The following is a 134,389-nucleotide window of genomic DNA, read 5'->3' on the forward strand; positions in this document are numbered from 1 at the left end:
GTTTCTGCTCCCACAGCCAAAATGCCACAAGTGTATCCATCTTTAAATAGATGATGTCATAGTTGTATCCATCAATATATAGTGATACCTTGACCATAATGTTTGGTGTTGAAAAAATTTATTTTTTTAGATGTTTTTACATCATAACCAAAATGTGAATGAAACGTGTACCTCAACCAACATAGTTATTTAAGGTGGACATAAATGATTTTTGGTAGATGATAGTGCAATATGTTCAAGAGGTTTGTCGTTTTCATATTGCTATAGGTGATATCGTTAGCCCTATTATCTCCTTTATTTTCTTTTTTTCCTTCTGAGATTTTGTTCTATAACACTGCTTTGTTTTCAACGTGTTATTTTATGGATTCATTTTGACTAACGTACCGTATGCCAACATTGCTCAAACATCCCCTTAACAAAAACGGGTCGTGCCCACGTGTTGAGTGAGGTGGCGACCGCGAAGCCTCACCCGCCGAGTATGGCTCTGTGCCCGGATGTAGCTCGGGCCTACCTTGCTGCGCCAGTCGGGAATCCTATCGCGCCAGCTCCAAATGTCCTCACCCTGAAAAACAAAACAGGTTTCGTTCAGTCAGAGTCTCTTCGGTTTTGCTTTTCTTTTGAAACCTCTGTGAGTTTTTTAGGGTTAAAGCACCGATGAGCCAGGGAAAGGCAAGGGTGGGCTGAGACGCCCCCGTCGTTAACGGGAGGCGACCTGGCATCTTTTCAGCCGAGGGATTATTGCCGCGCGTTGTAAAGTATTTAACCTCCAGCGTTTGTTCTGTTTCAATACGTTTTAAATGGAGCATTAAACGAGGTGGGGGTGGGGGGGCGATTGAGGCGGACAAAGGCCACTCAATGCCGCACCAGCTGGAGCGCCTGCCTTGCTTTTGAGCCATGGTGCTAACACAGCGCTCACGGAGTGCAACAAAAGCTTGAATAAACAATTCAGCCCTGAATCATTTGTTCCTGTCAAATTTTAGAAAAACTTTTAAAATAATAAAAAGAATAAATAAATTATAAATTTAAATTAATGAAAACAATTTGAATAACGAATCCAACTAAATATTTTTTTAAATAACTAATAATAAAAACACATCTAAAAGGAATATCATAAACAATTAAACCATAAAAGAGAATATCAAGAAAAGTCTACAAAAATACTCTTGTTACCCATCAATATTTAGGGGTCAAATACCAAAATGTTTTTTCGTGTTTGCAGGTTAAAATGAAGTTAAAAATGGTAGTGATGGAAGTCAAAGGTGACCCTTAAAAATTCAAAATTCTGTACTTCCTGTTTTTCACGCACGTGACAAGTTGTTTAGTGAGAACAATCCACTGAGCAAATGTGCATGGAGCCAAAAATTTCCAGAAATCTATTTTCTAATTTGTCGGCTTTCGAGAAAAACAAGCATGCGCCGCCTTGCCAGGGCCCCCGCTGAACAATGGCGCTATTGTTCAAGCTGGCGCGGGCTGCCACGTTTCTCCATTTTGCCTCTTTCTTCTTTTCGCCCACTTTTCGGTGGGTTGTCACGCAGCGGCGTGGCGGAGGCCCATGCTGGAGCCCAGCAGGTTGTCGAATGTACGCGGAAGCAACTAAATTTAGTAGGAGTGGAGCTGCGGCCTTTTTGTCGCTTTCCACTCCTTAAAAGATTTGCAACGCAATGTCATATGAATTGCAAATATTTTGGGGCGGCAGTAGCTCACGAGGTAGACTGTCATCTTGGGATCAAGGGATCCCAGTTCGAATCCCGGCTTGACCGTGTTACATGTCGAAGTGTCCTTGGGTAAGACACTGAACCCCTAATACCCCCAATAAGCAGGATAGTGTCTTACATGGCTGCAATACAAGGCCGCTATGGGAAATGTGGAGCACATTGTAAAGCGCTTTGGGAAGTCATTGACTTGAAAATGGCTATATAAATGCAGATCATTTCAATTCTGTTTTGAAGCTTAAGGGCCTCCATACAGTCGACCTCGGGGTAACACATGAATATGTTCGAAGTTGGATATCGCAAAGTGAAAATATATAGTCATATAGCGAGGGATAGAAGGCAATTCTAACTCCCAGTACCCTGTATATAAGCACAGAAATAACGTAATTTTATAGAGTAAGTACTACTTATGTGTACTATACCTATAGGAAATTAAATAACATAATAAATAAATAGCCATGTAAAGGAAAAATCACATATTATTTACCTTTGGTGAGAGGTGACAGTAGAATAACAGGTGGATGCAGAGGGGGGAGCTGATTCAATTAAAAACTGCTTGAAAAACTTCCAACTGCAAGGATTTTCATGGCCTTAGAAGATGTCCTTGCTTTTTATCGATCCAGATTATTGGATAGACAAGCCCCATCACAATTTAGCAAGGATAGTGATTCATGTGCTTTCTTGGTATTTCTTCAAGGTTCATACACCTTTTTATGGCCGAATTCTAGCACTTTTTGAGGATTTTAAAAGCCACTTTTCCAACTTCTCCAGTAACATTAAAAGTACAAATTCAGTGTGAATTATGTATTTTGCAGATCCACAAATATATGCATGAAAACAAAAAGGAAGGATATTTTTCCTTTACGCCCGCCAGATTATTGCCGGCACGGATATGTACCCAGTGTAATTGAACTTGACATTTGTTGATGTGGTCTAGTGGGGTAAATGACGTGAAGAAGTGACATATAACATCTTATTCACACTGTAAAGTAAAATCTCTGTAAGGTTTCTTGTTAAATCAACAGGTGGGGTCACTGTATCCCAGAGGTTGACTGTACAGATAAGTGTGTTTCGCATGTTCTCAAGAATAAATAAATTCTGAGTATTCTGTTGATGCTTAGATGGAGGTGGGGAAACCCCTCAGTACCCCACACCCTCACTGACTCCTTTGCACTAGAGTCACAGCTTTCACAGGTATTGCCGACCTGTTGGGCTCTCTGACACAACACCATGATATCATGGATGCTTCTCAATTGACAGGGAAAAAAATGTGTTTATGGGTCCAAAAATATGATAAATAATTATTGCTAAACTCTACAATCGCAAATTTTTATTCCAAAGCAAGTGTGATTGTTTGAAAAAGTCACAACTAATATATAGTGTATAACACCTAAAGCAGGGGTGTCAAACTCATTTTAACTCGGGGGCCACACGATAGAACAAACATTCTGTTTCTAGTAGATTAAAGAGAAAGAAAAAGAGAGATAAAGAAATAAAAGAAAGAGGGAGGGAAAAGGAGAGAGGGAGGGACAAAGAAAGAGAGAGAGGAGAGAGAGCGTGAGAAACAAAAGAGATAAAAAGAGAAGTCGTGGGAGAGGGGGAAAGAAAGGGAGTGGAAGAAAGAAATCCAAAGAGGAATAGAAAGACAGAAGGGGAGAAAGAGAAAAGAAAGCACGAAGGGTTTTTCCAACACCAAGGAAAAAAGGAAGTTAGAGCAAAATAAGTTAAAAAGACACAGAGAGAGAAAGAGACAAAGAGCAACAAAGGAAGAGAAACAGAAAGACACAGAGAGTGAAAGAAACAGAGACAGAGTGGGAGAAAAGGGGTGGAAAAGAGGAAGAGAGAGAAAGAGAAAAAAATAAATACAAGTAGTGTTTTTGTTCGAGGCATCTTTCTTTGGCAACATTAAGTTGACATATTTCAACCTGCAGCTTATTTTTCTTTTGCGCTTCTCTGAGTGTTGTCTCGCGGGCCGCCTGATTGACACATGTGACTTAAAGGAACTCTTTCATAAAACATTAAGGGCCAATTTAGATCATGGGAAGAACAAAAACAAAATGAAATCAGATGCGTTTTTGTTGTTATTCTTTATACAGTAACTGAGAATAAAATAAGCTTAGTGTTGATTTAGTATTTGCTAAGCATTAGCTTAGTGTTAAGTTTGTATTCGCTCAGCATTAATTTACCATTAGCCCCGCACCTTCAGGTATAGAAAACATACTAAACTGACACAAACAGTCTCGATACTTACAAAGATGAATTTCTTCATTGCCTTAAGCATCTGAAAAACAAATGCTAAAATTTGGTGTCTAGCACAGTGTATTATTATCATAAAAATCATTCTTTATACAGTAACTGAAAAATAAACAAAGAACGACGCATAATCTACGGTATTTCCAAGTCCACGTCATAAACGGTAAGCTAAGCATTCAAGTACATAAAATGAAATTGTGAATATGCTTGATTGCTAATAAGATTTTCGAGAAGGGTTGTTCAAACCTCACATTGTGTTTGCTGTTAAAAACGTCATATTGGAATATAATTGTGAATGTGCTTAATTGCTGTTGAGATTGTCATGATTGTTTTCTGTTATTAGTGTCAATAAATTTGTTCAAACAAAAAAATTCAAGTACATATAACATACAATATTGTCACAAACTAACACAAAACAAACGATCTCCGTACTTACAGAGACGACTTTCTTCCATAGTATGAGGGTCTGAAAAAGCAAAAGCAAATTTGAATACAATGTGAAATTATTATTTATAAAGCAACTGAAAAAGAAACAACAAATCACTGTCAGGTCCGCATTCACGATTGGCTCAATATTAGCTTAGCGTTAGCCGCGCACTTTTGAATACAGGAAAAAAAACAGACACAAACTAACAACACAAAAAGGGCTACATACTTACAAAGAAAACAATATTACACGTTTTAAGCTTTTGACGAAAAAAAGCGTACGTTCGTGCAAAATAAAACTCTATATTGGGTTCGTCCTAAAGTGCGAAAGCTTAAGCCAAAGCTGTTCTATTACAAATAGATGGTCTTGCCTTCGCTGAAAATCTAAATGATTCTTTCAATAAGAATCCCTCACTTCAAACATTTTTCGAATTCAATTTAGATTTATTTTTTTTGCCATTAATAACAACATAGGGAACATTGTTCACAACCAGATTAGACGAGGCACACATGTCATAAAAATGTAAAAGAGAAAGAGAGAAATTATATTAGGATCAATAGCCAAATACTCCACAAACTGTATCTACAAGGGAGTTCTTGTAGACTGGCCTGAGTTTAAGGTGCGTTAGAACAAAAGCGTAATGAAAATTAGTGAAATGACGATAAAAGATACATAAACATATTTCCGAAACAAGATAAGAGAAATAGAATATGAATATACATTCTTCTAAACATAGGCAAGAAATAATTACATTATGTACTGTATCTTCACTCTCTTGTGAGTTTATTTAGGATTGATACCAGCTCGGTAGCCTAGATGGTAGGGCGCCCGCTTTGAGACTGGGAGGTCGCTGGTTCGAGCCTCGGCCGAGTCATACCTAAGACTTACAACATTGGTACTCATTGCCTCCCTGCTTGGCGCTCAGCATTAAGGGGTGGAATGGGGGGTTTGCTCACCTAATGACTAAAATGGCTGCGCCCTGTTTGGCTGCGGCTGCATCGGCTCGCTACAGTTTAACTGTACGGGTCAGGTGCATCGACATTTCGTTCTGTGTGCATTGTTACAAAGAATGACAATACAAGTACATTATTATTATTATTATTATTATTATGATGGACAAGGGAAAGAAACTGAAAATATGTGTCAAGAAGCGAGGAATTGTTTATAAGCTTCAACTAAAACATATTTTTAAACAATAAATGTATCTTCACTACAAATCATTTTGTAAGAAAAACGAAACAAAGCACGCATCTAAACAAATGTAACTATACAAGAAATGTGATTACCGTACTTTGACTACGAGACAACTCAAATTTTCCATGAATTCCATTTGCGCCCTATATACCGGAAAGTTCGGTCACTCAAAACGGAAATGTTTCAATATTGCTTTGAACAATATTAATAATTTAAAAAATATACATAATCTATCATTAAAACGCGCATTTTGTTTTTTAAATACTAATAGGTCAAAAAATTGTATTAAATTGACATAACATGAGTCGCAGGTAGAGCAGTGGTTCTTAATTGGTCTGACTTCAGGACCCACAATCACGTCCTAAAAACAAGCCACGACCCAAATCGAGAAAAAAAATTGCTGGCTAAAATATAAATACAACCTGTACCGAAATAATGGTAATTATTTAAATATGTATTTAAAAAAAAAAAATATATATATATATATATATATATACATATATATATCATCTCATCAGCTGCACCGCTTATCCTCAGTAGGGTCGCGGGGGTGCTGGAGCCCGTCCCAGCAATCATCGGGCATTGGGGAGGGGACACCCTGAACTGGTTGAAAGCCAGTCGCAGGGCACACGGGGACAGACAACTCACTCGCTCATTCACACCTAGGGACAATTCCGACCGGCCAATTCATCTGAAATGCATGTTTTTGGAATGTCGGAGGTTATATATGTACACTGGTAAAAAAAAAAAAAACACAAATGTAACATTTTGAAAACCAATTCATGTACATTATTTTCGTATTTCACAACCATTTCTGACTTGACTTGATTGTTGTGACTTTTTTTTTTTTTACTTTTTCTTCCCTTTTTGCTGACCTTTATGGCTTGATAACCATATATGGCAACCAGAAACAGGAATGTAAACCAGCCATCCAAATACTTACTTGAGCAAAAGTTAAAATATGACTTGGTGAAAAAAAAATACTCAAGTACTGAGTATCTGCATCAACATCTTATTTATTGATTGTTTTTATAAGCTTACTATCAAAATGCCGAAGTTGGATGGAGCACAGCCTGTGGAGAATGACATGACTACTCTGTTGTGTGTAACCGCTTTAAGTGTAACTTTGTTACAATAGTAATGAATCAAAGAATGTTTAATTGTAATGATCAAAATAAAGAAATGCAATTAAGAAATAAAAAATGTTGATGTCATTTTTATTTTGAGGATTAGAAAAAAACAACAACAAAGGTACACGATGTCTACTTATCCGGGCAATAAAATAAGTGCAACAAAATACAGCATGCACTTATAAAGATAAAACAGCAACCTTTTGAAAAAGGTAAATAAAATCACATGAATATAGTTTAAGTTTGACTTATTCGCCGTAATGTTTCTCTTTTTACCTTTGGGGTCCATGGCGGATCACACACACATTAGTTTGCTACCTACCAGAGGCGTGTTCAGGAGAGTGAGTGATTGCTATCGCGAGCTATCGCTAGCTTCTGAACGGCCAGTGATTATTGAGCGCTCGCGTGCCCGAGTAATCACGGGAGAAAGACCGCTTACTTTGATTTCCAACATGGCGTCGACAGTGCAGAAGATGGAGGATCTCACCCTGACGAGTGCTGTTGGCGATGTAATATATCGTCTTACATTGCCTGGTAATGTTTGTGAACAATGCAAGACAGGTATGACCCTTCCACTGCGTTTAGGATAACCTTAACTGTGTCAATATGCGAACTGTCGCTCATATTAGCCAACTCGCTCAAAGCAAGCTGTAGAACGAAATCCATTGTACTGTCGTCGGCCATTTTGGATCAGTAAGGCAATCACAGTGAGCGATTACAAAACGTTCAGCAGTGCGCGGCAAGCGATTATCAAGAGACTACATGTCTGATCACTCTCCTGAACACGCCTCTGGCTTGTGACGGTGCATCTTTAAAATGGGCGGGGCTTCAACGACACAGCTGGCTCTCATTAAGGGGATACAAGAGAGGAAGAAATCAAGTGAAGGAGAAGTGTGCGTACTTAGGTGGAGGGGATTTAAGTTACTTAGAAACTGGTTCAATTTAGCCTAATTTAAATGTAGAGTTTCTTCTTTGCAAATCTACTCGATTAAAAGTACTTTAAAAATGTAATTCCATACAGTTACTAGATAGATAGATAGATAGATAGATAGATAGATAGATACTTTATTCATCCCCGAAGGGAAATTCACTTTTCCAGCAGCATCCCTAAGCTGAGAACAATCGAAAATAACTGAGAACAGTCGAAAATAACACGGGAGCTGCTGGAGTGGCTGCCATTCGTGACGGCGCCGGAGAAACGATTCAATTTGAATCATGTACAAACAGTTACCTGTTGAAAAATATAATCAAAAACTTGAAACTTTCAAATACAGTGGAACCCCGGTTTTCGAACGCTTCTTAGTTCGAACAATTCGGTTCTCGACCAAAAATTTCGAGAAATTCTTGCTTCGCTGTTCGGTCAAATAATCGGAGTTCGAACGCCGGTACGCTAGGGTGTGATGCTGAGCGGCGTACGGGTGTAGATCTCGTAGATTGCCCCCACCCCTCGTGAAGAACTGTTATCACGTGTTTCGTTTTGCTTTTGCTTTTAATCTAGGTGTACCAAGTGTTTTAGCCCCTAATTATGCCTCCGAAGAAGGTCGGTGCAAGCAGCAAAGTTGCTACAGGTGAAAAAAGAAGAATAGTGGTACAACTATTGCATTTAAGAAAGAAATAATAGCAAAATATGAAGAAGGTGTGCAAGTTTCCAATCTTGCTATACATACAGCATGGCTTCTGCTGAGCACCACAAAGGTAAGAAATCCTATTCATAATTCTTTTCTTTACCCTTTGTTTATTTTTACACGTTCATGTTAGTGTAATCTTTCGTACGGAAGATTACGATAACGCGAACGTACAATTAGCCTGGGTTAGCTTTGTTTACGTAAAACATTCAGGGTGTTGGAACGGAGCTCCCTTTCCAATGAAGCGCTAGCCACTTGTTGTGGAGACCCAGGTGCTAAATGACGTGTAAACGACCTGATTTTTTTATTTTTACACGTTCATGTTAGCGTAATCTTTCGTACGGAAGATTACGGTAACGCGAACGTACGATTAGCCTGGGTTAGCTTCATGTTTACGTTCATGGTAAACATTCAAGGTGTTGGAACGGATTAAAACCATTTTACATTACTTTTAATGGGAAAAACGATTTTCGGTGATCGACCAAATCGGTTTTCGAACAGGGTTCTGGAACGGATTATGGTCGAGAACCGAGGTTCCACTGTACCTTAATATTGCAGTCATGTAACTTTATTACATTCAATTGCTTTTGGATCCCTCTAATACCAAATATGCTAATAAAAGACTAAATAAACATAATATACATACAATTTAAAAAATAAATGTTCCAGATACATAAACAATGTAACCCTGAAAAAGAATTGGATGAACCCAGGTCCGGTACTTGCTTGAAGTCCTTCAAAAAGTGCTCAATTTTTAACCACGTAGTACTGTTTGTTAAGCAAAAATAAAACTTATCTTTAGCATGTCAGCCAAGATAGGCTCTTTTTTTTTCTCACATTAGGAGCAAGTTAAGAAACCACGATTGTTTTAAACATACCAAGTTTTTGCCTTGTAAATTTCCAACAAACTGTGGTACATCTTGTGTCCAAGTTCAAGTTTTATTCATTTTGAGCATGGATACCAAACAACTTGAAATTATTCATGCATGCCGGAACGTTTGACAGAACGACTGTCCCATGAGCCGCATGGTGGTCTCATATGTCGTGGCATGCCATGGCATATGCGGAAATGACGTATCTGTAGCAACAACATGTCTATGATGCAATATGTGCTAGCTCTTACTGAATTATGGTAGACACAATTCATCTGTCGGCACATAATGCACATGTAAATATCCTTTTAAATACAATAGTTATTCCTACAAAACAATGCTTATTTTGACTATATATACCTGGAGTTTGACTGTGTCTTTTTCTGTAACTGTAACAAAAAAAACATTTAAAAAAAAAAAAAGTATCCTAATTACATAACGCCATTTTATGTATTTCGTTACTGTCCAAGCCTGAAAATATATTATTTAAAGGCAATCAATGTATTAAAAAAACATAAGTTGCTATAACTTTTGCTTAACTAAGCGCAAACAAAGTCAACGCGTAGCCCGAGCCAAGAACGAAGGCCTCAGCTGCCAGTCGAAGGCCTTGGCGAAGGTGTCGAGAGAGAGCGAGCGCCCAGTCAGCTAGCATGTGAGTTAGCCCGAGTGCTCGATAAAAGTGCAGACAGCTCGGGAGGTGCTAATGAATGCCGGGCACAGCCAAGCGTGTGCTACGCCGGCGCAGGGCGCAGCCTGGCTGCCTCCTGTCCCTCCTGCCCGTGCAAAATGTGAAAGATCAAGCCATGCCCACGCCAGCTAACGACCCCGCCAGCTAGCGGCGAGCACACTAGCGACGAGCACGCAAGTGACGAGAACGCTAGCAACGAGAACGCTAGCAACGAGTACGCTAGCGACGGGCACAGGCTAACACTGCCTCGGCCAGGTGGGCAATTATTTTCTTTACTGTGTGAACTAGGGGTGGTAGAAAAAAATGTTTTCAAATAATTTCGTGTATACAATCCAAAATAACAGAACAAAGATCAAAAGCAGGGAAAACAAAATGGCATCCAGACCAAGAGCCCTTTCATGAATCGTCAAGAAGCTAAAGTTGCCAGATTATAATCAGATTTTAAGGGAAAAGAGTGTTGTCTTTCTTACCTGCAATTAAAAATGTTTTTGCACTTTATTGATGAGCGGTGAACCAATGACGTACCACCATGTTGAGTCTCAGAATTGTATTGTGATTTAAATTCATCATCAAGACATTTGGAGAAAGTAGTAGAAAAAAATCATAGAATGAACAATCTTGACCACAAAATAAAACCACAATTGTTAAAATTGTTTTCATTTACAGAGTGAAATAAACACTCAAAACATGGGTCGATATTATGGATGGTGAAAAAATGAGAGATTATGTGAAGGCTGGTTTCAATTCATAGAGAGAAATAAAAATGAGAGTCTATATCATTTAAAGCTGATTTTTATTTTACAATGTGAAATAAACATGCAAAAAATAAGTCTGCATTAAATGAAGGCTGTTTTTTATTTCACACAAAGGAAAAAACACCCCAAAAACTAGTCAGTATGAAATGATTGCTGATTTTTATGTTATACAGAGTGAATTAACCTTAAACTGAGTTAATATAATGTCAATTCTCACAGAAAAATGTATGCAATATGATGTGATTGCTGTATTTTATTTAATGGAGTGAAATAAACATGAATACATTATAATGTGAGAGCTATAATTTATTTTACTCAGTAAAATGAACGCCTAAAAATAAGTCAATAGAAATGTGAATTATGATTTTCTTTTAATTTTATATAACAAAATGAGTCAATCTGATGCAAATGCTGATTTTTATTTTACAAAGAGAGAAAAAAATCAATCTGATGTGAATGCTGATTTTTACTTCACACAGTGAAATAAACACACATAAAATGAGGTATTATGATGTCAATACAGATTTTTATTTTACAGAGTGAAAAAACACACATGAAATAAATTAAATATGATGTATGTACTGATTTTTAAAAATCTCAAAATTCATAAGCACCAAAAATAATGTATTACAAAATGTTTAAAAAAAAAAAATCTGGGCCCTCATGTGAAGATAATAATTATTTTTCATTAAATGTCTTTTTTTTCTCAGTTTCTGAAACGGGCTCATCTGAATCATAATGAGCTAAGATGAATCATATTTACCCTTTTGAATCATACATATTCATGTTTTTTTTTCTTGGTTTGCATATAGCTGATTTAAAAGCAACGGGTGCTTGTGAATTTCAGTATCACAGTTTTGATCCGTGTCCGACCATCTGTGTCATTATAAATATATTTTTTATCTTATTTTTTAAAATGAAATGATGTGATTATATATATTGCATTGAATGTAACTTGATTTTTCACTTATTATTTTTTTCAATTCACTCAATCACGCCCTCAACTTTTCTCCTCGCACGACTAAGTTGAGTCTCATTAAAAGCTTTTTGCAAGTTGTCTGGAGATGTATCTATTCATTAGCTTCAAAAGGGTGTCATGTGTATGAATTATGCTAACAGGATCTAATTAGCAGATGCAAATGAGGTTAGTAAAAATTGTGGCTGAAAAAAAAACAGAAGAAAAGCTCCATGGGATAGTTGGAGCTCGACAGCTCAGCGCCAGCCCCCACGCTGGGCGCCAAATGTGACGGTTGGCCCCCGCTTGTGCCCGATATTTGGGACCCTGGCGGGACAGCTGGACACCTCCGGACCTGGACTTTGTCCGGGGATGCCGAGTCCGCCCGGTTCTGGCTTCCTCTGGAGTGAAGCAAGCAGATGATGAGAGTTCACAAGAAGAGTCACGGATGACGGCCGCCTACGAGCTCCTGCCGCCGTGACATCAGTGGCCCCAGACCGCCGCCAAACTGGCAGGGCATGGGGGCCCGGGAGGCCCGGGTAGGGGGGGGGCGGCCTTCTGGCCCCGGACGTCACCTCACAGAAGAAGAATTTCCACTTGAAGATTGTTCTGTGGAAGCGTTTCAAGAAAACTTGTAAGCGAAAATGTAAGATGTTGTCCTAAAAGAGAAAACCTTGGCCACTGTCAACTAAAGAAGACACCCGGGTTGCGGGATACTTGACTTACGACATTTTCAGGTAACAAGGTTTATTCTGCTCTTGCTTCTTTCTGGTTAGCTTTAGCAAATAGTGAACATGATTTAATCCTTGTTGAAAAAGGACTGAAAAGACTCGAATATGGTTTATTCCTTTAAAGTGAAGAATCAAATCGAAATTTTTGTAAAACTACAAACATATACAAAAAACATTTCACATTCAGAATGTATCTATCAGTGCTCCGCCATCAGAGCCTGCGAGACTTTTTCTGCTGGCCTAAAAATATTTGAATCATGTAATGTACTTACCTAGCTCTCTGTTAATGGTGATGTTTGTGGTGATACCTTGGGGTTTGATGGTCATCACTACTTTTTTTTCCATGCTGATTTCCATCCTATTCCAGGTTGATGCTTTGACCAGATCTCTGAGATCCAGTTCGTCTCCTGCCAATATGGCAATATCATCAGCAAAACGGAGGTTGGGATGTTGTGTCCCACAATACTGACTGTACCTTTATGTTGCTCCAGTGCTTCAGCGATGATCCTCTCCAGGAAGATGTCTCACACCGACTGCAGTACGAAAACCACGCTCCAATGGTACCATTGATGAGTACTGCACTGTTGACATTGGCATACAGTTGTTCGACGGTCTGAACTAGTCTCCTGCCCATGATGTACTTCCGCACGGTGGCCCATAAAGCGGCTTGCCATACACTGCCAAATGCCTTCTTGAAATCCACAAAAACGTGGTAGAAGTTTCTCTGGTATTGTTGAAATTTCCCACATAGAATGCGCGGATTAAAAATCTGTTCTGTGGTGCTCCATCCCTCCCTGAAACCTGCCTGTTCTTCTGCTAGGATGTTTTCATCCTTTGGTTTCAGTCTGTTCCATAGGACCTTTATAATACCTTTACTTGCATGGCTAATAAGACTGAGGGTTCTGTAGTTGGAACATAGATGAAAGTTTCCTTTCTTTGGGAGCATAATTACTAGTGATTTTGTCCATGCAGATGGCAGCTGTCTTGTTTGCCAGATCTTTCTGCAAATCTTTGTCAAAATGTCTATAGTTTGCTCACCACCATTTCGTATGAGCTCTGATGGGATGTTCTCGATTCCTGGAGAATTTACGTTCTTCAGTGAATCCATTGCTCCTCTAACTCTTCTCCCCTGGGCTGGGATTTAAATATCTTGGAGCTGTCATATCATAAAAGGAGTCAGAACCAGAAACCATGGCTAGGAAAGCTCAAACAACAGCGGCACTTGCCAGACTCAAACCCGTCTAGAGGGACAAGAACATAGCAGTGAAATCAAAGATCAGACTTATGCAAGCGCTGGTTTCTTCCATCTTCCTCTACGCTTGTAAGACATGAACTCTCACAGAAAAACTGGAAAAGAAAATCTAGGCCATGGAGCGGTGCTGCTACAGGAAACTTTAGGCTTCAGCTACTTAGCCCATGTGACAAATGAAATGGTGCGCAACGCCATCAGAGGGTACATTGGACCCTATGAAGAACTGTTGTCAACTGTGCGCATATGGTAACTTCAGTGGTATGATCACATAACAGGATCATCAGGACTGACCAAAATAATTCTCTGAGGTACACTCCAAGGGGGCTAGAGAAAAAAAAGAACTAGGCCGACAACATTAAGGAATGGAGTGGTGCCAATTTTGTCATGACGTAAGAACAGGCCAAGGACTGTCAAACAGTAGAGAAAGCAGTCCAGAGTTGCGTCCTCATTGGTGCCCCGACTACCCGTGCGGTTAAGGGATCCGTAAATGTTGAACTGTGATGTAATTATGTTTTGTACTCTAATACTTAAATAATTCTAAATAGTCTGTCAGCTTCATTTTATTGGTTTCCTCTGGTTGTTCAGCTTCCAGATGTGCACTCTCATTTTTAAAAATTTAACCAATCACATTTCAGTTATTACTTGTTGCCAGGCTCAGAAATCTGCCCGGAGGCCCTTCACAATCAGATCTGGATGAACTCCCGAGGCATAATTAGTGACAAAACTGTTGGTTTAGCCAGTCAGATTTCGGGTTAGCGACATCAAAGACTTCTTGCAGGCATAAGTAAATGTCAGCTAGGGGGGCAGTAATAAAAGCCGTTACTCTACTGAATTTTAATAGGATTTATTTTTTCACTTTACTGTGAATTCGTTAATAGGTGGGGTGCGTAGTTTGAGGTGTCTTTAAAAAGTTTAAAAGTAATTATTCTCTATTGTTTGTTAACAAAGCCCAACTGTGTTCAAAGAACCTTTATATATTTTTTCACTGCACCCATCTTCTTTTATCATCAGTGTTCAGGCCCCCGAGTTCATTAGGTTGAGGAAAGGAGGCAGGTTTGGTGGGTGGTGTAGATTGAATCCTCTCGATTACTCGAGGTTTTCTTTCGTTGAAAATAGTGAAAGAAAGAAAAGAACTGTTTCAACTACAGTCCAAATGCCAACCCAAACCCCCCAAAATACAAAAAAAAAAGTTTATTCAAGCGCGTATAAGAGAGACATGTACATGGACGCCAGACAAAAGCAGTTTATCAGAGGCTGCAGTAATGCTTTTAGCCACAAGATGGCGTGAGCAAGGAAAATATTTTTCACTTACATTTCCTACCTTTAAATTTTTTATATTGAGCAACTTCAATGCCAATAACTCTGAATCTCTGAAAGACAACAAAATGTTGATTAAAAGTTTTGACTTTCCTGTGCAACAACGAATAAACTATAAAACACGAGAATAATTTATTATTTAAATCACATTATCGCTGAAATGTACTGGAAAAATAAATCTAAATATTTACAGATTTTACAACGATCTTAATAAACTTTTTTTATAATCAACAAACTTAAAGTCAACAACATAGAATCAAGGGAAAAAATAGCATGCTTATTGACCAATAACAATAGAAAAAAAGCGCCTCGAAGGGAACCGGCTTTTTCCAAGAGCCAGTTCATAAAGTCGGTTCATTCCTAAACGACACATCACTAAAGGCTATCACTGAAGGCCTAGCTGTAAAATGCACAGCCTGCCACTGGTATCTGTATACAACAATAAACAAAACATATCCTACTAAAGCATTAAAAACGTACAAATTATGTGTTAAAGCAGTCACATAAATCAAAGACTTTCAGATTTAGATTTGAACTGGCTATTTGAGCCAGTTTGTTTACAGACAACCCATCATTAATTCAGACTGGAGTAAAGTGCAAACTGCACTGAAGACAGCCGTGCACTTATTTGGAGGGGAGGTTACTTGGTAACAGCTTCAATGAAGGCTAATGTAGCGGAGTAAGAGTACAGTTTCTTCTACAGTGTCAAACCTACTGTTTCTTTCTTAAGTACTTGAAAATGTTGTGGCACAGCAGCTGAATGATTCTATATCCGAGAACAATTTTTTCAAATCTATGCAATCAGGATTCAGGCCTAACCACTCTACTGCGACAGCCCTGATTAATGTAACCAATGATCTTCTACTGGCAATGGACTCCGGCGCTTCATCACTATTGCTGCTGCTGGACCTTTGTGCTGCGTTTGACACTGTGGACCATAACATCTTACGAGAACGGTTGGAAAAATGGATTGGTCTCTCAGGAACCGTCCACTTATGGTTCAGATCCTACCTCTCAGATAGGGTGCACTGTGTTAAATATGGTGAAATTACATTTGAGCCCTTTAGTGTTACCTGTGGTTTTGCACAGGGTTCAGCACTTAGCTGCCTTCTTTTAATCATTTACATTCTTCCATGAGTTGATATTATTCGCAAGTATAATATCAGTTTTCATTGCTACACAGATGACACTCACCTATATCTTCCGATGGAGGAATCTGCCACACTAAACTGTGGGAAATTTGGAGGCCTGTCTCACTGAGATAAAAGAATGGATGTCACTCAACTTCTTGCACCTTAACTCTGAAAAGACCGAAATGCTAATAATAATAATAATAATAATAATTATTGGTCCATCTAAATGCCTTGACTTAATAAGATGGTAGGCATTGCATGGCTGACTCCCTATTGGTGTTTGAGTGTGTGTGTGTGTGAATGGGTAAGTGTGAAGCACATTGTAAAGCACTTTGTGAGGTCTTCATTGACTTGAAAAGCGCTATATAAATGCAGACCATTTACTACTTTGGTATTATCTGTAAACTATTTTGCTATATTAATGATTTTACTCTCAACAGGGGACTCAGAAGGCATCTGCAAATTAGCATAGGTTTCGAACCCTGCCATATGGCAATTTCACCTTACAATCGTCAGAGAAATGATCAATGTCATTTTCCAGGGGTTTACTGTATTTGTAAGCATAAAAGATGTATTTTAAATCAAACCTATATTTATTTGTAAAAGTACTTTTTCAGGCAATGAATTTGCACTCAATGTGAAGTATAAACACATTCAATGTACACTAAGGAAAATCAATCGCATCTTTTTTTCCCACCCAACAACTAGAAGTCCCTAATACACAGACACACGCCATGGATTAAATAAAATAAACAAATACAAATATAATTAAGGCAACTCACAATTTATTTGCAAATTCTTCCAAGTTCTCTTGCAAAAGGAAAATAGTTTTGCCGTGCAGCTCACTGCCTGGCAGCGTCTGCTGTGACTCAGCAACAAAACCCGACTCATGAAATTCTCATTTTGTGACACCGCCTACTTGGAGTCAAAGCTCAAAGTTCCGTCAGCTTTCTGTCCACTTTTCACTTGGTAATAAGTAATCACCGCAATTTGTGATCTTCCTGTTGACCCCATGTTGTTAGGCCCCCAACACTCCCTTCATTTAACCCCCAAATCCCCCCCCCCCCTTTTTTTTGGGTGAAACAAGAGACCCCAAGCTCACACACAAGGACATAAATTAAATTCCCATCCACCCGTTTTTGGTCATTCCTTATATTGGATGGGGGGTGGGGGGCCTGTTCGATCACTATAATGACGTAAATTTTGAGGCTGAGGGCAACTTCAAGGGCGCGGAGAAACACAGAGGGAAACATGAAAAAGCACTTCCAAGATTATTATTTTAATTTAATTAATTACTCTTTTAATTTTATATGATTTTTAATGATTAATAATTATTCTGAATGAATCAACAAGGTAGGAAACAGACAAACATCAGCATGAAGTATTTATTTATTCCTACCTTTCCAATTGTTTCAATTATAAATGCACAGAATGACACAAAATAAGAAAAAATGACAACTTCCACAACATTTTGCAGCAAATCACGTTAAATCTTTCAAGGTGCTGTCATCAGCTTCAGTGTCATGAACTCTACACCATGTTTATACAAAAGATAAATTATGTAGGAACAAAAACAAACTCTCTTTGAATTAAATTAAAATAAAATATCACATTTCTACTAATGACTAAATGTGCAGCCATGAAAACAGAACATATATTTTAAACTTTGTGACACATTTTTAGCAGTTTTTCATATTTCAACTCCATTTTTGCCATGGCACTGAACTGTTGCCACCCACGACGTTATTTGTTTGTCTGCCTCTTTAAGAACATCCCCGTCTGAAAATGCCTTCTTTCTCATCTCATCTCATCAGCCGTACCGCTTATCCTCATTAGGGTCGCGGGGGGGCTGGAGCCCATCCCAGCCATCTCCGGGCAGTGGGCAGGGGACACCCTGAATTGGTTTCTCTTTATCAAAAATTGTGTGTCTCTAAAAGAAACTTCGACTGCTTTGAGTTTTTTGTACCAGGTTTGTTAAAAAAAATGCTGTTTGCCCAAAGTTGCATTCAACTCGAGGGACTTTTCTCTTCGTGGTGCGCTGCTGGGCGGGTAATAACGATTGCATGAACGCTTTTGTGTCAAGTGCTGAAGTGGCGCTCCACGTTGTGCCGATTGGCCGCAGCCACAATCGCACCGCAAAAAAACAGTTTTCTTTCACATTTTTAAGAAATAATGTTTTCTCAAATTCACTACAAAAAGTATACAGTTGCTTCCTTTTACCGCCATGTTTAGGTATGTCGAAATCGATTAGGACTCCATTGCGACGCTGAAGATCTAGACTGTGATTGACATGAGCACTCACCTTTGCCCCGTATGACGTCATAGTTATCAGATTATCAAACTCTATTTTAGGTTTTTATATGTTTATACTTTATTTTTTAATTTGCATCACTTGTAAAAGCACGTGATAATGTCGCGTGCCTGCGGGCACGGGTTTGCAAACCCTGGTCTTGAGATTTGGTGAAATGCATATAAAAGCAATATACAATGAGTTATTCAATTACAGGGGAAAGCTATTAGGATTGTGCATAACACTCACTATATCAGTTATTCCTCTCACTCTCTTAATCAATCTTCCATACAGCTTACCTCTCCCCATTCTACCGATCGCCTCGACTCTTACCTCTCTCCCATCTTTCACATTCACAACTCCTCAAAATACTCTGCCCATCTCGTCCTTACTGCACTACCGCTAAAGCAAGTAAGAACCAACCTCCTCCGAATTTTTTTTTTTTTTTTTTTTTGGTTTGAACAAATTTATTGACACTAAAAACAGAAAACAATCATGACAATCTCAACAGCAATTAAGCACATTCACAATATTATATTCCAATATTACGTTTTTAACAGAATATCCAACTGTAGTTTCATAACAGACCAGACACTCATCATCTTGACTGCACGTGAACGCACCGCAAGTGAAACTAGCGTAGCCGCTAATGTGCAATGGCCACGTGAATGCCACGATTTTGGCGTCTGTGGGTTTCGAAAATAAAATAAAGCACGTGAGTCTCCAAATGAGGTACTACTCTTAAGTGATGTGTCTGACACAGGTGACACTCTCGATGATCACCAAAGAATGGACTCAGATCCCCCGGTTTTGTCTAACTAGTTTAAATTGAATCTTTTCTTCCGGCGCCGTCACGAATGGCAGCCACTCCAGCAGCTCCCGTGTTATTTTCGATTGTTCTCAGCTCAGGGATGCTGCTGGAAATGTGAATTTCCCTTCGGGGATGAACAAAGTATCTATCTATCTATCTATCTATCTATCTAAATACTTTAACAACAATTATGAACATTACATTCTCTACTATCATTGTGAGAAGTGTGAGATCAAAGGTTAAGGCTCACAGTGTTTTATCGTTCTTAAAAACTATCAGAACAGATTTGTTTTTACTACAAGAATTCTGCATCCCCTTTCTAAAAAATTATAAACAGTGGGAAGAGATTTGGCCATATCCGTCATTATGGAGTGGCTCGAATGAAAACCGTAACGATGGGGTAGCCATTTTAATAAACAACCCTCAACTCATCATAAAGGGGAGTACTGTGATGAGAGACGGACGCGCAATCTTAGCAAGACTTTCTTATATAGGGAATGATTTTAACCTCATTAACATATACGGCCATGCCGACAGACAACTCAGGTACGAACTTTTAGAGGACATCCAGTCGCATATGCTAGGCCATCAACCACTAATCGTGGGAGGAGATTTTAATTGCATCCTAAGTAGGAAGGATAGAAAGAGGACCGATGAGGAGTTTAAAGTAGATAAAACATCAACTTTATTACAAGACATGTGCCGGACATTTAAACTGGTGGACTGTTTCAAATCCATACATCCAGGAGAGGAGGGCTTCACCTGGTTCAGTAGTGACAATGCCAGAGCCTCTCGAATAGACTACATATTTACAAGGGGTTTAGCACAGAGTGATGCAAGATTAATTCCTGTTTTTTTTTCGGATCACTTGCTACTGTCCTGCTCTCATGACTCTAGAATTAGCTACTGGGTTTTGGACTGTGTCGGTAGGCTCAGTGGCTATCCGATACCGTTCTCGCCTTTTGGCTTTGATGCTAGGTCCTTAGCTTGGCCTTAGCAAGGCTTTGATGCTAGGTCCTTAGCTTGGCCTTTTTGTCGACCTTTGATTTTTGCATTCCGGAGATGGAATAAGAGCTTGCTCTGTCCACTCCACGCATCGGCCCGGTATTGCAGTACCTCCGGGAACGGTGCATTCGCAATGATCGCAGCAAGGCTTTAGGGCTAGGACCTTAGCTTGGCCTTTTGGCTGAGAGTAAGTGTCCCGGCTCCTAGGCTTTGTAGCGTATTATGAACTGACCGATAACGGATAATGATTAATGAATAACGAAGATAGATAAATAACCCTTAAAAACCCCCCTCTCTCATTTCCTTCAGGTATAACTGTTGGGAAGGGTTTGTGGAAGTTAAACTGCTCCCTGCTGGAGGATGTGGCTCTAGCCGCACAATACAGGGAGCTGTACAAAGACTGGCAGACCCTTCAAGACTCGTATGATTCACGAACACAATGGTGGGAAATGACAAAGAAACGAACACAGACCTTTTTTAAAAATGCAGGGAAAAACAAGAAACTTAGAGATGAAACGCATGTCGGGACTACAAAGAAGACTCCAACGCTATTTCATCCTAACAGAAAAGGGGATGGACTTTAATGATGAAATCAAAGAGACCAAACAAGAACTAAACGCTTTGGCGGAAATAAAGAGCAAAGGCATCATAATAAGAAGCAGAGAAAGAGAACTAGAAGAAGGGGAAAAATGTACACGCTATTTTTAAAAAAAAATTATGAGCAAAAATGAGGGGCTTTTTAAACTTCAAAACGAAAACGGGCAAATAACAAAGGAAAGTAGTGAAATAACCAGATTGGTCGAAGACTACTACAAAAAATTATTTGAAAAGAAAGAAACACATGAGAATGAAATGGGGCATGTATTAGATCATATTTCAAGATCAGTGCGTCAAGACCCCTTTTTAACATCGGACTTTACCCAAGACCAACTGAATGATTGCATAAAGACTATGAAAAAAGGCAAATCACCCGGGGAGGACGGACTCAACCTCGAATTTTACCTGACTTTTTGGGATATTTTAGCACCAGATCTGATTACTGTTTTTAACTAATTTTCCAGTCGAGACAATATGCCAGACAGTTTCAGAATAGGGATAGTTACTCTATTGCACAAAAAAGGAGACAAAATTGACTTAAAAAACTGGCGACCCGTAACGCTTTTAAACGTGGACTGTAAAATTTTCAGCAAGTTTCTAGCAACACGAATGTCTGTAGTCTTGGGAGACTTGGTTGATCCAGACCAAACCTGTGCCATCGTGGGAAGGAAGATCAGCGACAGTCTCATGCTGATCCGTGACACCATTTGTTATGCGAGAGACAGAAACATGCGACTAGCGGTCCTAAACCTAGACTTTGAAAAAGCCTTTGATCGAGTCTCGCACCAATACCTCTTCAGGGTATTGCAAAAATGTGGTTTTCCCCAAAAATACATCAAGTGGGTAGGACTGCTATACCGAGACATCTACAGCAAATTCATGATTAACGGAAATTTATCGGAAGCAATCGAGATCAAATGCGGTGTACGTCAAGGTTGCCCTATGTCTCCCCTTCTCTATGTTCTTTGCATTGAACCTTTGGCACAAATGTTAAGAAAAGATAGATTTGTCGAAGGGATCAATATCCCAGGAAGTGGGGGACAAATTACCAAGTGTGTTTTGTACATGGATGATTTTAATATTTTATGTACTGACCGCGCATCTGTTGGAAGAGCCGTTGACTTGACTGACCTGTTTGGGAGGGCGTCTGGGTCAAGGCTAAATAGAGAAAAATCACAAGTGAAGTTTTATGGAATGTGGAAAGAGACAGAAAAGGCAGGACTCCCGCTGACGGTGTTAAAGACAGACCAGAAAATCCTAGGGATAAAATTCAATGCGGATGGAGGAGGCGAGACCAACTGGGATGACGTGACAAGGAAAGTTAAGCAAAGACTTATTTTTTGGTCACTAAGAAAACTGACAATAGAGGGGAAGGTCCTAATCATCAAAGCGATCATCCTCCCAATGCTTTTGTCAATCAGTTTAGTTTTTATGCCCAAAAGAAACGTGCTGTTACAACTGAACCGAGCCATCTTTCGCTTTGTCTGGGGCTCAAAGTGGGAAAGGATAAAAAGAGATACAATGAAAAAGAAAAAGGAAAAAGGGGGGAAAGGAGTGCCTGACCTCCAGCTTTTCATGGGAAGCAAATATGTCTCTCTCCACTTCCAAAACGCTGTGGGCCCACCCAACAATCCGAAAAGTCAAGCGATGACCCGGTTTTGGATGGGCTCATATTTGCGGAAGCTAAAGCTTGTACCAAACAATCGTTTGATTCCAGTTTCATTTAACTTGCCACCAACACATCTCTTTATTCGGGATTTTTTAAAGAAGTTTGATTTGGAAAAACAAGAATGTCACACTTTACAAAACCACAGGGCCCTTATTGCTATTGTGCAAGAGCGAGCAACAGTAAGCCCTGTGCGGGGGCTTGCGTTTGGCGAACCTACAACGGTTTGGAGGAACGTGAATCATCCTGCCCTCCCAAACAGACTACGAGACTTGTCATGGATGGTGGCTCATGAGGTTCTCCCAGTCAGAGCCGTAATGCACCACCGAGGAATGTCAGCGACTTCGACGTGCCCTCGACCTGGCTGTGGCGCCCAGGAGTCGGTGAGGCACCTTTTTTGTGAGTGCAGCACTGCCGAGGTCTTGTGGACAATGGCCGACCAACTAGGAAAGTTCCCGGACTTGCCAGCAGGGGAGGTCCCTGATGCACAGTACGTGCTTTACGGGGTGAGTCGGTCGAGCAGGGCTCGGAACGACTTTGCCAGGGATTGGCTCACTCTCGACGCCATCAAGGACGCCATCTGGACCTCCAGAAACCTGCTGGTATGGAGGTGCAGGCAGATCCCCCCCCGTGGCTGTGCTCCAAATGGCTGCAGATACCATACAATCTGCGAGCGGCGGGCCTAGGACGCAGCCATAAAGAAGACTCGTCTGCACCCACCCGGAGGGGGGAACCGGAGCTACACTGTGGGAGTCCCGGCAGCAACGGCCTGGGTTGGGGAACCCAGAAGGGAGAGGACCCACACAGAAGGGAGAGGACCCACAGAGGACTGGAAGAATGCTGCTTGGGAGGGTGGGATGGCAGAGCTATGCCCTTGCACAATAGTATTGCCTTTTACACGCTGGTTAACTACTGTTAAAAGAAAATAACTCTGAAATTGTTTAATTGATGTTGAAAATGTCAGGGAAAAAATGTTAAAACGTCATATCGTCACGTCATATTGTCAGATATAAAAAAATTGTGAATATGCTTGATGGCTGTTGAGATTGTTGTGTTTGTTTTGCTGCTGTTGGTGTCGGTGGATTTGTTCAGACCGAGGACAACCGACTTTGGCCTGGACGGATCTATTGACACTCACAAAGATGTTATATAATGAAATTGTGAATATGCTTGATTGCTAATAAGATTTTCGAGAAGGGTTGTTCAAACCTCACTTTGTGTTTGCTGTTAAAATCGTCATATTGGAATATAATATTGTGAATGTGCTTAATTGCTGTTGAGATTGTCATGATTGTTTTCTGTTATTAGTGTCAATAAATTTGTTCAAACCAACGAAGTCGACGTCGCCGATGACTCTGCGGATTTCTTTCGAAAATCAGTGCAAGAAGGAGGCCGATTCGTCCTACTTTCCGAGATCGGCCATTGTTGACGCTGGCAAACATGGTGGCGCTGCTTTGTAAAGTGACCTAAGTCCAGCGAAATAACAACCTGAGAGTCAGAGGGCGATCGGGTGAGGCGATCAGCGGTCGGTGCCATAAGAGAAGCGTGGAATTTTCAAGATTAGATGACTTCGATCCTGACCACAAATTTCTATCAACTTGCTCCGACAATTGCAAATATTATACTGGAAATGAATATAATACTTTTGTTAAATCTGAAGGGAAATTCTCAATAATACACTTTAACAGTGGAAACATGTACACAAATTTTGATGACATCACTGAATGCTTACAGATTGTGATTGCACTTTCTGAAACGTGGTTCAGTGAGGAAAGGGGTGTTAATTTTGAATCAAACGACTATAATTTGAACTATGTAAATAGAACAAACAAAATAGGAGGAGGAGTAGCTATATATGTGCACAAAATATTCAAATCGAAAATAATATAAAACATGTCATTTGTCATTGACGATTTACTTGAATGTATCACAATAGAAATTATAAATGAAAAAAGGAAAAATATTATAGTCAGTTGTGTATATAGATCACCGGGCTCAAATCTGGAAACCTTACAAACTGGGCTGAAAAAACATATTCAACTACAGGCGCTAAAACACTATTCATTTGTGGAGATTTCAACATCTAATGAATCCAAACAAACATAAAAACATTGATGACTATATTAATACAATGTACAGTTAGAGTTTGTACCCAACTATATTAAGGCCTAGTAGATTCACTTCACACAGTGCAACACTCAATATATTTAAAAATAATATGGAATTTACAAATGTCAGCGGATTACTGGTTTGTAATATTTCTGATCACCTACCAGTATTTACAGTGTATGATGAAAAGGTTACTAGACAAGAATCGACTAAGGATTATGTTTACAAACGAGTTAGAACTGAAGAGACTATTATATCTGTCAAGAAACGTACAAGGAGGCAGGAAGTCGGAACTCGTATGCATAGACGATCTGTCACTTTAATTAGAAAATAAAAAGTTGTCCAACACACAACCGGACCAAAAACAAAACAAAGCAGGTTCAAAGGCAGGCAAAATTACAATCAAGGATTACTCAGGTCAAACAGGCATGAACAGGTTTTCCACAAGGTTAAGCAATGGTCTGGCAACGGGCAGTCCCAAAAGGAGCGTTTAAGTACTCCAAAAGCAATCTGTCCAATGCGTCTCAGCCGGTGTCAAGGGGCGGGGCCAGCTGGGCGCTATGACAACCGTGCAGGACATGACCCCCCCTTTATGGGACAGCTCCTGAGGTCCCAAAAGGAAACAAATACCTCGCCCCCCAGAATGGGTCGACGCTCCCGATAAGGGCAACCCCACTCCCTCTTCCGAAAACGCAGGAACGGGGAGAGGTAGGGGCAGAAGGCGGACGAATCTGAGCAGTGTCGGACTGGCGGTCGGCGGAGTCGGACTGGCGGTCGGCGGAGTCGGACTGGCGATCGACGGAGTCGGACTGGCGATCGGCGGAGTCGGACTGGCCATCGGCGGAGTCGGACTGGCAAGCAGGGGACTCAGACAGGGAAGCAGGGGAGTCAGACAGGCAAGCGGGGGACTCAGACAGGGAAGCAGGGGAGTCAGACAGGCAAGCGGGGGACTCAGACAGGGAAGCAGGGGAGTCAGACAGGCAAGCAGGGGAGTCAAACAGGCAAGCAGGTGAGTCAAACCGACAGACGGGCATGGAAGGTCGGCCGACAGGCGTGGCGTTGAGGCCGACAGGTGCGGTGTTGAGGCCGACAGGAACCACGGACAGCTCGGCGCCAAATCCTCCCCGGAACCCCATTCGAGGCACAGCAATGGCCACGACGGACAGGGCCGTGGTTCGAGTGGGAAGGGAAGGTGACGTCGCGGCCAGAGAAGGAGCCGCGGAAGGCGGGGCCGTTGCCGATAGGAGCTCATTCAGCAAACGAGACAGGGACTCAGTCCGCTGAGCTAATTGCTTCATCTGGCGTTGCATGCGTTGAGCTTGCTCGGCCTGCAGCTGAAGGGCGGCGACCTCACTGGGCGATTGCCAAACGGCGTCCTCCACCATTCCCCAAATTGTGTTGGGATCGTTCGCTGAGTTCCCATCGTATGGCCAGACCATTCTGTCAAGAAACGGACCAGGAGGCAGGAAGTCATATGCGTAGACGATCTGTCACTTTAAATAAAAAAGAAAAAGTTGTCCAACACACAACTGGACCAAAAACAAAATAAAGCAGGTTCAAAGGCAGGCAAAATTACAATCTAGGCATTACTCAGGTCAAACAGGCATGAACAGGTTTTCCACAAGGTTTAGCAATGGTCTGGCAACGGGCAGTCCCAAAAGGAGCGTTTACTCCAAAAGCAATCAGTCCAATGCGTCTCAGCCGGTGTCAAGGGGCGGGGCCAGCTGGGCGCCATGACAACCGTGCAGGACATGACAATATCACTCTATGATGACTTAGTTAAACAAACCTGGAATGCTATATATGGTACAGATGATGTGGATCGTGCGTTTGACATGTTTTTGGAAATATTCACCAACAAGTATAACAAAAATTGCCCAATGAGACAAACTAAAATTAAGAATAAATCTGTAAACCATCCATGGATAACTAAGGGTTTATATAATGCTTGTAAGAAAAAAAACACCGTACATAGAAAATTTAATAAACTAAGAACTGAGGAAGCCGAATCCCGATATAAAACGTATTAAAACAAATTGACAGGAATATTAAGAGCAAGCAAGAAATTATACTATACCAATTTATTACATCATAACAAAAGTAATATCAAAGGTATTTGGGATATATTAAATAGTGTAATAAAAGGAAAGAATGTAAGTAATGCATATCCAAACTATTTTATTGATAAGAACAGTGAAAATTATAATTTAAATCAAGTTGTGGAGAATTTCAATAGTTATTTTGTAAATGGTAAATGTTAGACCAGAACTCGCTGCAAATGTCCCAGAGTGCAGTGCTAAACAATTTGAGTCACTGATAAAAATTAACTCCAAGACCATGTTTTTATCTGAGGTTACAGAATCAGAAATCTTAGACGTGGTTAACAACTGTAAAAACAAAACGACTATGGATTGTTTTGACATCGATATGGTACTAGTTAAGCAAATTATACAGTGCATCCGGAAAGTATTCACAGCGCTTCACTTTTTCCACATTTATTAAAAATAGAAAACTAAGAAATCACATTTACATAAGTATTCACAGCCTTTGCTTAATACTTTGTTTATCCACATTTGGCAGCAATTACAGCCTCAAGTCTTTTTGAATATGATCCCACAAGTTTAGCACACCTATCTTTAGGCAGTTTTGCCCATTCTTCTTTGCAATAAGTCTCAAGCTCAATCATGTTGGCTGTGCACGTTTGTGCATATTTTTAATAAATTCAAAAAAAGTAAAAAAACAATCTTTTTCACATTGTCATAATGGAGTATTTTGTGTAGAATTTTGAGATAAGAGATTAAATTAATACAATTTGGAATGAGGCTGTAACATAACAAAATGTGGAAAAAGTGAAGGGCTGTGAATACTTTCCGGATGCACTTTAAATAACATTGTGAAACCATTGACCTACATCTGTAATCTATCATTTCTAACAGGCAAATTTCCAAATCAAATGAAAATAGCAAAAGTTATACCAATATACAAAAATGGAAACAAGCACATTTTTACAAACTATAGACCGGTATCTCTGCTTCCTCAGTTCTCTAAAATATTAGAGAGACTTTACAATAATAGACAAGAACAATTTGTAGATAAACATAAATTGATTAATGAAAGTCAATATGGTTTTAGAGCAAACAGATCAGCAACAATGGCAATTATTGGTGCAGTAGAAGAAATCACCCATAGTATAGAAAAGGAGAGATACGCAGTCGGGGTATTTATTGACTTAAAAAAAGCTTTTGATACCATTAATCATAATATACTATTAAAAAAACTGGAAAGATATGGGATCAGGGGAGTGGCTATGCAATGGATTCAAAGTTATTTGACGGGGAGGAAGCAATATGTAAAAATGGGAAAGTCATCTGAATACTTGGACATCTGTTGTGGAGTACCAAGGGGTTCTATCCTGGGACCAAAGTTATTTAATTTATATATTAACGATATTTTTAATGTTTCAAAACTATTTAAAATAGTAATATTTGCAGACAACACTAACATTTTCTATTCAAATGATAATTATATTGATTTGGTAACCTGTATTAATCGTGAACTAATTAACCTAAAAGTATGGATGGATATAAATAAATGATCTTTAAATTTAAATAAAACCAAAGTAATATTATTTGGTAATCGTAAGGCAACTCATGATTTAGAAGTAAAAATGGATGGTGTTGCAATAGACATTTTTAGGGGTCATAATAGACAATAAAGTAAGTTGAAAAACACACATCAGACACATACAAACTAAGGTATCTAAAAGCATTTCAATAATTAATAAAACCAAATTTCTTTTAAATTATAATGCATTGTATTTATTATATTGTTCTCTAGTTCTGCCATATTTAATATATTGTGCAGAAGTCTGGGGCAATAATTACAAAAGTTCACTACAGCCCCTTTTTATCCTTCAAAAACGTGCAATAAGAACTATACACAGGGTAGGATATCGGGATCATACCAATATTTTATTCATGCAGTCCAAATTATTAAAATTGATTGATTTAATGATTTTTTTCACTTTACAACTGTTATTTAAGATCAACAAAAATAGTGCCAGAAAACATACAAAAATTATTCACTCAGAAAGATGGAAATTATAACTTGAGGGGCTGTAGTAAATTCAAAATCCCAAAGGTGAGAACAACCAGGAAAAGTATGTGTGTGTCTGTGTGTGGAGTCAAACTTTGGAATAATTTACAAGATGAGATCAAACAATGTCCAACTATCCATGTGTTCAAATTTAAATACAAAAAAGCATTACTGGCGAAATACAGGGATGAAGAAAATGGGATATGAGGGAGATTGGAAATACTGCGTTTAAAACTATGGTTAACTTGTTGTTATTGTTGCTATTATTATATCAGAACAGTTATTATAAATATTATGTTTCTTTTTATTGTTGTTATTATCATTGGTGCCGCAGTGACATTTGGTAACTAGGCGCATTATGACGTTGAGGGATGGGTATTGCGAAGATTAGTGTATAAAATCTGTGGTTATTGTAATTATTATAATTATTGATATTGACCTATGTAATAAGTATATCCATGAGATTTTGTTATATTAGACATAAGAGGAAAGGAGGATTTGTAAAATGTATTTAATAGAGAAGATAAAGGGGTAGGAAAAATAAGCATCTGCTTCTGACTACCCCTTTTCGAACATGTTATGTGACATTATTTTGTTGTTGACTCATTGTTTTTGTCCTGTTTTTATTTTAATGTTCGAAATAAAAGTTTTCATTCATTCATCATCTCAGGGGAATCCATAACTTCAAGGTCCAATATTCCCGCAAAACATTAAAAAGCCATTTTGCCACCTGAGAAGGTATTCATTTGTGGAAAGATACAGATATTGACTTTAAAAATGTCCCTAATTTACATAAATTAAAACAATCATTACTATACGTATTTTATCAAGCTTTTATCAAACTATAACATGTTATAGGAGTCACTAGTGATAATATCACTTTGTGGGTTGTGGTGCTGTTTCTTCTTCCCTGCAAGGAAACAAATTAATAGTGGTAAGCACTTAAAGGGATATCGATATTCAAAACATGTCAAACGTAAGAAAATAGTACATGTTTTTTGTATAATATCTGTATGTATTTCATCGGTATATTCCAATCATTTTAAAGACAGCTTGACTTCCTGAGCTGTGTCATAGGAGTAACACAGGCACCCTTGCAAGCCAGTCACCATATTAGTTTACATGTTAATTAGTCAAAGTGGTTAGAAGTGTTTTAAGCCGTTTTAGTAGTTCTTGAGGAGAAGGCCTTGGCGTTGTGTCGCAAGTGAGTGAAGCAATGGTACATACCATGACGAGCAGCCAAAATGGGGCAAACTGGAAAAAATTACACAGAGAGCTAATAGGGGCTAACAAAGCCGGGAATAAACGAATGGACACCGCAGGCTAGCTGGTGGAAAAATGTAAGGCTGACCGAAAACATGCAGTAAGCAGCCAGGCTACCCGGGGAAGCAACAGAAAAAACAGATGCGGCAACAAACATGAACCAAGCCAGGAATAAACCAATAGAAGCCAGAGGCTAGCCGCCTAGTCGACTGCTAACAGGTTAACCTGGACCAAACAAAACTGGAAGCTTTCGGTATCCACGACGCTAATAGGGAGCTATCCGGACACCATTTTGCTAACGGCGACACACGCTGAGAAAATCACAAAAGAAAAACCATAAACGTCGACTTCAATGGTGCGGAAGGCAAAAAAGGAAAGTAAGTTGTAACGGAGGCCGGTAAACCTACCTCATGCAGATTTTTGAGCTCAAAGCACGCAAATCAGACAAAAGAGCAACACGGTAAGCAAAGTTCCAATTTCTCTAAGCAGAAATGTGCTGTATGTAGTCGCTGCTCACTATTTTGGAGGTGTGTCGTATGTTATTTGAACGAGACACAACATTGGTAGGAGTCTCATCTTCTTCCGGTGACGTCACAGCTCTCGAGGACGTGAGCCTAATTGGTCAACGTTGAGACTACATTTCTCGATCTCCCCGACGCGTGGAATATCTTGAAACATGTCTGCATTATGGTGGGGAGAAACACGACACTATCTGTGACAAATTTTTGATTTTATTTTTTTGTTTAGTTGGGGTGCTTTTACATGGCACCTAGCTAAAAACCCATGCGAAGGCCTAAGTTACAACCGCTCAGCCATTTTGGAGCCTCTAAGTCACATACAAACACACACATGCACGAATTGAGATTTATTAAGTAGAGTATAGATGTTGTTTTTTGTGCCTAAATGAAACCACAAACAAGTAAACAAACTTTTCAACCAGTTGACGAGGGACTAATAATCGGGCAGACCCGAAAGGCCTCCAGACGGGAATAAAAGTCGTCCATCCGTCCGCCATCTGACTTGGACCGCCGCAGTTACTGCTGTCAATTTCATCTCGGCAGATCTGACACCTCAACCCACGAAGAAGGGGACCGGGTTCTGACGGGAGCGCCAGCCGCCTTCGGTTCTACTGGGCCCGCTCAACGAAGGAGGCCTTCTGTCGGCGGGCGAGAGAGAGCGTGGCGGCCATCCACGCCACGTGGGAGTCCCTGCTGTTCCGGTGGCTGCCAGGCGGGCCTCGCCGATGCTTGGCTGGCTCGACCGGGCCCCATCTGACGGGGCCGCTCGCTTCCCGGGGCCCCAGACGGCTGCGGCCGCCGAGCGGGAGGGAGAACCGGGGCCGCAGATTGTTGGAGAGCGTTTGCGTGTAAATACAGGAATCGGGCCGGGGTCTGGCTTCAATATTGAAGCTGTTCGTGGCTCCGAGGTCCCTTCCGGCATTGTGTGTGTTTACATGTATGTGCGTGGCATGGTCCAGTGCATCAGAACCAAACAGCTGCCAAATTGCTGCAAATGTTTTAATACAAAAGCATCCTGCGCTCTCTAATTACATCGAAGCAAATGCCGGATGCACAACAGAAACGGGCGTGTTTTCGCCGAATAATTGGCGTTTCATCGACATCGGATTCCATCGAAACATTTAAAGAAAGTACTGTTTAGCAAAATAGGTCATGTTGAACTTGATTTATAATCGTTATTAATTATGAGCTCATTCTGATCTTTATCAGCCTCATTTTGATGTGTGGTAGACCACCGGGATACGGCAAGCCCTCCATACAAAGTTTTTACTTTAATTTGTGGAAGAAAGTGTTCTTTCGCCTCATCTTTATTGCATTTTCCCCACTATACGACGTAAACAACATATTTTGTGTGTCTAAAACTTTTTAAATTCATACATAGTTTGGTCTCTAAGATTCCTTTTTGATATTGCTTGCTGTCAAAGCAAACGCTGGTCTATTATTGGTTTACGTCACGGCATAGTGACAATGCAGAGGTACTATTAGATCCATTACCTTCCACAATGCCTTTCTTTTCATTCAGTTCAGAAACTTGCATGCTCCGCAAAGATTTTGTAAACAGCTATACAATACCAGTTATTATATACTGTATATATTTGCTGTGGCCCCCAACAAATGCAGTGATGCTGAAGGGAGAAGGAAAAGATGATAAACATGGAAATGAAGCTTGCCATTATGAACAGATTTGAAGAAAGCACACAAAATTGGCAGTACAATATTGCAATTTCTGTCCTCTAATAATCCAATATGGGTCCCAAAGTTTGCAGTAATGCTAAAGGGAGACGTGAAAACATGATAACCATCGAAACAAAGCCTGTCGTTATCAAGAAATATGAGCGGTTACCCTTTGCTAAGTTGCATGGCTGCAATCAATGGACAATTTGGACTTTTTATAAAAATGAGAAGAAAAAAGAAAGGAAATCAGATGTGAACAATCCTTTCAAGCAAAAGTTCTTAAATCGTTTCAATTTTAATGGGCCATCTCCTAGTTAGCGTTTAAACATGATGTGGTACGGATGTGTTGTAGAGCCTGTCTGAGCTTAAATTTGATGTCTTTGAATACTGAAGATCCGAGTAAACTTCTTTGTTCTGTTACTGTACACTAACAGATGCTGTTTCCTTTTTAATAAATCATTTTCTAAATCCAATTTCGTGTTTGCACTTATGGGATTTTCTTCCCTGACGACAGCCTGATGAAATCAAAAGACAAATGGTGTTGATTTTCATCATCAGATTCAATTATCAAATCCAAAAACGAGGACAGACAGAAATATCCGATCGCAGCCATTCATACGAGCCAGCGTCTTCTGCCGGCATATGTTTGTTAGTCGGCTTTTCTCTTTGTAAGCTTTCGTACCAAGAAGGACGCGTTAAAACTTGACAATCTCACTTCTGACTCACTGATTTAACTACATCGATGGAGGAACTGCGTCGGAATTCTCCTGTGGTGTAAATCTGTTTGGGTTTGCATGCCACCCCCCCTAAAAGAAGAAATGCAGTTTGTGAGTCTGGGCGAGCAAAGTGATAAAAGCCCGGCTTGTTTGGCAGTAATTGTGAGGGTGCGCCTGGCCCGCGCTAGCTAGCTGGACACGAGCAGGAAGCTAACACACAACCACCCCCCACCCCAACTCCCCTGCAGGTTTTTCTTCAAGGCTGGAGTCAATACGAGAGTGTGGCCCCCCTCCCCGAACGCATACATCCAGTCTACACCGTCAAACTTTTAGCACCTGATGTCCCCAAAGTCAATTTTTCAAGAGAAATGGGTCAGGAAAGGTTGTCGGGCAAATGGGGGTGAGGGTGAGTGTGGGGCCAATGAGCTAGCGCGCACTCGTGGCCTTGTCACTTGAAACGCCGCGTGACTTAGTGCTAGGCTAGGGTCAACTGTTTTGTTTTGTTTTTCTGTATCCTTGCAAAGTCAGGCTAGCATGGAGCTCCTCGAATGTCGCTAATGATAGGCGAAAAGAACAGGGACTCAAAGTGAATGTTGATTTATAAAGTCATGTAAGAAATGTTTTTTTCTCATAATTTGTTCAAATAGATCCAGCTTGTGTTTTCGAAATTACATAGAAGGGACGGGTAGTTGAGCCTGAGTTAGCGTAGTATTTATATTATTAATCTCAAACAGGAACTTGAACAGTGTGTCGAATAATAAAGTGATGGAATCGATGTGTTTTTTTACGTCCCTTTCATGTTTTGTTCAGAGTATTCAAGTTCGTGTTAAAAACATGTCCTGCGTCTTCTTCCTTTCATGTTTAGTTCAGTTTGAGCAAGTTGGTAGTCTGACAAATCCTGCGTAAAGTTTGGTTCCGTGCAAGCTAGTTAGTGTTTCAACTTGTCCTGCTTTCTCCCTCTTTCGTGTTCTCTTCAATGTAAGCTGTGCCATCTTTTTTTCATATTTAATTCGGTTGGAACTAGTTAGTATTTCAACATGTTCCTCTGTCCTTTACCTTGATGTTTTGTTCAGCGCAAACTAGTTTGTGTCGTAACCTATTCTGCATTCTAACACTTTCATGTTTTGTTCAATGCTCACCCGTTTGTGTTTCAACCTATTCTTCATTATTTCCCATGTTTTCCTGAGTCCTAACTGTGTCATCCTTCTTCAACCTTTTGTCCAAGTAGAGCTAGTTAGTGTTCCAAAACATCCCTGTGTCCTCTTCCTTTCGTCTTTGTATCAGTGCAAGCTAGTTGTGTTCCAAATCATCCTGTGTGGTTTTGCGAGTTAGTGTTGCTAGTTAATGTCTTTTGTATTTTTTCCTGTAAGAGCTGGTTTGTGTTCCAACATATTCATGTGTCCTCTTCCTTTTATGTTTTGTTCAGTGCAAGCTAGATTGTGTTCATACATCTAATGTGTCCTCTTCCATTCATGCTTGGTTCAGTTAGAGGTAATTTGCATTCAAACATATTCTGCATTATCTTTCTTTCATGTTTTTAGTTAAAGCTGGCTTGTGATACAACATTTCCTGCATTCTTTCATGTTTTTTTAGTGCAAGCTGGTTTGCATTTTAACATATGCTGCATCATCACTTTTTGTGTTTTGTTCAGTTAGATTTTTGAAACAATATTACTTTCTCAAGGTCCCCCCAAAAAAAAATTTCTGTGTTTTGTTCAGTTAGAGCTAGTTTATATTCCAACAAATCCTCCTTTGTCTTCATTTCGAGGTTCGTTCATTGCTCGATAGTTTGTGTTCCAAAATATCTTGCATCTTCTCTCTTTCTTTAATTTTTACATCTTATTTTTCCATGTTTTGTTCATTTAGATCTAGTTAGTACTTTAACATTACATAGCAGGGATGTGTGGCTGAGCCGGTAGTTTTGAGATATTTGAATTTTAAAACAGGAACTTGAACTGTGTGTCGGATAATAAAGTGATGTACTCAATGGCGGTTTGTTTTCTATTTTTTGACAAGATCCTTTCATCTTTTGTTCATGCCAGGTAGTCTGTGTTCCAACATATCCTGCTAGACCTAAGATTTATGGCCCGAGCCCGAACCCGAACCCGAACCCGAGGCAATTTCGGGCCGGGTCGGGCCTGAAATGTCAGTCATACGGTCGGGTCGGGTCGGGTTCGGTCCTGCTTTTTTTTTTTTTTTTTTTAAATTAATTAATAATTATAAATATATGTTCATTAAAAATATATACTTAAACTATGTATGGATACTAGACCAAGGAATACTTGTTATAAAATAAATAATTTGGATAAAACGGAGAAGGAGCTGTAATTGCTTTTAACGGAGCCAGAGCATGCTGGCATGGTGACATTTTCATCCGCGTTAAAAACGCAATTTGTAGAATACGATCGCGCTTTATTGTTTAAATAAACGCGTTATATAGACTAGGATCTCCCAATTGTTATAATTAGCTCGCTTTATTGTTTTAATAAGCGTTTTATATAGAATACGATCGCTTTTGTCGGAAGCGTACATTGACGTTGGTGACATTTTCATCCGCGTTAAAAAACGCAATTTGCAGAATAAAATCACGCTTTATTGTTTAAATAAACGCGTTATATAGACTAGGATCTCCCAATTATTATAATTAGCTCGCTTTGTTGTTTTAATAAGCGTTTTATATAGAATACGATCAGGGGGGGGGGAATTTGCATAGGAGTTGGAAAAGGGCACAACACGTCAACACCCCCTCAATGATAGTGCTGCGCTAAAATCTTAAGGACGTACTACTACTGCTGCTGTGGATTATGGCCCAATGATCAAGTCGTCAAAATGACGGACGCCCTTAAATGTTTTCGCTACCTCAAAAAAAAAAAAAAAACGTCAATGACAGATTGTAGCTTAATGTAACATCTGCAGTGCAGACACAGAAATATAAAAGATGTAAATGTTTATACAGTTTTATTTAACTTAGGCCTAGATGTTGTAATTGTGCAACTTGTTGCGCTCGTGGACAGTGTCTGTAGCTTGGCCTTTGGCTAAGTTGATTTTTGCAATCCGGAGATGGAATAAGAGCTTGCTCTGTCCACTCCACGCATCGGCCCGGTATTGCAGTACCTCCGGGAACGGTGCATTCGCAATGATCACAGCAAGGCTTTAGGGATAGGACCTTAACTTGGCCTTTTGGCTGAGAGTAAGTGTCCCGGCTCCTAGGCTTTGTAGCGTATTATGAACTGACCGATAACGGATAATGGATAATGAATAACGAAGATAGAACAATAACCCTTAAAAACCCCCAGATGTTGTAACAAAAGGCAGAGTTTAATTTGTTATCATAAATCACCCCTCCTTATAAATAAAATATGTAATTTCGGGCCCCTTCCGGGCCCGGCCAGCAAATCCAGTTAATTAGTCGGGCTCGGTCCGGGTCGGGTTTAATCCCCCTCGGGCCTGCGTCGGGCTCGGGTGCTTTTTTTTGGCCCGATCTTACCTCTATATCCTGCATCATACTTCTTTTATACTTAATTCTGTAAGAGCTAGTCGATATTCCAACATATCCTGCTTCTTTTCGTGTATTGATCAACTCAAGTCAGTTTGTGTTAGAAACGTATCCTGCGTTATTTCATATTTCATTCAGTTATAGCCAGTAAGTTTCCTAGCATAGCCTGCCTCCTTTGTCTTTTATATTTGATTCAGTTGTCGCTAGTAAGTTCCCCAACAAAGCATGCGTTGTTTTCCTTTCACGTTTTTTATTCAATGTTAACTAGCTTGTTTTTGAGACGTATCCTGCAACCTCTTACTTTCACATTTAATTCAGTTTTAGCTAGTAAGTTCTTAACATAGTCTGCATATTTTCTTTCATATTCCATACAGGTATAGCTAGTAAGTTTCCCGACATATCATGCATTGTCTTCCTTTCGTATCTTCAGTGCTAACTAGCTTGTGTTCCAAAATATCCTGACCATTTTAACAGTTTTTCGGGCTGGTTAGTGGACAAAAATATTTCTGATGAATACTGAAGAGCGTTGTAAACTTCGTAGTCCTGTTTCTGTTCAGGTCGAGTTGGTTTATTGTCCAACATAACCTGCGCCTGAGCCTGTATTAGCGTAGTTTTAATGTCTTTAAATTCTAAAACATTAACTCGATGCACGTGTCAAGTAATAAAGCAATGAAATCAATGTTTTTTATGTTTCTTTTCATGTTTTGTTCAGAGCAAGCTAGTTTGTGTTCAAAACATATACTGTTTTTTTTGTTTCATGCTTTGTTCAGTTGGAGCAAGTTGGTATCCAAACTATCCAGTGTTGTCCCTATTTTGTGTTTTGATTAGTGCAAGCTAGATTTTGTTTCAACCTTATCCTGCATTCTCTTTTCATGTTTTGTTCAGGGTGCTTTCATATTTTTTTAGTCAGAGCAACATATCTTGCGCTGTCCCCTGTTTTGTTAAGTGTGAGCTAGCTGGTGTTTCAACATATCTTGCGTCTTCTTTATTTCAGGGTTTTGTTCTTTTGGAAGTAGTAAGTGCTTCAAGATTGCATGGCAGGGATGCGTCTGGAGCCTGTGTGAGAGAAATTTTGATGTCTTTAAATTCTAAATATCCTAGTTAAAATTATTGTTCTGTTTCTGTTTAGGTCAAGCTAGCTTTCATTTCAACGTATCCTGTTTCTTGTACTTTCATGTTTTGTTCAGTTAGATCTTGGGAGTATTTCAATGTTACATGGCAGGCACATATAGTCGATGCTGTACTAATGTAGTTTTTGATGATTTTAAATTCCAACAGGGGAAGTCGAAGGGAGAGTGGATTAATAAAGTGATGTAATGGCTGTTTTTTTATTGTAATCTTTTCCAACTTTTGTTCATTTTAAGCTACTTTTTGTCTTATCCTGCGTCTTCATGCTCTCCCTTTTATTCACTCACAGCTAGTTAATGTCCCAACAAATTCTAGGTCTTTTGAATTTCAAATTTTGTTCAGTTATAGCTGGGTGTCTGCTTGCATTAGATTCCATGATTGTTGCATTGGCACTCTAGTCCCGTCCAGGTGTACGAATGTTTTTTGTGTTATCTTCCTTTTATGTTTTGTACTATTAGAGCTGGTTGATGTTGCAACATGATGTTGTTGTTGTATCCACGCGTGACTTATTTTTTCCCTGTGACCTTTGTTGGTTTGTGTTTTTCTCCAATAGAACCAGTTCCTGTTCCATCCTTTACCTTTAATGTTTTGTTCAGTTCGAAACAATTGGTATTCCAACATATTCTGTGTTCTCCGGGCAGGTAAACAATTAATTCAGACGGATCCCCAAATCAAATATGCTCCTTTCCAAACTTAGTCATTGTCTCTTAGTTGTTATTTTTAGGACGAATGACATTGGTTTCTAGATCAAGCATGTACATAGACAGACAACAAATCCACGTGAGGAGAATCAGAAAGTCCATCTGCTTTTCCCACAGGTGCCGGGTGACACTTTCTAATGCAGTAATCCAAAAATCATGTTATCATGCCTTGGGGATTCAAATACAGTGAGTACAAGTTTCAATCCCATTTCCATGAATAGCCCCCCTTCCTATTTGCCAGTGGATTAAGGAATCCCCCCCCCCCCCCTCGCTGCAGGAGAAACATACAGTATGTATGGCCAGGGCCAATACACCGCTTTTATGCAACTTGATGTATTGGCGAAGGATTCCCGTGGGCCGGCCAGGCTGGCGGATGGAGAAGATTACTGTTTCCTGATGAGTTGCTCTCCCGGAATGAATTGCGAAGGAGCCGACAGAAGACATGAAAGATGAATATATTTTACATAGTTTCATTCTCTCTATGGATGGCGGAATATACATTTAGGTCAGTCAAGGGTAAATATCCTCCGTGCTTTTCATCACAAAGAAAATGATATAGGGACTCAGAAATGTGAAAGGCGTAATATATATGTATACAAAACCTCAGACAAATTGCACATTTAATTCATAATAATGAAAGTGTGTCATGTAAAAATAGAAAATCCATTGCGCTCGCTTGATGTTATTCAAAAGGCATCCGTGTGAAAATTTGCAAGCTATACAATAAAAAGCTAATGAGGTTGTTATAATGATGTGTATACTGCTACACCCACAAATACATAAAAATCTTTTTTTTTTTTTTACATTTTCAAATGAAGTATTTTGGCATAGATAAATCCAGACTTGGGGTCTTCAACGCAGTGCCCCCTGAGGGCAGTTGAGGTGTCCGCGGACCTGTTCTGAAAATAACTCACATGTGCTGGGTCATTGTGATTTTCTACTACAGTGGTACCTCTTCTTACAAAGAGAGCATTCTAACATACTGCATTATGGTGTGGCATGCTGGGTGAACGGCAGCAGACAGGAAAACGCTTCAGAGGGTCTTCAACACAGCCCAGAGAATCGTTAGTTGCTCTCTACCCAGTCTGGAGGACATTGCCTGCTCTCGCTACTTTAGCAGAGCAGAAAACATCATCAAGGACTTTTCTCACCCCGGCCACCACCTCTTTGACCTGCTGCCTTCCGGCAAGCGCTACAGGTCACACAAAACAAAAACAAACAGACTCAGAGACAGTTTCTTCCCCAGAGCCATTACCACCCTTAACACACACCGCACAAAAAACTGAAACTCTTGCAAACACACAACCTCATACAGATCTCATTTCATCTCATTAGCTGCACCGCTTATCCTCAGTAGGGTCGCGGGGGTGCTGGAGCCCATCCCAGCAATCATCGGGCAGTGGGCAGGGGACACCCTGGACTGGTTGCCAGCCAATCGCAGGGCACACGGGGACAGACAACTCGCTCGCTCATTCACACCTAGGGACAATTTGGACCGGCCAATTCACCTGAAATGCATGTTTTTGGAATGTGGGAGGAAACTGGAGTGCCCGGAGGAAACCCACGCAAACACGGGGAGAACATACAAACTCCGCACAGGAAGTCTGGAGCTGGATTTGAACCCACGCAGGAGGTTCCCATGACTTGAACTGTGCCGCACATGCGCTAACCACTGCGCCGCCGTGCTGCCCACCTCATACAGATGTAAAATTGTATTCATGCCTATGCTCACTTTGCACAATGTTGACTATTTTTGCACTCAACGCATATTGCACTAATACGATCCCAAAACTGTATGTCACATCCTACATGCCCGCATTTCTTGTGTAAATATTGTGTAAATTATAACCTTATCTTCTTTGTTCCTTTAGCTTCTTTGTTTTCTTTTATCCTCACTGTTAAATGTGAAACTGGAGTGTCACGCCCAATTTCGTTGTCATATGTTCAACCCATCTTGTAACAATGACAATAAAGTTATATTCCATTCTATTCTATTCTATTCTAAATTGAATTCTTTCTGGGAGTAGCTTTGTAACCTGAAACATTGTAAGTAAATACGCATTTTCAATGTAAATGCGTTGATCCGTTTGAAGCCCTGCAAAAGTGTGATAATTTTTTTGATGAATTATCATAGAGCAGAGAACATAAAACAAGTGCATGTTGAAATTAGATTACCGCACAATAATATAAAATGTTTGACAAATAATGTAAAAAAACTAAAGACTAAAAGAAATAAGGAAAATATCTGTTTACCTTGACCTCTTTGTTTACTGGTCCTCAGCTGTGTTTTTTGCCTAGTGTTCCTTGAAAAAATTATCCAAATGCTGTCTGCTTTTGCAGGCCCATGACAAGCCATCGGAAATGCGCAGGCAGACGTCATCGTAATGAGTGATTGCTCAACCTGTCAAAAAAAATTCTGGGTGATTCTTTTCCACAAATTATGAAACTTCATGGAATATTGCCAAAATGTCTTTGATATGGCCTGATGATGATGATGGCATCGTTTTTTTTTGTCATTACTGAACTCCTCCAGCACAGCATCGTGTTTTCATACCTTTCTGATATCTTCTGCTTTGTTTCGATGGCCAGAAAAAGTATGTTACTCGTTTTTTCTCCTTGCACACTTTTCTGCATGTCTTTCGTGGGGTACATTGTGAATGATAGCTCTTTGTAGCTGTACCATACAGTAAACTGTTTACAGAGCGGGAAAGGTCACAAAGAACATGCCAAGGAAGGGGACACGAAGAACATGCCTTGATTCACGCATATGCACTGGATTGCTAGGTGGAACTCTAGGAGAGGCGAATGGCAGCACGTACTGTACTGTATTTTTTACTTTGTATCCTAAAATGCCTTTGTAAGTAAGGGCCATATTTTGCCATTCAGGTACTTTGTAACCTGAAACATTTGTATGTGGGACATTTCGTACTTCTAGGAGTATTTTTACTATACTTTCTACTTTGACTTGACTAGACTTGTGAAGAAGAAACTGTACTCTTACCCCGCTACATTATGCTACATTGAAACCGTCACTTAAATACCTACCATGTAAGTACCCGTCTGTCTGTCCCTGCAAAGGCGCATTTATTTTGTTTCTTTTATTAAGATTTGACCAATGACCCAAACAACCACCCGTTGTCACTTGTAAACAGGGTTAGGAACGTTTTTTATTTTACTGTACTGCGTGTGCTGTGTATATAACTATAGCCTTACATATACACATTTTTTAATCCACAGATGTTTCACCAAAATTAACTGTCTGATTGCACGGACACAAAGTTACAAAGACTTGAAATTTAATTTTTGTTATATGTACTTTGTTGATTGATAATCTTGGTTGTTTTGTAGGGGAAAAATCAATGAATAAGACATTGCTACGGTTACTCAGTACTTAAATAGAGTTTTCACCAAGTACTTTTTTACTTGTACTCAAGTAATTTATTTGGATGACTAATTTTTACTTTTATTTGAGTCATATTATTCTGAAGTAATAGTACTTTTACTGTAGTAAAATATTTGGCTACTCTACCCACCTCTGCCAAGCACTAATGTAAATAGTAAATTGTATTTATTTAATTATTCATAGATATATGATGGGTAAATACATTTATAGATCTACCAAAATGCGGCATACTTTTTCATTGAAACACAGATTAATCTGGATTAACTCAAAAATGGGACCGAGATTAATCTAGAAGAGATATTTTAATCTATGCTGAGCACCAAAATACAAATACGATACTGTATATCAGGGGTCGGGAACCTTTTTGACTCAAAGAGCCATAAAAGCAAAAAATATTAATTTTATTTTGGGAAAGAGCCACACCATATATTATGAGACAAATTTACTAAATTGCTAAACCCGCGCCCCAGACAAAAGCTTAGTCTTCAGCACATTTATTTTGGATGATTTGATAAAAATTATGAAAAGAGAATAATGCCAGAGCCCCTTTCCCAAAATCAACAAACATACCACTTTAAACTTGTCTCTTTCTTGCAATTACTCAAGATCGGTTAAACTCCTTTTGACCCTTTTTTATCATACATGTTGGTTTCAAAACCAGATGCAAGCATTTATTTTGTAAAAACGTCACAACATTCTGAGAATAGGGAGCCTTATGTGCTTACCTTTGGCGAGAGATGGGAGGGAATGCTTGTACTTTTTGCATAGCTCCACCCATCCCTCCCACTCACCCAATCAAATGACTAAGTTCTCTTCCGGTGTTTTGGCGTATTTACAGTTCTGTGGATTCATCATAAGGTATCTGAACACTGAACACAGATTACATAGTGAACTTTTATATAAAGGATTCTTTAGCGTTGTACAGCTAAAACGAGTTATTTTTTCCCCCTTTTTTTGTGTGACACCTTGACTGTAAATTGTAGTGAAAAACGTGCTATATATATACTGCGAAGTAATCATTTGATAGTAAATTTCCGTTTGGCTTTGCGTGTAACTTTTTTGGATAGACGAATCAAGTTTTGGACAAGATGGAGAAATTTTGCATGCAATCAAATCTGTCTCTGAGCCACAGATACTCGTAGAAAGAGCCATATATGGCTCGCGAGCCATAGGTTCCCGACCCCTGCTGTATATTGATAGATATGCAAAAAAGTACGATATGGCAATAAAACTGAAAATATTCTGGATTATTGCCAGAAATGAAGTGAAATTAATCTAGAAAAAACAATTTAATCTATCCAGTGCTAATAAGAATATATATTCTTATGGTATTTATTTATGACATTTTTCAATTAAGCGTGTTTGTTTCTATTTAACGAAACAAACATAATTGATCTGGTTTATACATCTCAATCTTTGCCTTACATTCTATGTAGAATGGGCTAGGCTCTCAGAATTTACTACCTAAATAGAGTGTCAGAAAACGAAGCAACAAATGAGACGCATCCTCGTAACGTTTACGGCCGATGACAGCCGGCAGCGTTTGATAAAGCAGCAAGACAAATCCCTGCCTGTAAAAGTGTTGTCGGCGGCCATGATTTGCAGAAACCGGGGGGCAGCGGCCATGTTTGGCCCTTCAGGGGTCCCGTCGGTGGGCCCCTCTAATGAGGCCGGCGGCGGGAGTGCTCGCCACTGCCCTGGAGGACGGCAAATACCCATAAAGCCTGGAATGCCGGCCTTTCATGTTCCGCGATCCACACTGACAGGATACGCCGCCAACTTCCCTGCCCCTGTCGCGAAGGCCCCGGCCCCGGGGCCACGGAGGGTCGGCCGATCAGCTCGGGTCCGCTGGCGCTTTTATAGTCGGTCAAGAAACATGCTGGCAGGTCACCGGCGGCCGCGCCTTCGGGACCAGGATCTAAACATCCGCCTCATTTGGAATTTGTTTATTTATAGCCGCCCCGTAAATCACGTTTATCATCTTATTTAGCTTTCAAGCCGCCAAGAGTCACCGAGGTCGCGTTGCAAAACGCTTGTGTCGAGGTTGTAAGAAAATAAAAATTTTGTATCTGTGGCCATTGCCGATATTAATTGTTTTTCTCGTTTTTCTTTGGTTCAGATTCCATTTCTCAGCAGTAAAAACGTACCCTCTGATAGGCTCTGTCTGAGGGATTCAGGATAACTGTTTTTTTCTATCGATAACCAATAAAATCCTGCTTCTAGAGACTGATAGCCAATATGTCACCTTTAAACATGGTTCAAGTGCTCAAATACTAAATGGCACAAATGCCTTTGCTGAGAAAAAGATATTATTTGGTCTCATCAAGTGACAATATCTTAAAGTGCTGTGAAAAAGTATTTCCCCCCTTCCAGATTTCTGTGTTTTCGCATGTTTATCACTCACAAAAGTTTCAGATCATCAAACCTATTCTGACATCACACAGAGACAACCCGAGGGAATATAAAAATCAGTTTTGAACCGTTGATTCCATTTTCCAAGGCACAAGAAAATCAAAACCCATCGGGCCATATGTGAAAAAGTTATTGCCACCAGAACCTAATAGGTAGTTGGGCCACATTTGGCAAAGATTACAGAAATGAACATTTACGATAATTGGTAATGAGTCTTTCACAATGCGGTAGAGGATTATTCTTGCCCACTCTTTGCAAAATCGGCATCTTGATTGTATTTAAATGCGGGCTTTGACTTGGCCACTCAAGAACCTTCATTTTGTTTTGTTTTTAGCCATTCTGTTGTGTTTTGGATTGTTGTCCTGCTGCATGATCCAAGAGCGCTTGAGTTTGAGGGCATGAACTGATGGCCGGACATTCTCCTTAAGGATCTTCTGGTAAACACCAGAATTCATTATTTTGTCAACCTCAGTAAGTTGTCCTGGTGCTAAGGGAGCAAATCAGCCCTAGACCATCACAATGCCACCACCATGTTTTACTGTTGGCATCATGTTCTTTTTGTCAAATGCTGTGCCGTTTTTTAAGCCAGATGTCACACCTTCAAAAAGTTACATTTTTGACTTTCTCCAAAAATCTTGAGGATAATCAATATGCTTTTGGACAAATGTTTGTATTATTTATGACAGCAGTGGTGTTCGCTAAGGAACTCTCTCATGGATGCCATTTTTGGGCAGTGTTTTCTTACAGTGGAGTCATGAAGACTGACCTTAACTGAGGCCATCGAGGCCTGCAGTTCTTTCGATGTTTTTTGTAATCTAGATGAGCTGTTGTCGCACTCTAGGAGAACTCTGATTTGGTCGGCAACTCCTGGAAAGGTTTCCCACAAAGAAAAACATTCTGAGGATAAACAAATTCAATGCACTGACTAAATTTCAGAGGCCTGTCCACATCCTCATTCAGTGCCTTGCATCCTTTATGAAAAGGTCGAGAGAAGACACAACAACAAATGACAAAAATTCAAAAGACAAAAAAAAAAATTCAAAACACGTCCTACTTGCTAAAGATCAGAAACTGTTGTGATCACAACAGCATGTACACGTCTTAATCTTGGTCGAGCTCTCCTGTGCCTCTCACACATTATGAAGAGGTAGGGAGGAGACACAACAAAGCAGGAAAAAAATGTACTGGCTTAAGTTCAATCAAATAGCCTTTGCACATCCTGAACTTGGCTGAGCTCTCCGATGCCTCATGCACATAACAGAGAAGTAGAGAGGAGACACGACAAAAAAGGAAAGAAGTATTATAAAGTCGGAACAAAATTCAATGTACTTCCTAAATTCAGAAGCCCATGCAATTGAGACATTCTGAGCCAACAATGCACTAGCTAAATTTCAGGGACTTTTGCAACCGCCACAGCTTGTATACATCCTTGCCTAAGCCAAGCTATTCAGTACCTCACGGACAAAACAAGGAAGTAGAAAGGAGACATGACAAAAAAATGTACTGGCTACAGTTCTAAACCTGTACAATCACACCAGCGTGTATACATCCTGATCTGGGCCGAGCTCTCCAGTGTTTCACACACATTATGAAGTGGTAGAGAGGTGACACGGCCAAATTGTGCCCCTACTTCTAAGGGAATCAAAATATATTCTCATGAGTAACATAGAATTTTGTCTGGGCTAAACTCTCTCGTGCCCCACGCACATTATGAAAAGGTTTGGGGTACGCACGGACAAGTGGTCCAGCTACTATTATAGAAATTGAAAAAATATTCTGATAAGATACATAAATACTGAGAGTTTTATAGACAAAATATTGAAGGAATATTTAAAGATTTAATTCCTGACTTGGTGATGTTTATCTGCATATTTTGGAAAGCTTGCCGCTTCTGATGGACAGACGGTTTGTAGAGTTTAATTAGCCCCCACGCCCGCTCCAAATGGCCCAGCAGCATTAGTCCCGTTTTAGGAGCAAGCCAATCAGCCTCCAGCAGAGAACCAATTCCTTCGCTGCAGCTTTGAGGCTGTTGTTGCATTGATTTCGGTATGAAGGCAACAAAATACATGCAAACATATTTGGTGGGAGAGGGCGGGGGCATTAGGAGCCACACTCTTGGTCACAAGATGCCTAGAATCGAGAACGACGCGCTGGAGGAAACCAGGAAACAGGAGAGGAAACCATGTTAACTGCTGCGCCTCACATTACCGCTAGAGGTCACTAAGAAAACGCAATCACTATTACCAAGATGCAACATAAATATTGTATACGTTTATGCGTGTGAGGGAATGTAAGAGGAAAGAAATTAAACGCATTTGTGTTGAAGGTAAAATATAGTTTAACATAATTTTATGTATTAACATTTATAGCTTTGATGTTTTATTTTATTAGTTTGTGAAAAAAATAGGTTATTTCTTTGAAGGGGTTTTGACGTAGGTAGGTAGGTAGGTAGGTAGGTAGGTAGGTAGGTAGGTAGGTAGGTAGGTAGGTAGGTAGGTAGGTAGGTAGGTAGGTAGGTAGGTAGGCAGGTAAGTAGGTAGGTAGATCGGCAGGTCGGTAGGCAGGTAGTTAGGTAGGTAGGTAGGTAGGTAAGTAGGTAGATAGGTAGGTAGGTAGGTAGGTAGGTCAGATAAATGAAAGAAAACCGGCAGAACCACAAAAAGGCAAATATATAAACATACAAATAGATCTATAATGGAACACCAGACAGAGAGTAAGCGAGAGAAAGTGGAGGGAGAGAGAGTGAGAGAGAGAAAAAGACATAGAGAGAGACATAGGGAGGGACATAGACAGACAAAGAAATAGAGAGACATAGAGAGACATATAGAGAGACATAGAGAGAGAGAGAGAGAGAGAGAGAGAGAGAGAGAGAGAGAGAGAGAGAGAGAGACAAAGAGAGACGGACAGAGATAGACAGAGAGAGAGAGCGAGCGAGAAGGGGAGAGTCTAGAACATAATATGGAACATAGTTTAAGAAATCAAGAAAGAAATCTAGAACTGAAGCACAACGGAGAAGGGAAAATCCGGAAAAGGTGAAACTGGCAGACAGAAAAAAAATATCTTGAAACTAATAATGGCAGATGGGTAGGTGAAAATCTAGAATAGAGGCAGATGAGGTAACCTGAAAGAAAACCATCTGATAGTTAGATATAGAGCAATCCAGGAAAAAAGGGGCAGATTGAGACATAAATAAAGATAGACCAGATAGAAAAATGTATACTCGTTAGCTAAAAAAAATCTGGAAAGTATAGGTATATTAACAGATGAATATAGATGGTGTAACTGTAACTGAAATGATTTAATACAATAAATCTATCACCCAGTGAAGTTGAAAAAAAAAACGCTAGAAAATGTTAGGAAAAATGTGGCACATTATTTCTGGTCTGTGTGCTTGATTAGAATATTTTTTTCTTTTTTGGGTGGCGTCGACGCAAAACATTACAACGAGGACAAAATCTCGATCTCAGTTCATTCTCGTTTTCGGAGAGAAATTGTTTTGAACGAAAACTTTTCACACACTCTCAGATTTTATTTGAAGACGATCTGTGCTCCTATTTTATTTGTTAATACGAGGAGAGCGTAATTAAATTAGTGTAAGCATGCCATTGGCTGCAGGAGAAGGCCGGTTACCCCAAAGCTCCTCCCCGCGCCCCTCATTTGCCCCCCTCCTGCAGCCCGATTTGTCCGTTCGGAGGACCAGGATCTTCTCAAAGTCATGTCCACACTTGCACATCATTTCAAGACACAGCACAGAGAAGATAGGGAGAAAACAGGTAGTCAAGAGCCTGACCAGGTTGTCTGCAACCTCTCAATCACTGCTCGATCTCGCTGGGATCCTGCTGCAAGATCTGCTGCGCCCAAATCTTTTTTGAAATTCGTAAATTCGTGATTTGATTAGATTTTTTGGGGAGGGGGCGCACAGTGAGCCCTGCACCGGACTCTCCCCTCATCTCGAGAAGCATGCAATTGGAGAATCTTCTCCCCGGCGGTCTCCCCAAGACTTTTTATAACCTGTCCTCCAGCGACAGCTCCAGCACCAGCCCGAGGCCGGTATCGCAAATTGAGTACCAGGACTCGGAGCGAGCTGAACCAGAGGCCAAGAAATACCTGGCACAGGGTTTGATGGGTGAACCGGACGCCGGGGACGCCCGGAAAGCCTCACCTGTGGGCGGTGACGACGACCCAAGCAGTGGACGCCGCTCCTACAACCTGGATGAACTCGGCTCCGAGCGCTATTTCATCTCCTCCTCGCAGTCCGATATGGGCTGTTCGCTTTTCCCTTACGCAGGCCAGACGGGTTCTGTGTACGCAGGAGCTGGAGGGTCCCGGTACCCTGCGTCGCTTCATTACGGTTCGGTTCTGCCGCCGGGTGGGTTTTCGTCGCCTTCCGTGTGCGGCGGTCGCGCACAGTTCGGAGGAGGCGGTGGAGGAGGCGGCGGTTATCAATTCGGGCAAGGGCCCGGGTGTTTGTATCCGTCGTACCCTGGTGCAGGGATCGGTTCCATGTCGTTGCCCGGTTCTGGTGCCGGACCCAGAGCGCAAGTGTATCTTTGCAACCGGCCTTTGTGGCTCAAGTTCCATCGGCACCAAACAGAAATGATCATCACCAAGCAGGGCAGGTGGGAAAACCAATACGGCCTATTTTAACTGATTTGAATTGTCTTTATTGTCAATGATATCAACGTTATGAAACATTCTATGCAACGAGATTGGACATGTATCTCCAGGATAAACCGGTAACAAGATTTCAAAGATTAGAAAAGATAAAAATACTCTCAGGATAAAAAGCTGAAGCAATATTTACAATGCCGTGCTTGAAAACTGACCTGAGCTGTAATAACAATGCAATACCTGTGAATGAGAAAGAATAGTGCATCGTAACAAAAATCCAATGAAATCAAGTGCAATAACATTTATCGTAAAAAAGACACAAGGTATATATTTTCACAATTTCATGCAATAGTAGACAGTTTACGTGCTTCTTACTTGGGCCATTGCCACACTTAACGAACGCAGAAAACTGTGAAAACTTAAATACAACTTCTTTTGTTTCTTTTTTGTTGCTAAATGAAACTGTGAGAAGATGTATAGTATTGCATAAGATTGTGAATATAGATACCTTGTGAGTTAAATTGTTTTTTTAATTGTTGCCGCTAAATGTTATTGCACTTATTTTCATTGCCCTATTAATTGTTACAATTCACTTTTATTTTCATTGTATTATTATTATTATTATTATTATTATTATTATTATTATTTTAACTTAGGCCCGTTTTTCTTAGCACTATGTTGCAATCAATGCTTTTTTTGCCTATCCTGATAGTCTTTCATCATTTTTCTCTTCAGTCTTTATTACACGTTTTACACTCGAGTGCCATGTGTAATCTCGTTGTATACAGTGTTTTACAACGTTGATATCAATGACAATAAAGACTATTCTATTCTATTCTATTTTATTCAATTCTATTTTATTCTATTCTATTCTATTCCTTTTCACAGTTTTGTGCGCATTTTCATATAGCAGCAGCAAAAATAAAGTTGCAAGACATGTTTTATATGTACAAATTGTGTGTATATATATATATATATATATATATATATATATATATATCGCGTTTACGCACAAATTGACGCGCTCCATTCAATAGAATCCACATGAAAAGCCTGCAAATAAAACCTGAACGAACTACATATATCTATTTTAACTTTCTGCCAGGCGAATGTTTCCCTTCCTGAGCTTCAACATGACCGGACTGAACCTGACGGCCCACTACAATGTGTTCGTGGAGGTGGTTCTCGCTGACCCGAACCACTGGCGTTTTCAAGGAGGGAAGTGGGTCACCTGCGGCAAAGCGGACAATAATATGCAAGGTGTGTGGAATGCCTCTTTTATTAAATCGGTTTTGATCCATGTCTGAATAGAACAGAAGGCCTAAAAAAACGAATAAAAAAGAAGTATACGAAGAAAGTAAATGTATATTAATCTTAAAGCGCTAATTTTCTTATTTTATATAACTGTGCTAAATGATTAATTTGTTAAATTTATAGTCATTTTCATTATATTTGAAATATCTCACAAGTAAATTAAACTAAACAATCTATTTATTTCCGTCTTTTATCAATTATTATAATGTATTTTGGTTTTAGACGATTGATTGTATTTTTTGGGGGGGCAGGGTAATTTCAAAATAAAATAAAGTCAAACAAAGAAAGAAAATAGGCAAATCAATTTTTAATTAATGTTTTTTACTGCTAGTAATTTGAATATACAATAAATATATCTTTTTCAATTATTAATTATTTGGTTTGGTTACATTGAAATAAAAACAAATTTTGTGTTATTGAGTGTTAAAATAAGCTTGTCCACTGATTTTACAGTTACAAGATTATAGAATAGAATAGAATAGAATAGAATAGAATAGAATAGTATTTATTGTCGATGATATTAACGTGGTGAAACATTATTTTATGCAACGAGATAAGACCTGCATGGCACTTAAAGGTAAATAAAGACTTTAAAGAGAAAAAGAACAGAGACGGTCAGAATAGGCAAAAAATATTTGCAACGTAGTGCATAGAGACTGGCACAAGCGATGATAATAATAGTGCAGTGAAAGAATAGTGCATCTTAACATTATTGCAATGAAAAGGGATTCAACATATAATAGAACATTCAAAAATAGTATCAGTTAAAAACCCACCCCACACCCTACCTCCAACATTTTATAAATTGTTAATTAATTAAAGGGAATTTAAGATATAAATAGCATTGATATATTAAATAGTAAAGCAATGAAATTGATATAAAACTTTCTGCCATCAAATTTGCAGATAAATATATAAGATACTTATATTACAATGAAATATAATTTATATGAATTCTAAATTATTTAATACAAGTAAATCAATAAAATTAATATTATTCATTCGTTCATTTTCCAGACTATGCTCACGAGGCTTGTGAGGAAAATCAATTTGATCAATTTTACGAATGACATAATAATAAAACGAAAACACAACCATCTACCATACATTTCTATGTAAATGAAAGAACGTGCTGAGTTTTGCAAAAAATAAAATACCGTCAAAATGTACAAATGATATAGATTATAAAATAATTACTTAAAAATTAAATTATGTAAACGGTAAATGAAATTATAAATGAAATATTTAAATGGAAATTCAATAAGATAACTTATGAGCTAAATAAAATAAAATAAAATAAGATACTCCCCAAAATAAGATGATGAATTATATATATATATATATATATATATATATATATATATATATATATATATATATATATATATATATATATATTATATATATTATATATATATATTTTATATATATATATATTTTTTTTTTTTGTAATTTTTTTTTCAAAAATGAACATTTTTCCAGATAGTGTATAATCTATATGAATGGATTCAATGAATGTAAAATTCTATTAACTATGAATTCTTTGAAATCAAAACAAAACTGAATTAATATAAATGATGAACTAATTAAATTAAAATACATCACAATCAAATTAAAAGGACAAATTATATAAATTATGTAAACCATATATATATATATATATATATATATATATATATATATATATATATATTCTCAGCAGGCTGTGGACTGACCAAGTCTCAGGGGGTGTGTCTCGGGCGAGTGCAGCCTGGTGGCGCTCATCCCTCTCCAGAATAAATACAATCTACTATTCATCCCCACACTAATACACAAATTAAAAAACATGCTGTGAATTTTTGCAGGCAACAAAATGTACGTGCATCCCGAATCTCCCAATACGGGCGCTCACTGGATGAGGCAAGAAATCTCTTTTGGAAAGTTAAAACTGACTAACAACAAAGGAGCCAACAACAATAACACGCAGGTAGGAATATATTTATATTTAAGGAAACGGCAGTTTTGGTCATTATTTCCTGCAACAAGACCTTTTTTTTCACAGATGATCGTCCTGCAATCCCTGCACAAGTACCAGCCTCGGCTGCACATTGTGGAGGTGACTGAGGACGGCGTAGAGGACATGAACAATGAAGCCCGAGCCCAGACCTTCACTTTCCCCGAGAATCAGTTCATCGCCGTCACTGCCTACCAGAACACAGATGTAAGGATTTAAGTTTGTTTACAAAAACAGAACCGTTTTTTGGTGATGTACCAGCGACTAGTTGTGGAATTTAAAGAGTTTTTGGTGGGCAGTCCCTAATAATTAGAACAACCCCTGTAACAAAACGTTTTCTCCACATTCAAGAGTAAAGTGACCGTTTTGGACTTTATGGAGACTCTATGGTTATGAATGTCAAAGCTTTCTTCCAATTGGAAATTGGACCCTTATTCAGAGCTAGAAATGTAATTTTTTTTTATGTTCAAGCGGACAAATCATTTTGTCACATTGTGATATGTTACACACCGAAATAACACAAATTGAGATTTCTGGTAATTTTTCGTTTTCTGGGTTGCGTCAATGTAATACTGTACTTATAGTACTAATAGTAGGAAAACACGGTACAATTTAAGCCCCACATATAGGCTCCTAAATCTGGCCTTTGGAATGAAAACAATAAAAATCTAATGTTAAAAAAGTAGCGGGGATAAAATGATCATGACGGTAATTAGCAGCTGCGATGCACATGGCATCATAAAAGTTTTCATTTTTGCAGATCACTCAGCTGAAAATTGACCACAACCCCTTCGCCAAAGGCTTCCGGGACAATTACGACTCGTAGGTTCCCGGCCTCGATGCCTTCACCTGCCGTTCTCTCATCCTTTTCCTGTCTAACCGTAATCCTTTTCCCGTTTCAAGCAGAATGTACACGGCGCCTGAGAGCGACAGACTCACCCCGTCGCCTACTGACTCGCCCCGCTCCACCCAGATTGTGCCCGGGGCCCGCTATGCCATGCAACCTTTCTTCCAGGACCAGTTTGTCAATAACCTGCCACAAAACCGCTTTTATGGTGCCGGTGAGCGGGCCGTGCCGCAAAACAATAGCCTTTTGTCGCCACAAAGTGAGGACGCCGGTGCTGCTGCACAGCGTTGGTTCGTCCCACCCGTCCAGCAACCAGGCGCCAATAAACTGGACCTGGGTTATGAAAACGACTACTCCACCGGAGGTCTTCTGTCCTACGGGATCAAGCCGCTATCCTTGCAAACATCTCACGCTCTTAGCTATTACCCAGACTCCGCCTTCGCTTCAATGGCGGCCGGTTGGGGAACCAGGAGTTCATACCCACGCAAGATGGCCACCGGTCTCCCTTGGTCACCACGCCCGAGCCCACCGACATTTAGCGACGAATCACCGGCGAAGGACAAGCTGGAGGATGGAGCTCCGCCCACAGTGGCTCCGCCCCCGCCCACCTGGATGGAAACGCCACACCCGCTGAAGTCGTCGGATGCAAACGAGGCAAGCTCGTACGCTATGGTGTGCAAAAGACGTCGAATGTCACCAACAGGATCCAGTGCCGAAGACTCGCCCACTATTAAGTGCGAAGACATGAGCGGCGAGGACTACAATAAGGAGAATCCGAAAGGCTACTATGCTTTCTATACCAGTCCTTGAAACCGTGCCCCAGTCCCTGGGACTGTACCCACCATCCTTATCCTCTTTTTCTGGAAAAGTGCCAAAACATCGTGTTGCGCACCCCCAAAAAAGCTGCACACTTTTTTTGTTTTTGTTTCTGTGATTGGTGCTGTTGTCAACATGTTATTTCCTTGAATCTGAACCCCCCTCCACTTGATAGAGGAACAATCCTGCCGTATGTAGAATTAACTTCCCTGTGGAGAATACTGCCAGTTTGCAACACTGACGCTTCTTTCCATTTCTTTGTCATTGGCGGTTGCTGTGGTAATGGACCAAATTCCATTTGCTTGGTATCATTAATATATGTATAAATGTATAAGTAAATAGCTACAAATAAATGCCACATGAACACATAGATAAATCACATAATACCTAGAAATATGAAATAAAGTAAATGTATTCATTTATTTTTGCATTTTGTGTTTAATCTAATTCAATTTGTATTTTGTCCTGTATTTTGTAATTTATTTTGTCATGTAATTTGTCATATATTTAGTATCTCGACCCTTCCTTGTATGATTGACATTTTGTCTTGACAAAATACACACTAAAATGCTTTAAAAAACAAATCACTAAATACAAGACAAAATACACAATAAAATACATGAATAAATGACAAAAAAAGAAAAATATACTCAATAAAATAAAGTGCAAAATATACGACAAATTACACAACATATTACATGACTCTTACAAAATACACAACAAAATACACGTCAAAGAATTTTCTACAAAATACATGATTAAATGATGAAATAAATGACAAAAGATATGACAAAAGTACACAACAAATTAAATGACAAAATTACCAAATAAATGAAAAATTACACTTCAAAATACACCACAAAAAAAACAAAAAACGTTTTTGAAAAAAGATATGACTAATTGACAAACTAAATACAAAAAAAAGTGACAAAATACACAACAAAATACACGGCTAAATAGCAAAACAAATAAACAAAAAACTAAACAAAATTAAAAACAAAAGTCACCACATAATACACTATAAAACATATGACAAATAACACAGTATTACAAGCTTTATTTATGTGTTGTATGGCATACATTTGTAGCTCTGTATTTATTTACACATTTTATTTTACATATGGCAGGATAGGTCCCCCATATTTGTCGACCCATTTTTTTATCCCTTCCAACCAATGGCATTGGTTGACTCTGCCTCCGAGACCCGCCCCGGCCTTTGTATTTAAATGGTTTCCGTTATACAGTATTCGTGCACTTTAGAACGTGATGTACTTTGTACAAATTGTCTTGATGGAGGTTGTTATTACATGGCGAAATAAAGCTGCTTTCCGCAAAGCGTCACTGCGACCGCGTCGTCCTCAGTCTTCTTCGGCGTCCCAAAAATGGACAAAAGTCATCCAGCGTTACGTAGAATTCTCGTAGGAGTCGCACGAGGCTCTTTTGTGAATACATTATGGATAAGGTGTGAAAAAGTCATGCAAATAAGCTAGCAGACAGCCTGTCACTTTTCCGCTTATAGCGCTGTCGACACCTTCCCATCGAGTAGATCATAAAATTGCAATTATTTTTTGTTTTGGCAAAATATTCAAAGATTCCTTCACAAAGAAGATTGGTTACTCATCCTTTCTAATTGATATATTTATGCAAAATCAAAGTTGTTCAAAAAAACCCAATTAGATAAACTCGCTAAGAAACCAACTGGTGATTGTTATCCCCAAGGCCAACATGAGTAGTTACTTATTCAACCTATTAATAGTTTTTTTGTACCACTATATGAAATTATACACATATATATATATATATATATGTATATATATATATATGTATATATATATATATATAGTCATTAAGTATATGTTCTATTTTATTAAATGTTTATCAATTGTTTATTTTGTATGAAAATTGTACCTGTTAAATATAAGAAAAACCTACATTGGTGTTAATAATAATTGAAATTATTAGTAATATTAATTACATTTTCCTGCAATGTATTATGCATGATTATGCAGTTTTTATATACTTTATCATATTAGATATTTACTTTATTATTATCGTTATGTATTTTATCCCATTTGGTTTTATACAGACAACACTCTCATTGTTATTTACATATCAATAGATTTTTTTTTTTTTTATTTGATAACTAGTTTAGATACACAAACTGTTCAGGGTGTCCCCTGCCCACTGCCCGAAGATAGCTGGGAGGGGCTCAAGCACCCCCCGCGACCCTACTGAGGATAAGCGGTGCAGATAATGGATGGACGGATGGATAGTTTAGATACATTTGACAAATTATAATCTTATTTTTTCCATTTCCATCAATTATTCGATCAATTATTTGATTGATTGTTTATTTAATTTAATTAAATATAATTTAGAAAAATATCACATCATCGGCATAATTAAAATAACTTGATGTGGCTCTCAGTAATATAATTCAGTGGCATTGTTGTTTTTATTACCTTTCTCTGATAAATTAATTTTCATTATTTCGTCCATCGGAACACGTTATGAATTCTTGATGTGCAAATCGATAAAAAAAAGAAAAAGAAAAAAAAAGAGCAACGCTCGGAATTCCTTTCATAAAAAAATATTTATATCAAAATATTTGCCGGGTCCTTGAGTCCTTCTCACCCGTCTGTCAAATGGATTCGCCTGCTGGATTTTTCTAATTAATTCCGTAGAATTCTGCCTCCAATTAACACTTCTTAACAAGGTAGATTACCGCCGCCTTTCTGAGAAGCTGTTAAAAAAACATCTCCAGCAGCAGCTGAACAATAAAAACATTTGCGTGTCAGCAATTTAAATGGAGCATTCACTTTGAAATTTGGGACTTAAATCAAATATCGTTTACTTTTTTGTGAGGGGGTGGAAGGAATATTTTTTTTTTCCACTTTTTCCCCTCTGTTTCCTTCTTTAGCCACTCATGTTAAACACTTGGCAGTAGACTATAACTCGATGCTATCGTTATTGTTGGCTGCTCCATGTTAATAAAGCTAGCCGTTTATTTCAGTCTTTGACCCATTTTCCCCTGTTTTCATCTCCAGCCACTCATGTTAGTCACTTGGCTACAGATAGCCGCTACTGCTATTGTCCGTTGCTGCTGCTATCCTTCAGTGTCACTTGTGTCGTAATGCAGGCTAACGTAGCTGAGTTCCGTGATTCAGCCATCTTCAACTTCTTTTTGACTATTTCCTTCTCTAGCCACTCAAGTTAGCCACTTGGCTGCAGGCTATGGCTTGCTGTGAGCTCCTGGTTTCTCGTTCAGTGTCACTCACCTTCCACACATGAGCCCTGCATGAGATGGTCGCCAGGGCCAGAGTGGACCTCTTTTTCAGCCCCGGAGTTTTCTACCCAAAGCCTGCCCAGTTAGAGATAGAGGGGGAATTTTATGAATGGAACAGCAGCAAGCTCTTGATGATGCATTTTTATTGGGAAGAAATTCAGGTATATGTTCATAAGTTAAAAGAAAACACTTTACTATTGAAATTCAAAGAAAAATGATATAAAGATTCTAATGTGGACGGAAACATATATACCTAGAGTATGTACAGTATTAGTAATCTGAAATCTACATTGCATTTGCCTTCCCAACAGATTGTTAGGCATTACACTAAACTCTTATAAATCTTATGAAGCTTCACACACATTTTAGGTAGGCTACTCAAAACATCAAAATCCTCCTAAGCAAAGCATCCGTTTCTGCAACTTTGTTGATGACAATGTCTTTGTCTATAGACATGAGAATTTCCTTTTCAGTCTACATCAGTATGAAAACAGTAAACTTCTTAGTCTTGTTGCACACATTTTAAAGCAGAGAAGCTCCGCACACATGCAACCTGAGTACAGGAAAGGTGCAACAGGAACTTACATGCCAGCCCAAGGAGATGATAGACATTTGTGAGGTTATATTGTGAGAGTCCTTGGTGTTTCTCTTTTTCTTTTTTTTCTTTTTTCTCCTTTTGTTACCTTTTTCCCAAACCTTCTTCTACTTTTTTCTTATTTTTCCCCACAAAATGTAAAAAATCGTACCTGTTTATATATATATATATATATATATATATATATATTGATAGATGACAGGCAAAAATTTTAAGATGAGTGAAATGAATGATATCGGTCTTTCTTTTAACACCTTTCTCCTTTTCCTGGCTTTTCGGCTCCAACTAGCACCTTTCTGCCCTCTAATATACCTGACTGATGCCATTCCTACTGTTCTGTGTTTTTTTTTTACTGATACAGAAGAATGGTGGTTGGCAAAACCAACTTGAGATTTAGGAGGGGCGAGTTCTCCCTGATGGTGAAACTCAACTCATCTCTTGTGCTGAATGTGGCTGACTAGTAACTGAATGCGCGAGTAAGGTTAGATAGTGGCAGATACATGTTCAAATTATTTTTCCCATCCAGCCAGCCCAAAATCTACCTTGACATGAGCCGACCCTTCTGGATATCTTTCGTTCTTCCCGAGTAGTCACTCCGGCATTGTGGTCACCAAGTCCCATCATTCAGGCATCTTTCATTTTCCCTACACTGTTTCCTTCTCTAGCCACTCATGTTACCTATTTTGCCTCGATGTATGGCTTTGCAGTAGCTTCTGCTTTGTCGTTCAATGTCACTCACATTCACAGCATGGCCTGCTAGTGATCGTTCACACGTTCCAGGATTCTGGCATCTTCCACTAATCTTCAATCTTCCACATATCCACTGTTTTCTTCTCTAGCCACTCATGTTAGCACATGGCAGCCGCTACTGTTAGCTTCTACAGTTAGCTTCTCCTGTTTCGTCCTTCAGTGTCACTCATCATACTCAGCTGCTTGTGCAGGTTAACGTTGTTGCGTCCTGTGATTTATTTTTCCACTGTTTCCTTTTCTAACCACTCTTACTGGCCACCTTTCTAAGCTTTCCACAGCTGTGTATGCAAGCTAAAATTGCAGAGTTCTGTGATTCATGCATCTGGTGCTTGTCATTCTTTTACAAATTTTTCTCTTTCTTTTTCACCAGCTTCTTATGTTGGCTGCAGGTTATGGCTCGCGAAAGTGTTTTTGGTAGCTGCTCCGTGTATATGACGTTTTCTCTTGAGAATTTTTAATAGCATTTTTAGTAGCTTCTCCTGCTAGCTGCCAACATCTTACACCATTTCTCACCAACTCTAGCTTTTGGCTTTCAACTGTTTAGGGTGCATTTAACTTGTTTTTTGTGTTTTTGTTTTTGTCACTTGCATGGATTAACAGTGGCAATCATTTCCTGCCACCACATTAAATTCAGAAAATCTGAAAGTAGGTTTTGGAGTTTTATCCTTCAAGGTACCATATTGTATTTTTTTCCAATGCACAGGCTACAGCTCCATTCTACGCTACAGCAACCTCTAGTGGTGGATCATCACACACAATCACTTTAACGTGATTCCAATTAAAACAATCTTAACTGGTCAGACTTCCTCTGGAGTGAGAGCTCGGCGTGAGATGAGCCTCAAGTTAACGAGGGTCACCATTGTTTGGACGGGGAGTGGTTGTGGCACGGTCCCAGATCACTGATGCGTTCTTAATATCGGGAGGGGTCCACTCCCCCGGTGGTGTAACAGCACTTAACAGCACATTGATTTCAAACCTCCATGTCCCCTCCAGAGGCCCGACAAGACCCAGCGCCATTTGCCCGGATGCGGCGTGCCTGATCGGCGCCCCCCCGTAGGCCTGGAGGCGGGCACCGAGCTTTCCGCCGGGTCCCACCAGTCGTGTTGGGGTTTGGCAGCCGAGTGGAAATTATCGGTGTCCAAATCAATGCTGCGGCACTTTGAGAAGGTTCCCTTTGGGCGTCTCACCCGTATTGCTGACGACATACGGGTTTAACCGCAATGCAATGCTGTTTTCTCTGTCATTGGAAATCCTAGCAGCGCTGTCACTGCCGTGATTCAGGATCAAGTCCTGTTGCATTCAACACTGAGCAAATGGTACCACGTTGTACAATATTGGCGAACTACAATGCTCAATTACAACGTTGTGCAAGGTGGCATAGTGTGAGAATTAAACAAATCGCAATGTCTTTTCCTTTTAAATCTACAAACCTAATACCCGGTGATTAGACTTAGGGGCTCTCACTGCAACAAAACGGGTATAATTCCTGTTGCAGCCAAAGCTCAGCAAATGAGGTCAGCAATATTTGTTGACTGATCAATCATTGCTCAATTAGGGCGATATGCTACCATAACACCTCGGAATTGGGCACACAAACTTTACGCGTGTATTCATCAACACTCCACTTATTGAAACATAAATATTTTGTTTGTTTGTTTGTTTGTTTGTACATGATTCAATTGTTTGTTTGTTTGTACATGATTCAAATTGAATCGTTTCTTCCGGCGCCGTCACGAATGGCAGCCACTCCAGCAGCTCCCGTGTTATTTTCGATTGTTCTCGATTGTTCTCAGCTCAGGGATGCTGCTGGAAATGTGAATTTCCCTTCGGGGATGAACAAAGTATCTATCTATCTATCTATAAGGCATCTTTTTTTCTGTGCGTCCTGGTACTGAACCACCTCTTTTCTCCCACCTAAAAATGCCCATCAATTTATTACTTTTTTAAATCGACCGCATTTTCAAAATTTAACAACAGCAAAATCTTGACTCGAGGCAAGTATTTTAATCCAAGGGTGCTTTATTTTGAAGCGAGACTAAGCGTTTTTGCATGAATCAATTTCAACGTTTGCGTTATGGTAAAACTTTGCTACTTCTGGTTTTAGAAAGGCGAATCTGTTTTTCTTTAAAATTCTGGAGACGTACTGTGTGTCGCAAGTAAAAAATAGAATGCGCTATAAAATCTTTTTTAATTACAAAAGATTGGCACTCCAATATTTGAAAACAATCAATTCGCATCAAAACATTTGCCAGTTCTACTTAAGTTCTTTAGTGCAAATATTGTTGTAAATTCCCATATTGCTTTAGGGGCCTGCTCATTCTTATTCTCTATTTTAAGTGTTTTATTTTATTAGAAAACGTATAAAAGCACTTTTGTGCAACGTGTCGACTAACAGAAATATAAATAAACAAATGAACGAAATAAAAGTATACAGTTAACGTTCAATCATGTGCCATCTAACAGCGAGTACACCAAAAAGCAGGTGTATATATTTTTGTAATCTACTGTATATATTTTAGTTCGGACCAAGACATTGAACAGTACCGAGTAAAATTTTACCGAAAATATATTCCTTTCTCTAATTTGAAAGATGTGTTATTCAAAAACCGAAACGATGCTATTTTTGGTGTAATATATACATACAGTTGCTAAAAAACAGGCAACGTTGAAAGTTTATTTGTATGTAGATTTATACACGTGATTTTAATTTTCATTATTTTGTTTTAATTATATTTGGTATGCTATTCTGTATCGAACATTTCATCATTACGGACACAGTTTGGATGAAACAGTCAAACAGCAATATATATTGTTTCCAATGGAACGATTATAAACTTAGTAGTTAGTACCAGAAGTGACGCCTTTATTTTCATCATTCTGTACTATATTGCACTGTTATATTTTCAGTTTTACTTTTTCATTGACCCCCTTATCCTAACTACTCAAAAAAATGTGTGTCAAATTCCATACAAAATACAAATGTTAGTTACAACAAATAAAAGGGAAACAATAATTGCAGTGACGTTCGTTAATCTAAATAATTGCAATGTGATTGTTGTATAGGTGAATCACTGGATTAAAAAAAAATAATAATACAGATTGGGAAAAATTTTTTTTTTTAAAAATCATCAGTGACGACAGAGGAATCCAACAAAGTGATACACTACCGAAAGTGACGTAATGTTATTGAGGAACCTGTAAATCCGTACACTGGAATCAATTTTGATAAATAGCTGACATGAGATTATATATATATATATATATATATATATATATATATATATATATATAATATGAACTCTTTCCTTTTTTGTATTTTATAACAACTTAAAATAAAACTTTCAGCAACAGCCTGCGAAAAACAATCTACACTACCGAAAGTTACGTTATGTGTTCGACGAATTCAGCAAGTAGGACACAGGCAAGTTTATCAATCTTGTTATAACTGAAACATGGTTTTAATATAATTGAATGAATTTTAAAAACAACAATTTAAAAAACACATACTTCATATGTGTTGTTACGAATATTTAAAAAACTTGTTTAGGACACACGACCGCCTAGAAAGGCACAACCAAGGGAAAAGGCGTCATCGTGCGGCGTGGCGTTGTACCACCGCCTTTACAAGCATTTGTATTATCATCACTTGTTTTATGACTTTTAGTAAAAGTACTTGCCCCCAAATAATATTTCCTCATGTTGACCATCATTTTTGTATTAAACAATACTTTTATAACAAGGTGCAAGCAAAGTTCTTTTGTAAAAATGTCACAAAATACTGCAAACGAGGATACCAAACGGGTTTACCTTCAGTGCATACCGCGAAGGCAAAGGAATGCGCGTGTCCTGTGTATAACCCCTCCCATTCCGACCACTCACACAATTAAGTTGCTCTTGGCGCTTTTGCGAGAGCTTCAGGGTGTTTAAAATTGTTTATGTGTCCCTCCATCATTAAGTATCTTAACAATGAATATAGACTGTTAATGACCTTCCATAGAAAGGATTATTTAGTGATAAAACGTGGTCAGTAGGTGTGACACATTGACTATAGGTAAAAATCTGTGAGATATATATATATAGATAGATAGATAGATAGATAGAGAGATAGAGAGATAGAGAGAGAGAGAGAGATAGATCTATATATAGATATATATGTGTGTGTAACGGGTGTAATAATAACTTGTTTTATTGAAATTCCTGCTGAAATATGTGTATAGTTTTTGGTAAGTGCCCTGCAATGATGAGTCCAGCAGTGCCACCTGCTGGTATGGGGTGGGGTTTGTTTTGGCTTTCGACATGTGACCGAAAGGCGGGGTTTTGTTTGCAGTCTACAGAGCCAGCTGCCAACGGTAAGACACATCTTTTGGTGCTCCACAAAAGAAGTTAATTTTAAACATTATAACTACAGCTGACAAATCTCTCAACGTGCACAGTAATGTGATTGATGTTGTCAAGCTGTTTGGATTTATTTTCGTTTTGTTATCTGTTGTGCTAAAATGTTAATTCCCCTTATAGAGATCAAAGAGATCAAAGCCAGCAGAGAAGTTAATGTTGTGACTCATTTCATGTGCAGGTAAATTGTATCCGTTTTTACACTCATTATTGTTATTATTTCTAATTTCTCATATATATAAAAAGGATGATGTTGGTTAAAATTCAGACTAAAGAAAAATATGTTGAATTCATTATAAACGTTAAAAAAAACACTATACGATCTCTTGTTAAAAGTATCTTGTTAAAATGGATGTAAAAATGTATTGTAATATTTTAAAATATATTTTATGTAAATTGAAGAGAAAGCTCTTTGATATGCTTTGGGCAGTCTACAGAGCCAGCTGCCAACGAGATCAAAGACATCAAAGCCAGCAGAGAAGCTAATGTTGTGACTCTTTTCATCTGCAGAAACTGTAATAAAAACCTCATCATCCAGTCCAGCGTGAATGTGGATCTTTGGTGGGACAGGTACACCGCTGTTACATATATATATATATATATATATATATATATATATATATATATATATAATATACTGGACTGAACAGCTTTGCATGTGTGTCAAATGGCTCTGATAACAACAATACGTTGACCGATGGTGCAGGTTCTATTCTATATCCGAGCTATAGGACCCGTGAAAAGAGCAATATATGGCTCGCGAGCTGTAAGTTCCTGACCTTCATTCTTGATGACGTCATACTTTAGGTCCCAGTGCGATGGCTTCGAATGTATGCAATGTGCAGCAAACAGGTTTGTCCTTCTCTCTCAAGGACAAGAAGAAAGAAGTATGAGGCAACATCACACACAAGCTTTAGAATATAAGTGTGTCTTAAGCACAGATTTAAACCCTTCCACTGAGGTTTCAGATCATATCTCAGGGCAGAGCATTTCACAGCACCAGGGCCCAAATTGAGAATGCTCTGCGGATTTCTTCTTGGCTCTTGGAATCACCAGTAGACCATAATTTTCTGAGCGAAGGCTCTTAGCAGGAACTTAGAGGACAATCAAATCAGAACGATAATAGGGGGTAATTTTATGCAGAATTTTATGTTACCAACATAACCTTAAAATCTCATCTTGTGGCATATTTCAACTACATGGTTCCAGCTCGCCTCTTTTGGTTTTCCAAAGTACCTGATTCTTGGTACCACCTTTTTTTCGTGTCTTGGTATCACTAGGTCACAGGTTCTATTCCCGGCTCCTCCGCTTTATATGTCAAAGTGTCGGGCAAGACAATGAATCCCTAATGCCTACGATAAGCAGGTAGTTGCCTTGCATGGCTCACGCTGCTATTGGTTGGTTAGTGTGTGTAAAAGGGAAACTGTGAAGCAAATTGTAAACCGCTTCGGGAGGTCTCCAGTGACTCTTAAAGCGCTATATAAATGCAGACCACTTACACTTACATTTACCACCTCTGTCGAGGTTCCAAAACATGGTCCCTGCCGACCACTGATTGGTCAGAAAGGATCATCCCCGAGAGGTGCAGCTAAAAACAAGTCGGTGTATTACCTGAACAAAAAATGTTTTTTTTTTCCAAGTTATGGCTTCTTGTAATTCCGCCCCTTGGTCAGAAGGTGCAGTTTAAGTTCAGATCCAGCGGCGGCTGCTCACTCGGTGCAATACACAATGTTTGGTTCAAAGGGCAAAATCGAAGTGGTTCGAACTGCTGGATAGTAAGTATTATTTGTTTAAGAATTTACAATTCTGTGCTCTTTACCGGAAAGCTTCCCTTTTCTAGTTGGATGTATATGTGAAAGAATACTTTTAATAGAAAGGATTTAGGCAGAAAGGCGAAATTATAGACATTATAAATCACCTCAGACGACGCTTTGGCTCTAGTTGCTCGGCAACGCAACAGTAAACCTGGTAGCTAACGTTTGCATGTGTGTTAAAGTGACAGGCCAAGTCAGCTAAAAGAATATATATGACTCTTAAAGTGTCTGTTCACGTGAATCAGAACGCAAAGTCAGCGGCTCCTGAAAGGTAGGTGACTCCTGCAAGGCTGAGATCAACTGACAGCAGCTCAAAAAGTTCGAGTCTCATTTAAATTCGAGCAGCAAAGTTTTTCACCTCTGCCGCAATGTTGGCTTGCCTCACAGGTGGATGCCAACACGAAGCTTGTTCAGCTTCTGACTCATTTCCCAGCTGCAGGATTTGGGATCGCGCGCTAATAAGATCTTGTTAGCTTTACAATGCAGGCTACAATTAGGAGGTGAGAGTTTGTGCTCCAGCTTTGGCACTTCTATTTCTGATCTAGAGAGTGATGATGCTGGAGGTAGAGGAAGAAGCTTTATCTTTATTCTGTCAACACTACTTTACATTGCAGGGTTATTTAACTGACAAACGAGATAATGCACAAGAATCGAGCTTTGTTGGTTCCATTTGGGTGTGTTTTTCTTTTTAAACATTTTTGTTTTTTTACAGAAAATACTTTGCAAGTGGAAGTAGCGAATGGGAGTTTGTGTTTTTCATTTTTATTTGTTATTGTGATCATTTTTTAGCTATTAATTTTCAAGAAATTAGCACATAGTTTTTAATATATATTCTTTATTTTTACCAATACATCAATGTATGTATCTGTTTTTTTTTTCCAGTATTTACTTTGCAAAGGATTAGCCCACAAGAGTTTTGTTTTTTCCATCCATCCATTATCTGCACCGCTTATCCTCAGTAGGGTCACGGGAGCTCATCCCAGCTATCTTCAGGCAGTGGGCAGGGGACACCATGAACAGGTTGCCAGCCAGTTGCAGGGCACACAGAGACAGACAATTCGCCCGCTCATTCACGCCTAAGAACAATTTAGACCGGCCAATTGACCTAACATGCATGTTTTTGGAATGTGGGAGGAAACCGGAGTGCCCGGAGGAAAACCTACGCAAGGAAGGGGAGAACATGAAAACTCCACACAGGAGGTTCAATCTCATGACCTCAGAACTGTGCCGCACACATGCTAACCACTGGTCGCCGTGCCGCCAGTTTTTTTTTAAAAAATTTTATATACTTATGCATTAATATTTCATTACAGTGTTTACTCTGCAGCGGCTTGGCGGCTGAGTGGTTAGTGCATCTGCAGCAGAGTTCCGAGTTCATCCCGCTACCAGCCTTCCTGTGCGGAGTTTGCATGTTCTCCCCATGCTTGCATGGATTATTCTCCGGGTACTCCTGTTTCTTCCCACATTCCAAAAACATTCATGTCAAGTGGCCGATCCGAATTGTCCCTGGCTGTCCCTGTGTGCCCTCCAACTTGCTGGCAACCAGTTCAAGGTGTCCCCTGGCCGAAGTTGGCTGGGATGGGATCAGCACCACCACGACCCTAGTGAGGATAAGCGGTGCAGATTTACTCTGCAAAGATTTTCCACACAGGATCTTTTTTTTTTTAAAATAAACATTTTGAGAGGAATTAACACACGGGAGTTTGGTTTTTATTTTACAATCATAAATAATTTTACACTAACTGTTATTCAATGAATTTGCACATGTTTTTCTCTTCAATAACTAATTAATAAAATCGTTTTTTTTAATTTATCTTTTAATGTGTTTATTTTTACAACGATTTCCTTAGATTATAGAATAAAATATTGCATGCATTCCTTTACAAATATTTTCCCCCCAAAAAGAGAAAATTGTTATAGTCATACAGTATTTAAAAACAATCCTCTTGTGCTGTTTTTGTTACTGATACAATACTACCCTCTTGTGGACTCAAGCCGTAAAAACAATTCTAAAACTGGCAGCATTATAAATAAATATTTAATCCTCATTATGATTGTCTAAGGCCTTTTTATTACCATCCAAGATCATTTCAGGCAGTAGATAGGAATATAATTTATAAAGTTTCATGAATCATTTATTTTTCATATGAAAAATATATTAGAAAATATATTAGAAAAATACATTAGAGTTCAAATTCCCCAAAATACAATATAGTTTCTAGATACTGCTATCGTAATATAAAATGTATTTTTTAAAAGTATGGCCCAAAATAGAGTAATTTAAGGCGCTTTACAATAATAATTTCCCCGAATGACATTGTGAACAATAAAAACATAATTTGCATTTAATAAAAAAATAGAATAAAAGATAAACATGGCATAAAAAACTTACAATACTTTTTCGAAAGATGGGCAAAAAAAAAAAAATCATGAACAATTTTAAAATGTTTATTTGAATGAATTGGAGCATGGACAGAAACATTAATGATACATTAGATTTGTTTTGTTTTTAACTGGAAAAAGGATACTACACAAAAGTGGCGGGTCATTTTGACCCCCAAACCATCCTGGTAACTTTTTTTGTACAGTTTAGATGTAAATGTGGATTAAATCAGCATTTAATTTTGTCTCCAGCTGGGGCCAGTCTAGGAAAGGCCACTAAATTAAGCGTTTTTTTTAATTATTATTAGGGGATCACAGTGTTAGGTCATTTTGACTGAATACCATCGTGGTATTATTATTCTTTTTTAAGATTACCTGGAAATGTGAATAAAACCAACTTTTCAACATAGATGAGCGTGCAATTTTGGTCAGTACAGGTATAGATGCAGAAAAGGCTTTTGATGTTGTGAACTGGACATTTCTCTGTAAGAAACTAAGAAGATCTGGTTTAAGTGATGAAGCAGTCATATGCATTAAATACTTTTCCAGGACCCACATGCAAGAGTTAAAATAAATGGTAGTCTAACTGGACAAAATAATTTGGAATGAGGTACAAGGCAAGACTTCCTCAAAGCCTTTTCGCACTATTCATTGAACCGTGAGCACAATTCATCAGACAAGATGAATAGACATAAAAGGAGTAGTCAGGAAGAGAAGAACATAAAATAGTGTTGTTCGCAGATGACATAATAATGTATTGGTCTTTACCCGATACTTTTTTCCTAAATTAACGGAACTCCTAGAAATGCATGGTAAATACTCGGGCTATACACAATTTTACAACAAAGCCGATTATTTGGATAGCACGTAGCCATGTCACACATGCTACTTAGGTCTCATGCTTAATAAAATCATTGATGATTTTGCCAAGGGCAGTTTACAGTTGTGCAATACGTATGCAACTTTTAAATAATATATTCAACTCTTATTCCAAGAGTTAATCTCTTCCTGTAGCCCAGGGTCGGGAACCTATGGCTCGGGAGCCATATATGGCTCTTTTGATGACGGCATCTGGCTCTCTGAAAATTTCTGAACGAAACAAATTTTACTAATAATGTTACTTTAGCAAAATAAATAATAATAATAAAGTCAGAAAAAAACGTGTCAAAAAATAAATAAATTCACACATTGTAATTTATATATATTTTCACCTGCAACTTTTTGTTCAGGCACGCAGCTAAGAGCCAATCTGAGGCGTGTTCAGGAGAGTGATCAGACATGTAGTCTCTTGATAATCGCTTGCCGCGCACTGCTGAACGTTTTGTAATCGCTCACTGTGATTGCCTTACTAATCCAAAATGGCCGACGACAGTACAATGGATTTCGTTCTACAGCTTGCTTTGAGCGAGTTGGCTGATATGAGCGACAGTTCGCATATTGACACAGTTAAGGTTATCCTAAACGCAGTGGAAGGGTCATACCTGTCTTGCATTGTTCACAAACATTACCAGGCAATGTAAGACGATATATTACATCGCCAACAGCACTCGTCAGGGTGAGATCCTCCATCTTCTGCACTGTCGACGCCATGTTGGAAATCAAAGTAAGCGGTCTTTCTCCCGTGATTACTCGGGCACGCGAGCGCTCAATAATCACTGGCCGTTCAGAAGCTAGCGATAGCTCGCGATAGCAATCACTCACTCTCCTGAACACGCCTCTGTTCTCCGGTGAGCGGGAGAGTCCGCTACCCGGAAAGTCTAATTTTAATGGATAATTTACAACAATCTGCATAAGTCATTTTGAAGCAAAGAAGTAATATTTCCTCGTTTTTGGTTAGCTTTTTTTATGCAGAGTGAACCCTTCTAATCAAGAAGATGACGAAAAGGAAAAAAGATGAAGATTACCGTACGTTTCAGCAGGAATGGACAGAGCAATTTGCCTTTATTAAGAGAGCAGGTTATGCAGTGTGTCTTATATGCAATGATAAAATTTCCTCGATGAAACGGTCAAATATAAAGAGACACTTCGACACACGCCATGGCACATTTTCAGCGAAATATCCAGTGGGAGACAACAGAAAGAAGGCCTGTCAAGAACTACTTTCCACAGTCCAGGCTAGTCAGCAGCAGCTCTGTGTATGGGCCAAACAAGGTGATTTTAACTCTGCTAGCTTTGCTGGTTCTTTAGCAATTGTGAGGAGCGGGACGCCGTTTACAGATGGCGATTATGCCAAATCATTCATGCTTGATGTGGCCAACGAGTTTTTTGACGACGTTAAGGATAAAGATAAAATAATCAAACGGATAAAAGATATGCCTCTTTCAGCAAGAACTGTGCTGTGATGTCGAATCGAGAGGAGATAAAAACAAGTGAATGACATAAATGCAGCGGAGTTTTTTTCCCTCGCTTTGAATGAATCAACAGATGTCAGTCATTTATCCCAGTTCAGTATTATTGCACGCTATGTTGACGGTGACTCGCTGCGTGAGGAAAGTCTTGCCGTTTTGCCACTAAAAAGGACAACGAGAGGAGAGGATTTATTCAAGTCTTTCATGGAGTTTGCAAATGAAAAGAAACTACCAATGGATAAACTTATTTCTGTGTGTACCGATGGTGCTCCGTGCATGGTGGGGAAAAACAGGATTTGTAGCGCTGCTTCGTGAGCAGCAGAACAGACCCATCCTCAGCTTCCACTGTATTCTACATCAGGAGGCACTTGCTGTATTGACCATGTTTGGATCTACGGATGCATGCGAACAGTCGTTCTCACACCTAAAACACATCAAAACCAACCTGCGATCACGTTTAAAAGATGGAAGCCTAAACGCCTGCATGAAGCTGAACCTCACCAGGGCAAGTAAACATGGACAGATATGAATAAAACCTCAGCCTGCAGACCAGTTGATTGTTATAATTATAAATAATTGTTAGTTTTTGTTATTAACTTACAATGTTGTTCAAAACAAATTCTGTCTTATTATACTATAAACTCGTTGATTTTCCTCTTCCATTCAGCTGTTTTTGGTATTAAAATATACATATGGCTCTCCTAGGATTAGATTTTAAAATTTGTTTTTTTTCCGGCTCTTTCAGCAAAAAAGGTTCCCGACCCCTGCTGTAGCCCAACTTCATACCTCGATGCTGTGAAATCCTAGAACTGTGCAATACGTTGAGTGTTTAATACAGGTTGAAACTACAATGTTTTATACTGTGCAATCTTTCATTGTACCTTTAGTCTTTTAGAGTTGAATGTAATCGATTTTTGCATTAAATAGATCACGACGATTTCAACTCATGTTATATTGCTTTACTGATTCATAGAAAGCCGGAACTTACAATGATAACAAACAATAACAAATTGTATCATATATTTGATCAAGGAAATTGATAGAAAATAAACCAATGGCGTCTTCACTGTGGACCAACTCTCTAAAGAAAAGGTGTTAGAAGATAAAAAACAAATGACCACAATTTACAAAAAAGTCCAATCCTATATTACTGTTTGGCTACCTGATGCGCCACTGAAACACAGATAGCATACTGGTAAACCTGCAAGGTTACGATGTTTATGGCCAACAATATACTGGACAACTAAAGGTGAATACAGAAATCTAACAACTGCGATAGTATATGTTTAAAGTAATCGTGTTAGCCAAAGACAAGCTGAAGCTAAACTTACCCAATTGAAGATGGCTCCTTTTTTTATGCGGAGAGGAAGGAGTTTGCCTCTCGAGACAGCGTCTCGTTCTCCTGGGAGAGCGACTGTATCCCAGCCAGAGCTCTCGGAAAGAATTTCCTTTTGTCATTTTCTTCTACACAAACCGGAAGAAACGGACACGTTTTGGGGTGTTTTTTTCAGGTTCAATGCCACATTCATTATTTATAATAATCCTTTGGTTTCTTGAGGAACGAAAACGATGGATAACATTTACAACTCCGCTTCGTGGCTGGTCGGCGGTCAAAACATTCCCAATCAAGCCACTCGTTCAGACGCTTTTGTGAATTTTGGAGTTACTGTCTATCCATGATTTACTTTCTTCTATCCTGTTGTGTTTATCGAGGCTGGAAACGCGACTAAGGCAAGCCAAGTTAAGGTATTGGAAATCAAAAACATCACTCGGGAGAATGCGGAAGAAAAAGCGGGAGCGGCGTTTGGCATTCGCTAGAAGCTCTATAAAATTAATGTCATGAAAACACAGGTTCTTCCAATTTATTACGTTTAATCCCAGGAACTAAAAGAGAGATACAGTATTAATTGGAAGAGCAAATCAATATAATATTTAGAGGTAAAACCCATAAACGAAGTTATTTGATGTAAACTATAAAAAATTGAACGAAGAAATTAAGAGAAATCTTATAAAGTGGCTAAAAATATCATTATATATGAGTTCAAGATTAGAGGTAGAGGTAGTTAAGATTAGTCTCTTGCCAAAGTGCTTGTACTATTTCCAGTCCCTTCCAGTGTTGGTTCTCAGATCTCAATTCATTGAATGGGATAAGTGGATATCTAGGTTTATTATAAATACTCTCCAGCTTCCCAAATATATGGGGGGCTTTGCCAGGCCTAGAAAAATACATTTACATTTATTATTTAAACCAGACCACTGATTTAATTTAATGGTGTGAAGATAGTTATGTTGCAAAATGGAATTAGCGACGGCAAACACTGAGGTACAAAAATTTAATAGTATATAAAAAAAAATGTTTAAAAATGTAGGTAACCAGCTGCGAGAAATAACTCACAATACAATTCGAAGATGGAATAAGATAGCGAGAAAACACAATTTGGAAAGGGAGGCAAGAATTATGAGCTGGTTCATAAAGGGCTCCAATAATGGGCATGCAATATGTATGATGGACGAAAACGGCAAGCTGCAAAGTTTTGTGGAAATGAAAAAGAAATTCGGGTTACAGTGACTTTTTTCGTTACCTTCAATAAAAGACTACTGTCAAATTAAAGCAATTTCCTATCTGTCTGTCTGTCTGTCTGTCTATCACACCCTGGTCCTATCCCTCGAGAGGGGTGACCGACAGCAAGACAAACACATACAAAAATAAAGAAAATAAAAAAGGGGAAAAGTAGCAAAAAACACACACACAAAAGAATTTTGGACCGTAGGCAGCCCAAATGCCCAAACACCCAAACAAGTTAAGCACCTCGTCACCCAAGTTGGTCATGCTTTCCTCCCTCCAGATGAAACGGGACACAAGAAAGCGGCCATGTTACTCGGGTCAGGGTGACACAACATACTCTTCTGTTCAACAGCAGGGCCCAACAGCTTTCACTGGTTTACCCCTGCCGCATCATACAGGTGCCCTGCCCATCCCTTAGATCGCGTCCAAACATCCCACTATCCTTTCACAACACCTCTCCACTCATTCCTATCACCAACAAGAGCTCTCGCTTCCATTATGTTCAGACCTCTTTCCTGCAGTGCACTCATAACACTATCCATCCACGTCAATCGCTGTCTTCCTCTTGGTCTCCTTCCATTTACTTCTGCTCTGTAGATCCTCTTCAACATTCACTCCTCGTCCATCCACTCCATGTGTCCAAACCAACCTAGTACTCTCTTATCCACACGCTATATCAGTTCGACTACTACTCAAGTTCTGTCTCTCACAATTTAATTTCTCAATCAATCCAATCTTGTCACTCCTAACATACTCCTCAAACACTTCATCTCAAAAACATTTAATATCCTTCTCAACTCTGCCTTCAGGCTCCACGTCTCTGCAGCTTACAACACAGTCGGCACAATCTGACTCTCATACAGTCTCTGATGTTAAAAGCAATTTCCAATATGTATAAATCTTTGATGGCATGTAGTGGGCAGGTATCACTCTGTAATAAAAGAAAATGGGATAAGGAGATGGATTTAAATATAACAGAAGACGAGTGGTGTCACATTTGTAAAACACAGTTCACATCCACGAGCTCCCGGATTCTGAGGAAATTCAACTGGAAGGATGTAGTCAGATTTTGTATTACCCCCAAAATTAGGAGAGGTTTTTCCGAGGTTCAACAACCATACTGAGAACATGTGCAGAGGTAGACGTTGACAACATGCATATATTTCGGCTTTGCCCAAGAGTATAAGATTAATGGGGAAAACTGGTTTGTTTTAAAGAAAGTAAAGGGACATGGGATTCCTAAAACATTAGCCCATTTAACAGAATAAATATTACAGAAAACGGATGATTAACTGGGTAAATACTTATACACAGCTAGAAGAAAAAAAATAACAAGAATATGGCACCAAAAAGATTTCCCCTGCGTGGAGCAGTGGCTGTGTACTGTGGAGGAAATATTTGTAATGGAGAGGACCACCTTTTAAATCGGAATACAGGAGACCAAATTCATGGACAAATGGGACAATGGTAAACACAGTGTCTGGTCATTTTGACCCGAAGACAACAGGAGGGGGGCAGCACGGCGTCACAGTGGTTAGCGCATGTGTGGCACAGTTCATGTCTTGGGAACCTCCTGAGTGGGTTCAAATCCAGCTCCAGACTTCCTGTGCAGAGTTTGTATGTTCTCCCCGTGCTTGCGTGGGTTTCCTCGGGGCACTCCGGTTTCCTCCCACATTCCAAAAACATACATTTCAGGTGAATTGGCCGGTCCAAATTGTCCCTAGGTGTGAATGAGGGAGTGAGTTGTCTGTCCCTGTTTGCCCTGCGATTGGCTGGCAACCAGTTCAGGGTGTCCCCTGCCCACTGCCAGGAGATGGTTGGGATGGGCTCCAGCCCCCCAGCGACCCTAATAAGGTTAAGCGGTGTAGCTAATGAGATGAGACAACAGGAGGGTTAAATAATAAACACACATTTTTTGTTTTGGACAATTTTATTTACACTATTAACAGCAAATAAACAATGTGAGGTTCGAACAATTTTTCTCGACTATTTTAACAGCAATTAACAGACATGGGACCAAGTCACACATGTGCAAGTCTCAAGTAAGTCTCAAGTCTTCACCTTCAAGTCCCAAGTAAGTCCCAAGTATTTTTTTCTTGGGCAAGTCAAGTCACAAGTCAAGTCCCGAGTCTTAGATTGCCAAGTCCAAGTCAAGTCACAAGTCATAAAAACAGCGACTCGAGTCGACTCGAGTCCAAGTCACTAAGTCTCAAGTCCCCATGTCTGGCAATTAAGCATATTCACAATTTCGTTGACACACACGCACACGAATCCAGCACACAAAAATCCCGCTTTACATTTCCGCAGCGAAAAAAAACCCACCCTCTCGAAGAGGTCCTGTGCGCTGATTGGTCAATATTCTGCACGTCAACTTTAATTGGAATGGAAGAACTGTCAATCACATGCAAGGCGTGGCTTATTACGTCATCGATAACGCGTCATTGCCAGCCAGTCGCTGCTCTTGTTCGCTCGAGTGTCACCATCGCCGGTAGGAAAAAAAAAAGAGAGAAAAGAACCCCAACCGAACTCACCGGTGGTCCCAAAGTCCAAATGGACGACTCACCGGACCAAACGGAGCCCTTCCTGAGAACGGTACGTATCCAGGTCCGGTTCCGGTCACGTTCCTGTCTTTCTTTGTCCGTTTTCCGGCGCGATGGATGCTGACGGTAAACCCCCCTCGCCGAAAGACAATCATCATTGTTTTATTTTTATTTTCCCTCTGGTTTTGGCTTTGTTTTTTGTTTGGTTTTTATGGTTCTGACACGTGGGTAGGTGGGAAGACGCTGTTTAGGCGATTATGGGGGGGGGTCCAGAACCAAATAGGGGGGGCATAGAAAGTTGCTAGCTGGTGGGCTAACCTGGCACGAGGTAAAAGTTATACTTTATAAATATGATTACATTCTTGTTTACTTTTAATATATTTAAACAATATTTAATTTTAATTATCTACGCAATAACCCCCCTCCTACCCCTCCCGGGCCGGTATAGACCTAATTTAGTCCTAAAATAGTCGTCTAAAATTGGATTATGTTTAGCGGAGCTAACGAGGACTCTAAATAGTTGTTATTGTGTTTAACTCGTTTACAAAGGTCAACAATTGGCCCTATGAAAGTTGTCCTTTCAATCAGAATCCCCTATATTATTGTTGTGTCCCTAAAACGAAATTACGGTTGTAGTCCAGTTGGCAATATATACTGTAATATAAAAACTAATAAATATACAAATATAAAGTGTTTACCTTTAATAATAAGTATTCACTTCTAAAATACCTTTACATTTGCAAAATATTTTGGAAATAAAGTCAAAGTGTAAATAAAGTAAAAAATATAATGTACAAGCATTTAACATTACGAAAATAAAATACTTCCCCTGCAACAACTGTTTTAGAATCAACAAGTAAAGAACATCTAAAATTAGAATTATTCAAAACCGGGGTATTTTCCCTAAAGCCAGGGTATCATTTCACTTTCAAAACAGGACGTTGCATTTTAAAACAGTTTTTCCACGACTGAGGTTTAGTCTGAAAATGTTTTTTTCGTCTTTGTCTTTCCAACCAAGTATTGACGCCATTAGGATGGATTTCTTTTTCTGTGTTTTTTTTTTTTTTTTTCAAACTGATTTATGTGTGTTTTTGGCTTTGGCTTTTCAACAAAATAATGAAATCATTTAGACGGATATATAGTGATTTTTGTTTTGTTTTTTTTAAGTCTCTTCGGACGTTTTTTGCTGTCTGGATGCCAAAGACTACTAAAAGATTTTGTTGATTTTACGTGAATATATTTTTTAATATATAGTGGTTGTTTTGCCTGTAAAATATTCGAATTTCAGCACAAAACAGAGTGCGTTTGGGAGCTTGAAATCCTTAAAAATGCTTGAATTTTAAGGCAAGGCAAGTTTATTTGTATAGCACAATTCATACACAAGGAAATTCAAAGTGCTTTACAGAAATGGCAAAGAGACATGTTGAAAACACACAATTACAGTTAAAACATAGAAGAAAATACATTGAAAATTAAAAATGTGGTTTTTAAAATGCATTAAAACCACACATAAAACATAATAAAATCAATGAATTCAAATAAAGTGAAGAGTGCAGATAGAACCCTTTCAGTTGTATGCACAGTTGAACAGAGCTGTTTTCAGGCTGGACTTAAACACTGTCACAGTAGACGCCTGTCTGACGTCATCAGGAAGACTATTCCAGAGTTTAGCCGAATGGAAATGAAACGCAGATTCACCCTGTTTAGTCGTGGCTCTGGGCACCAGCAGATGGCCTGTCCCTGAGGTTCTCAGGGTCCTAGATGGTTCATATGGGACCAACATGTCACAGATGTACTTTTGTGCTAGACCATGAAGAGACTTATACACCAGCAGAGCTGTTTTGAAGTCTATTCTCTGAGCAACAGGAAGCCAGTGCAGAGACCTGAGCACAGGACTAATATGGTCGTACTTCCTGGTTCTAGTCAGGACCCGAGCAGCAGCGTTCTGGATGTTCTGCAGCTGTCTTACAGCTCGTTAAGAAAGTCCAGTCAGAAGGCCGGTACAGTAGTCTAACCTGCTAGAGATAAATGCATGAATAAGTTTCTCTAAGTCTGGTTTAGACAGTAAACCTTTTGATTATGGCAATGTTTTTGAGATGGTAAAAGGTTTAATGTTGTGTTATAAAGATTGAAAAGTGCTTGAATTTCGGGTGAAGTGCTTGTAAATGCTTAAAATTGTTTCTCAACAAGTCTGGTATAAAATGAGTCCGGCACTTATCTCTGGTGGCATCGCTTTGCCATTGAATTTCTTTTGTTTCTTGTGATTAACTGCAGCTGACAATTGGTACGGCAATGTCTAATGAAGTGTCATCCGCTAATACGTGTCGCGCCCAATAAGGCATGCTACGCCTAAACAGGGCACTATGAAATGTGTATTCGTGACATAAATGTATATGTTCTGCATTTATATAGCGCTTTTCAAGTCAATGAAAACTTCCCAAAGCGCTTTACAATGTGCTTCACACTTTCCCTTTTTTACACACACTAACCGACAGCAGCGTCAGCCATGCAAGGCAACTACCTGCTCATCGGGGGCATTAGGGATTCAGTGTCTTGCCCAAGGACACTTCGACATATAACTCTGAGGAGCCGGGAATCGAATCTGCGCCCTCTTGATCCTAAGACGAGCTCTTTACCGCCTATATCGCCCCAGTGCAAGGAATACTTATTAATTATGGACATGTTCCTATGGGATATCTCCAAAAAAGTAGCGTAATTGGTAATGGGAATATGATCCTGCAACTAAATTTTACATATTAGTCATTTTTACCTAACCCCTATCTGGGGAGAGGTTTGTCTCAAAAACAAATATATTCGTAATTTACTCAAGATCTATTGATTATAGAATAGAATATACCTTTTATTATCAAATATATTATCTCCTTGTTTTTTGTTTTTTTTTATCCAATCAGAAGGCACAGGGTGGGTGGCGTTAGAGACAGAAGGCGGAAGAGGAAAAAAAGGCTCGGGCGGCTTTGCTCAATGTTGATCTTGATATCTGCTATATCGGCATCATAATATTGCAATACCGATATCCGTCAAATTCTCAAATATCTGTGCCAATAATTGGCCTGCCCGGTAATCCGTCGACCACTAATATGTATGTATAATATATTTTATATATATATACAGTATATATATATATATATATATATTACAATTTGTCTTGGTTACAAAGAATAGCCTGTTTTCCTGCACATCATCTTGCCAGAGTTTTGATGATATTTCAAATTGTAATTCCTAGGATTGAAAAATGAAAGGTCAACTTCAGCATGAGCTTTTCGAACAGATGTCGTCACTGCTTTCAAAGTGAAGTGAAACGTTTCTGTGTTTGTAATCGGCCCTGGATGTAAAGGGTGCGGTACTGTGCTATGTTCTTTGGGGGTTTTATGAAAGCACGTACAGCATTTTTTATTGCAACATCTGGAAGGTATTGTGAACTGAGACAGAACCCCTGGATACGTCATTAATCTGTTCTGCTGTAGGGGTCGAAATTGACAATTCTTAGGATTTATGTATCTCATTTGAATTTATATAGATTTTTTAAATTAAATCTATATATAGCACAACTTGACTGTGTCTCCTCTCTACCTCTTCTCAATCTGCATAAGGCACCAAAGAGCTCGTTTAATTAAAAAATATTCGAAACATTTATGTTCCTCAATAAAATATATTTGGATTATCTATCAAACTAATATCACATCTTGGTCATATCTCCTCTCTACCTTTCGTTATTTGCACGAAGCACCGAAGAGACCTGATAATTAATCACATGACGCCACTCTATTGGAACATCCATCCATCCATTATCTGCACCGCTTATCCTCAGTAGGGTCGCGGGGGTGCCGGAGCCCATCCCAGCTATCTTCGGGCAGTGGGCAGGGGACACCCTGAACTGGTTGCCAGCCAATTTCAGGGCACTCAGGGACAGACAATTCACTCGCTCATTCCCACCTAGGGACAATTTGGACCGGCCAATTAACCTGACATGCATGTTTTTGGAATGTGAGAGGAAACCGGAGTGCCCGAAGGAAACCCACGCAAGCGTGGGGAGAACATGCAAATTCCACACAGGAGGTTCGATCTTACGACCTCAGAACTGTGCCGCACACACGCTCACCACTGCCCCGCCATGCTGCCCTCTATTGGAACAATTCTTAGAATTTTTGTTCCTCATTGGAATATATTCAAATTATCAATACAATTAATAACACCACTTGATTGTGTCTCGTATCTACATCTTCCTAATCTGCAGCAGGCACTGGATAGCTTGGCATATTACAAAGTTTCTAAGCTTGTATTTTCCTCATTAAAATATATTTGGATTTTCAATTAAAGTAGAAGCACAACTTGGTCAGTGTTGTCATTTGCCCGCGTCCCTGCGTCCTAGACGCATCATTTTTGCTGGGGACGCATTGGGTCATATCAACGTTTTTGACCAAATTGTCAATATTATCCAATTACTTTTTTTTTTTTTAACAAAGATTTACCGCACGCCAAACTTTTTGTCAGGCAGATCCGCCATTGTTGTTTTGGTCTCGCGCCGATCTCGGCAAACGAGATCTCGTTGCTTCGAGATGATGTCATTGTTGTGGCGGTTTTTGAGTGAAAGAGAAGTATGCCTCCGAAAAAACAGTTGGTATTAGGTGCAGATCAACAAAAAATTGGTAATTTCTTCAGTGTCTGTAACAAGTCGAAACATAACACAGAAAGTGGTAACAACGGCAAAAATTCCGCCACGAAAAAAAGGCAGAGAAATTCTTCAGTAGACCGCGAAGGCAAGGAAAACACGTGTTTTGAAGTGAACGATTCGACGAAAGAAAATAAACAGAAGAATACTCCGAGCAAGAAAAGGACTTTTCTGCCAAAATGGACTAAATTATATTCCTGGTGACGCTATTAGGAGGATGATAATGGATTGGACCTTGAGAAGGCATTAGATAGATAGATAGATAGATAGATACTTTATTCATCCCCGAAGGGAAATTCACATTTCCAGCAGCATCCCTGAGCTGAGAACAGTACAATAATAAAGCCAAAAGAATACAATATACAAATACCCAGTGTGACGTGCAAATGCCCACTGTAGCGTGTTATATAGAGTAACTAAATAGTGCTACACAGAATACATATTGCAGTAAGATTCGGTAATATCCAACGTAGGTGGTGTGGTTTAATGTGGGCCTTTACTCTGCCGGGTGGCGTTAAAGAGCCTCATGGCATGAGGAAGAAAAGATCTCTTCAGTCTGTCCGTAGTACAAGACAGTGACAGCAGTCTGTCGCTGAAACTGCTCTTCTGTCTGGAGATAATGCTGTGTAGTGGACAGCTACAACTATGGCGGGACAGCAAAACCACAAAGAATATATTAACTGAAAAATTTGAAGTGATAACTGCTTTGTATTACCAATTATCTGTGATGATTAAAACTGCAAGAATATATAAATATTTCAGCAATATTATTTTGTATAGTGTACAATATTGTGATATGGAAAATCTCAAGTGATAACTGCTTTGTATTACCAATTAACTGTGATGATTAAAACTGAATGAAAATATAGATTGATATAATTATTTCAGCAATAATATTTTGTATGATGTACAATATTGTTGTGAACTGAAAAATCTTGAAGTGATAACTGACTTGTATTACCAATAAACTGTGATGATTAAAACTGAATGAATATATAGTAAAATTATGACTCACAACACGTGGCAAGCTTTCTCTCCTGGCTTTGATCCCTGGCAAAACTAACATAAAATGCGACAGAAACAAAATGAAAAAAAATCCAAACAGCTTGCCAACATCATTTTTGCCGTTCCATGTATTCCGTTACTCCCCAAGCCTGCACAAAATTTAGTAATTGTATTCACATTTAGTTTCTTTTGTCTTTTATTAGGATATTTGGTATTTGAGTAATCCAAAAGTAATTGAAAGTAATCAAGTTAAAGTAACCCTACCCAACCCTGAATATTTATGTTCCTCTTGTGAATATATTTAATTTCTTTAGAAGTAGTCGCATAACTTGGTCGTGTTTCCTCTCTGCCTCTTCTTGATCCAAACCAGAAAGCTTTGCTTATTGGAAAGATTCTTGGAATTTATGTTCCCCACTAGCACATTTTTTCAATTCTCTGTAGGAGCAGTAGTACAACTTGGTCGTGTCTTCTCTTTACCTTTTCATAATATGCACTAAGCACAGAAGAGGTTGGCTTGTTAGAAAGATTCTTAGCAGTTATGGTTCTAATTAGAGTATATATAATTTTCTTAAGAAGTAGCAGCACAATTTAGTCACGTCTCCTTGCTACTACTTTATAATGTCCGAAATTCACTAGAGAGCTCGGCCATAACCTGTCGCATGACTCTGGCTGTTGTGATAGTACGGTACACTCGATTTGTCCACGTCAATTCATCGTGTATATGCATCTTGGATTCCTTCCTACTTGGCACAAGGTTGGATTGTGTTCTGTCAAGCTTTCTCAACGATACTGCTAAATCATGTATCATTAATCGGTACTAAAAGGGGCTAAACTATTCCTTTTGGACTGGACTAGCAAGTACAATGGGTTTGGTTTTGAGAATTTCTTTTCCTTTTTTAATCGACAGCTGATAGGCCAATTCTGCACACGATTGTCATAATGGTGACACAATGTTTTACTTTTCAGTACTACACTTGCACAAAGTGTAAATTACATATTATAATGTTCAGTGCTTTCAGGTAATGATTGGTGCCATAAATGAACTTCACATGCGCCGCTATGAAAGACTTCTATGGACATAATTGTGAAAATATTAATTTGTCTGACGTAGCATTTGTATATTTATTTCTATTTACAATAGCTGCTAATGAGCACTGCTAAAATATTCACACTTGATAAGAATGAGTGCTATTTTTCTTGGCCAAGGCATGTGTGACATTCAGTATTGTAGAAATGACATGTCTGTACTGTCATCAGTTTTCAGAAGCACGATTTTTCAGTTACTGGTATCTGTAAGAAAAATGTTGCATCAATAGTTCTTACTTTTGCTTTGAAACAAAGTTTGACCTCTATCCATAATGACCTTCCACATACCAGTTTTATCCTCGTAACCGATTCTATGACCCGAGAGAAATCGGAACGTCAATACAAATCAAGACTAAACACACTTCTTGAATTGACTGTTGAGCTGTACGCCTTTTCCGTTTAGGGGGATTGCTTTGCATTTGTGACCTGAATACCTCAGTGGGTAAAAATCGGTACGTCCTCTATATGTGTGCGTGTGTCCTCTCTCCCCCTCTCGGCTTGGGCAAATGAAATATTAACGGTGTCGTGGTGGGATTGGCTGCTGGGTAAACGGCGGGCTGACAACAGTGAGCAGAAGACGCTGATGTGAAGCAGCCGTCCCTTTTTCTCTCTCACTTTCTCCGTCCTCGCTGTGTACAGACACCCGCGGAGGAATTGGGAAGTGACAAGTGTGATTGTGCCTCCCCTTAGTCTGGTCTTTATCATCCAACTGTCCCGCTGGAGTTAGAATTGTAACGTTGCTGCTGTATTTACTCAGATCTCGATGGATAAAAAGAACCAAGATAAGCACGTGCTAACGGTACGTCCTATTGTGTTCTCTTGGATGTCGACAATATCTTCTCTCTAGTGAGGCTGCATGCATTGTGTGTTTTTTTTTTTCAGCCTGTCTTGACAATTTAGCGCCGTGTGGTGCAAAAGACACGTCCCAGATTTCCGAAAGTCAAATCCAAGGTGAAAGGGGACTTGATTAGCCATGGTTGTCCGGTTGGTATATTCACCAGTTAGACACACTTCCTGTAACTGGGACATTGTCTGACTTGGCTTTGTTTGATCTGGAGGATGGTTGTGAGTGGAACAAGCAAAAAGAGGAGGTGTTTTCTGAAATTGAGTCTGCCAAGGTAGTAGAACGTGAAGGTGGCGCATGCTGTCCTGACAGATGTCGTTCATTTCACTTGAGATCAGTTCAGTCCACCAATGTCAGTCTGTTGTCAAGAAGAATTTCAAACCAGGGTTTGAAGCTATGGTTTTAGCTCCATGTTTGGGTATGAAAGCGTTTTTAACTGATTTCACACGACGGTTCAGCATCATATTAGGGTTTTAAAGCCTTACCCTAAACTTTCAAACAAGTTACAAGTTCCATGTTATAGTTTTAAAGCTTTACTCTACCTCTAATCCTATATCCCTAACCCTAATCTTTCAAACTAGGGTTATGACTTCATATTACAGTTTTAAATCCTACCCCTAACTGTGTTCTAACCCTAAGCCTAATTCCCTAGACTTTCAAACTAGGGTTTCAGATTCCTATTATGGTCATTAAGGATTTTATGGTTTTGAAGTGTTTTTATGGTTTTGAACTAGTGTTCTAAATTCGGCCACCATATTGGGGTTTTGAAGCAATTTTTAGCGTTTGTAAATAGCGTTTCAAACCAGGGTTTCGGCCTTATATTAGGGTTCCCTAACCCTAATCTTTCAAACTAGGGTTATGGCTTCATATTACGGTTTTAAATCCTACCCCTAACTGTGTTCTAACCCTAAGCCTAATTCCCTAGACTTTCAAACTAGGGTTTCAGATTCATATTATGGTCATTAAGGATTTTATGGTTTTGAAGTGTTTTTATGGTTTTGAACTAGTGTTCTAAATTCGGCCACCATATTGGGGTTTCAAAGCAATTTTTAGCGTTTGTAAATAGCGTTTCAAACCAGGGTTTCGGGCTTATATTAGGGTTTTTAAGTTTACCCCTAACCATAACCCTCTCCACTTATTCCCCTAACCTTTCAAATTATATTCGCATGAGGTTTTTGAAGTGTTTCAGATATTATGGTTTCAAAGTCTTTAGGCTTTAAAACCATAATATGAAGCCAGACTCTAACCTTAACCCCCTATTCCTTAACCTTTAAAATAGGGTTTATGCTTTATATAAAGGTTTCAAGTATTTCTAGGGTTTAAAACTAAGGTTTCGGCTTTATATTACATTTTTTAAAGTCCAACTCTAATCCCTAACCCCGTAACCCTTTTTTACATTACCAGATTGTAGTCATTGCAACTACTTTTTTATTTTTTCCTCTTCAATATCTTCTCCTGGTTCCATTCACAAACTTATATTACATATCTGGACTGGATAATAATTCTCAATAAGAATATGAGCATCAAAATGCTCTTACATTGTTGACATTGTGTCCCACGTTCATACCTGAAGTGGATGTTGGTAGGCTATACTCCACAAACACATTAGTGTAAATGGAATTTTAAGTTGGTTAAGTAGCTTAATTTTTTTCATGTAAACATTGAATCTTACGCTTTAGCCCTGAGAAAAACTGTTATGAATCCAGAAAGATTATAGGTAGCTGGTATTTGGTAGCACCTGTAGTACTCGGGAACTTAATCTCACAATGCCGCGTTGTTTGATGGAATCCGATAGGCCCTCTTTTAGTACAAGGCAGGCAAGAAGACCACCTTTGCATTTCCAAAAAGCCAATCTACTTGCGAGTAATGCAAACACGTACTTTAGTGCCCGCAGAAACGCATTCACAGATGGCCTGACTCTAACAATAGAGTGATTATGGCAATAAATGTGGGAAAAATCATGAAGTGGAGCTTATAATCAGGAATGTAACAGGGAAGAAAAGTAAGTACCATATTTTCGGATAATAAGTGCACCTTATGGACTAAAAAAATCTGGTGAATAAAACGGCAAATGTAACTTGCATTACAATGAAATGCTACTATATGCGGTAACTGTATTACAAAAGACTGTTTTTGAAGGTGCATTTTATAATCTGGTGCACCTCATAGTCCGGAAAACGTCCTGTATGCTTTCCAATTCAATAATATCTCTGTGTGGAAGTGAATTATTCGTGTATATGCATCTTGGATTCCTTCCTACTTGGCACAAGGTTGGATTGTGTTCTGTCAAGCTTTCTCGATGATACTGCTAAATCATGTATCATTCATCGGTACTAAAAAGGGCTGAAACTATTCCTTTAATACCTTGTCCTCGCTCGATTTGTCCACGTCAATGAACAGCCGTGTCTTTTTGTTTATTTTTGATTGCGTCCGTTCTAATCCAGGAGTAGCTCATGCCAACATGAAGTCACCGTCACCCCATGTTATTTATAAACCGTGTGTGACCGTGTTTCAAAGGGCTATTCCTTCAGTGTCTCAACCAAATTTTTGAGCAACATTCTCCATGGCTTTTGGGCTTTTCAACATTATTGCGTATTTTCTTAAAGTCAGAAATCTTTATTTGGTTTGTTATGTTGCGGCATTGTATTTAGAACCAAGAACTGTAGCATCAAACCAAAGGTTTGTTGTTTTACTAGAAAGCGAAACGATTTCACAGATAGTCTTTGATCTTACCTGAAGACCGCAATAGTAAACAGATGGTGGAAATCTTAAAAGCCTAAAACAGCTTTGTCTAAGCCTTCTGGGACAGCATTAGAAGATCCTTAGCGCTTGAAATGAGCCACAATCTCCTTTCAAAGAAGATAGATTTAAGGGCTACCATTGCTTATCAGCAGGGTAGGCGACAGGGATTGAAGGGCGCTGTTAGACACAGTTTGTATTATACAGCAACCAGTGTTGCGACAACAAAGCGACAAAATCGGTTAAAATCAATAATAAAAAAACGTTGGCAACTAAATAGATCATCGATTCATTGTATCACGTGATCTATGAGCCGCCAAAAACGTTAAAACAACGCAAATTAGATTGCACACTATTTCGTTGTGACGCTGGGAATTGTAGTACCTTTTTGGTCTGGCAGAAGGCGCCAAGACAGTTTTCATAAAAAAGCTATGTTAGATTTTTTTATATACTACATTCTTAACATTACATCATTTGCAAACAAAATTGACACAAAAGTTTAATTTTTTTAGTGTTTGACTGTCTCATCATGAAACTAAGTCAACAATTTTAAGGGAACAAACAGAAATACAGAGAAAACAGTCAGAAAATAAGTATAAAATAAATAAAGTAACAAGAAAAATAATAATAATTACATGTTTAACTCTACCCAAGGGCTAAATTCTTGAGCATATATCATTTTCATATTGGCAATGTTTATAGTATTCCCAAATTTAACCCCCCAAAACAGATTTGTTGACAACATTTCGAAAAGTGGGTTTGCCTTCATTTTTAATTATTTTTTTTGTGGATGAAAAAAATCTACACTAACTGAAATGTATTGCTTTTTCTTTTTTGTTTTGTATAAGTCCAAATCGAATATGGTCTGTGGATGAGAAGGTAGGAAAAGTGTATCTTACATATTTGCATGTTTATAGCATACATTTCAATGCAATTTTTTATTATCGAGTTAATTGACAAACGATTCGATTATGAAATTAATCGTTTGTTGTAGCTCTAATAGCAACTTTTGTGGTGTTAAAAAAAACTTTCAATTATTTTCATTAAAATAGTATTGATCAAATTAACACTCTTAAACACATACTCAAAACATTGGCAATTTGTTACACAAATAGAAGATGCTGACATGTTTGACCGCCATCTTTTATTAACAGAAGCCTGAATAAGAATTTTGCTAAGCTAGCTTTTTCTATTGGTGCTTTTAGCTCTTATCAGCCACACACAGTTAAGCCACAAGTGTGTTGGTTTGAGACTTTCACTTTTTTCCACAGTTTCCTTCTCTAGCCACTGGCTGTAGCTTATGGCTTGCAGCTAGCTGCTATTGTTATCATTAGCTGATCTTGTGCTGTCCTTCAGTGTGACTCGTCTTCCACAACTGATAATGCAAGCAAACGTCACAGACTCGTGTGATTCAGGAATCTGGTGCTTTTTGTCCACCATTTCCTTCTCTACTTTAGGCACTTGACTACAAGCCATGATTCGCTGCTAGCCTCTATTGTTATTGTTAGCCTCTCCTGCTTCGTCCTTTAGTATCACTTTCTTTTCACAGCTGCCAATGCAAGCGAATGCCTCTTACTCCCGTGATTTAGGATTTTGCTCCTACCGTTTCATTCTTTAGCCATTTGGATGCAGTCTATGGCTCGCAATTTCTGCTAGCTTCTCCCTGTAAATGAGTTTGCTTGCTGAGTTACGCGATTCAAGGCTAATTTGTGGATAGATTTTGTGGGCGGCAGTAGCTCAGGAGGTAGAGCGATTGTTTTAGGATTAAGGGATCCCAGTTCGAATCCCGGCTTGTCCGTGTTACATGTCAAAGTGTCCTTGGGTAAGACACTGAACCCCCTATACCCCCAATAAGCAGGTTAGCGCCTTACATGGCTGCACAGATCACGGCCGCTATTGGGAAATGTGAAGCACAATGTAAAGCGCTTTGGGAAGTCATTGACTTGAAAAGCGCTATATAAATGCAGATCATTTCATTTCATGAAGAGTTTTTTATTCTAGTTTGAGCTGTCAGATTTTTACATGTTCTTTTGTTTTGTGCCTTTTTTTTTTTTAGGATCTGGATGAGGAGGCTATAGTTGACCATGGAAAGAGCAGCTTCGCCATCCAAACAAACTATGAAAAGGATGATTTAGAAAGTAAGTTTATATTAACCATGTAAAATATGGATTATGCTGTCAAAAACCTGAGCCCTCTTTCTGTCTCATTTGTGAGATTGTTTTCTTCCTGCACATGATTTTAATGTTTTTTGTGTGTTGTCTAGGCCACCGAGCGGTGTACGTAGGCGTTCATGTTCCTTTCGGAAGGGAAAACAAGCGACGGCATCGTCACAGAGGACACAGGCACCACAGAAAGAGAAGAGATAAAGACTCCGACGACGGAAAGGAAGATGACAGAGAATCTCCACCCTATGGTTAGAGCACAAAAGCCAAACAGTCTGGGCGATATGCGCTCCATTGTTGCCTGCCAGTATGGGCTGAAAGTCTTGATTCTACCATTGCTAGTACCACAGGATTATGTAAATAAATGTATAATAAATACTGTAGACCCTAGATACAATATTAAGTCTGAGGTGGGGAATGTGAAGTGGAATTGTCGTTTAGCAGGGGAGAAAAGCAAACATAGTATTTAGCTCATAATTTCAAAACCGAGCTTTAAAAGATCCAGACAACACAAAATGGTGTATACCGGTAGTGACTACTACTTATATGTAGACTATGTATAAATGACTAAATAACTTTATAAATAAATATAGATGTAAAGGAAAATAAAATGCAATTTACCTTTGGTGTATAGTGACTTGAGCTGGTACAGCGAAGTAGCGGATAAGTGCAGAAGGGGGAGGATAGGGTGGAATCAATTTAAAACTGATTTTAAAACTTCCACTTTTGGGGATTGATCTGGTTGCTTTGATCGCCTCCTTACTCTCCAAAATGGTCCTGTCTGTTAATTGGTTGCCGCCATATTCCTTGGTAACAATGCGGTATTTATTGATAATCACTTGCTGTATTTTCTTGGTCAACATATTTTTGCTATTTCCTTTCTGCATACCTTAGATCCTAAGCAAATAAATATAGTTAAAAAATAACATATTTTTTGGTTTGAACAATTTTATTGACACTATTAACAGCAAATAAACAATGTGAGGTTTGAACAATTTTTCTCGACAATTTTAGCAGCAATTAAGCATTTTCACAATTTCGTTATATCTGACAATATGACATTTTAACAATTTTTTCAACATTTTTAACAGCAATTAATGGTTTGAACAAATTCATTGACACCAATAACAGAAAACAATCTTGTCAGTCTCAACAGCAATCAAGCACATTCACAATATTAGGCCCAATCCCATTTCTCTCACTCGGCCCTGAGAACCCTCCAGTGAGGTCCCTCGATAGAGGAGTGCCCTCCGCGAGTGGAGTGCAAAGTGGAGATGGTTTGGACAAGACTTGCAAGGTTCCACCCCTGACCAGGAGATGGCGGTAATATTAATTGGCTGTAGACCTCAGTGACGTATTAGTCTACGTCACATGTAAACAACTCGAGTCTCAACCTGTAGTAGTGTGTCAGTTGGAGAGTTCGTGCAACGTTAAAAATGCCCGCTACTGCTGTGTTATTACCGATTGCCTGAAAGCTCATCATCTTTTCCGTGTCTCCAATCAACGGAGGAGAAATGTGCTATACTGAAGACAGCTTCGGCGCTATGTAGTGCTGATTCATCTTTACAAGGTACGTACACTCATTAAAAAAAAATGACCCGTTCGGTCAAATACAGTAAGAGTTAACATACAATGCACGTTCACATAATACCCTATGTTTGTGTAGACATAAATGGCAATCTACTTATTAGTATCTTAATGCCATTTTATGACATATAGTAGGGGTCTTGAATCTGTGACATGACGAAACGTAAACAAACACAAGAACAGTCCACCTGACCCTTTAGCTGACATAATATCGTCACCAAACTTCCCTGTACGACCCAAAAACCTTAGTTCATAAGGAATTTAATTCAAAAGAGTTGTCATTGAATATAAAAAGGTCATTTCAACATTTTTTCATGATGCTTACATCACAGTTAAAGCGGTCTTTTTCTTTTCTATGCCCACATTTATGTCTAAATTGTTTGTTATCTATTGTGTTCCAGAGTGGCTGTCCCATAAGCGTGGACAGGTTGGACAGGAATGTTCCCATCCTGTGCTTATGGTTGGATGTGGAGTCAGAACTCATTCAGGACTTAAGGTTGAGCAAGAAGGTTATGTGGGCCCTGCAGGAGCTGCTAAAGAGGGAACAGGGCCATGGCTGGAGGTCCTGATCTACGTGTACTGGCTGGTCCACGCTCTGTCCTACCGTGTGGTGTCACGGGTCTTCAGGGTTCCCAGGTCCACCGTACAAAGAATTGTCCACAGTTAATATGGAATAAATTGCCCAAAAGCCATATTTTAGGCTCTGGAAGTCAGACCCACATTTGCATTATGTGCTTTTCTGCATTACTATTCAATAAACATCTTCATTTTGAGTAACACCTTGGTGGTTTATTTCATAATGATGTGAGATACTGTGTGTGAACTATGTGACTGTTGGACAGAAAACAACTACAAATCACTCCAGTTTAAATAATAGTTTACTTTCAGAAAAACAAACCCACATTGGGCCAAAATACATAATAGTAAATAAATAATCTGTCACAAATTTTAACAAAAATATACCAATACTTCCATAAAGCTGGAAACACAAACTGGAACTTCATTAAGTTCTTAATAAAAAATAAAAAATAAATTCCTTTTATAAAACAAAGGGAAACATTGCAGAGATGTCACTGTTCTGGAAATTTGTCCACGAGCTTCCCAAAAAGGACGGGAACCGCTCAGTTTTGGCCACAGTTTCTTCGAGCCTTTTCCTCGCTCCGGCAGACTCCGCTTTCAAAAAGTCAAGGAGTGTATCGTGCTTCCTTTTTTTCTGGGTGATTTGGGGTTTGGCGCCGGATTAGAAGGTGCCAACGACGTGCCCGGTGGTGTGGATGGCGTGGTAGCTGTGATGGTGACCAGCTCTTCCACGGGACGTTCTACAGTGGCCTTTAGGTTGGGTGGAAAAAACAAGAATTACTTAATGCTGATGTATTGTACAAAACAACTGTGTATAGGATGCTCAACAAGTTGATATGAGACAGGAAATTATAGGATGTGTTCTGGATAATTATTTGATAGTGAATAGATACAAAAAAATGACATGTTATTCTTATGGCTGTAAGAGCCTTCTATTGGCCAGCATCACATATGCTTTAGAATTGTCTCCACATTTGAGAAGGTAATTAGTTTACTTAATATGTGTTTACAGAGAAGGCAGTGGACTACGTGATAGTAATTTATTTTAACTGTATTTCCACGTGAAATTCGGAGACATTACTCATAATGCATGATGAAAACTAATGCATTCTGATCTCACATGAAAGAATCATATTGTAAATAAAACACGACACCCGAAATTGTGTGCAGTAAACAAGGGCTTATGTCCAGAACGGTATTCTGACTATGCTCCATGTAGATGTAAAAGCACGACTCGTTTAAGATAAAAACAGGGATGGGCTGAACCGTGATTTTCTGCACAGTTATCCTACTTTACAGTTTGTAGCGTGAAGATTTTTTTTGCCAGCTCCCTTGGTAGATTAGTGCACTTCGTAAAGTAGCGATTTTGCAATGTTCGTGTTTTAACGCGAAAATACGATTTTCTATTGCATTTACGTCTAACTAAGATATCTCAATACATTTTGTTGCAAATACATGCGTGGTTGTGGAAAACTACTTACATTTGTGCGGTTCCTTTTCGGGCATGTTTGTTGATATTGAGAATTCGCAAAGCCTTCTGGGTAGTCACTTCGCTGCCAAGTGAGGTCGAGAGCCCCCTCGGTCTTGAAGTGGTTACGACATGGTTTGAGGGCACTTCTGCCTCGGTCTTGAGAGTATCGGGACACACCCCATTTTCACGTGAACGCGCAAACCGAGTGACTAGGGCACATAGCGAGTGAAAGTGCGAAGAATGGGACGCAGCCTTATATTTCAATATGACGTTTAACAGCAAACACAATGTGAGGTTTGAACAACCCTTCTCGAAAATCTTAATAGCAATCAAGCGTATTCACAATTTCGTTGTATAACATCTTTGTTAGTGTCAATAGATCTGTCCAGGCCAAAGTGGATTGTTTTTGTTCTGAACAAATCCACCGACACCAACAGCAGCAAAACAAATACGACAATCTCAACAGCCATCAAGCATATTCACAATTTTGTTATATCTGACAATATGACATGACGATATGACATTTTAACACTTTTTTTCTGACATTTTCAACATCAATTAGACAATTTCAGAGTTAATATCTTTTAATAGTAGTTAACCAAAGTGTAAAGGGCAAAACTATTGTGCAAGGGCATAGCTCTGTCATCCCACCCTCCCAAGCAGCATCCTCCAGTCCTCTTTGTGGGTCCCCTCCCTTCTTACTTTTACTTTCCACAACCCAGGCCGTTGCTGCCGGGACCCCCACAGTGTAGCCCCGGTTCCCCACTCCGGGTGGGTGCAGACGATTCTTCTTCATTGTTGCGTCCTAGGCCCGCCGCTCACAGATTGTATGGTATCTACAGCCATTTGGAGCACAGCCACTGGGGGGATCTGCCTGCACCTCCATACCAGCAGGTTTCTAGAGGTCCAGATGGCATCCTTGATGGCGGCGAGAGTGAGCCAATCCCTGGCAAAGTCGTTCCGAGACCTCCTCGACCGACTCACCCCGTAAAGCACGTACTGTGCATCAGGGACCTCCCCTGCTGGCAAGTCCGGGAATTTTCCTAGTTGGTCGGCCATTGTCCACAAGTCCTCGGCAGCGCTGCACTCACAAAAAAGGTGCCTCACCGACTCCTGGGCGCCACAGCCAGGTCGAGGGCATGTCGAAGTCGCTGACATTCCTCGGTGGTGCATTACGGCTCTGACTGGGAGAACCTCATGAGCCACCATCCATGACAAGTCTCGTAGTCTGTTTGGGAGGGCAGGATGATTCACGTTGCTCCAAACCGTTGTAGGTTCGCCAAACGCAAGCCCCCGCACAGGGCTTACTGTTGCTCGCTCTTGCACAATAGCAATAAGGGCCCTGTGGTTTTGTAAAGTGTGACTTTCTTGTGTTTCTAAATCAAACTTCTTTAAAAAATCCCGAATAAAGAGATGTGTTGGTGGCAAGTTAAATGAAACTGGAATCAAATGATTGTTTGGTACAAGCTTTAGCCTCCGCAAATATAAGCCCATCCAGAACCGGGTCATCGCTTGACTTTTCGGGTTGTTGGGTGGGCCCACAGCGTTTTGGAAGTGGAGAGAGACATATTTGCTTCCCAGGAAAAGCTGTAGATCAGGCACTCCTTTCCCCCCTTTTTCTTTTTCATTGTATCTCTTTTTATCCTTTCCCAGTTTGAGCCCCAGACAAACAGAAAGATGGCTCGGTCCAGTTGTAACAGCACGTTTCTTTTGGGCATAAAAACTAAACTGATTGATAAAAGCAGTGGGAGGATGATCGCTTTGATGATTAGGACCTTCCCATCTATTGTCAGTTTTCTTAGTGACCAAAAAACAAGTCTTTGCTTAACTTTCCTTGTCACGTCATCCCAGTTGGTCTCGCCTCCTCTATCTGCATTGAATTTTATCCCTAGGATTTTCTGGTCTGTCTTTAACACCGTCAGTGGGAGTCCTGCCTTTTCTTGTCTATTTGCAAAATCTTTAGCAAACACAAGATTCTGAACTGAACTGAAGAGAAATGCATTGTGGTAGGGAGTCCAGTCACTAGGATTTTGACATCTTCATGATGTGACACAAACCAAATATCAGACCCACGTCTTGTATGACATCGACTTATAGCTGACGTAACTGTGGTGTCGTGTAATACACTCCCCTTCCTGCGGTGTCGCTGTATACTAATGCGCAGCCTTGTACTTGTGCTGGAGAACTACCGAGGAAGAAGTTAAGTAAACACTATGAATGTACCGTCCGTGCCTGTCTCTGAATCCGACTACAACCCTACTACATACACAACATATTGGCGACGAGGATGACTTGGATCGGAATCTCACAACCCCTTGCTTTGCTTGAAACCCCGGGTGAGCCTACGATGTTGTACACCACGTGGATTCAGATGTTTGAAAATTACCTGCTAGCATTGACTGCTAACGAAATGCCAGACAAACGAAAACGCGCACTACTGCTGCACTGTTTAGGCACAGAAGGGCAGAGAATTTTTCTTTCCCTTCCCGACACTGGCACTTCTTACAAATCCGCCTGTGATGCGCTGGAAACCTTCTTCGTACCGAAGATTAATGTCGTTGCTCAGCGTACCAAGTTCCGTCGGCGTGCTCAGAGACCGGGCGAGACCACTGCTCAGTTCATTGCCGCATTGAGGGAATTAATTGCTAACTGTGACTTTGGCACGTTTGCTGATGATATGATTAGGGATCAATTCATTGAGAAGATGTCCTCTTCGAGAATCAGAGAACGCTTGCTGTTGGAAACGGACTTAAAGCTTGACAAAGCGATCGCTATTGCTACACAAATCGAATCTGCTATTTCAGAAGCTAATGCTGTTGCTCCTGTGCACGCTCCCGACGTTCCTGTGAAGCTTGTGCAACAAAGAGATAAAAGGAATCAAAGCAGTACGCATACAAAGCGCTCGAGAGATAAAAGGAATCAACACCACACCTGCTACCGTTGTGGCTCCAACTCTCATCTAGCAAATGACCCCAAATGCCTTGCTAAAAATGCAAAATGTAACCAATGTGAACAAATTGGACATTTTAGTAAAGTGTGCCGCAGCGCAATTCCTACTCGATCAGTGAGAGAAGTTACTGTCCCAGAACTTACTGTGTGTCATGTAGCCCCTACAGCTGCAGTCCCAAAGCGCCTTACGTGTACAGTTGCTCTCCATGCGAATGATGGACAGTCAATTACTACTGACCTGCTTGTGGACACTGGTTCAGCAGTTTCAATTCTATCAGAGAGAATTTACAGACAATCATTCATGCACTTGCCTCTCTCAAAGCCTACTGTACGTCTGGTGACCCACATGAAGAAGCCAATTCCAGTGTTGGGCTGTCTTCAACTTACTGCTACATACTGCAACCAGAGTGCACATACTGACTTCTACATAGTTCTTGACGGAACTCCACTACTGGGAATGGACCTGTTCACTGCACTTCGCCTCCACATACAAGATGGGCAGATTACAACACCTGCTGCATCGGAGATGAGTCACTCTGTCAACACTACAAATGCTTTAGGCGTTGCTACAGGTTTTATACACAAAGTTAAAGTGCGTGCAGACCTCCCTCCAGTCCAGCAAAAGCTACACAGACTCCCATATGCCGTGCGTGACAAGGTGTCGGAGGAGCTGACGAAACTGGAAAATGATGGCATCATGGAGATGGTGGCTGCTGTGTCTCCTGATTTTTCTGCAGTCACTGCTGATGAGCTCTCCAGTGCATGTGAGGAATGTCCAGTGCTACAGAAGGTGCGACACTACATGCAGAAGGGATGGCCTCGTACTACAAAAGGCCTTGACCCCCTCATCGTGCCTTACTTCCGTGTGCAAAATGAGCTTGCCTTGCAGAACAGTGTCATTGTGCGTGGCACTCATCGTGTTGTGATACCACAACAGCTACAGGGAAAAATGATCCAACTTGCTCATGCTACACACCAAGGGATAGTTCGCACAAAACAAAGACTGAGAGACTTGTACTGGTGGCCTGGAATGGATTCTCACGTTGAGCTCGCCATCAAATCATGCACCACCTGCTTGCAGCATGACAAAACCGCAACCACACGTACTGCACCATTACAGCCTGTGCCTACCCCAACTGCTGCCTGGGAAAAGGTTGCTGTGGACATTGTTGGTCCTATTCACTCTGCGCCTGCTGATTGCCGCTTCGCCATCACCCTCATTGACTATTACAGCCGATGGCCTGAGATTGCCTTCTGCTCAAATGTTACTTCTGCCTCTGTTATGACTTTTCTTTCCATTGTGTTTAGCAGAGAAGGTAATCCACAGGAAATTGTTACTGACAATGGCCCTCAGTTCGTGTCGACCGAGTTTGAAGCATTCCTTAGTGACAGGAACATCACACACCGTCGCAGCTCTGTGTACTACCCACAAGCCAACGGTGAAATTGAGCGTTTCAACAGAGTCTTCAAGGACTGTCTACAAACAGCCAACATCGAAGGTAAACCACTGAAAGCCTTCTTCACTGAGTTTTTACAGACTTACAGAGCTACACCACATGCCGTGACTTCAGTATCCCCCGCTGAATTGTTGCATGGTAGACCACTGAATACAAAGCTTCACATCACAGGTCTTCACTCCATGCGTCCCACTGCTGACAAAGGCAACATGCTACAAAACATACAAAACAAACAACAGAAGTCAAAACGATACACCGACAAACGTCGCGGTGCAAAATCACCCAGCTTCCAGATTGGCTCTGCGGTTCGCATCCGCAAACCTGGAATCATTGCCAAAGGACACTCAAAGTTCACCAAGCCACTGACAGTGGTAGCCCAAAAGGGTCCAGCCACTTATCTGCTGTCTGATGGAAAGGTGTGGAATGCTTTCCACCTTGCCCATTCTTCCACCTGTGCTGCTGCTTCAGCGCAACAGCCTGCTGATGCTGATGCTTGCCTCCTGCCAAGCGACCAAGGTGCTGAGCCACCTGAACCTGAAACTGTGCCCTCACCACATCCCTCTCCGAGTGCACCGAGAATACGACATGCACCTGCATGGCTTCAAGATTATGTGACTTAAAAAAAAAAATACAGAATAGATGTGGTGATGTTTAAAAAAAAAAGAGAGACATGATGAATGTTCATTGTTTAAAAAAATTGTCATGTTTGTTTATGATGTGATCTTCATACAGTCTGCTTAAGTTTACAAGGTTTACACACTTTTGCTTACCGATATTGACAGTATAGTTCCTACAATATTGCTTACCTTTGATAAATATTTACCTCTAATCTGGTAATGAATATTGAAATGTATGTTTTCTATAAGCTCATACTTACTGAAGAGTTATTGCGTATTTTAGCTTAATGCTACTGTTTGTGTCCTATTCTAACAAAAAGGGAATATGTGGTGTCGTGTAATACACTCCCCTTCCTGCGGTGTCGCTGTATACTAGAATAAAATAGAATATACCTTTATTGTCATTGTTACAAAATGGGTTAACATATTGTGACAACGAAATTGGGCATGACACTCCAGTTTAATGCGCAGCCTTGTACTTGTGCTGGAGAACTACCGAGGAAGAAGTTAAGTAAACACTCTATGAATGTACCGTCCGTGCCTGGCTCTGAATCCGACTACAACCCTACTACATACACAACAGTAACTACGGATGAACACTGCAAAGAATTGGTTATTGATATGGTATTATGGGAAAAATGCCGTAAAGATGAGCCAAGGCAACATCTTATCCCACACCGTAATTTACAAATCCTCCCAAGATGAGGGACGCTGTATCCTGGGGTTCTACTGTACATATGTTAAGACATTGTTTAGATTCTTTAAACTCAAACATCTGTGGGTTCCCTTTGCCACAATGTCAACAGATACTCCATCTCAGCGAGTTCAGTTCATCCTGGGTACAGAGGACGACGACTTGGAGCATGTTCCCCATGACCTCTTCACAGAGTTGGACGAGCTATCCTTTCGAGCCGGCAGCGCCACCGAATGGAGGGAAACCGCCAGGTTCGACCAAAGATCGGAAGAAAATGTTGTCGTATTATCAAGTCACTGTAGTCTTCTATGTAAAGGAATTGTAAATTCTTGACAAATGCTTACCGAAGTATCTTATCCGTATGAAAAGTGGGCTTAGGTTGGTGTGAAGTTCCTTCACTTTCGAAGTATACAAAGTCCACTGGCTTCTAGACTCTAAACCCTGAATAGACAGCACTTGTCTGGTGGTTTTCAATGTTTCTGTGACATGTCCATAGGTGGCTTAAATTTGAAGAGGACGTGGAAGACGGAGGGGAAAGATGGAGCAAGCCCTATGTGGCCACGTTGTCACTGCATAGTTTATTTGAACTGCGTAGCTGCATCCTCAACGGCACAGTCATGCTGGATATGAGAGCCAACAGTATTGAGGATATCGCTGGTAAGGCGTTGATCTTCATGTGCCGTTTGAATAATGTACTGTTTTTATCGTCCTTGATCACAACGTAGTAAAATTTTTTACAAAAAGGCTAGACATGGAACTCCAGAATAGACATGTATAAAATGAAAAGAGAGCAGCCTATGATTCTTTTTGGGCTGTGTTGATGACTCTCTGTAAGGTTCTCGTGTCTGCTGCCGTGCACCCATCACACCACACCTTTTTGATTCTCTTCCTGTCCTTCGTTTCAGACATGGTGATAGACAGCATGGTGGCATCAGGCCAGCTGAAGGAGGACCTTCGGGCAAAGGTACGTGAGGCCATGCTGAAGAAGCACCACCACCAGAACGAGAGGAAGCTAAGCAACCGCATCCCGTTGGTGCGCTCCTTCGCTGACATAGGCAAGAAACATTCAGACCCTCTCTTGCTCGAAAGAAACGGTGAGATTTTATGGTGCACTCATTTTTCTTTTCAAAAACGTTGACTATATTTACATGCAGGCAATAATCCAATTGAAATGGGATTATTAAATTTCTAGAGCAATATGTATGAAACGTTTGGATGCCTACAGACATACAAATAACCCCGTATTCCGATAAAGATAACGCGGGAGCAACGTCATGATCTATAGAGACGTAATTTCTGCATTTAAAAATTACACAAATAAAAAAATTATAATATTGACTCGTCACTCTCAAAATTCAACAAAGTACTGTGCTTGTTCACCCCAAAAGTATGTCTTGTCCGTTTATAAGATGTGCTGGTTTGTGACTAGCAAACAGCATAGACTTAAACTATATACGGATAGTTACAACTTTGGCATTGATTATGAATAGATGGATAAACCTGTGGCATTATCATTCATCGGGGAAGAAAATCAAACTGGAATTTTCTGGAGAAATCAACCAAGATACATGAGGCATTTTTGGTAGCATTCCAGATGAGGAAAATTCTTTGTGCGCACAAGCAATTTAATGACTAAAATGTGTATACATGCAAGAGTAAAGAGAAAATGAAACCGCTAACCCAACTATTGTAGTCATACGTGGACCTTAGTTGGATTATTGTGTACAATTTCTTTACATAATCAGAAAATTGACAATATCTCGTGTCTGATGTGGTTATCGCTTGCATTTAAAAGTAACCATTGCGAAGACATTTTTTTTTAATTGCAATGTTCATGCATATCTTTCGATGTGTGCATATAAGTCGATGGTTAAAGTGAGAACCATCTAGGGATCGATCCACGTGAACGGCAAAAAAACTGGGTGCTAATGATTGTGTGGTTACTTTGAAATCTTGTTTTGGAATCTTTTGGAACTAGTGCATGGCTGGAATCTGGTACAGTTTGTGATGCAAATAACGTGTGTGGGTGATGCTAGATTGCGTCGGATGATATTTGCGTTTAGTCTTAATGCGTGTTAGTGTTCTTGGTGCTGTGGACACGTCTGCCATTAGGAGTTTGCCTCCGATGTGGTTTCTGGCATGCTGTTTTCAAGCTTGGACTAACAAGTCAAACAATTGTCTGAGTTTTTGGAACCTTGTTGACCTTTTGCAGTGGAATATTTTGGTTTGCTCACTAGAGGCATGCGCGAAACTCCAGTAACTTTTGCGTGTCCCCTTTCTGGCTGGCCTTTTTCATTTCCCCCTTTTGATATGTAGTTGCACTTCACATGTTTTTCCTATCTCCTCCATCCCTTATTCCTCTTTCTCCTTCCCCTACATCCTCTATTAGGAGAGGGCCTTTCCTCTTCACGTCTGTCCCTCCACAAACCAGGACCTGGCTCCGCCCTGCCACAGAGACAAGAGTCCAGAGTTTCCATTCTGCTCAACCACCTCCTACCTTCCTCTTCCTCCAATGCGGGGCAACCCCAGAATCCCTCCCCTCAAAGCACCCCCTCGTCTTTTCGGCGAGCTGATGGAACTGTCTTCGGGCCTCTTAGAATCCCGGAGGTGGTGGTGTCCCCGCCCAAGGACGACGATCCAATGTCCACTGATGGAGGGCCGGCCCCGCCCGAGTTCAGCCGGCAGTCGTCTTGCGTATCCCAGGGATCTGAGAACCTGCCCTTAGAAGGCAAATATCTGTTTAGCCCGCCAGTGTGAGTCGCTGCTTGATCGGAAAGCACTAGCATGAAAACCAACTTTCCCCACATTTTCTGCCGCATGATCGCAGTACTGTGCAGCTTTCTATGATTTCAACTGGTTATCTGTGATCTTAGGATCTGAGAAAACACGGTCTTGTATCAAAACTTTCATCTCGATTCTTAGCAAAATTGGCAAAAAATTCCCCCTTTTAGAAACCCATTATTTACTAGGATTAGGGACCAGGATGGAGCAGTTCTATATAATTTTTACGTCATGATCTGGTACTCCATATGGCACTCTATCCCCCTTGATGATGTCAACCTGGGGGGAATGTTTGGAGAGCGTCCACCTGGGCCTCATCAGTATCCACTCTCGCATCTTATTATTCTGGCTCCGCATATTCAGTTTTTTTTTTTTACCTTTAGTTAGTTTTAAGACCACTTGTTTGTTTCTCTGTGCCTAGGTTTTGTTATAAATATCCATCCTTTTTGCCTGTCTTGTTTCCTGCTTACCTATATATTGGGTTCATCCCAATTTGTAGCAGTATGACACCACCACCTTTTCTCCAAAACAATACTGGTAGGCAACGACAATGACCAGACCCCTTCTTGCATCGGAGTCAGTAAATATAAGGGGCCAAGATGAGGTGCAATTCTGAAGACTAATTAGGCATAGTCAGGCACTTTTCAGCCTCTCCCCCCAGGTTTGTGCCCTTGGCGGAAATGGATTGCCAGATCCTGACATCTTGGCCATTGAAGTATATTGGCCATTCTTTATTTATGCAACATTTTTCCGTCAAATCATCATTCTCTAAAAAAAAAAACCAATATTGCTTAGCAAGTTTGATCCACATACTCCTCGTTACTAAACATTTTAAAATACCTTTTAAAACGATAAAACAAGTGTCATAAATGTAACGTATACGCCACGGTTTCTACTTCCTTATAATTACTATGTCTCTATATGTCTCAAGCCTTTGGCTGGTCTCTGCAACCTTGTAAACCCTCACTCTCCTCGTGCTCATTTTTCAAAGCATTCCTTCATGTCTTGCTAGATCAAGTTTTTGCTTGAGGTGTCATGGCTACCCGTGAGAAATGCTTTGTGCTCTTTATCCTTCCTGGTTTCAAGGTTGATGTTAAAACAAGGAATTTAATTTGTTTAACCATTGGCTCTCAGATTAGCTCTTCTGTTTTTTCACAATCCAGGACAAACCATAGGTAGAGACTTTGCTAGGCAGGTCGTAAGTACCTCTTGTTATATGAGAATATTATAGGAGACCCCGGGATACGGTGATTCTGCCTAATGATGTTTTCACTTTATGGTTTGGAATGTGATATTTTTTCATCGGGTCTATTGTAACATGATCCACTTTATTGGAGTAATGTTACCTTCATCCGATCAGTGTTAATTTCGGAGGCTTTGGTGGCTGCACCAGGAAAGCCTGGAACTGCCTTCCTTGCTAGTTTATTATTAGCAGGCCGCATGTCGGTCTACGTCGTTGTCGTTTGGGTCCTGGCTCCGTCTCAAAGTATGGAACACCGGTAAAAGCCATCACTCGTAGAACATGAAACCGTGTGCAAACAGGTCATCTTATTATAGCTACTAAGCTCCTGTAATTGTATCTTTTTTTTTCCTGCCCTCTAAAGGGCAAGTGACTTGACGTGCTTGAATGGGATTATCGCGCCTGAATCATTAGTGTAATTAGCGAACCTCGGTGAAAGTTTACAGCTTGGAATAGCTGGTAGCATTACTGTAAATTTGCAGTAATTTTAGTGAGTGGCTTGCCTGAAAATTGGAGACACGGATACCAAGTACTGTAAAATACCTTAACCAGGAATGTTTCAAAAATGGGATTGTGGTGTCCCGTGCAGTTTCCGAAATAATTACAGTACTGATAGTCACACATGCCTCGGCTGAGAAAAAATATAAAAAAAAATATCTAGTGACTTTATCTTGGCTGTACATATTAGGTGTTATTGTAAATAAATCTATGTATACACAAATTATGATGAAACGACATTGAGAAAATGTAACATTTGGCCAATTGCTTCTCTGAAGGTGTATCGCACATTCCTAAATGAAATCCATTCTTGTTCAAGACTGTTTATAATTATTCCGCAATCCGACTAATTTCAGACATTATTTTTTTATATTTTGCCAAGTTCTGCTGAATGGTCAGGCGAACAAGTCCTGCTTCAGCCTTTCTGAATGAAGATACTTTTAGCAAGTGCAACCTAGCCTAATTCCTCTCATATTCCAAGAGGCTTTGCTGGTTATGTGAGCAACCAGGCTCCTATTCAGGCTCATCTACACTTTCCTGTGAAAGAAAAGCTCTCTGGGGTTCTGCTCAGTAGCTTGAGTTGCTCCAACCTGGTCCAGTTTCAAAGGTTCAAAGAAGGCATTTTTTTCTTTGCCATTCTTGGCTTTTGGCATGTTTATTCTTTTGGACCAAGCCAATGCAAGAAACTCTTAGTTATGTTGCAAAAACAGTGGTGTGATTCTCTTTTTGGATTTAAAAAAAATTGGTGGTGGTAAAAAATGATACATCAATAACTGCTTCCTTTTAAACCTCTTGGCCATGTGCCTGTTATCGGCACGCATGGTCAAAGGCCATTGCAATGTGTACAGGCCACATGCTTGAGGGGGCTTGGAAAGGAACTTGTTATTGACACCGAGTTCAGATGATCCCCATGTTGTGCAAACATAACATTTCACGATTCATAACTCTCCTCATGCTACCTGAAGTGCTAGGGAGACATCATCCTATAAAATGTTTGATGATGGTATCTTGACCTTATGGTATTTGCTTTTTTTTCTGGGCATGATTATTGGTTGACGCACCATTATACATTAGCGTTACAAGAGTTTGTACAATAGTGGCTTTGGAGCTGTTCTTAATTTTACCACTAATGCAATTTCTTCAGAGACTACATAAGATCCATTACCCCTTGCAGAAGTTCTTGAAGGTGGCTTCTGTGATTTTGCTTATAAATGTCAATTAAAAGAAGGCTCAACGTCCGTTCTTAAGCCTGTGCCTCTTCTCTACCAGGACCACTGGTTCATCCACACTCCGTGCCCAACTACCTGGACAGCGACAAAGCGGTGGAGAGGCGGCCTTCCAAAGTTGGGGTCAGTAGAGAAGGCAGCAGTGTGGACTTCAGCAAGGTAACCTAGCTGCAGTGCTGAGCACAGAATGTCAAATATGGCAGTGGTCGCCACTTCATCACAACCCCCAATTTTTCAGGGATGTCGCCATTTTCTTCATTTTTTTCCCTCCACTAAGCTGGAAGGCTTGCACGCAAGCTGCCACGATAAAAGCATGGCGATCTTCCAAAAATAAGGCGCTGCTTAGTGAGTCACTAAGCGCAAGTGCAAGAACGGCACTTGGAAATGCTTCACAGCTTCCGACAAGCTTTGCTCAGTACTCTGTAGATATTCATCTACAACTCTGTCAGAAAAAAAGTTGGCTTGCTGCGTTCTCATTTACTATAGGATCAATTTTATTGTGAGAATGCTGGAACAGCATTTACTCCCCTGCAACTCCAACTTGTTGTAAAGACTTCAGTTCTAGTTTGGCCTCTTATTCTTCTTCCTTTTTATGTATGATTTTCTTTCATTTACCACTTTGTGTTAACCATATTATTTAATCAGTTTACCCAAACCCTTCCATACTATGTTTTAGTCCACTCCTGTTTTTTAACAATCCAGAATAGCCTAGCAGAAGAAACTTAGCTTGGCAAGCAATAATTACTGGTTTTTGATCCAGTTTTGGGAAACTGATACTCCACTATAGTATTTTTAAAGTTTCAGCTTTTCTTCTGATATGAAGGTTGTAGATGACAATCCTTCCTATTTGTTAGCTTCTGAACCACTTGCTTACATTTCATGCATCTCTCATACCTAATTTTTTCACTGTACTTTTGTTATATACGACCTGCGATCACTTCTACTTTCGGTTTTAGGTCGATATGAATTTTATGAAGAAGATTCCCCCCGGAGCTGAAGCTTCCAATGTTTTGGTGGGAGAAGTCGATTTCTTGGAGAAACCCATCATCGCCTTTGTTCGACTTTCTCCTGCGGTTCTGATCACCGGCCTCACAGAGGTTCCTGTGCCCACCAGGTTTGATTTCTGTTAGATAAAGATTTCAATGGGAAATGACTTGATTGCAATGTCCTTTTTCGTCTCTTTAGGTTCCTGTTCCTGCTTTTGGGTCCTCATGGAAAGGGTCCACAGTACCACGAGATTGGCCGATCTATGGCCACTCTGATGACGGATGAGGTACCAATGCTACCCACCAACTTCACACCAAGATTTATCATCATTTCATTTAAATCAACACTCACTTAAAATTTATGTGGCGTAGATTTTCCATGACGTGGCGTACAAGGCCAAAGACCGAACTGATCTTCTCTCTGGGATTGACGAGTTCCTTGATCAGGTTACCGTCCTCCCTCCTGGAGAGTGGGACCCCACCATCCGAATTGAACCTCCGAAAAATGTCCCATCACAGGTAGGTTTCTTTTCCAAAAGCTTTTTATTCTCATCAGTAAATCATTTCCCCTACATTCTCCTGACAAATACCTTCAAGAAAAGAGGTTCCAGTATTGCTGTTGATCCTTTCGTTTGTGCTGCATTTGACTTTCTTGGACATCGTCTAAATGGTTTTGACCTTTCAGCTCAAGAGGAAGAGGCCATCCCAACCCAACGGCACAGCACCACCAGCAGGTGAACTGGAAAAGGATGAAGAACACCACGTGGGGCCAGAACTGCAGAGGACTGGAAGGTGAATTCAGTGCGTGCTTGAATGAAAACTGTCAATTTTGGTTGTCTAGCTTGCAAAAAAACAAACAAACAGGAGATGACTTGAACTTGATTGGAGTAGCAAAATGGCAATGGTTAAACTCAATAGTTTATGCAATTACATTGATTTTTAGGGATCAGTAGAGACTCATTCAGAATGCAAATAAAGTCCTGAAATGTCTTTTTTCCTTGCTTCAGGATATGCGGTGGTCTGATATTAGATATCAAACGGAAGGCCCCCTTTTACTGGAGTGACATCCGAGACTCCTTTAGTCTGCAGTGTTTGGCGTCCATCCTCTTCCTCTATTGTGCCTGCATGTCTCCTGTCATCACCTTCGGTGGTTTGCTGGGGGAGGCCACTAAAGGCAACATTGTGAGTGTGCCCCGATTCGGGCTTTCAATGGAATCCAAACACGTCACGGTTGCTCAACATTTTCACCCGCTATCTCCAGAGTGCCATTGAGTCTCTTTTCGGAGCTTCCTTGACCGGCGTTGCGTACTCCCTGTTTGCCGGCCAACCACTAACCATCCTCGGGAGCACAGGACCTGTCTTAGTGTTTGAGAAAATCCTCTTCAAATTCTGCTCGTAAGTGGAAACATCCAAAAATAGGAGAAATCTCAACCATAACGGGCCTGTGTTTTTTTTCCCCCAGAGATTACGGACTGTCATACTTATCATTGCGCACAAGCATAGGACTGTGGACTGCTTTTCTGTGTCTAGTGCTGGTAGCAACTGATGCCAGCTCGCTGGTGTGTTACATCACCCGCTTCACCGAGGAAGCTTTTGCTGCCCTCATCTGCATCATCTTCATTTATGAAGCTCTGGAAAAGCTTTTTCACCTCGGGGAACATTATCCCGTCAACAGCCACAACGACTTGGATAACCTCACATTGTATTCGTAAGCGTTTAAATGGATAAATGCTATGTTAACAGTAGACGAGCTAAATGAAGATACTGTTACTGGCAAGCTAGGCAAATACCTTTATTATTCCAAGTACCTGAACGTTGTCTTATACTTGCACCTCTCTTATGGTCATATTCATAAACTAGAAAACGAGACCAACTTGAGAAACATCCGTCTTTAGAATTAACAATTCACCACTGTTCTTCTCAGATGTCAGTGCTCTCCACCAGTAAACGCCTCAGATCAACTCTTTCAAAAATGGAACCAGACAGGCTACAGCCCAGACTCAATACCTTGGAGTAGCCTCAATGTTTCAGTGAGGCAGCCACATCCCTAGCCTCACTTTTTGTTCAACTTGCTGCAATGATGCACTAAGCTTCAATGTTTTCTCTCTTCTAGATGTGTAAAGTCCTCAACGGAGAGTTTGTGGGCACAGCCTGTGGTCACCATGGGCCCTACATCCCAGATGTACTATTCTGGTCCATCATCCTCTTCTTCACCACCTTTTTCTTGTCTTCTTTCCTCAAACAGTTCAAAACAGAGCGATACTTCCCTACCAAGGTAAGTTTCATTTTATTGGCATAAAACTGCGGAGACACAACACAAGTTTTTGTGTTGCCACCAACTACCAGTTCATGTCGATTTAATACAGACAGTTCTGTTCCTACTAGGTACGATCCACAATCAGCGACTTCGCCGTGTTTATAACTATCATGATCATGGTCTTGGTGGATTACCTGATGGGGATCCCTTCCCCAAAGCTCAATGTCCCTGATCGCTTTGAGGTAAGCGTCTTCTCTATTCTCAAACTCCTCATATTGGTTTGCGTAGGACTCTAAGCAGATTTCTCCACACCCAGCCGACATCAAAGAACAGAGGCTGGCTGATGGACCCGTTGGGAGAGAACCCCTGGTGGACGCTGCTAGTGGCAGCACTTCCTGCCCTGCTGTGCACCATCCTCATCTTTATGGATCAGCAGATCACCGCTGTTATCATTAACCGAAAAGAGCACAAGCTTAAGGTGGTTCTCACAATCTTGCGATGATATATGTAGAGATATTATTGCAACAATTGCATCATGGATCCTTGACTGACTTGCAGAAAGGGTGTGGCTACCACCTGGACCTCCTGGTAGTATCTGTCATGCTGGGTGTGTGCTCCATCATGGGCTTGCCATGGTTTGTGGCAGCAACCGTCCTCTCGATCTCCCACGTCAACAGTCTAAAACTGGAGTCGGGCTGTTCGGCTCCCGGGGAGCAGCCCAAGTTCCTTGGTATCCGCGAGCAACGGGTCACTGGCTTCATGATATTCGTCCTTATGGGTTGTTCCGTCTTCATGACGTCTGCCCTCAAGGTAAGCACAGGAAGCCTATGTCCTTTTGTAGTTAACTCTTAAGATAACGTTTACTCTTGACAGTTCATTCCTATGCCAGTGCTTTATGGAGTCTTCCTCTACATGGGCGTGTCCTCTCTTAAAGGCATCCAAGTGAGTTGTCTCAAAATTTCGCTTAATGACAACTCCACAAGAAAAATTCCTTACACTTCTTCTCTATGCAGTTTTCTGACAGAATCAAACTGTTCGGCATGCCTGCAAAGCACCAGCCAGATCTGATTTATTTACGTTACGTGCCGCTGTGGAAAGTCCACATTTTCACACTGGTTCAGCTCACATGCCTGGTCCTTCTTTGGGTCATTAAGGCCTCTGCTGCGGCCGTCGTCTTCCCCATGATGGTAGTCAAGACACCGTTGATTCAAGACACAAAGTGTCCATTGGTTTATAACAAGCTTTTTTTTCTCCAGGTTCTCGCGCTGGTCTTTATCCGAAAGCTTCTGGACTTCTTCTTCACAAAGAGAGAGTTGAGTTGGCTGGACGACTTGATGCCAGAGAGCAAGAAGAAAAACGAAGATGACAAAAAAAAGAAAGCACGTGCAAAGCTAGTAAGTTGTTTTCTTTCACTTTTGTCATCTTCAAGAAAGGCAATGAGACAAACATCGCGTCATTGTTTTGTTTCAGGAAGCGGAGTCTCGATTACACGTCGAAAAGGATCTGGGACTGCAGGTCAGCTACGAGGGCTCAACCCTGCTTAACATCCCTGAAAATACGTTGTCTGCTAGGTGAGCATATCATTATGGGAAAATGACTCACTAGTGGGTTGAGAAACAGCAATGCGGATTAAGATATGCAACCAGGCCATTCCAAAACACCAAAGACACTCAAGCTTCATTTATGCATGAGGGAGCATCCAAAACTTACAATCCCCCAAATTATTTTATTTTGAATGTGAAGCAAACTCTGTCAGGTTCAACAGACGTCCATGTCCAGTCTCACAGAAGTTTAGGAGATTCTGTATTTGAGTTGCAGTTGAATGAATGGCCTTTATTGTCATTATACAAAAGTACAACAAAAGCCAGAAGAAAGCCATATAGAGATCGGCCGGCCTAGCTGTCTGCTTACATCAGGGATCCTCGGATTGAGCCACGTCTCAGTAATGGTTAAAATACAACCATCTCAAATGTAGTGGTTTCCTACAAGTTTTTGCTCCAGGTTATCCGTATCATGGGTAATTGATCTGGCATTGGTGTGATATGGGCTCGGCAAGAAGAGCTTGTGAGAGTTTTTACGTGGACTAACCGTAGCAGCAGGCCAGACCTACGGCACCATTATTTTTTCTCTCTGTCTATTACAATCCCAGTGGGGAGGATAATTCCTTTGTGCTCTTCTGACTTTCCTTATAGTCCAATTTATTGGTGAAACTATTGTCAATGTAACAAGCCGCCAAAATACTTACTGTTGGTATGATTTAGCAGTTTGTTTTGGTGGCCAGATTGACTTGTGCCTCCGCCCCACTGTTTGTCAGACTGACGGTCGCATACACGTAGTCACACCCACCCAACACACACACACACACACAAAGTCCTCCCAATCCTGCCCGCATGATTGTATTTTCTGTCTGCTGTCTGCTGCAGAACACAATGCACGATTAATTAATATTAATGACAATAATGACGGTTCAATTCAAAATCTGCAAAGTATTAAGACTGCAATACAGCGAGGGATTACTATATCTTGTCTAGTTTTTACCATCTAATGGTCAAATACTTGCCTGTTACAAATGTATGCCACCACCAGAGGGCACCCTAACCACTCAAACATATGTCAACCTAGCTTTTTTATTTTTGCATCTTGTTTCAGTCAGTTTTTTAATACAGACGCTCCCCTGCTTACGACCATTTTGCGTTAGTCACGATCATTTTTTCAGGAGTGTCGAAAAATATCCGGACAAGTAAGTTAGATTTTGTATTGTGTGCACATTTCTCCCAGTAGAGGACAATACTGTAGTGCTTCTTTCCGCCGCGTGGCGACGTGAGAGGTCACCCAGCATCCACACCGAAAAAGAAATCCGGCTTCTACTACATAGTTTGTGTGTAAACATAATATGTGTATTGAATCTCTAGTACACTAAGAACTTTGACGTTTTTGTTGTTTAATATTTCTTGCCATCCCTTCAATATGGTTGGTGTAAAGTTTAAAGAAGAGGCGAGCCGTTTCTTTTGAAATTAAAATGGAATAAGAAACCTTTCTGCGGTTGAGAACATGGTTGGATCACTTTTTTTTCGTCCACTTTTCATCACAGAGGAGGAAGTCGCCTAACTGTTCCTAAAGTAAGTTAAACTAAACTTTATCTTTTTAGTCAAGTCATGTTTAATTGTATAACCCTTAATCACAAGGAGTATCAAAGCCCTGCACAGACCACAGAATGTCAATGCCTAATCTGTGTATCTTTGTTTTTCAGGACTATGCTTTATCATTCAGCCTCCTTTACAGAGCATATTGTTTTATTAAACGTTTATTTTTCAGTCTCAAAACAATACAGGTTACTTATACAAGCCTTAAACATACTTATATAAACCTCAAACATTCAAAATATAGCACTGAAGCACCTTACGAACAAATTCAAATTACGACCGATCATCCGGAACCTATCTCGTTCGTCAGTAAGGCAGCGTCTGTTCAGGGTGGCCCAAAAGATGCCTGTTACAAATGTATGCCACCACCAGGGGGGACTCCAACCACACAAACATATGTCAACCTAGCTTTTTACATTTTTTTGTATGTCTCAGCCTGTTTTTTTTTTTTAATACAGGGTGGCCTAAAACATGTCTGTTACAAATGTTATGCCACCACCAGGGGGCTCTGTATTTTATTTTATTTTTTCAGTTTCAGTCTTGTTTTTATTACAACGTGGCATTAAAAAGTCCTGTTAGAAATGTACACCATTACCAGAGGGACTATAACTACACCAAACATTTATTTGTTTATTGATTTGTTTCTGTGTCTTGTTTTGGTCTCGTTTGCAGCCGGGAGAAGTCAGCCTGTGTCCGAGTGGATTTGAGCCCAGAAGCCCCCGGAGAAAGTCCTAGCACAGAGACCTTTTTGTGATGCGAGCTCCTCCCACATTTGACTGTGGGGGCGTGGCTTCACGCCGCCTCACCTGCAGCAGGTGAGCGCCATTATGTCCTCTTTTTCTTTTTTCTTTTTTTTTTTCCCAAACATTTGCCTCTCTGATACCAAAGGAATCAGCCTCACTGTTGGGGATCTTAGACTAAAGATTGATTTTTTCTTTTTTAAATTAAATTAAATTATCATGTCTATACTGTGCACATACAACACAGCAGTGTTTGACGGTCCAAAACGACACCAGCCCGTTTGGTCAGAGACAAGTCATGGAAAAAAACAGGACTGATGTGTCAATTATCTTTGTTGTCTGAAAATGTTTGGGCATCTCTGATCATTTTCAAGATTTTGCTTTATAAATCATTCGTTGTTGAGATCAGCAATTTTAATTCAATATATCATACTGTACGTGTTTATGTGATTTGTGTCTGAGGGCTTTTGTTTCCTCACAATGGTTCTCGCAGTGGAAAGTGACAGCTGAAATCTCTTTTTGTATTTCCTAAAAGTATACTGTCGACCAATATTTTTCAGGTAATTTACGTTCTTTTTAAGCTCCCATGTTAGCACACAATAAATGATCAGGGGCGCCCAAACACTTTCTTACACCTGGTCATAATCAAACAATCATCTCGTTGTGGTTTTCTTCTAAAGGAAGAGTGCTGCTTTTATTTTTTATTTTATCTTTTTATATATGATGTCAGTTTAGATGTAAACTTTTAGTTTGTAATATGATGTAAACATTATTTAAGAGGCCATATGAAGTCTGTACTGTACAGTAAGCACTTTGTCTGTCATTTCTTACTTAATATCGATTGTATTATTATTTTTATTATAATTGTATGATGCATCTTCTCCCCTATGATGTATTTAAAAAATAAAGCACATATTTAACAATAATATTACATTTAAAGTACAGTGGAACCTTACTGATATTTAAATAATTTCCCGAAAAAAGAAACTGAAGCACATTTTTTTTAGCTGGAAGGGGAAAATGTGTTTCTTTATGATTGAAATTAAAAAGAAAATCTTCCACCCAAAAAAAGGATTTGGGAACAAAAATAAGCGATGTGTAATTAAAAAAAAAAAAGGAAATCTTAAAAAAATGTTTGGAAACAAATTTTTTTGTTTTTTTTTTAATTAGAAAAAACATTTTAAATATTTACAAACAAAGTTGAATTATTTGTACTGTAAATTTTTTTAAAAGGAGAAGAAAAACTATTGCAAAACATTTGGAAATTAAAAACAAATATTTTTTATTTAAAAAAAATAGTATTCTTTTTAGAACTATTTGGAATCAAAACTAAATGATTTTCAATCGACAATCAAAAATTAAATTAAAAACCATTAGGAAAACAATATATGACATCAAAAACACTGAACCATTTGTAAAAATAGTGGAATAATAGAAAGAGAATCTCAAAAACTAAAATATATACTTAAAAATGAATTGGGACAAAGTGATTTTTAATTAATAAATGAAAACGTAAATTTAAAAAAATATTTGGCAATAAAAAAATACATTGATAAAAATATTTTAAAACGAAAATAAACTAAGTATAGTAAAATTATTTTAAAAACATTTGGAAACAAAAATAATCAACTTGTAATTTAAAAAAATATATACAAATAATATAAGTTGCAAACAAACAGAAAAAAGGGAAAACTTTCATTTTAAACACTTATTTTTCTTGCACCTTTTAATTTTTTTTATTGTTTTAGTATTATTTAGTCGTAAAACTATTGATTTTTTCATAAAGGCAAACTCTCCCTACTCCTCACAGAAGCGTCAAATGGGGTAATGCGCCTCCAAGTGGACAAAATTAGACCTGTTTATACGCTCGTTAGTGGTTGGGAATGTGATTATTATCCAAATTAATAATAAATATTACTATTTTCTGTCGTAATCCAACAGCATGTATTGATTTTCTGAATTTATTGGAGCTAGTAAGACTTATTGGGACCAAATAACCCTCAAAATCCTTCCAATTATTTCTACATAGACCACACTGGAGATTTCCCCATACCCAAGCACAGGTTTTATACACCAAAAATAAACGTAAGGTTCCATTCTACTCTGAAAAAAAATCATTACCAGGTACAAAAAAAAGTGAACCTAGTTCGTTGCATCTATTTTTATACTTGATCGTGTATTTGTGTAGTGGACAAAAAAATCAGAATATTTTATGCAAAGAAAATCTTTTTACTGTCATAAAAAAATGAAGTTCCGTCTTGTTTTAGCAATAAATGTTGGACACTAATAATATGCGAGCAGGTAAGAAATTCATGTTTGTGTGTAGCTCAGCTGTCGTGAGTTTTTATGTGCCTTTAATGTGCTGTTAAGTGTTTTTAACGACTTGGAATTTAGCACACACACGAAATAAAGTGTTCCAAGGTAATGGACTTGCAAAGATGCATTCAGGGGAAATGGGATGAATGACAACTTCTTGGATGTCAACTTAGAAAGCAATAAACAAAATTGATACTAACCCTTGTTGCTCTTTCTTTTGGAAGTGTTTCTTCTTTTTTTAAGATTTGAATCGATTGCTGATTTATAAATATGAACTATCTCGTATATAAACCATTCATAAAATTGAGGACAAGGACTTGAACTGATGCCAATCCATAGGTCATGGTGCGTCCATATCAAACGGGATAAATGAAAATTTCCTGTAGTTCAGATTGTAAAGCAATGAGAAGATTCAATGGTGATGCTCTTTTATTAGAACGTTTTGGTTCTCCTTGTTTTTGTGTCAAAATAGTCAGCAGTTAATTCAGAATATAGGATTTGAAGTATTTCGTACTAAAAACGTTTTTATGACTTACGTGCCCAGAAGTGAATGCTGTACCGCGTTTTTAGCAATTACGCATAGGGAGTTTCCTTAAAGTACACAATTACTGACTTGGCTCCTCTGTAAATTATAAATATGACAGTAGCTCATTATTGGCGATTATTTTATATCCTGATGAGAGTTAAACCATCTCGAAGGTTAAAGAATCAAGAATATTGAGACACTGATTTGGATACCCCTATGCATTGTGCAATGTGCAGATATCAATGGTATGATTTTAGCAATTACCGTATTTTCCGCACTATAAGGCGCACCTAAAAGTCTTAATCTTTTTCAAAAGCTGACCATGCTCCTTATAATACAGTGCGCCTTATATATGGCTCAATATTAAATCACAAGGTCTCGCACTTACGCAACAGCCGCCGACTCGATTTTCCCCCGAACGTGGAGTAGTCCGCGGTGTATGCTGGGATTTATATACCGGCGTTTCATTGGCTAACCAATGTGTCAATCATCATTTGAATCGATCGCTATTGGCTAAAGTTATTCGGAGCCTCGGATAGGCTAGAGGGCCGAAACAAACCCTGCAGTTGGCCTAAAAAGATGTGTCAATCATCCGTTAAATCGATCGCTATTGGCTGAAGTTATTCGGAGCCTCGGATAGGCTAGAGGGCTGAAACAAACCCTGCAATTGGCCGAAAAAGATGACTGAATAGCAAGCTTGCTAAACTACGCCATAAAGAAACATGTTTCATTAGTCTGTATTTGTAAATATTTTACTCTCCTGGATTTACGTCACTCACGGTTGTAAGAAGACCATGGTTGCGTATCATTATTGAACGTGAGAACTTAGGTCAAGTCAAGTCATTTTTATTTGTATAGCCCTAAATCACGAAGAGTCTCAAAGGGCTTCACAGATTATTACACTATATTACACAGACTATTTTTCAGCCGAAGAGAAGAGTAGGTTATTCATATGCTATGGAGTAGAGGTGAGTTTTAAGTTTAGATTTAAACATTTCCACTGAGGTTGCAGATCGGATCTCAGGGGGAAGAGCATTCCACAGCACCGGTGCCCGGATGGAGAACGCTCTCGAACCAGCAGAACACTTCTTTGCTCTTGGGATCACCAGAAGACCGGCACTCTCAGATCGTAGGCTTCGGACCGGGACATAGGGGCAAATCAGATCTGAAAGATAAGAGGGAGCAAGTCCATGTATGATTTTGTATAATACTAAGAGAACCTTGAAATCACATCTAAGGCTAACTGGGAGCCAGTGCAGGTTAGCCAAAATCGGTGTCACGTGATCGTACTTTTTTGTCCTAGTTAAAAGCCTCGCTGCGGCATTTTGTACCAGCTGAAGAGACTTGATTCTAGACTTCGGGAGACCAGAGAGTAGTGCATTACAGTAATCGAGACGGGAGGTAACGAACGCATGAATTATAATTTCCGCATTCGACTGAGACAGTATTGAACGGATTTTAGCAATGTTACGAAGATGGAAGAAAGCGGTTCTAGTAATTTTCTTTACATGCATTTCAAAGGATAGATCAGGGTCAAATATGACACCTAAATTTTTAACTGAGTCACTCTGTGTGATGTGACATTTGTCAATGTTCACAGCAGTTTTTGAGAATAAGTCACGGCATTTAGATGCACCAATGACTAACATTTCGGTCTTTTCAGAGTTAAGACGCAAGAAATAGGTGAGCTATGCGACTTTATATTTACCCGGTATCTTGTTTTAGAACGATCTCGATGTTGCTGTGATGAGTTGAGTGAATTAAACTCAATTCCAAGTGTTTATTGTCATATGCACAGTAAAGTTGCGAGCGAAAAAGAAAATAGAAACTAAGGAATGGTTGGCATTTCTTGAATCCCAAGACTTTAACCTTCCGAATGATATTTGAAATGATGCATTTGAGTGACATCGTACGGACACCGCATCCGCATGTGTCTACGACACGTATTTGCTTCTTTGCAAGCTTTGGGAATGTTAAGGGGGTAATACGTTTGACTGAACCATCTGACTGTTTTGTCCACGTTCCCATTGTAGCGCCTTATAATCCGGTGCGCCTTATGTATCGAAGATATAGGACCAAAAATTATTTTTGGGGGGTGCGCCCTATAACCCGGTGCGCCCTATAGTGCGGAAAATACGGTAGCCTTCGAGTCGGTTTGATACTGTTCACACAATGACTTCTGAAATTGGCTTTCAATTCATACTCTGGTAAGAATACACTATTTTAAAGATTAAAAAATACATTAGGATTTATGTGCACATTAAAGTGGAGGCCCTGGGGAATTGTGGGTAAACAATGCTATTTTTTTTTGCAGTTCGCCTTTGGAGGAAATTCATCTTGAAATTTGAAATGACAGCAGCTCAATGTTGACATGAGGCAAAGCTACGTACGAAGTTAGCAAAAAGTGCATGCTTATTTAAATGTACTTGAAGCTTAATGATCATTTGTCATTTTTGGGGTGCTAATTTCCTTGGAATGTCTAATTGAGACTATGTGGGTTTACATTGTTTACACTAAAACAACCACTCTTTCTTTCGCTCTATCTCTCTCGCTCTTTTGCTAAGTTAATGGATTGAGAACTTTGGCTTGTGGTTCTGGTATCAATCTGTTTAAGAGGTATATTGACCACTATTATATTGCATCCTTTCGGTCTGCGATATATTGCGTTTCTATTAGCAAAGTAAAGCAGCCGAGTCTGGTTCTGAATTTGTATACCATCTATGAGGTAATCGTGGAACTTACAGCAATGCTGTAAGTTTGACTTTTGCAATCGGGAGACGGAATAAGAGCTTGCTCTGTCCACTCCACGCATCGGCCCGGTATTGCAGTACCTCCGGGAACGGTGCCTTCGCACTGATCGCTGCATGGCTCTGTGGCTAGGACCTTGACTCGGCCTCTTCGCTGAGAGCAAGTGTCTCGGCCCCTTGGCTATATAGCGTATTATGATTTGACCGATAATGGATAATTGATAAAGAATATAGAACAATAAACCTTACAAATTCCTGATTCGGGAAGAGTGTCAAGGCTGCCACAGGTTTGTTCGAAAGTGTCTGAAGTTTAAACCGGAGGAAATATATTGCATTATAACCTTGCCTTTTGGCAAGGGCTTTGATGTAAGTTTTGTAAGGGCGGCTCTTTTGCAAGAGTTTTGGGATTGCTTTGAGGGGGTGAGGCCCCAGTTTTCTGGATTTATAGTGGAGAAGCTGACTGATAATGCTAGCAAGATAGTCATTGTCAGAATGTTTAATGAAGTGGTGAATGCAGATGACATCTGTTATTGGTTGAGCAGATACTGCTCGATAAAAGGCCAGGCTATGAAGGTAAAGGATGAGAATGGCATTTGGAATTGTACCTGGAGGATACGCATCCAACAATGGCAAGACCCTCAGGGCTTTCAGGGACTGAAACACCTCCCGTCGATGATAGTCCTGGGGGAAAACTGGCTTTATCCACTATCAAGGACAACCAGGACAACCAAAACTCTGCCGAAAATATGGTGAGCATGGACATCTGGCTGAGGTATGTGATGGAATTATTTGTGAAAAGTGCAGGACAATTGGACATTCTTTTGAGGAGTGTACCAATAGCAGAAAATACAACCTCTGTGGAGAAACGAACCACCTCTATAGGAACTGCCCGAAATCGTTTGCTAACAAGTTGAAAGCTAGGAAGGCCGTTAACAAAGACAATAAAGACAATGAAATTAATAAAGTTATGGAAATACCCAATGAAAATGAGCAAGTGATGCACAAATAAAATGGACCAGACAAACAAATTGAAAATACAGATGTCCCTCCCAAAACCCCAAGTCGGGAAGGACCTGGAGGAGAGGCCAAAGAATCAAATTTGAATTTTCATACAATACCTGAATTTAGACAAGACAAACAAATAGAAAAGGCAACTGTGGCTCAAATGAAAACCGTAACGATGGGGTGGCCATTTTAATAAACAACCCTCAACTACTCATAAAGGGGAGTACTGTGATGAGAGACGGACACGCAATTTTAGCAAGACTTTCCTGTATAGGTAAAGATTTTAACCTCGTTAACATATACGGCCATCCTGACAAACAACTCAGATACGAACTCTTAGACATCCAGTCACATATGCTAGGCCATCAACCACTAATTGTGGGAGGAGATTTTAATTGCATCCTAAGTAGAAAGGATAGAAAGGGGACCGATGAGTTTAAAGTAGATAAAACATAAATTTTATTACAGGACATGTGCCGGACATTTAAACTGGAAGACTGTTTCAAATCCATACATCCAGGAGAGGAGGGCTTCACCTGGTTCAGTAGTGACAATGAATAGACTACATATTTACAAGGGGCTTAACACGAAGTGATGCCAGATTAATTCTAGTCTTTTTTTCAGATCACTTGCTACTGTCCTGCTCTCTCTAATTTCCTTCAGGTATGACTGTTGGGAGGGGTCTGTGGAAGTTGAACTGCTCCCTGCTGGAGGATGAGGCCTTAGCCGCACAATACAGGGAGCAGTACAAGGACTGGCAGACCCTTCAAGACTCGTATGATTCACGAGCACAATGGTGGAAGATGACAAAGAAACTAACGTAGATTTTTTTTTTAAATGCAGGGAAAAACAAGAAACTTAGAGATGAAAAGCACGTCGGGACTACAAAGAAGACTCCAACGCTATTTTACTGTCATCGTCAGCATTGGTGTCCGAGGGCAACAGAGCATACAAAGGTACCATCTTTGCCTGCATTGGGGCAAGAGCTGTTGTAATTAGTCTCATTAGCAATGTTCTTATGCACGGAATACAACAACATCCACACAATGTGAGAATCGCCGCAAAAACGGCTATAGCCATCATAGCTGATATTAATATTTTTATATTTTCCAAACGTATCTCCAAAACCATCCCACATTGATGTGTCAACTCCTGAGTGGTCTTTCATCTTGTTAAGTGACCTGAGGCCTTCCAGGGCCTTTGTCAGACTTCCGTCTGCTGCCGTGTTGTTCGGTATGAACGTGCAACATTGGTCACCAAAGATAGAACAGACCCCTCCCTTTTCAGCCAGTAGCATATCAACAGCAATCCGGTTCTGGAAAGCCATGAGGGAGGTAGCAGAGTTGCTCGTGTATGGCGGAGAAACCTTGTTCTGTTTTGTTTCCTAACTTCTGCACATTGAAATGGATATAGTTTATTCTGTCAACATTTTTATTAATTGTACACCAATAACAAATCAAAGATTCAAAACCCGCTGCTACTTGATCTGCTAATTTGTATTCATCTGGTACGCCTCTTGGAACACCGATGCTGTCGATGTATGTAGGATCATTGTCACTCCAGGCATAGGTAGACCTTTACTTTTCCATGCATGTGGTAACAAGCTCTTCACAGATGTTAGCAATTCAGGGATTGTGGTGGCGGTTATAGACACAGGTAAAATAAGAGACACAGATGCACACAATCCTGTGGTATTGTACGGTAGTCTATCATACAACTTGTCTCCTCCACACCACCACCAGATGTCACTCCGGGAGAGTGGTTTAAATGTTATATTGACTGTCAACATTTGGTGACATTGTATACCCTTCAGACTACACACAACACAATCAGTCATGACAGCATGTGCCGCCTGCTCAGCCATTAGCAACCAGTTGTTATCTATCCTTGAAATTCCTGTGGTAACTTTGAACCACCCATTAATGTCTTCGACTGACATGCTTACTGATGTGATATTTGTCGTTACAGAGTAGTTACTTAATTTTGGCTGATCAGTCGATTTCATACTGTCATTTACACACACTACGACCGGGAAAAAAAAAGGGGTCCATGCCCGAGGACCAGGCCCATAACGTGAAACCCCAGCACGTGCTGTTAAAAAAAAAAATCTGATCCCGGACCGGAGGTCGAATTGTCTGGTTTGTAACGGTTATAGTCAGTTGTAAATTGCTTCCTTGATGCTGCAATTTAACCCGATTTTTGAAATACTGGGCCTCAGAGCTGTCCCCTGGGGTCCAGTACTCCCCTGCTTCCGTTATAACCAAATACTCCCACCCTTGGAACGCTCCGTGTCCAAACACGTACCACCAGTACTCCTCCCACCCTTGCCCAGTAATATGTGTTGGCTGTCCCCCTAGACTCCCTCCCTGGAACCCTTTTAAAGAGGTTATCGGTATGGACATCACAATGGTGGCATTTGGTGGCACAGTCACTGTCACAGAGTTGTTATAGGTCCACGATATCAACCAATGAGTGCATGTTGTGGCGTGTTTACTGGGTAGTCGGCACATTCCACTAACACCCCTGCTTTTATTAAATTTTCAATCACTGGTTGTATCCCAGCCATAGCATCTGGCTTGAGTGGATATTGTTTTATTCTAGGGCGATGCTCTGTTTTTGGTCTGACTACTACAGGGGATGCCCCTTTTACAAGACCCACGTCCGTAGGCCCCTGAGACCATAATTTCTCGGGAATCTGCGTCAACAATTCCTCGTCCTCTCCGGTTAAAAAGATTTGTCATTCTTGTTCTTCTATTAAGTGTACTTCTGACTGCACTGTCACCGACCAGAAAAGAGCCTTTCTTGTTAATCCTGTGGAGTTGCTATACGAAGTACTCGTACCCGTTTCTCTCCAATCTTTAGCTCTTTCTCCTTTGTACACTAATTTTTTCCAAGTCTTGCCATTTGATGCTCTTCTTTTTGCACAACGAGATATGCGGTACGCATCTATCCATAAGCCAGTTATGCTGTTTAAACAGTGACTTGAGTGGGTCAGGTAAGAATACTGCTGCTACGGCATTTGACTTTATGTCTGAATACTATCTTGGCCTAGTCACGCTGTTTGGTGTTGCTCAGCAGAGCTTTATTCTTCACATTCAAAGGACATGTGACCTTTTGACCGCAGGCCCAACACTTTACGTCTCGCCGTGTGTGTTACCCCCACACTCCCTTGAGCTCGTTGTTGATGAGCTTAGCTGGGATGTGCTCCATATCACTCCCTTGGCCTCGCTGTTGATAAGCGGCGCAGACAATGGATGACTGATGTCTTTGGCTCTTTCAGCAAATTAGTCCATGGCCTCTTTTTGACAGATTTATATGTCCTTTGGAGACTTAGAAAGAGTCTTTTTGTGGAATTCACTGGCACTTGAGAGTCTCGTTAATTCCATTGTGCTTACGTAGTGGGATTTTTTAGTAAATTGGCCGGATTATTCTATGTCTTAAATTTTTCTCTAAATTTAAGTACTAGTAGACATTATCTTAGTTTAATCAATTTCTACCCATTTATTTCCCATGCAATTATTCTTAAATTAGCATGATATGTTTCGAAATCAACTAATCTGTTATTTTTATTTCTTATGATCCTCTACAAGATTGTTCAATCTATTTCTCATTGTCTTCTAAAAATGCTCTTCCATAGAAACCGTTTCCTTTTAACTTAACCAAACCATAAGTCAGTATTTGTTACACGTTTATCACTTGTCAATCGTAACACTCATTCTAAAAAAAATTCAGTGTGTAATCAATTGTCCTCCCAATTGTCCTTTGGGCTAAACTTGTCAAAATTCCAAACCCTCACACTAAACATCTAAAATCTGAAAAGATCAACAAAAAATTCTCAAAAAATGCCAAATCGAACTCATGTCATAACTTTTTTTATTGTATTTTCTTATCTCTGAAATCATAATCAATATTTTGTTATTGATTCAATATAGAACAATACATACTTGTCACTTATGAATTATCTTGTTGAGTGTATCTATTTTGTTTATTCATTATCTTTTATTCTGCGCAACAATCTTTGTTTCTACGCACTAGTCTTTGTTCTAAGCATCCTTTCGAGATCCCTTGTGATTAAAGATAAACAAATCTGGTCTGACTATTAATACTAGTTTCTTTCCTGTTTAAAAGGAAAAAATTCATTCAGTGACTGAAATAGCTTCATCTACGTTATTAATTATTTCTAGTCTCGATTCTTCTTTTCTGTAATACGAGAACAACTAAGGAAATAATCTTTTTACGTAATACGCCTCTTTTGAATTTGTCCATTTACGAACAAGAAGATTGACACTAAAATTATGGACCATTTTTAGTCAGCTTCATTGCTTTAATCGTCCTTTCTTTATTAGGAGCAAAACTACAAGTCTTAAAGTTATTACCCTTTGCTATTCGCATTTTCAACGAAAAATGATTAGTTGTTCACTCAAATACTATTTCTTTTTATACTATTCTGTATAATTATCTTGTATTATACTCTCAGTGTTTTCATTTTCTCACTTACCTGTCTTAAATGCATCATCTATGCTGGGTACGCAACCTTTTTTTTCCTTTAAATTTTCATTATCATTTAGTTTACTCTTTAACAAAGATTTAACGCATTACAAGCCTTGTCGTTATTTTGAATTTGCTGTACGAGTTTTTATTTTACTGCACGCCGATCTTAGCTAATGAGATCTCGTCGCTTCGAGATTACGTCATTGTTGTTGGTAATTCTTGTCGAGCAAAGGTCAGTCTTTTTATTAGACAAACGGCTTTTTTCCTTGTTCAATTCATCAAAGAGAGCTTGCTTTCAAACGGCTCATTTGCTTTGATGATTGATATCACGAATTATGTTGTACTAAGATGTTAAAGAAAAGTACAGTAAGTAGAAAAATGGAAAAAGACAAGCCTGTTATTCGCAATTACCATCAACAAATGCAGAAAATAAATTAATAATTCGATGATCAAAACTGAATGAATACGCAGATATCTACTATATTTGTCACCGATTTATAAGTTCGATCTTTGTATCACTAAATTTCAGGGGTTCTGCCAAGATCTATAAATCTTTTAGCAAGCTAGTACACGGAATTCAAAATTCCTATCATATTATCATTATTGATAGTTCAGTTTAAAAAAAATCATATATACCAGGGTGTCCCCTGCCCACTGCCTGATGATTGCTGGGATGGGCTCCAGCACCCCCGCGACCCTACTGAGGATAAGCGGTGCAGCTGCTGAGATGAGATGAGATATATATTATATATGTGTGTGCAGCACGGTGGCGCAGTGGCCAGCACGTGTGCGGCATTACTAAGGACCTGGGAACAGGTGTGTGTGTTCACAACCAGCCACTGGCTCCTGTGCGAAGCCTGCATGCTCTCATTGTTCACGTTAGTTTCCTCCGGCTATCCGGTTTACTTACCTCTTTCACAAACATGCATTTCAGGTGGACTGGTTGGTCCAAATTGTCCCTATGTGTGAATGAGCTAGTGAATTGTCTATCTTTGTGTGCCCTGCAATTGGCTTGCAACCAGTTCAGGGTGTCCTCCAATCGCTGCTCGATGATCGCTGTGATGGATTCCAACAAGATGAGATCTACTTATCATAGTTATGGTTCATACCGGCCGAATACGAACACAAAACTTTTCTGGTTCTCACCTGTAACGCCTGTATTGTTGACATATTCCTTTAATATCATAAAAATTGTTTTTTCACTTACCATCGTTCATCCCATTCAAATATCTTCATCATCGTTAGTAATGCTACTTTTTTTTCCTCACCGTTCTTCCATTTTCTCCTCAGTGGATTGTTGAGTCCAAATGAGACAAGAACCAAAATTCTGAAACTCAAAAACATCGTTAGAGCAACACTTTTGCTGTAAAATCAAACTTTTCCTTAGTTCCTATGTAGTAGTGTTTTACAATAGTTCCCTAATAATTTTTCTGTAGTCTATAATATTTCCCATTATGGCAACAAAATAGTGTAGTTTTTGTATCACTACAGTATTTTTGTAGTCGAATTTATTATTGTAATACTTTGCAATTCTCTCATTTCTTGTTCTAAAGCAAAACAATATGTTATGTCTATGTTCATTTGCCTTCAAATAGATTTTCATCCTTTATATAGTTGTCTTTTATTTTTATAGCTTATCTATAAAATTACTGTCACATGTTTTGCACAATGCTGACAACCCTTTTTTTTTTTTTTTTTTTACTACTACAGTGGCTGTTTCTCACCAAATGCATATTTACACAAATCTCAACTGTATGTAACATCTTACATGCAAATATTTTTGTGTAAATATTGTATCAATTATAACTATAACCTTATCTTCTCCTTAATTTAGTGTCCACTTAATTCCTGCGTCCTCATATTCACCTCTTTTTTTTTTATTATTCACAGCTTGCTCGGTGTCACGTGTGAATCCCCCTTCTAGATTTAAAACCATTATTCAACCCAGAAAAATAACTCCCTTTTCTCTTCTTTCACTCCTATCACGTCATCCCTTTTTAATTAATCACTGCCAAGGCCGTGCTATGACCCATGATCTGACCTACTCAGGATTAATCAGTTTCTCGTTATCTATATCTATTTTTTACTCTGTCAATAAGGGGGTCCACTTGGCCTTTTAGCCATTGAGAATCGGGCGGTAAAACCCTACCCTCTTCACCTATAGGTGCCAGTGACCGTACTTGTGGTGAGGGGGACAGTATTTTGCCTAGTTCTCCTGACATGCTATGTGACCAGGCTCCGGCTTCTCCTCGGAAGCGGGTAAATGGCCTGGGGGGTGTTAGCGCATGTGAATGGTATTTGGCATATTGTGGGGGCGGCGTGGAGCAAGGCGTATTACTGTGTGCCTGCTCTTCCTCCCTCAGTAAAGAGGCAGCAGCCATTAATCGACGCGGTTCACTATATGGCTCTGTATATTCGTTATCCTCCTTTTTAGGATACATTACGGTATTTCCACAAAGGTAATGCCATAAATCGCAAATGGTTTGCATCTAAACAACGCGTTTCAAGTCAATGAAGATCTTCAAAAGCACTCTATAATGTGCTCCACTCTACCCATTTACTTACTCTAGATTTAAAACAGTTCAATGTTGAAAAAGTAAGGGTTTTTTTTCCAATCTATTGTATTAAGGTTACTCTCACTTAATTTTCACCAAATTATCTCTCTTAATATTTAATTAACTTTTCCCTTTATGTTTCTCTCTCTTTTTTTTTTTTCTTTAAACCAATTAAATCTACTATTTTAGCTTCACCTATTTAATGTGAAAATGGCATCTATTTATTTATGAGTTATCTTACTCATTTGAATTTCACTCAATCCATTTTTTCCATTTTAATTGAAAGAGAAAAAAAAGTATTTATAAACAATTTTTCAATATTTTTTGGTATAAAAATGCCCTTATCTCAAATTAGTGTATTTCAATTCACTCAATTAGATTTTTCTATTCTTCCCAGTCCTTTTTTACCAATTTTTTTAACTGAAAACAGGAATATTTTATCTTTTTCGGTATTATTCTGGCATTATTTTGATTTAACGCATCTAAATAGCTCATTTATATTTTTCCCAAATTTCTCACTTTTATCCAGTAACACAGAGGCTCGATTGCGGTTGGATCTTCCCTATAAATGACTCTCCAGTCTTCACATTGGAGTTCATCAAGTATTTATTATTATTATTTTTATTTTTTATATAAAATACACTTGCCCAGAGACAACTTTATATTTCATTCGCTCTTTCTCAATCACACAGACGTCTTGTTTTTTATCGTGATCACGTTCTTACATCGCTTGTTCTTTTTCCACTTATTTTCAGTTGACAGAGGACTCCGCACATCCTTGTGAAATTTAACTAACTTTAAAGTGCTGGGTTAGGGGAGTCCACGCCTCCCGCGGAATTTTAACTGTCTGAAAACTATTTACCTGATAGAGTCTAGAATTGTCAGGGTTTTTCTGTTAAGAATCTGCCCCCCGTATTTTTCCTTTTCAACGGAGGAATCTTAATCTTTGTCTCTGTTAAGATTTTCCTTTTCTACAGAGGATTCTTAATCTTTTCGACGGAGGATCCTTAAACCTTAAGAATCTACCCCCCGCTCGCGAGTCAATTTCTTTTACCGGTTATCTACATGCACACAATGTTACGAATAAATTTTACTCACGATTCTCTAAGTCCTTGGCTTTCCGTCAACCGTCAGATCCCAGCCCGCGAGGGAAGGTCCAGTCCCGGAAAAAGGGTCTTTATGCTGTGGCCACAGTCTTTGCTGGATTTTCCTCTCGCGTCCTGGAATCGTCTGGTATCTTGGAATCCGGTTTCGAAGGACCAATTAAATGTTAGGTTCAAGTTTCCAACATTTATAATAAAACGCTCTGCAATATAGGACAAAGAGAATCGGTTCTTTATAATTAGTTACTTTATTAATCATCATATTGAGAGCCGCCGAGATTCTGCTGTTAGACATCTTTTCGCTCGCTCTGCCCTGCTTGCTGCGCTCTGGCTCGGCTCGGCTCTGGCTCTGAGGATCTCCTCGAAAAACCTCCCTTCTAATATTCAGTTTTTGCCTTTGCTACGTAGAGTTGATTAGTCTTCTTTCGAAGGCCTGCTTTCCGGCAGATGATGGAAGGTTTCCTTTGTCCTGGGTAAGACTCCCTTTCCTTCTGCTCTTTGGTGAAAAACAATCTTGAGTTATGGCATGAAGAGGTCATTCCAGGTCAGGGTACATCCGTTGGTATGTGAGAACAAAACACAGTCTGTACATCAAAACACAACTCATGGCCTTGGAGAGTAGTTTACAGGCTGAGAACTCTTCAAAATGGCTGAGAACACATATAACATATTAAATGTCAACTGTAGGATAAATACAACTCCATCATTTACCCTAACAGAAAAGGGGATGGACTTTAATAATGAAATCAGAAAGATCAAACAAGAACTAAAGGCTTTGGCGGAAATAATAAGAAGCAAAGAAAGAGGAATGGAAGGGGAAAAATGTATGCGCTGTTTTTTTTTAAAAATATGCGCAAAAATGAGGGGCTTTTTAAACTCCAAAACAAAAACGGGCTAATAACAAAGGAAAGTAGTGAAATAACCAAATTAGTCGAAGACTACTACAAAAAATTATATGAAAGGAAAGAAACACATGAGAATTAAATGGGGCATTTATTAGATCATGTCTCGAGATCAGTGCGTCAAGACCCCTTTTTAGCATTGGACTTTACCCAAAACCAACTGAATGATTGCATAAAGACTTTAAAAAAAGGCAAATCACCCAGGGAGGACGGGCTCAGATTCGAATTTTATCGGACCTTTTGGGATATTTTAGCACCGGATCTGAATACTGTTTTTAACGAATTTTCCAGTCGAGACAACATGCCAGACAGTTTCAGAATAGGGATAGTTACTCTATGGCACAAAAAAAGGAGACAAAACTGACTTGAAAAACTGGCGACCCATAACGTTTTTAAACGTGGACAGTAAAATCTTCAGCAAGCTTTTAGCAACACGAATGTCTGCAGTCTTGGGAGACTTGGTTGATCCAGACCAAACCTGTGCCATCGTGGGAAGGAAGATCAGCGATAGTCTCATGCTGATCCGTGACACCATCTGTTATGCGAGAGACAGAAACATGCGACTCGTGGTCCTAAACCTAGACTTTGAGAAAGTCTTTGATCGAGTCTCGCACCAATACCTCTTCAGGGTACTGCAAAAATGTGGTTTTCCCCAAAAATACATCAAGTGGGTGGGACTGCTATATCGAGACATCTACAGCAAAATCATGATTAACGGGAATTTATCGGAAGCAGTCGAGATCAACTACGGTGTACGTCAGGGTTGCCCTTTGTCTCCCCTTCTCTGTTTTTTGCATCGAACCTTTGGCACAAATTTTAAGATAGATTTGTCCCCCAGGAAGTGTTTTGTACATAGGTGATTTTAATATTTTATGTACTTACCTCTAATCCGTTAGAAGAGCCATTGACTTGACTGACCTGTTTGGGAGGGCGTCTGGGTCAAGGCTCAATAGAGAAAAGTCACAAGCGAAGTTTTATGGACTGTGGATAGAGACAGAAAAGGCAGGACTCCCACTGACTGTGTTAAAGACAGACCAGAAAATTCTAGGGATAAAATTCAATGCGAATGGAGGAGGTGAGACCAGCTGGGACGATGTGACAAGGAAAGTTAAGCAAAGACTTGGTTTTTGGACACTAAGAAAACTGACAATGGAGGGGAAGGTCCTAATCATCAAAGCGATCATCCTCCCACTGCTTTTATCAATCAGTTTAGTTTTTATGCCCAAAAGAAACGTGCTTTTACAACTGGACCGAGCCATCTTTCACTTTATCTGGGGCTCAAAGTGGGAAAGGATAAAAAGAGATACAATGAAAAAGAAAAAGGGGGGGAAAGGGGTGCCTGACCTCCAGCTCTTCCTGGGGAGCAAATATGTCTCCCTCCACTTCCAAAACGCTATGGGCCCACCCGACAACCCGAAAAGTCAAGCGATGACCCGGTTCTGGATGGGCTCGTACTTGCGGAAGCTAAAGCTCATACCAAAAAATCATTTGATACCAGTGTCCTTTAACCTGCCACCAACACATCTCTTTATTCGGGACTTTTTAAAGAAATATGATCTAGAAACACAAGAATGTCACACTTTACAAAACCACAGGGCCCTTATTGCTATTGTGCAGGAGCAAGCAACAGTGAGTCCTGTGCAGGGGCTTGCGTTTGGCGAGCCTACAACGGTTGGAGCAACGTGAATCATCCTGCCCTCCCAAACAGACTACGGGACCTGTCATGGATGGTGGCTCATGAGGTTCTCTCAGTCAGAGCCGTAATGCACCACCGAGGAATGTCAGCGATTTCGACATGCCCTCGACCTGGCTGTGGCGCCCGGGAGTCTGTGAAGCAGCTTTTTTGTGAGTGCAGCGCTGCCGAGGACCTGTGGGCAATGGCCGGCCACCTAGGAAAATTCCCGGACTTGCCAGAAGGGGAGGTCCCTGACGCACAGTACGTGCTTTACGGGGTGAGTCAATCGAAAAGGTCACAGAACGACCTTGTCAAGGACTGGCTCACTCTCGCCGCCATCAAAGACGCCATCTGGACCTCCAGAAACCTGCTGGTAAGGAGGTGCAGGCAGATCCCCCCAGTGGCTGTGCTCCAAATGGCTGTAGATACCATACAATCTGTGAGCGGCAAGCCTAGGACGCAGCCATAAAGAAGAATCGTCTGCACCCACCCGGAGGAGGGAACCGGAGCTCCACTGTGGGTGTCCCGGCAGCAACGGCCTGGTTATTCGGGCGGTTGTGGAAGGTAGAAGAAAGAAGGCAGAGGACCCATCTGGGCATCCCGGGCAGAGGACTGGAGGATGCTGCTTGGGAGGGTGGGATGGAATCAGAGCTATGCCCTTGCACAATAGTATTGCCCTTTACACATTGGTTAACTGCTGTTAAAAGTGTCGATAAAAATTGTTCAAACCTCATCTTGTTAGAATATCATATAATGAAATTGTGAATGTATTTAATTGCTGTTAAAAGTTTCGATCAAAACTCATATTGTTGGGATATGATATAATGAAATTGTGTGTTTAATTCCTGTTAAAAATGTCGAAAAAATTGTTAGAACGTCATATTGTCAGATATAACGAAATTGTGAATATGCTAAATTACCAGCTCGGTAGCCTAGATGGTAGGGCGCCCGCTTTGAGACTGGGAGGTCGCTGGTTCGAGCCTCGGCCGAGTCATACCTAAGACTTACAACATTGGTACTCATTGCCTCCCTGCTTGGCGCTCAGCATTAAGGGGTGGAATGGGGGGTTTGCTCACCTAATGACTAAAATGGCTGCGCCCTGTTTGGCTGCGGCTGCATCGGCTCGCTACAGTTTAACTGTACGGGTCAGGTGTATCGACATTTCGTTCTGTGTGCATTTTTACAAAGAATGACAATACAAGTAAATTATTATTATTATTATTATTAATTGCTGTTGAGATTGTCGAGAAAATTTGTTCAAACCTCACATTGTTTATTTGCTGTTAATAGTGTCAATAAAATTGTTCAAACCAAAAAAACTGTAAATAATCATTTTTACTTCCAAAATATCACCAGGAAGAAACAAAGCTACATCTCCTTGAAAGGATTCTGTGTGGTCTTGTTAAAAATCTGGAAAAAAAAATAACAGTACAACACATCCAACCACTCAACAGGTTACCTTATAACTAATATTACATTTTTAAATACATAACAGCAGCAGCCCTTTACTATTTAATTATTTAAGATCTGAAGCCTCATCACACTTGCCCTATTGTTCCAAAACATCCCGTTGACCTTGTGTAGTGTTATTTACGGTACTTTTTCGTACATGAGTGTCCATCAGCCTTACGCTAACACGGCGCGCGAATCAAAACGGCGCCGAAGAGGGACTGGATGTGACCTCAGTTGGCAGCGTTCTGCGGTCCCTCAGGGATGAGCGACATGAAAAAGGTGATGAGGAATGACCACATGGAGGACAGGACACCCGTCCGGGGGACGTTAGCGTCTTCTGCGCCTTCTTCGCCGTTTTCCCCGCCTTCGTCGTCATCCGAGCTGTCATCCGTGGCGTGTTCCTGGGAACAATGACATCAAGAGAGTAGGAGCGTTTTTTTTAAAGGGGTCGTGTGCATTGTTTGAGCACTATATGTCACTTGTCTTGCAACCAATAAACAAGTGATAAAAGCACAAGGAAGAAGACAGACTACGGCGATTCAAAGTGACCAAACTGCAACATTGACTTCATTTTAGTTTTCCCAGCTTTTCAAGAGGTTTATGGGTAGCAGCAAATAATGTCAACTCCCCCCTAGGTAAAGCTTATTTTAAGTAAAATACTGTAAAGCAAAATTTCTTGATTTACGAGTATGTTGAAAAATGCAGTTATAGGATAGAATGCCTTTTTCTTATTTACATCAAGTTTCCTGGCCAATAAAGGGCATTAAAGGGACCATGTATTTTTTTGACCACTAGATGTCGCTGTAGTGTAGTGCAACCGAAAACGAAAAAGCATAAGAATACAAACTACGGAGACTTGAAGTGAGCACAATTCACCATTTCTATTCTCATTTATTGCCTTGCCTTTTGTGGTTTTTGGGTACCTGTAGCATCAAGTTGGAGGAAAAATGTCAAGTCAAGTTTATTTGTATAGCACTTAATCACAAGGAGTCTCAAAGGGCTGCACAGACCACAGATTATTGCTAACTACAGACTATTATGACACCATCCCCTGATCTAAAACCTGCATGAGGGCAAGGAAAAACTCAAACAGCTCCCTTTAGGTGAGGCCCATGTTGTGTAATATAAATTCGACGACTATTTTAAGAAATCCATGTATACATGGGAGTTAATGTATATTTGCTTATTGGTTTTATATCAAAGTTTTACTACTAGGAAGTGCTAAATAATACACTCTTAAAGAAAAAAAATGATAGAGGTATGTGTTAGCTAGGCCACAGTTGTACAAACGTTTCCCTCGCATAACAGATAAACATGAATGATGAAGGCCACTGAGATTTTATCTTTCTTTAACTGTAATTAACAAGCACACACTGTCTATTTTGCTGCGTTATTTGATGCAAAAAAATCTGTTAAGAGCACCATTAAAAAAAGGATTAGACTGGTCTTGGGTCATTGCTGATGACGTAGTGAACAATGTTTACAACAAGACTTAGAATAATAAGATAAATAAGAATGTAAGGATAAATAAGGAAATATTCACAAGTAGTAGTAACCCAATGGCGAAACACAGAAAAAATAGACTTTCCTATTATTTTGCATGGTTAAAAGAAGTAAATAACTATAAAATTTCTAGGGGCAAAACTGTTTTATGTTCTTGGGGCCACTGGAAAATGATCAGAAGGCCACAATTAGTTCCTAAGCCTTAGTTTGGACACCCTTGAGCTAGTCCAGGGATCTCCAACTTTTTTCAAGCCAAGAGCTGCTTTTTGTTACTAATTAGCGCAAAGAGCGCCCACTTTGAAATGCATTTCTTAGAAAAAAAAAAATAATGTTATTACTATGTTATCAGGTTAATTATGAGAAGTAGGGTTAAAAAAAAAACAATCGTCCATAAAAAATACAATCATTTTACTAGAAAATTACAATGACCAGGCACTGGTGAGCTCTTTTCAGAGCAGGTCTGCGGGCGCCTCAACTGTCCTTTGGGTGGCACCTTGGTGCCTTTGGGCACCACATTGAGACCCCTGAGCAAAGCCAAAGCCTGGCTCTCTAGAATTACAGAACTAAAAAAATTGTGGGGAGGGTAAGACACATTTTTAGCAGTTAACTTGGAATTCGTTGGCACTAGATGTGTTGAGCGGAAACAGTTCAATTTGGTCGCCTAAGTAAAAATATCAACTAGATTCTGGATAAACAGAGCAAGCTACCATTCCGTGAAGGCCGTTGTTATGTAGCTCCGCCTCCATCTCTTCGGGATTTTCTCCGGGAAGCTGGAGTTCATTCTCTAGGTTGAAAGGAAACCAGCCGGCCTGGTGGCTGAAAAACAACGTTTGGAAAAGGATGTAAGCGAGCCGATTGGACGCTGTTTAGTAGCTTCACTCACAGGTAGAGTACCAACATGGCCGTCATGACCATAAGAAAACGACTGAAGGACGAATAGAAGTAGACGATGCTGAGCAGGATGCCGGCGCGAGAAAACGTGTAGACCCAGTCCAGCCAGTCCCGGTTCAAATCCTCCTCGTTTAAGATCTGGCCCCCTTGGGCGTTCATCTCCACTTCGCGGTTGCCGTGACGATCCAACCGCCACCGCGGGGCAGGGACTTCGGCCTGGGGACCGGGGCCAGTCCTGGGCGGGTGCCGGTTGAGGTTTTGAGAGGAAGTTACCAGGAAATTGCTGTGAAAGGAAGGACTGGGATGTGTGAGATTGATCTTGGGGAAATTGGAGGCGAGACTTACTAGTGCGTCAAATATTGTCGGGCGTAGAGCTGCTGCCACCACAAGAGCGTCATGGGGTTGTAGTAGGGGGCTGCGTTTGGGGGAGGGGTCCACATGGCAGATAAATGACTCCAACTAGAAACAGAAATATGACATTAACCCCAAGACAACTTTCATAGGGCATCAGAGTGTGGTGTCCTCGGATACAAGACAGGAGAACCCTACAGAGTCATCAACATAGCCCAAGAAATCATGGGCTGCTCCCTGCCCAATCTTTCCTATTACTATGATAAGTTTATTCTGTTGTTATTATTGGACAAATGCAAATGATATTTAATAGGATGCCAGTGCGTTGTTTTGACAATTAAATCGTTGTCCCTACCGGCCAATCATGTTGCTGTGCTTTGAATACCACTCCATTTAGGGCTGACCTGTTTTGGTAACATTAAAGATTAAATAAAAAGAGAAAGCTCAGAGTGGGGCTTTAGGGCAAGATGGAATTCTATGACCCAGTCCTCCTTGCAAGTTCATTGATGTCTTATTTTGAGTGTCTACAAAAGTTTTAAACCTAACATACTGTAATCTGACATTTTTTGAGGGGGTCGGGTTCCAAAAAGAATAATAAGATAAATAAGAATGTAAGGATGGTTGAAATGGGTGGAGCTTTATTTATTTGTTAAATACTCTGGTTTCAATGTATAATAAAGTAAGATCGATATTTGCAGACTTGGGTATTATTTTGACAAATAAAACTACATTATACACCTTTATCCTTTACAAATAACATGTGTACTGTCAAATTTAAATTTTCAAAATAATGTTTCTTCTATAATCTATTGCACTAAGGGTCAGACATGATTTCAGGACACCCATTGTTTTACTTCAGGTGATATTTTGTTGCTATCGTGTGGTTGATATTGAAAATTGCTTTAACCTTTCTTTAGCGTGCATGTATCAAATTCATGGCCCACCGGCCGCCTGAGAGAATTTAAAATGTCCGAGTGTCTAAAAGGAGTTTTTAGACCGAAACATACATCTCCCAAAACACCTGTCGACTATGATTCCCACATAGTGACACTTCAGCGCCAATGAGTGGTATTGAGGCATAAATAATCCCCAAAATGTCAGAGATTTACTTGTGTTTTATTTTCCAAGGCAACTGTAAGGTTTGTAACTTGGATAAATAACAAATGCATCGTTATTTTAAATAAAAGAGTAGTCACATTTACATATACAAATAACCTCAGGCCCTTTGAGGGCAGGCATTTTGTGTATGTGGCCCTCGGTGAAAATAGTTTAACACCCATTAGCTGGTCCAAAAGTCCAAGTTTGTTGGCAATAGAAAGCATCTTCCTCTGCCTTTTGGTACATTTGTGAGCCCAGAGTGCTTTTTTTGACACAAGAAAGTGGAAATTAATATATATTTGCACATAAGTAATGTAGGTACATTAAGCTGTTTTACGTACGTGTACAGCTTAAACTGGAACGTTATTGATGCACAGGCAGAAAAGAGGCATGGCGAATGTTTAGCCAATCAGAATGCAGAACACGAAGCACAATGAAAATCCGTGAAGTAGCAAAACCATGATATGTAAACCGTGATGGATTACTGTATATATCTTATTTCGTGTATTTATTAATTAAATTAATCACATTAAAGTCCATTCTGTTCTTTTTATAAATCACCTCTGCATAAATTGCTGCTGCAATTGGCCTGCCTCCAGTTGTCCGAGTCCACCCCTGTACAGCTCTGATTGGCCGTGTTGATCAGGGTGGGAGGGGCTTGCAGCCTGCCAAAGACAGCACAACATTTGTTATAGAGAGTGAGGGAAATGACAGAGACGTCGCTGATGAAATGAACAAAGACTCACCGGCGCCGTTTCGGCGGGGCTCTCCCGGGGCTGGCGGGGGGGCCTTGGGGAGCTGGGCGGCGTGGGCGAGGGGCACACCAGATGCAACATGTGGTATTCGTCTTGCTGCAAGAAAATTGTGTTGTTTTATGAAATGCCAGGTGTGTATATAAACTATTGTAGAACCCTGGGATACGACAAGATTGGGTTCTGAGGTGTGAATTGCAAAGTGAAAGTGCCATAAAGCAGGGGATAGAAACCTATGCAAAATAGCTCCCTATATTCCAGATAAAAGCATTAAAATAAAGAAAAACTAGTAAGACCTACTTATGAGTAGTATATGTGCTTTAAAGCTGGTACAGTGGAGTAGCAGGGTGGATGCAGAGAGGAAAAGGAGATGGGCAATAGCAAGATGAAAATGAAAATGATTTTTAACTTTTCTCACTTGCCTTTAGAAAATGTATTTGCGTTGATTGCCTCTTCATCCTAAATAACAGTCCTAATGTTCAATTGGCAACTTTGTGAGTCTAAAAATTTTTGTGCCTTTTTCGCAAGATTTATTTCCATGCTTATCATGTTTTTGCTTCTTCCTTCAGCATCACTGATAGTTTTGAGACTCATACCTAAATAAATCCAAGTTTTTTAACGCAGGATTCTGAACTGAATAAAGAGACAGTGGAAAAAAACTAAGGCGGGGAAGCTGTATACGGGGGATCCACTGAGCATATGTGAAATACATATTCGTTTCATAAACGTTAAAAAATAACCACGGCGTACAAATGTGATCATAAAAATCTTGACTCCCTGCTCATTTAAGATAAGAGTGCAATGCAACGACTATTTTGAAACGTTTACAGTCAGGTTATCTTGTCGAAACATGGCACGTACCTTCCTGAGCACTTCCTTTAACGTAAAATGATCTAAAAGAAGCTTGCCAGAATAAACAAGTCGCTGGTCTTTGGAGCTCTGCAAAAAAGTCAAGATATAAATCAAGAACCATGAAGTCACACTTAACTGCTCTAAAGAAGAAATCTGATTACTCGCGTCAAAGATTAAACAGGGACTACATTGACATAGGAACAACACTTGACCCGAATTTACCGGTTTGCTGGGGTACACGGCGGACAAATGAGCTTTGAGCTTCTCCACGGTCCAGGTCTGACAGCAGTTAATGGTCTGATCGTCGTATTTCTGGTTCGGGGCTCTGATGACGAGCGTGACCGGACCGTCAGCGACGCCCTGAGCCATCATTATCAAGGTTCGGTCTACTTCATCTCCTGGCTGCAAAAATGAGCTAGCGTTAGCATGCTAACCCAAATATATAAACAAACGCGACGGTGACAGTTCTGATGATGCTTAGCTAACATTAGCATCGCTAGATTGTAAGCGGATTCGATCGCGCTAAGCGACGACAAAAAAATGAACGTAATCAGTAATAAAAGTTGAATAAAACATATCGACGGATGTCCCAAAATATAAATGTTTAAAATAACAAAATAGTTCACCTCGTTTGTTTACACTGACCGACCGAGCCCCTGCCGTGTTCTTGCTTGTTTGCTATCAAAATGTGTGAAGGGGAACTTGACATATAACAGCGCCTTCTAGTGGTTAGATACAGAAGAACAAAAACTGCGCCTTTAGCGCGTCTCGAGTGGTTTTAAACTGAAGAATATCGTCAAAATAAACGAGGAAAAAAAACATTATACCTTATGAGCAAATTGTGATACTTCGCTATGTTTTTAATTTAAATGGGCAAAATGTGTATTAGACCGTAAGGATACTAACCATGACCAGAACTTGTAACTTAGCAATTGCTCAACATCAGCTGAAAAACGTTATCATCAAACCATATTATTTTATAATTGCTGTATGTAGGATCGCATTGTGCCTGACAAATAAACTAAATAATCATGATTATCCCAGCAGAGAGCGCTGTTGGTCAAGCATCTTTTTGCTTGTACAGTAAAGTGAACCCTCGTTTTTCGCGTGGTTCCCTTCTTAAAAGAACCCGTGACGGGTAAAATCCGTTAAGTAGAAACGTTTTTTTTTAATTTTTCCTAGTATCATACAAATGATCACTTTATTGTTAATCGAAAACAAAACAGCAAACTGTTTTA

At 39.8% G+C, this 134,389-nt stretch overlaps 4 protein-coding genes, 3 long non-coding RNA genes, 1 other non-coding gene and 2 pseudogenes across 23 annotated transcripts in view; 5 read left to right on the forward strand and 5 right to left on the reverse strand.

The window, feature by feature from the left end:
• The window catches only part of LOC148370714 (uncharacterized), a 12,681-nt gene extending 5,360 nt beyond the window's left edge, over window positions 1-7,321 (reverse strand). For 6 of the 10 annotated variants that reach the window (XR_015849606.1, XR_015849604.1, XR_015849603.1 and 3 more), the window contains exons 1-4: window positions 7,156-7,321; window positions 4,402-4,431; window positions 3,964-3,993; window positions 512-562 (exon numbers count right to left, since the gene is read on the reverse strand). Coding sequence is in view for 6 of the 10 variants with exons in the window: in XM_088327758.1 (XP_088183884.1) it covers window positions 512-562; window positions 3,964-3,993; window positions 4,402-4,431; window positions 7,156-7,170 (126 nt within the window). In the remaining 4 variants the exon portion in view is untranslated. Of the gene's footprint in view, window positions 1-469; window positions 563-3,963; window positions 3,994-4,401; window positions 4,432-6,992; window positions 7,090-7,155 lie in introns of those variants that run through there. The other 4 variants (XR_015849605.1, XM_088327753.1, XM_088327756.1 and 1 more) reach the window with 3 other exon arrangements.
• Window positions 7,322-20,091: 12,770 nt separating this feature from the next.
• LOC148370715 (U2 spliceosomal RNA) lies at window positions 20,092-20,283 on the forward strand. Its single transcript, XR_015849823.1, has one exon. It is a non-coding gene; the product is annotated as a U2 spliceosomal RNA (small nuclear RNA).
• Window positions 20,284-35,806: 15,523 nt separating this feature from the next.
• Window positions 35,807-35,923, forward strand: LOC148370716 (U2 spliceosomal RNA; annotated as a pseudogene).
• Window positions 35,924-47,636: 11,713 nt separating this feature from the next.
• eomesa (eomesodermin homolog a) lies at window positions 47,637-54,852 on the forward strand. 2 transcript variants are annotated; one of them, XM_088328452.1, is made up of 6 exons: window positions 47,637-48,546; window positions 49,644-49,798; window positions 51,697-51,818; window positions 51,894-52,052; window positions 52,606-52,667; window positions 52,749-54,852. In XM_088328452.1, exons 1-6 carry the CDS (start codon window positions 47,888-47,890, stop codon window positions 53,500-53,502), a joined length of 1,911 nt encoding a protein of 636 aa, XP_088184578.1. In that variant the 5' UTR covers window positions 47,637-47,887; the 3' UTR covers window positions 53,503-54,852. The 2 variants fall into 2 exon arrangements, with proteins under 2 accessions (XP_088184578.1, XP_088184580.1); XM_088328454.1 differs by having other exon boundaries at window positions 52,752-54,852.
• Window positions 54,853-68,637: 13,785 nt separating this feature from the next.
• On the reverse strand, window positions 68,638-70,834 carry LOC148370718 (uncharacterized). The gene is made up of 3 exons (XR_015849707.1): window positions 70,407-70,834; window positions 69,336-69,499; window positions 68,638-69,237 (listed from the first exon to the last, which is right to left on the reverse strand). It is a non-coding gene; the product is annotated as an uncharacterized LOC148370718 (long non-coding RNA).
• A 3,248-nt stretch (window positions 70,835-74,082) lies between these two features.
• Window positions 74,083-111,447, forward strand: LOC148370719 (sodium bicarbonate cotransporter 3-like). Of its 6 annotated transcripts, none has more exons than XM_088328446.1 (25): window positions 74,083-74,233; window positions 86,602-86,683; window positions 86,809-86,958; window positions 96,174-96,312; window positions 96,558-96,718; window positions 96,967-97,155; window positions 98,451-98,789; window positions 101,850-101,965; window positions 102,763-102,920; window positions 102,992-103,079; window positions 103,165-103,311; window positions 103,478-103,584; window positions 103,800-103,974; window positions 104,054-104,187; window positions 104,255-104,500; window positions 104,717-104,822; window positions 104,906-105,067; window positions 105,178-105,291; window positions 105,366-105,527; window positions 105,608-105,859; window positions 105,923-105,991; window positions 106,063-106,236; window positions 106,306-106,443; window positions 106,520-106,620; window positions 108,865-111,447. In XM_088328446.1, exons 1-25 carry the CDS (start codon window positions 74,192-74,194, stop codon window positions 108,944-108,946), a joined length of 3,633 nt encoding a protein of 1,210 aa, XP_088184572.1. In that variant the 5' UTR covers window positions 74,083-74,191; the 3' UTR covers window positions 108,947-111,447. The 6 variants fall into 6 exon arrangements, with proteins under 6 accessions (XP_088184572.1, XP_088184574.1, XP_088184576.1 ...); XM_088328448.1 differs by having other exon boundaries at window positions 101,850-101,929; XM_088328447.1 differs by lacking the exon at window positions 74,083-74,233 and adding an exon at window positions 81,559-81,761.
• LOC148370720 (uncharacterized) lies at window positions 89,155-93,168 on the reverse strand. The gene is made up of 2 exons (XR_015849706.1): window positions 90,355-93,168; window positions 89,155-89,623 (listed from the first exon to the last, which is right to left on the reverse strand). It is a non-coding gene; the product is annotated as an uncharacterized LOC148370720 (long non-coding RNA).
• A 1,157-nt stretch (window positions 111,448-112,604) lies between the features above and the next one.
• LOC148370721 (uncharacterized) lies at window positions 112,605-120,056 on the reverse strand. Its single transcript, XR_015849708.1, has 2 exons — window positions 115,127-120,056; window positions 112,605-112,939 (listed from the first exon to the last, which is right to left on the reverse strand). It is a non-coding gene; the product is annotated as an uncharacterized LOC148370721 (long non-coding RNA).
• LOC148370722 (U2 spliceosomal RNA) lies at window positions 114,486-114,627 on the forward strand (annotated as a pseudogene).
• A 7,398-nt stretch (window positions 120,057-127,454) lies between the features above and the next one.
• On the reverse strand, window positions 127,455-133,877 carry herpud2 (HERPUD family member 2). The gene is made up of 9 exons (XM_088328455.1): window positions 133,778-133,877; window positions 133,374-133,553; window positions 133,161-133,238; window positions 132,294-132,398; window positions 132,109-132,212; window positions 130,444-130,557; window positions 130,091-130,381; window positions 129,915-130,023; window positions 127,455-128,105 (listed from the first exon to the last, which is right to left on the reverse strand). Exons 2-9 carry the CDS (start codon window positions 133,521-133,523, stop codon window positions 127,935-127,937), a joined length of 1,122 nt encoding a protein of 373 aa, XP_088184581.1. The 5' UTR covers window positions 133,524-133,553; window positions 133,778-133,877; the 3' UTR covers window positions 127,455-127,934.
• Window positions 133,878-134,389: the final 512 nt, after the last annotated feature.

The sequence above is a fragment of the Urocampus carinirostris genome, chromosome 2, assembly GCF_059441175.1.
Source record: "Urocampus carinirostris isolate Australia breed hairy pipefish chromosome 2, RoL_Ucar_1.0, whole genome shotgun sequence".
Taxonomy (NCBI): Eukaryota; Metazoa; Chordata; class Actinopteri; order Syngnathiformes; family Syngnathidae; genus Urocampus; species Urocampus carinirostris.

Excerpts from the sequence above, each read along its gene's own strand:
- herpud2 (XM_088328455.1), bottom strand. The coding sequence starts at position 133,523 with ATGATGGCTCAGGGCGTCGCTGACGGTCCGGTCACGCTCGTCATCAGA. Across the intron at positions 130,024-130,090 it reads GCCATGTTGGTACTCTACCT|CCACCAGGCCGGCTGGTTTC; the intron begins GTGAGTGAAGCT and ends GTTGTTTTTCAG. Across the intron at positions 128,106-129,914 it reads ACAACGGCCTTCACGGAATG|GAACACGCCACGGATGACAG; the intron begins GTAGCTTGCTCT and ends CATTGTTCCCAG.
- eomesa (XM_088328452.1), top strand. The coding sequence starts at position 47,888 with ATGCAATTGGAGAATCTTCTCCCCGGCGGTCTCCCCAAGACTTTTTAT. Across the intron at positions 48,547-49,643 it reads ATCATCACCAAGCAGGGCAG|GCGAATGTTTCCCTTCCTGA; the intron begins GTGGGAAAACCA and ends ACTTTCTGCCAG. Across the intron at positions 52,053-52,605 it reads CTGCCTACCAGAACACAGAT|ATCACTCAGCTGAAAATTGA; the intron begins GTAAGGATTTAA and ends TCATTTTTGCAG.
- LOC148370719 (XM_088328446.1), top strand. The coding sequence starts at position 74,192 with ATGGACGACTCACCGGACCAAACGGAGCCCTTCCTGAGAACG. Across the intron at positions 97,156-98,450 it reads TCTCTTGCTCGAAAGAAACG|GAGAGGGCCTTTCCTCTTCA; the intron begins GTGAGATTTTAT and ends ATCCTCTATTAG. Across the intron at positions 105,992-106,062 it reads CCTCTCTTAAAGGCATCCAA|TTTTCTGACAGAATCAAACT; the intron begins GTGAGTTGTCTC and ends TTCTCTATGCAG.